Consider the following 143227-nt stretch of genomic DNA (forward strand, 5'->3'; position numbering starts at 1 on the left):
GCTGCTGTTAAGGGAGTGTCATTGCAGGCTTGGAAAAGGCTTGGAGGAGAACATGAAGCCCTTATAAATGTGAACAAAAAGTGAGTTAGGGTGTGTTTATACTTGTCAGCCTTGGTTTAAAACCATGGTATGAGGGCTCAGTTAGTGTGGAATGAGCAATGAATAGTTTTGACTTCTTTACATTTACCACCATCTTGCTGTGTTTCCAGTGGGTAAAGATACCAGGTCTTACACAACAGAATATACATCATATGTCATTTTTAAAAAACTTGTCATGGTTTGACTGTAAGTTTCTCAGTGTGAGCACTAAGCAAACCAGGATTAAATGTCATCTTCTTGTTTGCTCCAGACAAAAGGAACCAAATGACAAGTATAAACACACCCTAAGTGTTCAAAAGCTTGAGAAGCTGTGGTACTGAATGCTTGGTTCTGTTCCGTTAGCTAACATTGTGCTGAGAGGGGGTGTAAATTGAGCCATCCTACACTCCAGACAGAGAGAGGACATTTATTTTCTCTTTGACTCCTGTTGTGGATGGCTGTGTCATCACCAGGGAATGAACTCACAACTCTGTGTTTTATTTTATTCCCTGGGAAAAATACCAAAGAAAACTTCAGTATCTGTTTAATATAAGTTTAGGTTGAGGTTGATGTGAAGGGTTACTTGGCTGTAGTCATGAAGAAGTTAATGAAATTCAGTACAGTAAAACCAGTTTGTGTGTGTGTGTGTGTGTGTGTGTGTATGTGTGTGTGTGTGTGTGTGTGTGTGTGTGTTATTGCTGGCACAAATTTAGGACAGAAAGTCACATTATGTTCACAGTACACAAAGGCATATTTTTGCAAGGTAGTTTTTTTTTTAAAATCTCTCTCTCTCTCTCTCTATACATTTATATTTTTGGATGAACTGAATCAGTGTTTCAATTTTGTGGCTTTGCAGCGCCCTCTGGCGTCATGAAATATATAGTTCCACAGTGATACTCTGCTCTCTGCAGTCCTTTATGATATTTACTCCAGCTAGACCAAGAATCCCAAACTTAAATAATCTGGGTGGCACGCGTTTGCTAAAGAGGCCTTTGATCAAAATGAAAAATAGCCTTCAGCAGTGTATCTTTACAATCAAATGTTTTGATTTAAAGGGTTGGATTGCAACGAATACGTAGCATATAAAATATAAATATTATCTTTTTTAAAGTCTTATGCAATGCCTCAGTGGCTATGTATTGGATTCAGTAGCGCACCGTGTAGGTTATAAAATAAGTGCTCCTGCACCCAAACAGTAAATAATATGTCTCGTATATTATAAAGAGAACGTAACAGATTTATAACTTTACAGCTATGCATACAGTGCACAATTAGAAAATAAAAGCAATATTTCATACAAAGTGCACAGCGTAGGAATCATGGAATCATTTGAGATATTCACCTTTTAGGGGGCGGTTTTATCACAACTGACCAATCAGTGCGTAGAATTTGGAATTTCTATCCAATCATAGCAAGGAAGAACTAAACCAGATTAAAAAAAGGCTCCACCGCCCCAATATGGCGCCTTAGCAACAAGGACGCAAATCTGCTTAGCAACAGGCTGATGTAAACACTGCAGAGATGAACTTAAAATGTTTCATTTTTAAATTATTTTAACGCTTTTATGAGAACATTAGGAGCAAACTTTTAGCCGGTGTTATATTTCGGACACGTTGGAGCTAGCGTAAAGTATTTAAAAATTAATCATTAGAAAAGCTCCGTTATCCGTGTGAAGGAATTCGTCTGTTGTAGGGAAAGTTGGTCATCAATAATGAGCTCGGAAAAGTGCGTTTTATAAACTAATAAACTAAAACAGAGAACAACACTTTAAGAAAATCATGACTCAAAGTGAAAGACTGGGGCACAGTGGAGATGAAGACATTATTAGAGAACTGGTAAGATGTGGCGTTTTATTCTGTTTTATTTGAGTTTCACTCTTAAATGTTGTCTAAGAGATGGTTCCTTAACCTTGCGAGCTTAGTTACAGCTTAAACACCAGTAAAATATCTAGGTACCTATGTTTCCTTTGCTTTAAACTGAAGTTTGCAAGTTTTCAAAGCTGAAAAAATGTGAAGCAAATGTATATATAATTTAAATTGCTACATTTTTGATCCTTTGTCATTTCTAATTAACGTATACTGAGACCCTGTGGGTGTGGAAAAATCATTATCCTATAAAATAACTACTGGATGAGTGTGTGTGGTGAAGCATTTACAGAAAATGAATAAACGAATTAATAAGTAATATCACTATTTTGAATCAACTGCATTTCAACATCCCACAAATTATGACAGATATAAAGAGCAGGTGAGTACTGTGACTGCTCTTGATTTCTGAGCGGGAAATAAAGTTGTTTACTGTAATACACTTGTTTTATTTATGACATCATTGCATTCTAATAATTTTGCTTATTCTGGGCAGTGAAAGAAAGTAAGAAAGAATAATATTGCATGTTCTCTGATGAGGCTGTTGGGCATGCATGCATTGTGATGGTGATGAGATTATGATAAACTATGGAGCATGTATATAAATGTAATTTTGTAATTATTACTAGAGATCTGTAATTGAGTGTCCTGCTCTCCTCAGTGTGCATGTAATGGAGTGTCCTTTGAGAAGGTTCACCAGGACAGGAGTGGGGAGAAAGCTCTGGAGATGTTTTTCTCTGGTTTCCCACGGATGGTTGGACTGTCTCTTTTCCCTAAACTTTCCACGCTCACCATCGTGGGTCAGAGCATCACACAGATCCAGAGCCTAGACAACTGCCCTTCACTCAAAGAGCTCTGGGTGGTGGAATGCCAGCTTAAAGTGAGTGACCAACTGCTGTTGTCTTGATACTTGGTGTGTTTTAAGGCAAATATGTTCCAGTGCCAATGACATGGAGGATTAAGCTAATGTTTTAATGTCCTTATGTTATATAATGTCATATACTAGGAAATCTCAGGCTTGGATACCTGCTTGCAGCTACAGAAGCTGTATCTTTATGACAATAAGATCAGAGAAATTAGTGGAATTGTGCTCCTGAAAAACCTCAGTGTTCTCTGGCTCAACAACAACTTCATCTCTGAGATTCAGGTACAGATCATTTTCATTTTGTCTTTCCTCCATATAATTTACAATAACATACTGTGAGAATCATAGGACTCACAGCATTTAACAGTAACATGTAAATTAAGACTTGTTAAGTATCGTGCAAATGTAAAATTACTGCAAATATTTATTGTCTGCACCTTCTCTTCTTCTGATTGGTGTCAAAGGGTTTGAATACTCTTGAGAACTTGAAGGAATTAAATCTTGCTGATAATTTAATCCAGACAGTTGGTAAGTATTAAAGAACATTTGTGCTTATCGGTAAACTGTAATGTCTACAATTGGGGCTATGCATTTTTAAATTCATAATATAACAGCAAATTTAATGCTTAACTACTGATAATAATAATGTAGATAAATAAATGGTATTCGCACATTTGATCATTTTATTGATTTGATCAGTTCCACTCACCATCTGCATACATTTTTAGTCCACTTTCAGCATTTTTTGAGATTGTCAGGGCATCTACAGGACCCCTACAGAACAGGTTTGGTTTGGGTAGTGGATCATTTTCAGCACTGCACTGACACAGACATGATGGTGCTGTGCTTTTTTGTGTTGCACTGGTACAAGTGGATCAGAGACTTTTATTTAAGACACAGCAGTGACCAGCACAGCACAGCCAACACACCACCACCACCACGTCTTTGTCAGTGCAACGCTGAGAATGATCCACCACCTAAAGCATAAATGCTCTGTGTTGGTCCTGTGAGTGTCCTGCCCACAGAAGAAAAGGCTGAAAAGGGGCTTTTACTATAGTCTGTAATTGTGAAATGAAAAATGCAAGAGGTCATTTTAATCCTATGACTGGTATATATACATTTTTTATTATGTATAGATATTTGTACCTCTCTGCTTTACAGGGCACAGCCTTGATCATAATACAAATCTCCAAAAACTCAATCTCTCAGGAAACAAGATCAGTTCTTTTAAGGTGTGTAGACGATTCTTCTTATGTGGCAGCAGAAAAGGTAATGGAATTAGATAGAAAATACATGATTTCTCCTGCTTACTAAAAACGTTTTTTCCTTTGATGTTTATTCCTATTGCTCATGGTATATTAAAGGAATACTTGAGTGTTTTTCATCCTAAGTAGTATCTGATGCATATTTAGTGTATTTAACATGGACAAATTTCCCTGCACTTAGAATCTACTTCAGTCCGCTTTCAGTCCTTCTATTAGGATAGATAAATATTTTTCTGAGATATCTGATTATATGCTACAAATACGGCAGACAGAAGTTGGTTTAGATTAGGTTACGTTGGGTTACATTATGAAGTTATGAAGTTTCTTTTCTTTAAAGTTGTGAAGTAAAGCTTGTTATTTGGTTTGGTTTTTATAAGAATGACTGTGAAATAATGCACTGATTTGATTTTCCTTTCAATGGACACTTCCAATAGAATGCAGTATTTCTTTCAATGTACTCTGTTCTCCTTTCATTTTCTTTCTCTCATTTCCCTCTGTGAAACACAGAGGCTCTTTGAGTTTAGCCATTAATGAGTGTTCGCGCTCAGATGGTTGGTTGTGTTGGATTTAGACGACGATGCTGAATGTGAGCCTTTGTTGTTGTTGTGTGTGAGGAGTGATTGACAGTTCTGGCAGTGTGCGCTGCTTCTGTCCGCATCTCCTGAGACACACTAGCACAATCCCACCAGCACACAGACACACACACACACACACACACACACACACACACACACACAAATAAACAAACAAATCAGGACACAAAGGACTAGTATGTTTTCTGTTATGGTTTTAACACAGAAAGAAAGGTTTGTGTCTTTTTTAAGAATAGTTTAATTTTGTAAAACATATGTAATGTGTGCAGCCTGTGTAATGTGTGTGTGTGTGTGTGTGTGTGTGTTGTTTGTGTTTTTAGGAGCTTACCTCGTTGACCCATCTGAGTAAATTGAGAGAGCTGAGCCTAAAAGATCCACAGTCCAGTCCAAACCCAGTGTGTGTGCTGTGTAACTATTCCACACATGTTCTGTACCACATCCCAGCACTGTACAGACTGGACTCCTATGATGTGTCTAGCCGAACCATCAAAGAAGCAGCTGAGGTAGGAGTGTGTGGTCAGTCCTTATTTCAATACTGAGTGTAATCCAGTGGTATACAGTGGGTCAAGGACAGGACTTTTTCATCTAAATCAGTGGAAATAATATAAACCAAATAGGTGACAAAACCACAGATTTTTATAAAATTGGAAAGTGGAAAGACATATGACATGAGAAATTTTGTGGAGAAAAAGTGGAGAAACATATAAACTGCATTATTTAAGTCAAAAACATTGTTTGCTTGAGGCAAAACAAGATTAAGCGAAGGCAGTGTTCATCAACTCTTATATGCACTTTTGTCCTTGGATTTTCCCAATGGATATGTAATCAACTGTGTGTGTGTGTGTGTGGGTGTTTGTTTCAGGTAATCGTCATGAAGAAGATGATGTATTATAACATGCGTGTACAGTGTGCTCAGAGACAGTTTGATGAAGTTGAAGCCAAACTGCAGAAGCAGAAGAAGCAGAAAATGCAGCATCCAGAGGAGAGAATCAAAATACTCAGCCACGCACTCAAACATGTGGGGACACAAACAGACCTATAAATACACACACACACAGGTTGCCTTTCTAGAAACAATGTCAAATTTTATCTATGGTGAATATATTCTTTATTTCTTCTGGCTAAAATTGATGAGCGACAATTTTTTTGTTTTTTTGCTTGCAAAAATTTATCCTTTGGTGAATGCTGCTTTTATACCTTTTACCTGCATATAACGTAGCACTTCAAAACAGTATGACATGAACTTTATATAAACCTTTGGCTCTAATTTTGCCCAGGTCCTAACCTTTTTTGGGGTGTATTGCAGGAATCAAAAATTAAAACACACTCAAGTTGGTCAGTGAAAATTGGACTTTATATATTAAATTATTGCATCATATAAATGAGAAAATAAGGATGGCCTATTTTTTTTATTCCCAAGCAAGCTCTCTGACTAATATCTGCTAAACCATTAACAGCTTCTATGCTGTTTTCCTGTAAATTAAGCTTATTTGACTTTAATATGATATCACACACAGAAAAACAATTGGATTTAAAACACAAGGAGAACCTATGAGTCCTATGTATATGAATGTGTAATGTGTAGTGTGTACACACATTCTCTAAATTTTGTTCAATGGTTTAAAAAAAGCAACCAAACACACAGACAAGCACATACACATATATACTTACACTGCACTGTAAATGAAACTGGTGTAGTGGAATGTAAATGGTGTAATGGAAGGTTCTTCTGTCCAGCTGGAGATTGAGCTGTCCGATGTGCTGACTACAGGCAGGAATGGGGTCTGTCTACGGCAAGAAGCACAACCTGAGGGTGCGGGGCTTCCAAAACACCAAAACACAGAGCTGCCAGAGCCTGGACATGAGAAAAGAATTCAACACAAACTGGCATCCATAAGAGAGAGGATTCAAATCTGGGAACATAGGGTAGCTGAGTGAGTGTTTGTGTGTATGGATCTGTGTGAGTGGTTTTCAAAGTTGTACTCAGGTCCAAGTTAAGAAATCCTAGAATTCATACATGTCTGTTTGTGAGTAAAAGATTTTTTTTAAAGACTTGTCAGTATTAGGACATTCATGCAGAAATCATGTAAGTATTGGCAGGTACTAACTGCACAGGACAGTGATTCCAATCAGTATTCAATGACATATTAAGACATATGACATTATTTTATTTAATTATCAAAGTTGTTAGTGTTTACTGTGTTTTAAATTTTACATAAATTAAGAGAACATTGTGAACTTGTGAATGTTTCTGTCTGTGATTCATTTTCAGGGTGGAGGCTTGTTTCCAGCAAGATGTTGCCCAGGCATCAGCTTGGAAAGAGCTGATGATTCACTTCCTGTTGATGGAGCTGGAGACAGTGGGAAACATACGCTTTGAAGAGGGAACAACCAGTGACAGCTGGTATACATCATCATGATTCTAAATCGTCATTATAATTATCATTAACATCATCGTCATCATCACTATCATCGTTAGCAGCAGCAGCAGCAATCTTATCATCACCATAATCATTTCCACAGTCATCACCACCAGTACGATTACAGTCACAATAAATAAAAAAATATTAATCACGATAATTACCATAACATTATCACCACTATCATTATACCCCATCATCAACCTAATCATTACAATATCCACTATAAAAACCTAGCATCATTATCTTCACCATCATTGCCTTTAACACTAACTTCCAAATTACTTTCACCATCATTATCACTATCATCATCACTATCATCAATATTGTGGTTATTATCAGTGCCATCACCAACCAGTTCCATCAGTACATAACCATCACTATTAACATCATCAGCACTATTTCCTTCATGATAATCACCATCACAATCATCATTATTGTCATTACCTTCACCATCAGTGTCACAAACATCACCATCATTATCTTTATTCTCATCACCACTATAACCATTAGCAACTCCATTTTTGCTCATTTTGCCACCCGTGTGTGTTCAGGTTTAACACGTGTTATGATCTGCTGATCTCTCGTTTCTGTGTGTGGGATTATAAACCCTACAACATCACCGGGATTAAGATTAACCGGATCATACGCATCCACAACCGGGGACTTCGTCTGCAGTTTGAGGATAAACTCCACTCACTGCTGACCAATGAAGAGCCTCCTTTCATCCCACAGTGAGTAACACTGAAGCATGGAAACTGGACCTGAAGTAAAACAGCTTAGTAACCTGTCTGACAGCTTAGCTACTAGCAAAGTCAATATACAATATTGTACTGTATAGGATTTTACACTCATTTTTTGTGACTCTATAGCATTAAAATCACAGTGCAGTAGGGCACCTCTGTCAATAATTGAGACCTAGGTAACCTCAGCAACAAAGACCTAACTTCTTTAAAGATGCTATAGTCATAGCCACACCCACAGCAACAATAACAACAACCACAATCTACTGATTCACAGATTTAATCTCTTTTATATAAACACAATCAGAGACAAATTAATCAGTGTTACAGTGTTGTACAGATAATGAAACCCAGAGACAGGTGGGGTCACTTCATTCACACACGAACACACACACAGAAAAAAATCTATAGAAAAAATTAAGCTCAGCACATAGACTCAGGTGTCTGGTTGAGTATTTGAGTTTCCATATCTATCGTGTGTTTTTGTCAGGAACTATAAGCGCTGTTTGGAGTATCTGTTTTATGTTCCTGATCCTGAAAGAAGCACAGAAACTGGTGAGATTCTTCAAATTCTGGAGCATGGATTCAAAACAGCTGACAATTATAAGGTGAATAAAACTTAGATTGTGATTTCATTGCTGTAGACCATTGAATCATAAGCCTACTACATTATTTGGAGTTTCAGTGTATTTTGAACTTGACCATATTAATGTGTATGTTCTCTTCTCAGATTCCCTGTGGAGGCAGAGCGATTCCTCTGTCTAACAGTGTGAGCGTGTGTGAAGCGGCTCGTTTGAGATCCACTCAGGAGAAGCATGCTAACCACAGAAATAAAAATGCAGCAGAAAATGCACCCTTTACACATGGTCAGGGGCTATTCACACCACACTAAACATCTGCAGCAAGGGTTTTCTGGCCCCTTCTGGTTATTTGGAAAAAGGTTTCTTAACCTCCTCTTAGGGCGACACGGTGGTGCAGCAGGTAGTGTCACAGTTACACGGCTCCAGGGACCTGGAGTTTGTGGGTTCAAGTCCTGCTCCGGGTGACTGTCTTTGAGGAGTTGGTGTGTTCTCCCCGTGTCCACGTGGGTTTCCTCCGGGTGCTCCGGTTTCCCACAGTCCAAAAACACACGTTTGTAGGTAGATTGGCGACTCAAATGTGTCTGTATGTGTGAGTGTGTGTGTTGCCCTGTGAAGGACTGGCCCCCCCTCCAGGCTGTATTCCCACCTTGCACCCAATGATTCCAGGTAGGCTCTGGACCCACCGCGACCCTGAACTGGATAAGTGCTTACAGATAATGAATGAATAAACCTCCTCCTTATTATTTAGAACAGTGTTTCCCAAAATGAGGGCATGGAGCTATTGCACCATGGGGAGCGGCAAGGCAAATTAATGCATAAATTAATTTGGTTGTCACTTGTAGTAATTCCAATGTAAATGAGATTTTCACTCTATTTTTCTTTATTCAATAAGGAATTTTGCATTAATTGTCTAAAATGTTTCAAATACATTTCAGAGGAGGTTGGAAGCAACACGTCATGTTTACATGAGGGTTCGAAAATATCCTTATTTACTAAGAGGACACTTGAAAATGTTTGGGAACCTCTGATGTAAAACAAGCGTTCTCAAAGTCCATCTGATTATCTAGAACAGATTTCCTTAATGTTCACCATATTATCCAAGTAATGACATTCTTTACTTGATTATCTAAACGTTATGTTTGGTGTATGTGTTCAACAACACGTGTGTGTGTGTGTTTGCTTCCTCTGTCTATATAAATATATATTCAACATTATTACATGATACTGAGCATTTTATATTGTTGAATGATCTAATAATACACTAAAAACTGGATACATTAACAATGAGAGTTTCTAAATTCTCACACATCTCTTATGCTATTTACTCTACATTATATTCTATATTTGGAATAAGATCAACTGCAAATTCTTAAATGTGTGTGTGTTTGTGTGTGCGTGTGTGTGTTTCTTTGTGCATGTCACAGGTCAGCTCCTGGTGTGTAAAGTGTTTCTGGGTCACAGCGTCCCAGCCCGAGATGGAGCCCCAGTAACACCTGACGTCTATCCAAAAACTCATTCGGTCTATCGCAAGAGCATCATTAAACAACACTTCACCAATCAGGGCACACCAGGACGTGGTAAGAGTGTGTTTCTTACTTTGTTACATAAGATGTTGCAACATTTCTGTGAGATATTGATGGTATTTGCCCAGTGTACATATTATTCAGGTCAGGTACTGATGTTGAACAATAGTTCTGGATCAAAATCACCACTTCAAGGTATTGGATGGAGCTTCATCTCTCCAAAGAAAACATTGTTCCACATACACCGCAACAAGAGATCTTAGATCTGTTTTTTTTTAATTATTACAATTTATATGAACCACTGGTGAGACGTTTTTATCAATAATACTTTAGACATGTCGATTCTCTGTATTAAACTCTACAGTCCACAAGTAATAAAAACACTTAATGGCTACAGTTAGATGTTCATCAAAAGGATAAATGTATGAATATTGTTATTTTTTATGTATGAATTTTGTTATTCACTCTGAAGTCAGTTGTTTAGACGTGAATCTCTTACACTGATGAGTGTTACTACTAAACAATGCAAGGAAATAACATATGTGTATTTTACCTATTAAACTGACTGATGATTTTTACCTGTTTTTACTGGTGTGCTGAAGTATTATAGTGATAAATTTGTGTATTTCAGAGGCAGCATGCTCCTCTGAGCCACAGTGCTGTGACTGTGGTCAGAGAAAGACTGTTTGGTACGTTTTTGATCATGAGCTCATTCTGCCTGAGTACCTCATCGACTTTGATTACATCACACAGGTAAAAACACATAAAGTCACATAAAAAACAAATCAAATGCGTTAGTCTTTGACCTTGCTATCATTCAGTACAATTAGAATGCCTAAGAATGTGTTTAAATATAATGATGTTCTTTTTTCTTCTGGGAGGTCCCCCAGCTCTCTCAGCCCTATGACCCAGGCCCTTATGCCATGGTTGCTCCCAGAGATGCCGCTACATTGCCTGGTAATGAGGAAGGCCAGGATGAAGAAGTGATGGCACTGGAGCCCAAGCTCAATCCCCCACCAAAACTGCTCAGTCTGGATGAGAAAAGCATCCTCATAGCAGCCAGAGCTAACGTTCTCAGCCAGATAACTGTAAATAAACTGCCAAAATACACACAGTCTTGTGAAAAATTGTCAATTTGGTTTCTGTTACACATTCATTTCTGTTACAGAATTACATAATGAGTGAAACCACACGAGTGAAATGTCAACTACCACCATATGACCATATTGTCACTGTTCAGAGAAAAACACGTATCTCCATTTTTAGTCGACTAAATAATTTGTACACAGCAGCTTTCATTCACATTGTGTGAACATTTAATTATGAATGGAGTGGCAGAAATGCTCCAAAATTACTTGGAATAAAATCTTCATACATTGACTTCCATTTAAAGATAAGAAGGTTTTTTTTTCATATATAATTCATATTTTGGAGATACATGTTTTTCTTTCGACAGCGCATTTATTTTACTTTCATATTATGTGTATATCTACATTATTCTGTTTTCATAGGTGCTGAATCTTCATGGTAACAGCTTGAGCCGATTGAAAGAGATTTCCCGTCTGACAATGCTACGACATCTAACCATAAGCTTTAATAAGTTCACTCATCTGGATGACATCTCTCACCTGGTGCGAAAGAACCACTGATCACACCTGCTTTTTTAATAGTAGTTTGTATTATAGCAGGGCATTCAACATTTGAAGAAAGTCATATCAGATAGGAGTGAGAGATTAAGCTTTAAAAATAAACAGATATAGAAACTCTGTCACAGTATATGTCAATATATAAAACACTGTACTCTTTTGCACCACTAATCACTGACCCCTATAAATAGAAATGCATATAGAATATAAAAAATAAAATAATAAATATGTGACCAATTTCAGTTTTCAAATGCTGAATGATAATTACATTTGCATTAAAATATAATGTTTTTAACTCAAACATAAGTTTAAAAAATGGTTGCAGCAATCAAAATGAATCCTCACTGTGTTCCTCAGCCCAATCTGGAGAGGCTGGATGCTAGTTTTAACCAGATTGTGTCTCTGGAGGGTCTTCGGGGTCTTGGTCGTCTCACACATTTGGACCTGAGCTGGAATCAGCTTACCAGTGCTAAGGACATTACAGCTGTACTCCATAAACACACTCCGTCTCTGCTATGCCTGGACATACGGCATAACCCCTGGTTGACACGGGTGAGGATTCTATACCAGTCTGTGCATGTTATAATTTACTGCAACTTATTTTATTTTAATTGTATTCAGTGAATAAAATATTTAATTTAAATTGCATCCATAGTACAATTTTTAGGAGATCAGTGTCATATTTCCTGTAAGTTTGGCCTACCATATGTGTGTTTTCCCAGTCCTGTTTCCCATGTAACAGCACTTACAGTTGTTGTACATTTTCTTAAGATCTTTCGGTGTCCTTAGCTTTTGCTGTTCAATGATGTTTGCCGTTGTGAAGTGTTTCATGTCGCTTTCCAAGTCTCCTTCGTCCTTCAAGTGTTAGTCAGCAAAGTCACAACTATTCATATTAACAGCTCCTTAAAACCAGGTGATAGATTTTTTTGGGTAGACCACTGTGCAAAAGTGCATTAATTTAATTTGTGGATCAGTCCATTTAGCATGTATGTGTCATTTTAACCCCAATATATTCGGTTTGTGTTTTAGGTTGATTGTGTGCAGAAGGTGGTGTTAGGACAGCTGAAAACTCTCACACACTTCAACGGTGTGTTAGTTACAGAGGAGGAGGCCACTGCTGCTGCTCAAAGAAGCACTGCCTCCAAAATAAGCCAGGTCTGTGTGTGTGCATGTTGTATATTTTTAAGGTTTTGATGTCAGACTTTTATCTGTATCGGCCAGTATTTGGAGCTTCAATATTGGAATGATATCGTATGAGCCTTATGATTTTAAATTTTGGGTTGGTACAAGCTGATACCTGAAAACATAAATACTGAGATAATATCAGAACGGGCAATATTCAGTGTTTCAGTTTTGGGTCAGCATATGTTTTGGATTACTGACAGTATATCAGTAATCCAACATTTTTTGTATTTACTCTTAACTGTTACTCTGTAAATTACTAACAATAATAATAATTGTATGTGTGTGTTTGTAGGAGTGTCTCCTGCGTAACTCTCGTATAGATTGTGATCGTCCACGGTGTTTGAGTCTACTCACTACAGCTCAGCTCCTGACACAACTCCAGCCTTCACCATGGGCACACATCTCAGAACCAGAGCTTGAGTGGACCACTAAAGTAAACATACACACACATACCCGTGAATCAAATAACACCAGTATTTTTAAAGGTCTCATTTAAGCAGTTTATATTCTCACACACTGAGACAGTATTGTATTATTGTTTCCACTTCGGAAGTAAAGCTGTTTTTTTTTTTATTTTGTGTTCAGATCACCGCACTGAATCTGGACAGTCAGCGTTTGACGTGTATCTCTAATCTGGGCAAAGTAGTGAATCTTCGCTGGGCTTCATTTGATAACAATGAGCTGAGTCGCATAGAGGGTCTGGAACACTGCACTCTGCTGGAGGAGCTGTCACTCAACAACAACAACATCAGAAGCCTGGATGGTATTCTTTCTTGCTCTCTTCTTAGTTTGTGAATTTTTAAGTGGCTTGAAAACTCTGTGACTAAAAGTATATGAACACCTGACAATCACTTCATTATGAGCTAGTTGAACATCCTATACCAAGACCAAGGGCATTCATATATGGAGGTAGCCCATATTACAGCCTCCACTTACAAAAATGCAGCTGTAGATTTCAGGGTTCTCTTCAAGACACTGGAACTCTTTCATTTCCTGCAACACTAAACTCATGAACTATGTCTTTATGAACCTCACTTTGTGAACTCCGGGATTGGGAGCTGGAGGTGCGTTAACTGTCTTTTTATGTTGAAGCATTAATATTACTCTTCACAAGAAGGGCACTAGCCCATACCCTGAAAAAAACATTCTGTAAAAAAACAATACCTTTGGCACTTTACATTTCAGTATACAGCATCCTCCTGGCATCCACTGAACCCAGATTTTTCTATCAGGCAATCCGATAATGAAGGATGATTCATAAATCGAACATGTTTCCACTGCTTCAGGGTCAAGTGGTGGCTTAGACCACTCCAGTCAACACTTAGCAATGCATTATGGTGGACTGGGGCAGATCTAGCTGAGAATACATTTCATGAATTCACTTGTAGCAATGTGAGTTTTTCTGTGGAGATTGCATAGCAAGTGATTTTATATATTTTAACTCCTTATTTTTAGTAGGGGTATCTGCATACTTTATGCCACATGGTGTATGGATTTGTATGTAATTGTATGGCTCTGTGCAGGAGATGCCTTCTTATCTCAGTGTGCATGTGTGCTGCAGGTTTGCATAAATTGCAGCGTTTGACTCGGTTAAGTATTAACAGTAATCAGCTGCAGTGTCTGGATGGCTCAGTACTGGAGCACCTGCCTAACCTTCACTTCCTGTCTGCTGAGAGGAACTGGATCTCCTCTCTGCTTGGAGTACAGAGGTCACGCTCGCTGTTTGAACTTTATGTTGGAAACAACAACATCAGCATGTCAAGGGACATCTATCATCTCAAGGTTATATTAAGCATATTTATCGTTTCATTTAATTATATATCACTAACAATGAGCAATTTTTAACACCAAACCGTGTCAAGCAATATTTTTTCACATGCAACTTACACAAGATAAAGAAACAAATGACTTCAGAAATAAACCATTTTATATTCCTTAGAGCAGGCCCCCCACAAGAGGTGGCTATGTTTAAAATAATTTAGTACAGAATGTCTCATACATCCAGGCCACTAGCTTCCCATTTTAGGTCTGTTTCATAATGTGAAGAAAAATAAGTTAATGGAGTCTTGTAGATATGTAGAGCATGTAAACCGTCAACAAGGGGTGCACCTAGAAGTTGGTGAATTTGGTAGAATTCATAGGCTGAATTTTTGAAATGTTAGGATTATGCGGTGAGATGTTATATTTTTGAATTCTTCTCTGGTAGGTGCAGACCAGCCTTATTATTTTGGATTTGTATGGAAATCCTTTAGTGGAGAAGTTGGAGAATTATCGTATGTATGTGGTGTTTCATCTGCCTTCACTCAAAGCACTGGACGGCATTGCTGTGGTGAGAAAACACGTCCAAACCTTCAATCATCAAAGTCAACAGGAAAAACCATGACAGCTATATATCATCAAGTTACACATCAGTGGCTTTAGTCATATTAAATATCGCTATAATTTCCTGATGTACACTCTATTAATGCAGTGGTTCTTAAACTTCTTATCTTGCAAACCCCACAAAAAACTGGTCAAGTCTAGCAAACCCCCCTCTTTCACAACACACTGTTTTGACACCATACTGTCATGGTTAATCTTCCTCAAGCTTTAACCAAGCCATAGAACAGAAAGCAGATGCTAAGCAGCAATTGTAAAGCTTCCTCTTTAAGAAGTGCAACGCAAAATAAACAAATTATAAATGTGATCTATGCATGTGTCAGACGTTTAGATCTTACATGCGCCACAGGCACGTCTTTTAAAGCCAATATGTTTTAAAGTGAAAGAGGCAGGAGTGGCGCACCCACAAACCACTTGATCATGAGTTTCAAGATTTTGACTCTGGCTTTTACATCTCATTTGCCAGAACATCACAGCAAAGTACACATTGTGGGTGATCCATTTCATGTCTAACGTAGCATGTGATGCCAGATCTGTGTTTGGAGGAACAATAACAAAAAAGTCAATTGTGCATCTCTGGCCTGTTGAAAATTTTATCTAAAGTGATTGATGTAAGTTTTTGAAATATTATTAAAAATAATTTAATAGTCTACATTCCCTTATTAATACAGCTAACACTAGTACTTATTGAAACTATCTGACTCACTCACCCCCACACATTTCACAAAATCCTAAACAAGGGGCGCTATGTATGTCTAAATTAAGAAATGTAATAAATTATTACAAATAATTTATATGAAACAGCCTTTTAAAATACTAATAACATATTACAGCCACATTGGACATTATACTGTAGCATGATTGATTAACATGGTATTTATAACATTACTGTACTGTACTGTACTAACTTCGGGGCTATTATTAACTTTGACATACTGCCCAATTATATAATTTCTAAGACTTCTGCACGTTACTGAATGTGTGTGTTTGTAGGAGATGTCTGATTGTGAGAATGCTAAAGAAGTGTTTGGAGGCAGACTTACGGCAGACATGGTCTCAGAGAAACTGGGTCATTCAAACTACAGAGCAATTACAGAGCTTGAGCTGACTGCCTGCTCTATTAGGTACAGACACTCTCACACACAAACACACAGGCACATTTTCCAGTACATCAGAAGACGTTTTTTCCCATGTTTTGTTCACTGTGTGTTAAAGTAGATGCTGATAAATATCTGTTTGATCGACTTCTTACCCCTCTCTCTCTCTCTCTCTCTCACACACACACACACACACAACTTTCTTTTTTCTGTCAATCTACTCTCCCTGTCTTAATTCAGATTTGTATACTGTCATGAATATAGTGTATTAATGTTGCAACATCAGTAAATTAAAAAAGAATACAATAATAGTAAATGCTTCCCTATAGACACACTATAGATTTAGACTCAATATATGCACATGTAATGATCTCTGAGAAATGCACTGAGGGTAAGTGTAAAAGTGTAACATTATATACAGTACATAAACACAGAGAATTTTAATCTTTCTCTCTAACTCTCTGTGTGTGTGTGTGTGTGTGTGTCTCTCTCTGTCTCTCTCTCTCACTCTCTCTTTGTGTCTCTCTCTGTCTCTCTCTGTCTCTCTCTCTCTCTCTCTCTCTCTCTCTCTCTCTCTCTCTCTCTCATCCAGGATGGTGGATCTTGTTCCTGTTGATTTGTTTGTGAATCTGCATTCTGTTAATTTGGAACGAAACAATCTCACCTCCTTTAGTGGCCTCATTTACCTGCCCAACATTAAGGTCTTTGTTTCACAGTGTTTCTAAAGACTTTTTTACAAAAATAGTCAAAATATAAGACACTATTACTATTTATTATTGCTATTTACTATTCGCTATCATAAAAGAACACCTCCTCCTCTATTGAGAAACACAGTTCTGGGACGAAATTAGAATTTGCACTTTCTACACAAATTCCCCTTTTATATTAGTGGGAGATGGAAATCATTTAGATAAAATTACATTATTACTTGATATAGTTGGATATATCTGGTTAAAAATGAATGATGTTTGTATTATGTTGTGACTGGATCTCTTTTGTGTGTGTGTATGTGTGTGTGTGATTAATGAAGGCTTTGTGTCTAAACTACAACCACATTGAATCGATTCTCCCGCGTCAGAAAACACAAACTCAGCTCAGCAGTAGACAGATGCTTTACAACAAAATACACTCCAGTGGATATGGACAACACAACAGTAAAACCAGCAGGTATGCTCACACACACTCACACACACACACACACACTTAACCTGTGTTTTTCATCTCTTGAATTCCACTCCCTTTCTCTTGCGCCCCTTTAGAGAATCTCAATGTGGAGACAATCTGGAGCCACTGATGTCTAGTCTAGAGGTTCTGCATTTAGCCTTTAATGGCATTTCAAACATCAGTGAGCTTCAAATCAGTCGACTTACCAATCTCAAAGCTCTGTTCTTGCAAGGTAAAACACATACACAAGACAAATGTTCTAAATATTTTATTTAGTTCCATTAAATTAAATAATTAAAGCAGTTTTACCAGACAATGCGGTGGTCCAGAAATGCCTCGATAAACTGTGTAACATCAGTTTATATGAGGTGGACAGTGTTAGAAAATCTGTTGATTAAGAATCACATTCAGGGCGGCACGATGGTGCAGCAGGTAGTGTCGTTGTCACACAGCTCCAGGGACCTGGAGGTTGTGGGTTCGATTCCTGCTCCAGGTGACAGTCTGGGAGAAGTGTGGTGTGTTCTCCCTGTGTCTGCATGGGTTTCCTCCAGGTGACTGTCTGTGAGGAGTTGGTGTGTTCTCCCTGTGTCCGCGTGGGTTTCCTCTGGGTGCTCCTGTTTCCTCCCACAGTCCAAAAACAGACATTGGTAGGTGGATTGGCGACTCAAATGTGTCTAGGTGTGAGTGTGAGTGTTGCCCTCTGCGCCCCCTCCAGGGTGTATTCCCGATTTGCACCCAATGATTCCAGGTAGGCTCTGGACCCACCGTGACCCTGAACTGGATAAGGGTTACAGATAATGTATGAATAAATGAAGAATCACATTCATAGTTTTTCATTCATTCATTCATTGTCTTTAACCGCTTGTCCAGTTCAAGGTCTGCAAGGCAGAAACACACCATGGAGGGGGCACCAGTCCTTCACAGGGTGACACACACACACACACATTCACTCTTACAGACACTTTGGCGTTACTTTTGGATCGTGGGAGGAAACCGGAGCACCCGGAGGCAACACAGGCAGACACGGGGAGAACACAACAATCTCCTTTCAGAGATTACTATCTGCTGTTCCACTGTGTCACTCCATATTTTTTCAGTTTATAGAAAAACTGAAATTATAGTTTCACAGCATATTCATTCATTTTCTGTAACCATTTATACAGTTCAGGGTCGCAGTGTGTCCAAATAACTGGGTGCAAGGCGGGAACACACCCTCGACGGGTTGCCAGTCCACTGTGGGACACCACTCACTCAGACTTGCACACCTTTGGACATTTTTGAGTATCCAATCCACCTACATACATGTGTTTTTGCACTGTAGGTGGAAACCGACAAAAGGAGAACACACCACACTCCTCATAGACAGTCACCCGGGGCAGTGCTAGCAATGTTTCTGTAAAAATTTTATTTACCACTTTCACCTTGTTACCTCAGATTCTGATCAGATTCACACTGCTTTATTTGCAGCAATTAAAACAACTTGTGTATGAACTTTGGTTAATTTTTGTCAATAAAGTCTTCCTCTTCTATTACCTTCTCCTACAGTCTGTCTGTATCTTATGTGTTTGTGTGTGTGTGTGTGTGTGCATCTGTTAGGTAATGATATAGCTCAGGTGGAGGGTTTGGAGGGTCTGCGGTGCTTGAGGGAGCTGGTTTTGGACAGGAACCGTGTGCGATGTGTGAATGTGAGTTCTTTCAGCTCTCAAAGCTCACTACTGGAGCTGCGTCTCTCAGAAAACCGTCTCAGAGAACTCAACAATCTGCACACACTATGCCAGCTCCGCACACTCTACCTTGACAACAATAAACTACAGGTACACAACACACACTCACATATTTCATGTTTTCTAAAGTCAGAATATGAAATGGTGAGAAAACTGTAGGAAATCGGAACAAGGTTAATTTTCTTTGTCTTCACAGTGAATGCATGAAATTCCCCTTTTAAAGGCTTAAATTCAAATGTAATTTAATTTAAAGACTCAGATGCTCTTTCAGACCTAATCATGTCACTGACCTGGTGCCAATTAACCTTTTTTTTGTAGCATCACAAAATTGTACCAGTCTTTTGTTTCCCAATTCTACACTTTTTGCAAGGTGTTGCTCGCATCAAATTACAAATGCACTATTTTTTTTTTCAAGATAAATGTCGATTTCTCAGATTCAATATTTAAAATATTGTTTTTAATACCACCTTAAATTAAATACAGGGTTTTACTGATTTGCCCTTCATTGCAATATGTTATTATTTACATTTTGCCCTGCATTCCAGCTTTTCAGAGAATTAAGTTTTGTATATTGTTTGATTTTTTTTCTTTGTTTGATTGTCAGTGAACATAGCTTCTACAGTATGAAGTAAAAGAAATTTCCTAGTGTCTGTGATTCATGATTTTGTGTTTTTCTGAAGGACATTGCAGAGTTGGAGAAACTGGAGGTTCTTCCAACACTGTTAGAGCTGTCTGTAGTTGGTAACCCGGTGAGACCTACACACACACACACACACACACACAGTGTACCTATATGTACGGTATGTTTACATATTGTCTGCAAATATTAGCAGACCCCTAATTTTTTTTGAAAATTAATCTACTTTAAAGCATACCCATTGTGGACACAGATGTTTAAGTTCTAACTTTACCACACTCACTACCAACTGCACTGCAATATACTGAATTCTCAGTAATTAACCTCACTAATGCTCTTGTGGCTGAATGCAATCAAATTCTCACAGCTCTCTCTTTGTCTCTGTCTGTGTGTGTGTGTGTGTGTGTGTGTGTGTGTGTGTGTCTCAGGTGGCTCGGCGTAGCCTTCACAGATCAGTGATGGTACTGCGTCTCCCTGGTCTGCAGGTTCTAGACGGCACCACTGTCACGCTGGAGGAACGAACCAGAGCAGAGATCATGTTCTCAGAAGGACAGGTGCATTTATACACATTATATGCTTATTATATAATAATAACTTCACAACATACTCTAATGTAGATATGTTTAGCATTTTTTAAATATGAGGGATTTTGGATGCAAATGTTTTTAGAATATCACTGGGGTCAGTTGTGGCTTGGGCTATACCTTCACTATCAATAGAGCAAATGCAATTAAAGTACTGTGCACTGCTGCAAACTGCTGTACAGTGCAACCATGTATACAGAAAACAGTTTACTGAAAGACTGACTTGTTATTCTACAGTTTTCTCAGTCATTTATAATCTATTGTAGTATTCATTCTAAATCTGGGAAAATGCAGAGTAGTAGCAATATACAATAATCACATTTAAAAACACCAATGTATAAATTTATATATTTAATTTAAATTAATACAAAGAAAATGTTTTAAATGTTGAAACTTTTTATTTTACTTTGAAATGTATTTTTTTTTATTTGATCTCAGCAACACCTTACAAATAAGCTGGGATGGGAGCATGTTTATCACTGTACATCACCTCTTTAAACCACATTCTGTAAACATTTGGGAACTGAGGAGAGCAATTGTTGTAGTTTTGAAAGTGAACTGTTTTTTCAGTTTTGCATGTTGTAGGATTTCAACTGCTCAACAGCTCTGGGTCTCTGCTATAATTTTTTGTTATAGTTTTCATAATGCACCAAATATTTTAAATGGGTGACAGGTCTGGTTGACTTTAGTGCATGGACTCTTTTACTAAGGAGCCATGCTGTTGTAATGAATGTTTTACAGGAAGGCTTATCCTGAAGAAGACAAAGTCTAGCTAGTAGCATGTTTAGGGTGACCAGATCTCAGATGGTGAAAAAGAGGACACGCCCCTCGCTGCTGTTATATGCTTAGCTGAACTAGGGTGACCAAACATCCTCTTTTACCCGGACATGTCCTCTTTTACCCGGACATGTCCTCTTTTTTAGACTTAAAAAAAATGCCCGGGGAAAATTTCACAAACATCCAGGATTTTGTTTTTCTAGAGCTTACATAGAATTTCGAGAAGTGTTTCGTTCACAAACTAGTCCCGCCCTCCCCTACTCCATTTGGTGTGCTTGAGTGAGAAGGGGGACACCTTTATTTGCTACACAAAACACGGGAATTTCTTTTTTAATTCATCCGAGAACTTACATTTACGTTTTTGGCATAGCTGCTCGAGATGAGGGTAGGTACCTGAGCTTTGCCTGACGTAAACAAGGACTACTGACGTGCAGACTGACCAATTAAATGTTTTTACAGAGAAGGTTATCAACCGATAACCGTAGCTCTACAGTCAGACCGTCCAATCAGAAGATTTTAGGCTACTTCACCACGCCCCCTTCTCACTGAAGCGAACCAATCAGAGTAGGGGAGGGCGGGACTAGTTTGTGAACGAAACGCTTCTCGAAATTCTATGTAAGCTCTAGAAAAACAAAATCCCGGAAGTTTGTGAAATTCTGCACTGACATTTTTTCAGTCTAAAAAAGAGGACATGTCCGGGTAAAAGAGGACATCTGGTCACCCTAAGCATGTTTTACCTGTATATATGTTTATCATACAACCTTAATGGCCCTGTTACAGGTGTGCAACTCACCAATGCCATGTGCACTAATGCACCCCATACCATCCCAGACACTGGTTTTTGAACTGTGCTTTAATAACAAGCCAGATGGTCCCTCTACTTTTTAGCACACATGTTTTCCAAAAAAAATAAAATAAAAAATATCTCACATTTTGCTTTGTCAGGCCACAAGACACTTGTACACTTCCCCTAAGTCCCTCCTAAATGAGCTTGAGCAGTTTGGGCAGTTTTTTTGACATATGGTTTCTTTTTCATTTGTGAGTGTTAACTTGCGTTTTTGGAAGCAGTGACAAAATGCATTCGCAGTTAAGAGTTTGGGGAATTATTTTAATTCCGTGCACAGCTTTTGATGCTAAAATATACTGTAGATTATGCAGTGGAAAAGGCATTTGTATTTGTAATCTAAGAAGTAAAATATTCATCAAAATAGTGCATGTGTGTGTGTGTGTGCGTGTGTGTGTGTACGTGTGTGTGTGTGTGTGTGCGCGCGTTCCATATGTAGTGCACTGTTACTCCTGCAATAGGTGTTGAAGTTCTGTTTCCTGGTTTGTCTCCACTGATTCGTGCTCCTCCTCGAGGGACCAGTGGTCTTCAGCACGAAATCCTCATTACTGCTAATCTGGAGGACACACATCACAACAGTAAATGTATATTTACACACACACACACACACACACACACACAATTCCTTTACTAACGTTGTTGGAAGAGAATGTCGTAGAGTCTTTTCTTTTCTTTAACTGATCGGAATATGCTCCAGAGTGATTTGGTGAATGCATGTTTATGTTTGTGACAGTAAATTATGAAGAAACATCATTTGTTTATGATATATTATAGACTGCTGCATTTATAGCTGGATGCACATTGCAAGTTTCCGAGCAAATTCAGCATGACTGAGAGGTCACTAGTTTAATGTGATGTTTTTTTGTTGCTTTAATGTGTCCTGCTTTAGATAGGATGATGAGAGCTCAAGGCACACCCTCCAGGGGCGCTCAGAGTGACGGCCGACACAGATGGGCACTCAGTGGACACAGAGTCTATGTCACCTACCATAATACGGACCCTGAGAACAGGTAAGAGCTTGAAGGAGCAAGAGTGATGGCAGCCTTGGCTTAATGGTTAGAGAAGTGGGCTATAGAGTTGGACTGCCCCTTGTGGTCAAAGCTGGCATAGCACGCAAATTGTTAGCGCCTTACTCCTCAGAAAACATTTTCATCATTCAAAACTGATTCACTATTTCATTGTGACTGTATAAATAAAATGTAATTGATGGATTCAGCTTAAAGTAAAATCCAATTGAGGAATATATATGAATGTTTCATGTAGTAACAAAACAAATATATATATGTAACCTTAATACATTTTTTTTCTAGAAATGCACCAAATTAAGACTGAAAACAATGAAGATCACTGCTCCATTTTTGTGATTATATTAGAACGGACGAGACCTGTGTCCACTGTGACAGTGGAATCTGTGTAAATATGAGATTTATTAAACCATGAACTAAATGTGTATTTGTTTGTGTTGTTTAATGGCTGTGAATTTCTGGGTAATGTGACCTTTGTATTAAACTTTTGGAGAATACCATTTCTAACAGTCTGTAATCCATATGCATCCAAAGATGCAAATAATCTATTTCTCTGTTTCTCACTAATTCACTCAATCTCACACACCCAAACACACACTTCCCTTGGGCAAGTTTTTTTTCTTTAGCATATTCTGCTCCATGAGGTCAATCTAGCCTACAAAGCACTCACATAATCTACAGGGGTTGGACAATGAAACTGAAACACCTGTCATTTTAGTGTGGGAGGTTCATTAATTCATTCATACATTATCTGTAACCGCTTATCCAGTTCAGGGTCGCGGTGGGTCCAGAGCCTACCTGGAATCATTGGGCGCAAGGCGGGAACACACCCTGGAGGTGGCGCCAGTCCTTCACAGGGCAACACAGACACACACACACATTCACACCTACGGACACTTTTGAGTCACCAATCCACCTACCAACGTGTGTTTTTGGACTGTGGGAGGAAACCGGAGTACCCGGAGGAAACGCACGCGGACACGGGGAGAACACACCACACTCCTCACAGACAGTCACCCGGAGCGGGAATCAAACCCACAACCTCCAGGTCCCTGTAGCTGTGTGACGGCGACACTACCTGCTGCACCACCGTGCCGCCCTAGTGTGGGAGGTTTCATGGCTAAACTGGAGCAGCCTGGTGGCCAATCTTCATTAGTGACACATTGCACCAGTAAGACCATGTGCATCCAATGGTTCAAACATTGTATCCTGAAGGCGGGGCCGTGTATCAGGACGACAATGCACCAATACACACAGCAAGACTGGTGAAATATTGGTTTGATGAACATGAAAGTGAAGTTGAACATCTCCCATGGCCTGCACAGTCACCAGATCTAAATATTATTGAGCCACTTTGGGGTGTTTTGGAGGAGCGAGTCAGGAAACGTTTTCCTCCACCAGCATCACGTAGTGACCTGGCCACTATCCTGCAAGAAGAATGGCTTCAAATCCCTCTGACCACTGTGCAGGACTTATATATGTCATTCCCAAGACGAATTGACGCTGTATTGACCGCAAAAGGAGGCCCTACACCATACTAATAAATTATTGTGGTCTAACACCAGGTGTTTCAGTTTCATTGTCCAACCCCTGTACATTAAATACACATTTTCCTGTATTATTGCACAACTTTAATAAATTCTTTGTCGTTGTCATGACCTTGTTTTTTGCAAGACCCTGAAAACACCAGGAATCTGATTGTGTAGCCACACCCAAATTCCCAATGACATAAGCTGCATTGAGAATCAGTCCCTATTATAGGAAATGTGTACTTTGACATGTGTATGCCAAATTTAAGATTGTTCAAATTCTCTATAGTTCATTATATAAGGCCCAAATGCACAGCAAAATGAATTGAGAATAGTCCAGCAACCAAAAATATTCAGCCTACAGGGTCTTGCGTCCACTGATGAAGGACTGGAGGAACGACCGACACAAACTGTGCAGCAACAGATCAGAGCTACTGTCTCTGACTTTATATCTATGTGGTAGGTGTGTCTAATAGAGTGGGCAGTGAGTGGCTACAGCAGCACTGCTGCGTCTGATCCACTTGTATCAGGACAACACACACTAACCCAACACTGCCATGTCAGTGTCACTGCAGTGCTGAGAATGATTTGCCCCCAAATCATACATGTTCTGTGGTGGTCCTGTAGGGGTCTTGACCGTGGAAGAGCAGGGTGAACCTGGGGTAAGAAACTATGCAGAAAAACAGGTGGACGACAATCTGTAATTATAGAATTTCTAAGTGCCCCTGAATGTTCAGAGGAGTTGTTAAAATTGAAAATGAATGTAGATACATAGTAGGTGTTCCTAATTCAGCAATAATTTTGTGCACAGATTGGGAGCAATATTGCTGCCATTCAGATAATGTCTGTTTCAGGGAAGGCCTTGCTAGTTTTAGATAAATAATGGCAAACCACATTAGAGCAAAATAGTGCCCTAAATTGGGTAGTTGAGTAAGTGAGTCACTAGGATGTCAATTTTTGAAGGGCATTTAGATTATTTGGGTGGGTAACAACAAAAATGTTGCTTTTTCTAAATGTACTATATTGCCAAGAGTATTCTCTCACCCATCCAAATCATTGAATTTAGGTATTCCACTCACTTCCATGGCCACAGGTGTACACATTCAAGCACCTAGGCATGCAGATTGCTTCTACAAACATTTGCTCTCAGGAGCTCAGTGAAATTTCATCGTTACTAAATATTCCGCCGTCAACTATCAGTAGTATTATAATCAAGTGCAAGCAGTTGAGAGCAACAGCAACTCAGCCACAAAGAGGCAGGTCACATGAAATGACTGAGGTGCATGTCGCCAACTCTCTGCAGAGTCAGTCGCTACAGACCTCCAAATTTCATGTGACCTTCAGATTAGTGCGTAGAAAGCTTCATGGAATGGTTTCCATGTTAGAGCAGCTGTATCCAAGCTTTACATTATCAAGCACAATGCAAAGCACTGGACTCTAGAGCAGTGGAGATCTGATCTCGGGAATGACAAGTGAAATGAACGCAATGCTTCAACATACTAAGAGATTTCTAACAATTTCATGCTCCTGACTTTGTGGAAATGTTTTGGGGATGGCCCCTTCCTGTTCCAACATGACCGCACACCAGCGCACAAAGCAAGGTCCATAAAGACATGAATGAGAAAGTTTGGTGCGGAAGAACTTGACTGGCCTGCACAGAGTCTGGACCTCAGGCCAATAGAACACCTTTTGTTCTATTAAAGTGATTTAAGTGAGTGTGGGAATGAATAAGTATGTATGTCAGTAAGTGAATGTATGTATGTGTGTGAGGACGTATGTGAGTAAGGACGTATATGTTGATGAATACATGTTTGTGAGTGAGTATGTATGTGAATGAGTATTTGCCATGAGCTGCTTCGCTTCAAAAATCTTTAGAATTATTTCCCCTTCATATAGCAAGCATTCAGAGTGTAGATATGTGAAACAGTGCTGCAATGTGCACTTTTCGCCGCAGGTGGCGCTCTTCTAATGAGCTCCATGGAAACAGCGGCAAAGAGCGCTTCATCCAAGTCGAAGATAAACATGCAAAGATATTATTGTAAAAACACTCTTCATACACAGAGGTTAGTCACGATTTAAACGTTATATTAACAGAGGACTCAACGGGTGAATATGAAATACATTAACCCATTAATAGTGTGTGCCGAAGGCTTAGTCAGGAGGCTGAAGTTAGCTTCATATTCGCCAGCTTCTTTTTCGAATTTTGTGTTCCACCTTAAATAGTGTAGCGGTTGTATCGGTAAGTACTGCACCATTTAAGGTGGACCGTAAAATTAGGAATGCTGTTTATTATAAAAGCAGGTTCGTATTTTTAAGAAAGGAGTGAGAAATAAAATTTATTTGTGTACTAGATAACTGTTGGATAACTGTAAACATTAAATGTAAGTTACCATTTGATGTGTAACGGAAAATTAAACAAGGTGATGAAGTAGAAGCTAACTTGTGCCTTTTCTGCTGGGAATGTACATCATTAAAGACGCTGTGCTTTTACTAAACCGTAAATGGTCATTTCTACTTTGTGGTTTCCGTGTATTCTGACTAATGTGTCCTAAATACAGTGTTCCCCCTTTGTTGCCTTGATCTCAAGTCTAGGAATTTGAGGCATTGTACATTTCATTGTGTTATTTTTGAAGTTCGATGGAGGTAATAAATATAGAAAGAAATATAAATTAACCAGCAACTCAGTGCCTGTTTTGTTGCTGCCTTGGGGCTGTTGTCTGTTTCTATGGTCATAGCTGGCCTAACAGCTTATGTTTCACTGTAAACACACTGTAAAACAGATTAGCTGGGCAACATCAGCTGAAATAATTGATCATTGTTCTTACTCATTTAATTTGTGTTTATCAAACTGAAGCTAATATCTTATGTGCTGTGGATGCAGGTGGGAATTTTAATACGTTTTGTTTTTTATGTTAATTGTTTTTATTTTATTGGATTTGATTATTTTCAGGGCTTTAGGTTTTTTTTCTTTTTCTCCTTCAGTGAATGACTGTACTCTGTTAAAATAATTGTAATAGGGAAGATTCCTGCAGGTATTCCAGGAAATAGATTCCTCCAGAATGGAGCATTTCACTCCAAATCATACTGATTGACCTAGTTTAAATCTTAACTATATACATTTGCAGGAAATTTGCAATTAATTACTTTCATATTGCTTGTCTCTTGTCAGAAGTTTTGTCAGTGACCTTTTCTGGTTCTTTTTCTTTAGCAAATTACTCACCTGATTTGTGAGAAGAGCAAGGCAATGCTGAAGGTGGCACTGGATGTTATAGGAGGTTTGAGGAGATGACTGATGTTCTGCGAAAGCATCATGGGCCCTGACGTCCCACTGCTCAATGATTACAAGCAAGAGTTCTTTTGGAAGCGCTTCCATCAGACTGTGCTGGGGGGGCCAAGGCTGAAGCTGGGCTACTGTGCCCCCCCATACATCTATGTCCATCAACTGGTGCTGTTTTTAACTCCGTGGCTCCTGGGAGGTGTAGGGACGCTGCTCTATCAGCTCCGGATCCTGAACGACACTAATGCCGGAATTGTCGCCGGGGCTCTGATGCTCGGAGCCGGAGCTACGCTCCAAACCCTTGCACAATGTGCGGCACGGAGAACTGGAACCATTCAAAGACTTCCGGTTGCAAACAACAACATACTGGCAGATGAGGAGGAGGTGGAGTTCACACACTGCGTGGCTCCAGAGACAGTGCACTTTGTGGTGCCGGGGAAGAGGTTTATGGTGAATGGGGTACTGCACACGGTGCTAGCTGGGGTTCTCTGTGGATTGGGAACATGGTACCTGTTGCCTGACAGGTGAGGAGGGTTTCAAATATTCAAACAAATTAAAGGGAATCTTGAATGATGAAAGAAATTAAATGCATTAAGTTGTAGAAGTGCTGAAAAATGTCCTACGGTCTCTAGCATCTATCTGCATTTTGGTCTAGAATGAAATTCTAAATCTCAGAAATTAGTGGTGTGAAATATTATGAAGCAGCACTGCAACAAAATTTTAAAACAGATTAAAATTAAACAAGAATGAATTTGAAAATTAAATATGCATGAAGAAAAACTGGACCTGAATAAAATGAGTATAAATTTCCTCACTAATGCACTTAAGGATAATGTTGGATCTGACTGAAATGCCTGTGTGTAAAGGCTGAGTGCAGTGTTTGGAGACTCAGGAGCTGGAATGGGAGCTGTGGTGCCAGTGTTTGTTCTCAGCTGGGTGACTCTATGCATTGGGGAATACTCTCTAATCGTCAACACGGCGACAGAGACGGCTACTTTTCAGCCTCAAGACACCTATGAAATCACCCCACTCATCAGACCACTCTACATCCTCGTTTTCTTCGCTGTGGATCTTGCGCTCAGGTACAAACACTGCACTACTGATCCTATCATGAAGGAGAAAATGTGATGCAGCATAATTAAAAATCTTGGCTAAAACTGAAATCAAATTCAGGACACATTTTGCTCAAAATCTAAAATACATTAAATACATTTACTAAAGCAACGAATAAAATTTTACCTCTGCATCATAAGGTCACAAAACACAACATCATTTTTAAGGTGGAACAGACATTTAGAATAAATAGCTTAGTGGAAAGCTGTCATATTTGCATATGCTTCATATATTTACAACAGAATATTTTGTGTAAAAATTATTTTATTTTAAGGCTCATCAGTGTTAAATTAATTTATTGTTTTTCAATAATCTGTGTACTTTCCCAAATGTGTCATTATTAATTAAACAGTATTGTCTGATGTTGTCAAATTATTATAAAATTAATAAATCATATACATGGAAAATAATAATATTGCTTTTTTTGAAAGCACACCACCTATATCCAATAAGTTTTAGAAAAATAATATGGTGAAATAAACTAAAGCTGTGTTTTCTGTAGAAGAAGCTACACTCAGCAAGACTTAGCATATCATGCATGGAATATGATGTATTTATAAACCAACTTGTTATAGGTTTTTCAATCTCCTATAAAATTAACATTTTAGAGATTGAAGGTATTTCTCTTACTATATGAATTCCTCAGAGTCCTGAGGGAAAGATTCTCAGGTTTGAAAGTGGTCTGTTTATGTGTCCTGTTCCTCCCTCATTCTCTTTGTCCTGTGTGCGGGGCAGATGTGTTGGAGGGATCGAGCTGCAGGTGGCCAGTCAGGTGCTGCATGTGCTGTTCCTAGCTCTGCCAGTGCTCTGGGCCCTGGGGACTCTCTCTCCTCTGGATGCTCTTCTGCTGTGGGCCATGGAACAAAGTCTGGTTCATGGACTCGGGGGTTCGGCCATGGCCACCAACTGCAGGTAAACACATAGTGGTCTGTCAACTGTCTGCCTTGCCAACACACATTAAAATATAATTGAAATTAGAGATGGGCGGTATCTAGATTCTTAATACTGTCATACTGTTTCAAAACATTATATGTAACAAGGCATACAGTATTACCGGTGGGTCGGGCTGCACTGAACCTCGTATCTGTTAGCACAAAAAGGTGATAGATTTTTGGAGTGTTTGCGCTGTGTGTGTGAGACCCTCATGGAGAGAGAAAGAGAGAGATGAAGAGGCTTGTGTCTTTTTCCCCACTAATCTTCAGACTGGCCTCACCAGTTAGTGAGTTCCCACAGCGCCCCCTCTCTGTGGCTCCCTTGACTACACATGAATGAACTCTGGCCTTGTACTGAAGTACGGAACAGAAATTTGACACACCACACACATCATAAATACCGCCCTCATTTTGAGATACAGTCCACAATTTTAAATACCATGGTATATGGTATTACTGTTATACTGACCAACACTAATTTCAATAATACACATTTAAAACAGTAGCTGATTGCATGTGGTTAAAAGAGAAAATTTAAACTTTTTCAAGATGTAAGAGAGTTACAAATTTGAAAGTGTTCCAGTGTGAAATACCTCATTCCAGAGTGATTTAGAGTTACAAGATTTAGAGATACACTGCCTATTTTACAATAGTTTTAAAAAGATTTTGGTCTAAACCACGTTTTATAAAATATATGCACTGTTTTGTGGAGTAAAATGATAAAATATTAAAGCTATGAGTCCTGGAATAATTTCATATTTTTGCAATTTAGAATTGCAATTTGAATTTAGACATTCAGTTGTGCACTTGCAGTTTTTCTAATCTCCACTGAAAACTTTGAAATGAAATGGCATGCTCTGGAGCAGCGGCACATTTATCTAGCCACTATGCCCAGTTATGTGAGCTGTGTGTGTATGTGGGTTAAATGCAGAGGTTACATTTTGTTATACTGTGGTGCAGTGACATTAAAGCACAATTTCCAATTTCATGTCAAATGCAAAATCTGCCCAATAGAGCAGAGAATTTACACTGTTGCCACTGTTTAAAAACATAAATGTGTTTCTATATTTCTTATCTTTAAGGCTAGTGGTGATGTTCCTGTTATCTGTGTGTGTTGCCGTCTCTACATTCTTCATACCCTCATCTCTTGGAGTGGTCCTCTTCACCGTTACCATGGGGTACCTCCTCAGTCAGGACCTCACCCAGATTGCTGAACTGTTTAAAAGCAGAAGCCGTGATTCTCTATCCATTGGTCTTGGCTGGTTTGGCCTTCCTCTCTCCATTTTCCTCCTCGCTGGAGCCCTCACTGAGGCTGCTTTTCTTCATCAGCTCTCACCCATTCCAGGTAATCAAGGGTTGAAAACATTTTTTGTATTATTTGTTTGATAGAAAATGGTGTTTCTGTGTTTTTGTCTGGCTTTAATATTCTCTGTGCTCACTTCAGCATATAACTGCTTAGAACAATATAAAAGAGCGTTCAATAATACTCATTTACATATTCAATAACAGTAGGATTCAGTGGGATTAATACAGCACTAGGAAAGCAATAAAAAAATCAGCAAATCAGTTGATATTTTGGTCAAAACTGACTGCAGTTTAAAGCATGTTCAAATCATAATCCTTATAAATAAAATATAAAGATAATTAATTTAAATTTGATGCAGCAGACAAAAATCTGGAATTGTGTTGTGAAAAAATAATAGGATTATATGTTAAATATTTGTATGTCACAGAACAATGGAGAAATTCAATGTAAATTGAAAAATATTTGATATAATGTTGTCACTTATTTTAAAGGTAATTCTGTTTATGTTTTCAGTTATATGTAAAATGATGTTTTTTGTACCTTTTTGTTATAGAAGCCCCGACTTTTATAATCATCTTGAAAGATTGTAGTTAGCTAGTACATTTTGACCTGTTTAATATAAATCTTTCATGTCAGAACAGGTGCATATTTTGTTCTTATTTTAGCCTGCACCATTATTAATTTCTGTAGTTTTTGTGTGTTTAATTTTCTTTCAGGTAATGTGAGTCTTGTCCCTAGTTTGGTGGAAATATGGGGGTCTCCAGGTGTAGCTCTTGTCCCTCAGGCAGTGGTGGGATGGCTCCTCATCGCTCTGCTGTTAGTCACTCGATTCCTGAGAGAGATCCAGGGGGCTTGTCTGTTTGGAGGGCTATTCCTGAACCCGCTTTACCCCCGACAGGTCAGCAGTGTTCAGGTCTTCAGGAGACAGACCAGAGGCCTTCGTTTTGCTGGAATTGCCCGAAGAGTGCTGCTCAACCTGGGTGAGGAGATTATTATAATGTGTGTTGAATATTTAGAAACTCAGCTGTTCCTTTAAACAAAATAAACAGTAAACAGTAAAATGACAATGATAAATAGAATTTACAGAAAAGTATAAAAAACAAATATGGTGTAAATTTCTTTTTGTTTTATAATTAAAATAGAGAAATGCTACATTTTGTTTACTGCATTGAATACTGTTATACGCTATACAAATTCTGTGAAAAACATACTTACTTCGCTCAAGAACACCTGTTTGACTTTCTTTTAATGATTTTGCAGATGTTTCACTGTTTGAGTTCTCTCGTTTGTACACAGCATATTTACTTGTTTACATTCTCATGCATCTTCCAAAACGGGAGCCAATCTAATTTTAATCTAATTTTATGAATAGAGTGAAATGAAATGTTTGTTAGATTGAAATTTAAATCCCACAAATTCTGATTCGTCTGCATATCACAAATGTATCAGATTCGAGAAGTTGCATATCCCTTCACGCTCAGTGTGTTGCAGTTGAATTGAATTCCCCTTCAGTTCCTGGGTAAATGTGTATGTATGTGTAAATGTGCACGTGTGTGTATATAATGTATTACAGCTGGTCAGAATAACTCTGTAGGTCATATGAGCATTATGGTTCGCTTTAGTTTTTAAGTAAACATAATATTGGCTTATTTAAAAAAAACTTTCAGTATTTATGCACTTTGTTAGCTGTTGGTAGTGTAGGGTCAAAGTATGGAAAACAACAGCACAGGGGCACTCCAGGTCCAGGATTTGGGACCTTTAGTTTAGTGCAAATCACATCAGTGTGAACACATTAAGATCATTTGTTGTTCTCCTTATTTCTTTCAGTCTCTCCATTAGCCATGATTGCATTTCTGGCCATGGATGTCTCCTTACAGAAGCTGCACACCGCCTCATTGGCAATTGGCTTCACACGAGCTTTCAGAGTGGTACGTTATAGATGAAATGCTATAAACAGGGCAATGATTTATCTTGATAAACTATTCCATGGTGTGGATGTTGTGAATAATGGCCATAAAAGCACAAAAAGGGATCAGTAAACCTATCCTAAAAATAAGCTATGGAAATGTACTACTTAATGCAAAAGCAAAAAACTAACCAAGCAAACAAAAGAAACAAAAATATGTTAAAGAAAAATAATTACTGTTAATCAGATTTAGCACTGAGCAGTGTTTGAACCAAGGAACAAAACAATTTTTTTATGTATTGTATTTTTATGTTTGTGGGTTTTTTTTCAGTAGTGTGCTTTCCTTTCAAAATGATACTGAGATAACTGAACTTTGTTAATTCTTTTGACTTTTAAACTATGTCAGACAAGAATATACACACGGTTCATATACAATATATGTCCCTGTATTGTGACCTCTTCATTTTGGATATGCATGTGTATTTTAGGTGTGGCAGAGCAGTGAGGATGCCCTCCTACAAATGGTGGTGGTTGTGTTTGTGAGGTTAGCAGATGGAGAGGGCACCGCTTATCACTGGCACCAACTTGGCATCGGAGTACAGCTTATATTGGTGAGTAGCACCGTTCTAAAGATCACAGTGCATAATCAAAGACAACTTTATTGTTGTTCCATTTCACATGTATTAAAAGAATTAATAATAAATAAATGAATAATTTCTTTTTTAAATTGTGTAAACAGCAGTGCAATAGTCAGCAAATACAATACAGAAAGTAGACTGTAAAATTATTTTACAAATTCTTGTGTGCAACAATTATACATTAATATTATTCTTTAAAATATTAACTATATACACAACTCACATGGGAAAGTACAGACAAGAGTGTAATGTAAGAGTCCATCTGTAGGTCTGTAGCAACACTAAATATTCCCCTGTATCAATATAAGTGATTAATGTTTATTGCCTTTAGCAACCTAAAGGCAATTTAGTGTTGCTAAAGCGTTATTCAAATACAGTTAATGCAGTTACGTCATAATATTCTGCAAGGACAAATGCATTTATCGGCAACAAGATTAAAACTACAGACCAATGAAGTTAATAACATTAGATTGACTTGGTTTAATTGCGCCTGTCATGGGATGGGATATATTAGGTAGCAAGTAAACAGTCAGTTCTTGAAGTTGATTTGGAAGCAGGAAACTATGGGCAAGTGTAAGGATCAGAATGACTTACACTTATTATTAAACAAATTGTGATGTTTAGACAGATGTTTAGATGTTGGATCAGAACCTCTCCAAATTGACTGGTCTTGTATAGTTTCCATTTTGTGAAGTGGTAGTTTCTATTAAAAGTAGTCCAAGTTAGGACAACAGATAACCAGCAGCAGGATCATGGGCTGAGCCTGTATATAGCCAAAAGCACCTATATTAGGCATTTAAGAGTCAGAACTGGACCATGGAGCTAAGGAAGAAGGTGGGCTGATTTGATGAATACAGTTTTCTTTTACATCATTGGGATAGCCAGATATGTGTGTTGTTTATCTGGGGAGGATATGGCACAAGGATGAACAATTGAAAGAAATTAAATCAGCACTGGGCAATATTCTGTTCACAAGAGGGATTTATAAAATAAATGGCAGTGCTTTTAAAGTTATGGCCGACCTTTTGTTCTTTGTGCCATCTGTAGGCATTAAAATAAAAACTTAAAATGTGCCACACGATTACTTTATACATTGAGCAATAAATAAAGACACAGTACAAAGCACAGTTGTGTCCTCGTGTGGAGCAGCCTTGAAATGTGTGTATGTAAGAAATGGCACACTTTTTGGTGCCGTTTCTATTCCTGAAAGAGGGAGTATACAGGGTAGAGTATAATGTCGCAGGACACCCTTTTATCAGAATGCCCCAGCATATAATGGGTGAGGGGGGTCTATCTTTTAGGGTAGGTCCAGAATATGGCTGCCATCTTGAAAACGGCCATATTGGCTCAAGGGCAAGTTTTTTTCCAATGGGAAGGTGATCATATATCATATCAAAAAAATAAAATGGTCTTCTGTGACTTTTGACTCACCTGTGATGAGTGAGTTTATGTTCCCAGAGGGTGTTTTTCATCTAAATGTGTACAAATCTGTAAAACAATAAAATAAATTTTGTAATGCAAAACATGTGATATCTTTCTTTCTGTCTCTCTCTCTGTCTCAACCTCACTCTCCCACTCTCAGGTTTCTCTAGTTTCTGATCGTTTCTCTCAGTTTTTGGCAAAGTTAAAGTTTGCTTTGACGGTGCTGATCACGTCATGGACGGAGACAAAGCAGCGACGCCAGTCTGCTGGTGCCCTTTTGGTGTTGAACGGTGCCCTGTGCCCACTACTGCTGGCTGTGGTGCTGTTATCTGCTCTGCTGTCTGCCCCTCTATTGCCACTCTTTACGCTGCCCGTGTTTTTGGTGGGTTTCCCGCGGCCATTGAGATCATGGCCTGAAACCCCTGGCACTTCCTGTCCCTGCCCTGATACTGTTTACTACCAGCAGCTCAGTGCCAGGCTAGCATCAGCCATTAGACATGCACTCGCTAACGGAGTACTGGGTGAGAGACATATTCACCTATACACACACAAGTGTCTGAATAATTTAGGTGACATATCTTTCTCTTCAGTTTTGTAAATAGGACCGAATGATTTTAGCAAAATCAATTGTTTTTTTTTTCTTTTTTTGGACCAGTACTGCAATTGCAGTTTAAACTGTATTTGTTTTCTTAGTTTACTACACTTTTTAGGTTGTAATCACAAGTGCTGCTTGTGCTATTTGAAAGTGAAATTGTGATTTCAAGCTTAAAATAATTGTATAGCCTGTTGAATTTAGCCCCACATCAACAGCATGAAAGCAAGCAGTAAATTTGTGAAGTTTAAAAAGAAATTTACTGGGGCTGTTGCAGACACTGTAAAAATGCAGATATGTGTGTTCCCCAGGTTCTTGTTCTCCTGGGTCTCATTTTCTGGGACGATTCCAAGACCGTGTCACCTGGATAACTGTCCTCGAGAAAGGCTATGGCTATTGCACGGTCAACATTAAGGTACTGTAGCTCAGAGGGATGGGATGATTTTCTAAGTGTAAAATAAGTTAACACCTCCTCCATAGGGAACAAACCTCTGCACATTTTAAATGTCTGGTTAATGTTTATTTACTCAATTTAACCTAATAATGAGAAGAAATGTGGCCCAAAGGTTATGGCACATTAACTACTTTATGTTTGGAGAACAGTTATTTTCCTCCAAGTCTTTAGCTTCAATGACTTTGTGTTATTAAAGTTAAAGATGCAGTAGTTGTTCTGTCACTAAGGAAATGTGTGCTGCCTTCACCCTCCCAATATATTGTCGTGTATTTGAGGAAGACGTAGTTACAGGTGCAACTGAAAATAAAGTGTAAACCGGGTTTTAAAAAAAAAAAAATTATAATGCTAAAGTGTGCTTTTATTTGTACTCAGGGATTGGAGCTACAGGAGACGTCCTGCCACACAGTAGAAGCTCGGCGAGTGGACGAGGTGTTTGAGGGTGCATTCGACCGCATGGAGCGTGCTGGCCGTTTCATGCGCTTCCTGAATCCACACTGGGAGAATTCCCTCACTCCGAGCTCTGCACTGCCAGTCCGCGTCTACTCTGATGCACGGAATGTCCTCACAGGCATTGTTGACTCTCCTGAGCACTTGCGTCAGCTCCGTGGAGACTTCGTGAAAACTCTGCTATGGATGCTGTTGTGCCAATGCGTGCAGGAGCGGAACTTGGGCAGTCGCAGGGTCAAGGGTCACTTGCAGGTTTCAGGACGAAAGTCACAGAGCTCCCAGCATCCTGAGCCTGGTCCAGTGGAAGTAAAAATTGGCATGGCCTCTCAGGGGCATGCTGAATCCTCCTCTTCTCCTAACCTGAGGGGGCGGGACAGCTCTAGTTTGTCCTCATTCGCAGATTGGTCGGATGAGGACGATCTTTTTGGGCCTGTTCCTGCAAGAAAACCAGTAAAGATGATAAGGACAGAGGAAGGTCACACTGGCCTAGAGTCTGGCATTTCTCTGCCCGGTTCTGCAGAAATGCACAGTCTGTATGAAAACATGGCACTAGCTTCTTTACCGACACTAAGGCCGCTGGGATTGGGTCTTGGAATGGGACTCGGCTTTCCAGCACAAGACAAAGGCAAAGAAATCCCAACAGTGACCTCTACTAAAACTACCACACCCTCCATAGACCCCACCCAACCTCTAAACTTCTATTGCCCATATTCAGAGAGCCTCTCCCTAGCCACAGCCTGGAGGAATGCCCCCCTGCCCCCTTCCAGGCTTCAAGCCCTTCGACCCTGCTTCCCTGAGGATTGGTTCCACTTCTGCCTCTCTCGACTGGTCATGGAGGGCTTCTGGGAAGGTGAACCTGAACAGGTGAGAACAAGGAAGAGAAGAATTACATTTTAAATTAGCGGTGAAAATATATTAGGTGTGCATATAAAATACATATCGTGTGTAAAACATAACCTAGAAAATTATTGCTGTGTAGGCCCAAACAGTAATTTGGAGGCCTACAGTTTTTAAGTAATATCAAGTCAATATCAAGTCAAAAGACACAGTTTGGTAGGTGGATTGCCTACTCAGAAGTGTCAATAGGTGCGAGTGCGTGACAGAATGTGTGTTTGTGTCACCCTACGAAGGTCTGGCACCCCTTCCAGGGTGCGTTCCTGCCTTGCGCCTAGTGATTCTGGGTAGGCTCCTGACCCACTGCGACCATGAATTGGATAAGCCCTTACAGACAATGAATGAATGAATAAAAGGTATTTCTTTACCACCTGTGTGATATGTGGATGCAAAAAGCCGGACCTTTTGCACCACTCAGAAGGATATTTGTCAGCTTGTAGTTGTGCCTCTGTTATCCGCTGTAGGTTGGACATAAAAGAATGTGCCTCATTGGTGAAACAGCTGATGCAGTCGGGTTTGATGCTGTGTCAATAGATGGCATCGGCTGTTCCACCAACGAGGCACATTCTTTTATCTTCAACTTACAGCAGAAGACAGTACAGCAATTAATGGCTAGAGAAGAGGGCTTAGGACTGAAAGGTTGTTGGTTCGATCCCCACAACCGACAGGTAAACTGGGGACGGAGGGAATGAAGGAACTAAACCTCCTCTCTTAATCCACGATGAGCAAGGCACCGAACCCACAACTGGGTGTGTGTTTACAGCCCTTAGTGCACTAGAGTGTGTGTGCGTGTGAAACTTGGTGAAAATTTATAAAAAGCCATTTAATAAGTACACTTTGTATGCAGGTTTTTTTAGATTACTTTGGAAATGTTGAGAAATTTGACATTTAAATTTTGAAATTGACTCTTTCGATATACAGCTGTTATCAAATAACTCATTTTATTTCAGTCTGCCAAAACTAACTTGTGTACTAGTGCTTGACATTAAAATAAATAGACTTCTCAGAATATTTCTATTAACGTCAGCATGGAGGGGGTATACGTGCTTTTAAATGATAGCATATATTCCCACCTAAGTAGTTCCTGATTAGATAATTATGGATGTGCTGTTTATCTGTTATGCCATTCTCTCTGCTTTTAACTGCAGGTATGCAGGGCTCTGCAGGAGGACCTTGTTTTGCGAGAACTCTATAGCCAGGTTGCGCTGTCATGTTTGGTGGCGCTGGGTGCAGATGCGGCAGTGCCAAGTCCCAGCATGCTGTTCAGAATTTACTGTGGTGACGCCCCATGGCCGGACGGACTCGACTGGCTTAAAGCCAATAAAGAACTGCATCAGCTCACCCTCAGGGCCTTTAGGTAAATATAATGTTATTAATCTTTTTTTTTTTTTTTACATCCGTTTGGTGGCTTTTTTTATACCATGGGTGTAGACTATTCATATTTCATGTAAAGTACTGCCACAGAATTAATCAAAATAACAATGAGAAGTTTTTGTTTCCAAATACGTGACTTGCAGTGAAGAACATACAGGTCTAGAATTAAAGTAAAAATACTGTTTCACCTGCCTAAGTATTACTGATCCTTTGTGTGTGTTTGTGTAGGTACAGTGTAAAGTTGCTGATAGACCAGGCATCTCTGGGTCCCATGGAGAGTCTGGAGGAACTCTACACGACACTACAGGATTATCACAATAACTGGTTCATTGGTCTGACCACGGAACGTGGCTGGCACGAAGGTGTACTTCAGGAGAAACCCTTCCTCTTCTCTCTAGGACAGGACCTCACCATGGTAAATGTGTGGGGTGGTTCAGAAATCTCTTAACAGACTTGAATATGTGGTTTCTGACAATATATCTATTGCACACTGTAAGCTATAAACTTACTAGACTAGAGTATATACAGGTGCTGGTCATAAAAGTAGAATATCATGAAAAAAGTTTATTTATTTCAGTAATTCCATTTAATTTTTACAAGTTTAAGTGAAACTTGTATATTATACTCATTCATTACACACAGACTGAGAATTCAAGTGTTTATTTCTTTAAATTTAATAATTATAAATGACAACTAATGAAAACCCCAAATTCAGTATCTCAGAAAATTAGAATATTACTTAAGACCAATACAAAAAAATTATTTTTTAGAAACGCTGGCCAACTGAAAAGTATGAACATGTACAGCACTCACTACATAGTTGGGGCTCCTTTTGCCTGAATTACTGCAGTAATGTGGAGTGGCATGGAGTAGATCAGTCTGTGGCACTGCTCAGGTGTTATTAGAGCCCGGGTTGCTGAGCTTATATATATATATATATATATATATATATATATATATATAGTGCACAATTTTAGGATTCTGCCATATTTCATTGCACTCAAACAATCCCAAAGTGCACTGCTGTACAAAGTAGTGTGCAACAGATATACACTAGCAGACAGCAGATTACCCATAATCCACTGTGCTTTTGTAAAAAAAAAAACCCCACATGAGTTAGTGCCCAAAATCGTACACTATCCTCCTGAATTCACTTCCCGATATAAGAAACCAATATAGTGAATAATATAGGGAACAGTGAATAAGGAGCCATTTTGGAAACTGCGAGAAATCATGAGAATTAATACCAAAATGTAGTTTTCCTGTTTTTCAGTTTTTATAGGGCAAGGAAACATTTTACAAACTACATATTTATTTAATTTTTTCTGCTTTTCAATTTGAGAAATTAAACACGAATTTCAAAATAATAAGCAATAAAGGACCCCGACACACTGTTGTCATCCATCTTTCCTTTTTGTCAACATGATGAGAAATGCCATGTTGGATAAATGCTGAAATTGGATGACTTCCAATCTAGCTATTCAGAATGAGATACATTGCAGCATGTAATAAACGCTTTCAAGCTCAGTACCACATTAGAAAGTGGCCCCTATCAGAACAGGAAAACAATACACGGTGGGGTCACATATGGAAATAAAAGGTTGAATTTGAGCCACATTTACATGCTCTGTGAAAAGAACCTTATTTTCTGTCTGTCTGTGTGTAGGGTACATATACGGGCAGAGTCCTGTCCCTACAGGAGAATTTGGTTCAGTTTGGAGTTCTGAATGAGGAGTGTGTCCGTGGCCAATGGGCAAATTTGTCCTGGGAGCTTCTCTACGCCACAAATGATGACGAGGAGCGCTACAGTATCCAGGCTCATCCTGTAATGCTGAGGAACCTCACTGTACAGGCAGCAGACCCCCCGCTGGGGTACCCCATCTACTCTTCCACGCCCACACACCTCACCTGCTTATGATTAAACCACACACCTGCCCCTCCTTTTGTCTACAGTGCCCAAAAGCCTTCCTATACAGTTTTCACAGTTGTCAAAACCTTTGTGATACCTAGTTTTTACATTGTTTTTAATCCTAAATAACATGTTTTTTTCATCAGTTTGCAATTACGTAACATAAACTAAAATCAGTCTCTTAGTAGCAAGATCTGCACATTTTCTACACACATACAAAAGTAGTTTTTTTTCAAGCATATTTATCAATAGCAATTAAGTTTACCAATTTTAGGGTAGTATTTTTATTTTTATTTTTTGTGAATTGTGATATTGACAGCTGTATTGTTTTGCTCAAAACACTCCCAAAAACGTATCTACATTTGACTCATTTAATTATGTAAAACGTTGGAGAGCCCATTTTATCTTTGTATTAATAGCAGCTTTAATATTTAATAACATTAAATATTTTTCATTTACTGACTGACTATAAAAGGTTATTGCAAACTGAAAAAGAAAGCATGTGTTTCTAAAAAAATAAATAAATAAAAATAAACAACAACAACAAAAGAAACTAGATATCACCAAAGTTTTATCAAGTTAAGGCAGGTGGTCCCTTGCTGCGTCCTTTTATATTTCATTCAATTCCAGGCAGAAAAACTGGATAAATTACAGTCCAGCAGCATCAGAATCATTCGCTGATGTGAGCTTTTCCTCTGAAGGAAGAATGTGAATATTTATACATGCGGATATGTACACAGAAGAGATATCAAACAGGACATTAATGCACACCACAAGCTTAACGTTAATTTACAGTCGACCAGTTCTTCAGATCACACACGCACTGTATGAATTGTGGTTACAAAAAAACTAAAGGATTGCTTTGACTGGTTTGAATTACTCAACTTGATTGAGGACTCAACTTTTTTTTTTTTTTAATGAGAGTACAAAATAAATCTAAATGACATACTTTTGTGGAGCATCCTCCTGGAAAAACTGGTGCGTCACAGTGAAACACTAAATGCTTGAGAATATTTATTTATTTTATTTTTACATTTTATACCACTTTTGTTTCAGTTTTTCAAAGCCCTGGGAATCTGCATTAAACTATGTCTGTGCCAGGGGACAGGTCCTAAAACCTCAGAGGAAATGATAGCTTTATTTTGTCTCCCTGCTCAGTCTGTATCATTGATAGTTTTTAACAAACTTCCTTTTACAAAAATGTGCTGATATGTTGTTACTGAATTATGCAAATAATATTTAAAATGCTCATAATTTAAAGCAAAGTTGAAGATAAAAAAAATCCTCAATCAATTGGAAGCGTTTAACAAAACTTTTCTTATGAAGATGGAATTTTCATTTTCTCTGAGGTTTTCTGATATTAAAGGTAAAACCTCCATGAAGCCCCACCCACATCGCTGTACTTGTAACAACAGAGCACCGATATTGTGTGTTTGCAGTAGGCATCAGTCCAATGTTAGGAGTTTTTTTTTCTAAGCTGGATTTTTGTATGATAAAAATGAATGGGATTTTTGAAAACCAGTGCCAATTGTACACTGTGGTAAACATAATGTTTTATAACCAGATATTTTGTCTCTTGTACATTATTGCATTGCTCTGAATTAAAGGTTATTAAGGATTGTAAAGATAAGTAATACTACATACAGTAAAGAAGTGAGAGCCTGCGAGAGCCTCATAACCACCATTTAAATTCTGGAGACGTTTCCATTCTTTTGACGCCAGTGCAGTTTATAGCAGGTTTATCGTGTTGGTTTGAGGAACATTAGTATTTTTACAGTTTTGTTTACTTGGCGTGATAGCTGTCAATTTTAAAAATCCTATTCATTTCTGTCTTTAGAATTCCTAACACAGCTGTGACACCTACTACAGATTGGGCCTCTGATCATTATGTGGGGTGTGGGGGGGTACAATCAATCTGTAAAACATCACCAGCAAATACTTGTACAATTTAGGTTTTTAAAATATCCCCTTCTGCTTTAAAAAGACCTTTTGATAAAACATGGATAATGCAATGACCCTAATTACTTGTGCTGTAGCACCACGTAATGAATGTAATCAGTTGTTGCAAACTGGAATCTATTATTTTACCAAAATATTTTTGTGGTCGACATATTTTACAGTGGGGTATTTTACAAAACAGTGGAGATATTCTGAAACTAAAGACCAAAGGTGAGGATTATTCAATGGTTATATCCCACAGCTCTTTTCCTATTTAACAGGCTTGACTTTGGTTTATCATAACCATCATAAGATGGCCAACAATATTTATGTAATAAATAGTTATTTTTACTTTTTTGACTATAAAGTTCAACTCACAATAGTTGAAGAAACATACTGTTTTGTAGTCCTTACAAAGAGAGGGTTCCCAATGTTTAAAATGGGTTTAGTTCAGAATCTGATACGTCCAGGCCACTTGGTGTGATTGTGTTAGCTATTCCATAACATGAAAAAGAGTAATTGGGAATGGGAGTTGGTGCCCCTTTAAGTTATTTATACATATTCCTTTTATGAAACGTGCAAATGTAAAAAAGCGTACAAAATGAAATGTTGGACTATTTTGAACTCATGGTATTATGTATCATGTTTTCTTCTGCAGCGCAAGATTCTTAGGGTGTACTCACACTAGGCCTGGTTGCCTCATACCGTGCCGGAGTATTGTTTGTCCCCTCTCCCTACTTCCCCACCAGCCTGTGTTGGGTTTACTGCATACTGGGTTTAATGTTCAAGACCCAAGCATGCTTATGTCATCGGGTTGTGGCTTTTTATTTTGAATAAAGGTGTATTTGCACAGTGCCGTAGAGTTCACGAGTTGTACTTTGTGGCTTATTTAGAGTCTTTTGGTCAGCAGTAGTCTCAGCCACAGGCCACAAGTGGATATTCCCGCTCCGGGTGACTGTCTGTGAGGAGTTGGTGTGTTCTCCCCGTGTCTGTGTGGGTTTCCTCTGGGTGCTCCGGTTTCCTCCCACAGTCCAAAAACACACGTTGGTAGGTTGATTGGTGGCTCAAAAAGTGACCGTAGGTGTGAGTGAATGTGTGAGTGTGTGTTATCCTGTGAAGGACTGGCGCCCCCTCCAGGGTGTGTTCCCGCCTTGTGTTCAATGATTCCAGGTAGGCTCTGGACCCACCATGACCCTGAATTGGATAAGCGGTTATAGATAATGGATGGATGTATGATACAGGTGCATCTCAATAAATTATAATATCATCAAAAAGTCATTTCAATAATTCAGTTCAAAGAAGTGAAACTGATATATAGATTCATTACAAACAGAGTGTTCTTTTAATGTTGATTATGGCTTACAGCCAACGAAAACCCAAAAGTCATTAACTCAGAAAAGTAGAATATTATATAAGACCAATTTAAAAAATATATTTTTAATACAGAAATGTACTAAAAGGTATGTACAGTATAAGCACTCAATACTTGGTCATGGCTCCTTTTGTATGAATCACTGCATCAATGCGGCGTGGGGTGGAGGTAATCAGCCCGTGGCCCTTCTGAGGTGTTATGGAAGCCCATTTTGCTTTGATAGCAGCCTTCAGCTCGTCTGCACTGTTGGGTCCTCTATGGGGTTTAGGTCAGGCGGGTGTGCTGGCCAATCAAGCACAGTGATACTGTCGTTATTAAACCAGGTATTGATACTTTTCGCAGTGTGGATAGGTGCCAAGTCCTGCTGGAAAAGGAAATCCACATCTCAATAAAGCTTGTCAGCAGATGGAAGCATGAAGTGCTCTAAAGTTTCCTGGTCGACGGCTGTGCTGACTTTGGACTTGATATAACACAGTGCACCAACACCAACAGATGACATGGCTCCCCAAACCTCATCCTCATCACTCATTGTGGAAACTTCACACTAGACTCAAGCAGCCTGGACTGTGTGCCTCTCCACTCTTCCTGCAGACTCTGGGACCTTGATTTCCAAATGAAATGCAAAATTTACTTTCATCTGAAACTAAACTCTGGACCACTGAGCACCAGTCCAGTCCTTTTTCTCCTTGGCCCAGGTAAGACGCTTCTGGTGTTGTCTCTGGGTCATGAGTGGCTTGACACAAGGAATGCGACAGCTGTGGCCCATGTCCTGGATACATCTGTGTGTGGTGACTCTTGAAGCACTGACTGCAGCAGCTCTCCACTCCTTGTGAATCTCCCCCAAATTTCTGAATGGCCTTTTCTTGACAATCCTTTCAAACCTGCAGTTATCCATGTTGTTTGTGCACCCTTTTCTACCAAACGTTTTCCTTCCAATCAACTTTCCATTAATATGCTTGGATAAAGGGTGTCAACGACTTCTGTCAAGTCAGCAGTCTTCCCCATGATTGTGTAGCGTACTGAACCAGACTTAGGGAACGTTTTAAAGGCTTAGGAAACCATTGCAGGTGTTGTGTTGATTCATCTAATTTTCTGAGATAATGACTTTTCATTGGCTGTAAGCCATAATCATCAACATTAAAAGAAATAAACGCTTGAAGTAGATCACTCTGTTTGTAACGAATCTATATGAGTTCCATTTTTTAATTGAATTACTGAAATAAATTAACTTTTTGATTATATTCTTATTTATTGAGATGCACCTGTATGTTTGAGGAGAAAAGGACTGTTGTCTGTGGCTGAAGTTGAATTAAATTAATGAAGTCTCCCAAATTTAGAGTAGGTTCCTATGTAAATAATCTGAAACGGCAAAAATAAATCAGTATTACCCACATATGGAGCAGGAATAAAGCAATATCCTTATCTCTTTTCATGATTTTCATGATTGGAGGGTTACATGTCATTTCATGAGCAGAGAGAGAGAAAGCCTAACATTCTGAGCCACTTTTTTTTGTAATCGTTTACCGACACTGGGACTTTGTAAACACATTAGACCAGTTTTCAATGTGCAAACAGACTGGAGAGCAAGAAAATGGTGAGGAAACATCTTCTGTACTTTACAAAAAGTTCTTGATTACAGTTGAAAGTTGCCTTTACGTGGAAAAGGGTACCAGACTCTCCCTAGAATGCAAGACTACATTCTCAGCACTCTAACATGCTTTAAAGTGTATTGATCATGCAGCAATGAGATATTCCTTTAATCGTACTGCACCTACAGACATAACAATCAGGTGACACACTTGGACACACACTCATCACACTAACACACTCAGTCATCACACTAACACATACAAAGCTCAAGTCCAATTGAACCAGACCCAAGTGGGCTTGGGCATGGTTAAGAGCGACCGCACTAGTGAAATTAATTGGACTTGGGGATCAAACGTAAAAATCACATAGTGTGAGTAAATTTTGCGGCGTGGGGTGGAGGTGACCAGCCCGTGGCACTCTATAGGGTTTAGGTCAGGCGGGGAATGTTAAATTTTGCTTAGTGTGAGTACACCCTCAAGCTCCACCAATCTCCACTCATAAAAAAATGTTCAATTATAGCTACTGTTGCTATGCTGCTTAAAATCCCATTGAACATAATGAGACAATTGTTTTGACTATATTTTGCCAAAATAATGTTTCAAAACACATTTACACCTTTAGTGACAATGTACCTGTACCATACCTTTTTTTTCTTAGAATGTACAGTAACCAGTGGTGTAGGTTACATAATTTAACGTTGCAATCTAACAGCACTAAAAAAATGAAATTTAATATTATACCAAAAAACTTTAAGGCTTATACCTGAGACATTAAATTAATTCATTCATTCATTAATTATCTGTAACAGCTTGTCCAGTTAAGGGTCGCAGTGGGTCCAGAGCCTACCTGGAATCACTAGTCGCAAGGCAGGAACTCACCCTGGAGGGGGCGCCACACTCACACCTATGGACACTTTTGAGTCGCCAATCCACCTACCAACGTGTGTTTCTGGACTGTGTGGGGAAACTGGAGCACCCGGAGGAAACCCACGCAGACACAGGGAGAACACACCACACTCCTCACAGTCAGTCACCCGGAGCGGGATGGGAACTCACAACTCCATGATCCTGGAGCTGTGTGACTGCCCTGACACTAAATTCATATTTTAAATATAAATAACTGATATACCAAATCACATTAGAGCAAATGGGATTTTTATCAGCGATTTTTCAAGATTGTCAAAGTGATTTAATTTGACCCAATCATCAGGAAATGGTCTTTCGTTATCCGATTCCAGATCTAGACAGTTTGTGTGCTTGTGTCACTCTGGGATGGGTTTCCCAAAAGCGTCTTAGAATAAAGAAGAGTAGAGGGAGCATCACATGGAACAGTCTCTCTCCCTGTAAAGTTTAGGGTCTGTAATACCCACCAATGTAAATGGCTGATGTTGTGCTGCTGCTGTACAGGTTCTGTCTGTGCTTGGCCCCTTGGACACAGCAGTGTTTATGACAGGAATGTTTAAGCCCTCAATCACGCCTGAGTCTCATGCATTAGCTCTGCACCCTGTCACTGTATGCGGTCGTGCACCTCTGATGTTTTATAACATGCTTCAAAACTAACAAATTTGAAGGAGCTCTTGCAAAGCAGGGCAAATCCACAGGCATTTATCACTCTAAGAAAGACTGCAGAGATAGTCAAATGATCCAGTACTCAGGAGGTTGTGTCAATAATAAACACCTTTATTTTCCATACAGGTTCCCTTGCCTTTTGCAGAATCATGAAGGACAAACTGCAGTAAAGTGCTTTTATGAATATTTATATATAGTATTTTTGTAAGTGGTAGATGTTTGAGTGAGTCTTGATTTAACATAATGAAGTATTTAGTAACTGGTAAATTTCAGGAATGGGTGATAACCTGAGAATACTGCACTGTCATAAGGAAAGATGTGGAAAGTGTTAAACCATCACATTCACAAACAGAATATCACAATTTACTGGAATGCTTTGTTTTCATTCTAAAATCAGTTTCTGGGCAAATAAACTTACTGCTCAGATAAACAGCTTTTTAAATGTCATTTTCCCAGGTGCCCAAAACTTTTGCGCTGTGCTCTGTAACTTAAATCTTAATCAAAGTTTCCGTAAATGAGCAACAAAGATAAAGACAATGAAAAAATAAAGTGCCGATTTGCATGCACTTCAATAAAATATCTATTTCCTCTCAAAAGCTGTTGCTTTTCTGTAAAGAAATATTTTAGTTTTTTGCTGCGATATCTTAGTCCAAATGCTTCCTTATATGGTGGTCATTTGAAATTTATGGATTATTGAATTATGGCAATGCAATAATGACAATTTTTTTGTACAGTCTGTTGTTTGTTTAATAACTCAGAAATCCTCATTTGTGGAATACCCCACAGAACTCTTTTGCTATTGTAATGCATGTAGAATGTGGATTAGCCTTGACTCACTTAAATAAACAAGGCCTTCCCAGAAAAAGATGTCTGAATGACAGCATCTTAGTCTAAAGTCTATAAGTATCATTCAGCATTAACGGTGCCTTCACAGATGTGCAAGTTATCTTTGTCATGTGCACTAATGGCCCCTCCTCCCATTCCTAATGCTGGCTTCTGAACTGTGAACATATAACCAGTCAGAGGGCCCCTCTCTTCTTCAGCCCGGAGGATGTGGCATCCATTTCCAAAAATACATTTAAATTTTTATTTGTTGGACCATGATACTTTTCCAATTTGTCTCATTGCTGAATCTTCAATGAGCCCAAGGAAAAAGGCACTATTTCTGGATCCTGTTTATATGTAGTTCGTTGTGTATTTTAACTTGCATCTGTGGATGCAGTGATGAACAATGTTCAGAGACAATGGTTCATGAAGAGTTTCTGAGCCCATGCAATGATTTTCACTACAGAAACACATTTTTAATTGAGTGCCACCTGAGACCCTGATGATCACAGCCAGCTAATAGTGGTTTTGAGCCTTCTCCCATGCATACAGAAATTTCTCTTGATTCTCTGAATTCTTCAGTGGTATGTTCTGTACATAATGAAACCCCCTAGTTCTTTACTATTTTAAGTTGAAAATCTTTATTCTTGGATTGCTGCAATATTTGCACTCGCAGTGAAACACACCCCAATCTTATGTCTTAACGGTTTGTTGTCTTAAGCATGCTATTTTTAAACCCAATCATGTCAGTAACTTCTTGCCAATTAAAAAGTACTTTACCAGTCTTTTTTTCCTCATCCCATTTTTTGGAAGGTGTTGCTAGCATACAATTCATTCATTCATTCATTATCTGTAACTGCTTATCAAGTTCAGGGTCGTGGTGGGTCCGGAGCCAATTCTGAATCATTAGGTGCAAGGCAGGAACACACCCTGGAGGGGGCGCCAGTCCTTCAAGCATAAAATTCAAAATAGTCAAATATTTTCCAAAAGACAATTTCACAATATATGTCTTTCAACATTTAAAATAGTGTCTTTGTATTGTTTTTCAATATAATATAGGGTTTACCTTTTTGTTTTGGTTTTATTTGATACAGCCTCCATACATCTGGTTTATTAGTTGTGAAATTTGTGTGAAGGCAAAGTTTACAAAACCAGTCTAATGTGTTTACAAAGACCCAGTGTCTGTAAATGGGTTAAAAAAAAGGTCTCAGCCTGGTATACTAGGTATACTATAACTTTTTAACTCTCTGTCTCTGTCTCTGTGTGTGTGTGTCCATGGCAGTCATCTTGAGTTATTTTAGACAACAAAAAGAACTCCAAACTTTGAAAAGCACAAACCGAAATGTGGATATGGCTCATAACTGATCCACAGGTGGGTAATATTTATTTATTTCTGCTGTTAAAGCACTTAAATGTGGAAATGTCTCCAAATTCAGGAGACACAACTACATTAATGAAAGTGCTACAAAACAAAACATGAGTTTCTGTAGTTATTCAATCAGTGAATAAAAAGACGTACCAACAACTGTCATTTTTTCCACATTAAAAGATGCAGAATTTAGCTGAATTAAAATACAGTAAATTATTTACTACGGGCCCTAGTACCTTCAAGGAGCTGTAGAATATATATAAACCAAACAAGCATTTGTTTAAACAGTGAGGTTTCTCAGGTGGTTTTGTCCTTCGCTTTGGTGAAATATGCAGAGTCTGCATCCTGTAAAGAGAAAAACAAGACACATTTTAAAAAGTCTGATGAGAGCTAATTGAATGTTTTAACTAAAAGTACTGCTTGGGAAAAGTAAATTTATCAGAATAAAAGCTTATTCATCAAAGCAAAAAAGCAATGAAATGGAACATCAACTGCTAGCACAACATCACTGGACAAGAACACCAAATGCCCAGTTCTGCTATGTTAGCTAAAAGATGCCCATATTGGCCAGCATCATGCTAAGTGATTGTGGAAAAGGACAAAAATAAATAAACTACATAACTAAACAGAGTAATGGCAACCATCTTGAAGCTAACAGTGTAAGAAACTATACAGTTAAGTTTATTAGAGATTACTGTAAACCTCACACAGTACTGACATGCATCTTACCAGAGCAAAATCTCCACCAATCATATTTCAATTATTTTAAACACACACACACACACATTTCCCCTGTAATTATATTGAGATATTATAGGCTGTTCTAATTATATCATTTTAATGTGTATAGAAAAGTATTGTGGGTTCTGACCAATCCAGCTTTGAAGTTCTGCACTCGTTTCTGGCCTAACTTATTGGTGATGAACCAGGCGAAGGTCGGAGTGTACTGCCAAATGTAGAAAAAGAGCAGAAAGGGCTGCTGTCCAATCCACATCTCTTTCACTCTGTTGGTCAGTCCGGCCAACATGAGCTGGACACAGCGCTCGGTTGACATCTTGTGTGTCTGGTCACCAGCACTGGACACTGGCTTTATGGAGAAATAAAGAAGAAAAAAAAAAGAAAATCACTTGTAAAATTTCCCTCCTTTTCACCTTTAATTTATTTAATCAGCAAAAATGTTTGGTGTTTGATGTCTTGCGTTTATATCTTCAGCTCAGTTTCAGAGCCCATCTTAAGATTAATATTTAAAAAAATAAAAATAAACATGCTATTGTAGAATCATGAATTCAGCAATTTAAATTTGCAAATCGAAACTCGTGGACTCAGGCACTGTACTGTATATGCACCTTTTGCAACAACTCCCAAGAAAAACATTACATTAAATGGGACATTTCAGTATTCAACTTAAATAAATACTTGTGCACTTCTTCCTTGTCATATTTACTGTGCAATTTCTGCATTGTTTTGATACAATGCTACTATTGCTTGCACTGAGCAACTAGGATAAATAAAAAGAAAGTACCTTGTCTGCTTGTTCTGTGAAGGCATTCTCTACAATTCTGGAGATGACGGGTCCGGGACAGATCATACTGATGGTGATTTCAGGAACATCTGTCAACTCAGTCCGCAGAGAATTAAAGAATCCCTTAAAGACAGAGGACACATCAGTCAACGGCTGGAGACAGATATATCAAGAACACTACCCCTAATAAATTAACACAAAACTTAGACTACTACTTGCAAAAGGACATGACAAGAATCTTGGTTAATACTGTCAACATTGTCTCTGGTCAGATTTGGATCAGAGGGGATTCTGCAGTGTGAATATGGACCTGATGAAGGATACCATAGTAAATGAATAGGGCCAACTGTGAAACATGGGGGAGGTAGTGTTATTAATATGTAGTGTTCAGTGAGTGTATTAGAGAGGACTAACCTGTAGCGCATGTTTGCTAGCCGAATATCCAGTGGAAAGTGGAGCTCCAACCAGTCCGGCGATGCTGCTGACAGTTGCTATAGTGCCACTGCCTTGGCGGATCATGTGAGGGAGCACCTGTTTAGTAATGGACAGAGTGCCCAGGTAGTTGAGATCCATCAAGCCCTGATACACCTCCACATCTGTGTCCACGAAAAGAGAGCGCTGACTTCGGCCACCATTATTAACCAACACATCTATCTGGAGAGAAACGGCAGATACTGAAATACACGAGGAATGTGTTATGTCTCAGAAATGAAAGTGGTACTTAAAAGTAGAGGAGAACTATAACGGTTAAATCAGTTACATCCGCTCAATGTGCTTAAATGAGAAGATTAACTGCTAATATTCTCACAACAGCTCTACATGTTTGGAGGCAAACCTATGAGTATGTATGTTTTATTATAATTGAAGAGAAACATACTTTTCCAAAGTGGCGGAGAACATTGTTTGTTTTCTCAAGGTGTGATTCCCGGTCCAGAAGATCGAGAGTAATGACAAGAACATCCTTTTCTTCTAGAGTGGAGCGCTCTAAGGGAAGAGAAAACAGAAACGTGAACTTATAAAGATGGGGAATATGATCATATTGATTTGTCATATTACACCACATTAGTGGATATGGCCTGGACTTTAACTGGCTGCACGTTTCACTACAGATAGAACAGATTGAAATGATCCTAGTCATCCCATGATATTGAGTGGTGCTCCCTCACTCTAGACACCACAATTTAACAGCTCTACACCCCAATACTGGCATGCTGAGATTATTCTCATGTGCAGCTGCTCCAGAGCATTTCGTTTCAAGTTTTCTATGGATATTTAAAAAAATGACTTTATAAAATGCATTATAATGACCACAATTATTAGGGCTAACACTGATCAGCCCCAATACTTATAAACCACTAACAGGAGAATTTAATAGCACTGATTATCTCTTTACAACAGCACCTGTCATTTGTAAGATATATTACGTAGCAGTGAACATTCAGTTCTTGGAATTGATCTTGGAAGCAGGAAAAATGATTAATTGTGAGGATCTCAGTGATTCTGACATGGGCCTGATGGCCATAAAGATACGGTCAGAGAAATTCTATAACAGCAGATCCATCTTTGCAGTAGTTGGTAACCAAAAGTGGCCCAAATAAGGATAACCAGTGAGGCTCATTGATGTGCAAAACTTTTAATAGGTGCTAACCATTGTATCCCAACAAGACCTTGTGTTTTAGATATACTGACAAAATTATGACCATCACAATCCAGCCCTTTATAAAGTTGTTTAGATTGCTACACTTGACCATTTTTCCTGCTTCTGATGTCAGCTTCGAGAACTGACTGTTTGAAGTCTAATTCCCCACACATTGACAGGTGCCATTGTAAAGTCAGCCCAGCTTAGTAGGCCCACATGGGCTTAACCAATCCTAGCTAGGTTCAGTATGGACATGGGCTCTGGCTGGTTTGGGACATGAGCTATTTAGTAGAAGCCAGGTAGGTTGTCTATATGTGATAAATGTGGGCTGCCATATGGCAGATAAGGTTAGATAGATAGATAGTTATATAACTATCTATCTATCTGTGGGCCCAATATAGTTGGCCCAGCCTTTCAGGTGAGCTACCCATACCGGTTAAAAGTTTAACCCATCTTTGTCTCATCACTGATCCTGGAGAACACCTATAAGTGAAGCCGACATTTAACCCTTGGAAAAAACCTGCTAGTGGGCTGCTCATTTGAGACCCACATTGGTGTTTTGGCTTGGATTGTAATTATTGCAGTTATTCACTTCACCTGTCAGTGATTTTAATGTTGTGGCTGTTCAGGCTAACTTGAAACATTCTGTATTACAGTGTTTACCTAAACAGTTTTGTTTGACCCTCTCAAGCTCAGCCTCTCTGCGAGCAGACAAAACTAGTCGAGCTCCAACTGCAGCGAGTTGATACGCTAGCTCTTCTCCAATTCCACTGGATGCACCGGTGATCCACACCACCTTCCCTCGTAGAGCCACACCTACCAAACACAACAGAAAAAACAGTGCAGTTATCTCCCCCATACATACATGCACATAGCTACCATATACAGAGCATTTAACAAACTGTTACCAAACACAGCAAACACACACAGCACATGTTCATATGGCACCATGACCCTGAAATGGATAAGCGGAAAAGATGATGATGATGTTCATATGAAATCAGTTGGTCTCCGCTGGAAACGTGTCTTGTTTTTTTATTTTCTAAGTGAATATATAATAAAAACAATAATAATATCACTCAATGTTATCTTTAATTGAAAAAGCAGTCAGGACACAACTGAGCTGTAACCTTCCCTCATGACAATATCTGGGATATTTTGTCTAACTTTGTTTGGTTCTAAAATTTAGGATAGGTCGTACATTCGGGCCTATGTGAACATGCCATGGGTAACTGCTAGAGCTGGGTAAATAATTAAATGGTTTTTTTTTTGGTTGTTATGTTATTGTTGTTGGTTGTAGTCATGTAATTCTGCCCCACCAAGTCTGTCACATGGAACCAACATGGAGGACAATCTAAACTCGAGCAGCTTGTAGCAAGAAAAATGCAGTGTCTGTCGTTCGGACGTTTTGACTTTAGTGAAGAAGTCAAATGTAAACACTGACTGAAAAGAAAGAAAAAAAAAGCTGTTTCCGTGTTAAAAGTTAATCCCACCAGTCTGTTTCAACAATTGAAGCACAACCACATCTCCAAATATGAACAGTGCACAGCTCAAAACAAGTTAGTACATGTCAATAATATGGCCCCAGGTTAAACATTTTCAAATACAATTCTATCAACTATTGATGACTATTTCAGTGAACAGGTAGGTTCCAGTCACTGTCAGAACCTTGTATCTCCAATTTAGGAAATTTACAGCAGAAGGAAATAAAATTTTAATGAAAGTTTCTTTGGTCTTTGCCACAAAATTATCAAACAGTACTAAAGGCAGCTGGAGTTTTCAGTTTAGTCTTTAAAATCGTATTTTTAAGAAAATAATTATTTCTGTAATAGAAAGCTTACAAGCTGGAACACGTTAACAGGTGTTACACAATTTCCCTGACACATCCACCAATAGTGAGCAAGACTTAGCCATTCTTTACTCAAGAGAACAAAGTGTACTTTGAGGGTGAAAAAATGGCTGCTGTTGCAAGACATTGCATAACTTTACAAATCTGACATGCTACTCAACTGAAAAACAGTTCACCATGCACCTGAAACGTATGAAATGCACCTGGTTGTGATGGCTCCAGAGCCAAGTATCATTGGGTGCAAGGCAGGAACACAGTCTGGATAGAGAGACTGCACATCAAAGGGCTAAAAACCTTCACACATTCATTCACACATTCACACTTATGCACATTTTGAATAGCCAATCAACATAACAGGTATCATTGGACTGTGGGAGGAGACCAGAACACCTGAAGGAAACCCACATACACACATACACACACAGAGGGAGAACACACACACACACACAGAGGGAGAACACACACAACCCCTCAGTCAGTGGTTTGAGCCAGGAATTGAACCCATAACCCGTACCCAATGTGGACACATCTGTCGCAATAAAATGAACAGGAATGCTCTGTGTATAACCTTATCTAATACTGGAGGGGACTGTAGTTCCATTCAATACTTAGGGATGAGTAGAAGTGGTGTTGTCATCCAACACGCGTGCCTGACCTAACTGGTGCTTTGAATTCTGAATCCTATCCAATCCTCACAGAAATGTTCCATGATCCAGTGTAAAATATTTCCAGAACAAAAGAAGCTACAAATATACCACTTCAGAAATGAAAACCCTTGGATGCGCATATGTCAACAGCTTTGTGGCTTTGTAGTTTATTATAAACGAGACTGAATTTTATTTACCTGGTTTAGTGCCAAAAGTGTTCGCGCATAGAAGAGTGAAATCAGCGTCTGCCAGAATAAAGACCCCCAACAGCCCCAATATACACACTGCAGCAACCCACCATAGCACACAACACACACTCACATCCATCAGCTTCTACACACAAAGACACACACTAAATATCTGCCATACGCTCAGAGACTCGGCAAATTTCTTTAAAGTCAAAGGCTTTCTGCCTTACACTGTCTCTTTAAAACCAGCACGTTAAACCTGACCATCTTATCACGTGATCCGCAAAGACACCGCCTGACAAAATAAAAGTCGTTCTAATGAGATATATATATATATATATATATATATATATATATAAATCATCTTATAATAATACATTAATTAACATAACTTCATATAAATGATAAATGGTAAATCCCTAAAACGAATAGCACTTTTATAGTCGACATATATATATATATATATATATATTATATTTTTTTATTGTTTTTATTTTATTTTTAGTTTTTATTGTGTGGTATTAATCTTTAAAAAATCTATGGATGACCTTATAGTAATCAAGATGAATACAGTTGTCAAATATATTTTTTCTAAAATTATTTTAGGGATTTACCATTTATCATTTATATGAAGTTATGTTAATTAATGTATTATTATAAGATGATTTAATTCAAATGTTTTATTGTAGCTGATAATGGTATAAAGTAATAATAATATCATCACCATAATTTGTATTGCTAATGAGAACATAAGAAATGCACACACAAATTATAAAGATTATCTAATTAAAGTTTTAGTACAACAATACAGGATGCTTGCAAGAATATTTTTAATTCAGTAAACAGTTTTAGAAGTAGTCTAAACAGAAGACACAATGTTACATAGAAGAACCAATGTTTACACAATTAATATATATAATAAGAACCTTTTAATCATAAAATCCTTAAACTCATATAAATTACAGTAAAATATTTACTCTTATAAACTCATATCTTTACTCTAAAACACATACTGTAAATTGATTTTTCTGCTATATTTATCTCTGATCCTAGGTACCACAGAAAACCTTAACTTTCCTGCAGACTGTGACACAAAATGGGATATAGTGCAGTGCTGAATGGATATAATGTAATATTGTGTATAGTTCTGTGATGAAAGCATATGTCATTGTGTATATGCCTGAATGGAATGGGTAGGAAGTCATTGTCCCTCAGTCTTTTCAAATACAGACAATATATTTGTGCATTATTTAAATGATCACTAATGCTACACTTACTGAAATGTTAACAGCACACATTTCCACGGACAAGCCTTTACACTTTTCGATGCTGTGGTGAATGCCATTAAGGAACAATAGTTGTCTGAAGTACTCCCAAGCTCATGTAGCTAGACTTATCACAATACGGATGGTTTCTTATGCAATGACATGTGAGGGCTTAAAGGTCACACATAGTCAACAATAGTGTTTGGACTTACCCTGGAGGCCTCTCCAGAATTCCTGAATCTTTTCACAATATTATATATTCTATTACATATTCAACATACTTTTTAAATGTTTTTCATTGAGGAATATTCTTTTTCAACAGTTTAACAAAGTTTGGTATGAAGTCATGAGACAAAACCCTTATTGTTTGCAAAGACTGAGCCTTTGTTGGATGCTCATTTTATACCTTGTATATTCATCTGCTCATAGTGGGATTATTCAAATGGTAAAAGGTTGGCTCTGCCCCTGTGCCAAATTTTTTGGAGTATGTTGCAGGCAACATTTGTATATATTTACAAAATGCAATACAATTTGTCAGTGGATACATCTGAAATCCGACTTCTGCTGCATGTTTAAAACAAATAGTTGCAGATCTTCTGAGAAAACTCTATAATACATGTAACAACATTGCTGTGAAGATTTGATGGTGCACATAAACCCATACAAAACTCACATAAACATTAGTGAGATAAGGTATTATATTGGATGTTAAGTTCTGGGTAACAAACTCTTTCGCTCTATTTTTTCTATTCTTATTTTTTCTTGCCTTTTTCTCTTTCATTTTCTCTACACGTTTTGTCCTCTGACTTTTCTTCTGTGTCTTATTCATTAAGTCAGGTACTGATGTTGAATTGTTGCTTTGTGAATCTGATTGAATTAGAGAAGTTAACTGTTGAATGTTAAGTAGAAGTTAAATGTTGGGTGATTGGTTCTAAATCAAAATTTTTTTAACTCATCACAAATAATAGCTATTTAACATGGTCTTTTTCAACATTTACATTTTTTTGCCTTGTGGACATGTTGCATAAATACATGTCAACACGTGCTTATTTAACATATATTTATTTAATCTATACAAATCTGGCTCAAGAAGAAAAAAATGCTGTCTGCCCCAGTGGCATATCATAATAGCGCACTGTCACAGGGATGACGTCATGGTGCGCAGCAGCACTGCACTGACGTCATAGCGCCAGAGCCAAAGGCAACGCCGTAATAGCGCTGGTGGTTGGGGGAGGGGAGTGACGTCATCGCCGAATGTACATCCGGGTCTTGGCGCTGCTGCGCTGTGCTGGTTGTCGGGGTTGTTTGGTTTGATTTGCTGGGGGCAGAATCAGAAACGGGGGATTTATTTCTTACACATTTTTTCTTTTTACACAAGTATAGGTCGCCTAATAAAACTGCAGGATGCATCCCTGGTTTAAAAGCGGGGGTGTCCGCTGTTTGACACACTGAACACTGAACAAAACAGTTCAGTTTCTCCCCTCCACAAACAAACAAGCTCCCCTCGTTTCTCTAATTGAACGTCATCTCTCCGCTCTTTTCCTCTGTCTCACTCTTTCTCTCTCTGTGGGGATTTTAGGTAAGTTTCTTTCACCCATGTTTAACCAAGAGACCTTTCAGTGGGTCAGTGTTAATGACTCACGCAATGAGACTGAAGTTAGCTTCTGATTCGCCAGCTTCTTATTGGAATTTTCGGTTCCACCTTAAATGCTGAAGGAGCCTGGGGCGCCAAAATGGAACTGCAGTACCATTTAAGGTGGAACGAGAAGTTCCATTGAGAAATAGCGAATTAGACTGGAAGAGTGAAATGTAGTTATGTTGGCAATGAAATGGCCTTAAGTAGCTAACTCCACGGTAGCAGCACATACGGCGACGTAATATAAAAAAAGGTATAACGATTAGAATTCTATGACAAACTGTGAAGAAATATACATCGAATTATCAGCATATACAATATATTACACACTTCACTCTTAATTTAGCTATGATTGGCTCAATGATGCGAGGTTGCCGTGTGCTTCTTATTCGAATCTTCCGAACCACCTTAAACGGTGCTGTTACACGCTCCACCATTTAAGGTGGAACGGAAATATTCGAATAAGAAGTCAAGGCTGGAGGCCTGAGTCAGACGCCTCTCGCACGTAACATTATTTTGGTTAATTCAGATGTTAATTTCGTGATTTTTCTCTGCACTGTCTTTGCTTATTGGTAACAATGTTTGTGTATAGTTCTGTTTTTCCCGCTTAATCTGTTGGCCCGAGCTCCGACATAGCGCTGCAAACAACGAGAAGCTAATGCTAAGCTACTGCGGACTTTGTTTTTTTTTAACGTTATTTTCTGGTAAAGCCTGAACGTTGTTGCTCATAATTATTTTCTGGGGCTAGTTTACAGCTAATTCTGTCATGCAATTTTGAGAAAAATACCAAATAACTATAAGCATTGCTAGCTTTGCAGCATTACGTAATGCCCTTTTATTTCAGTTGGAGAAAAAAACTGACAACAGTGTGGTTTAATGAACGTTTATCGCTTTTCTCGTGTGGTGTCACTTAGTGATGTATTTATATACAACTGCTATTGTTTTTCATAAACGTCAGAAACTACACTTCCCTGCCGTTCATCTATAGATACTTAATATTTGCATAATCACTTCAGTGCAAAAGCTCCTGGAAAGCATTGCAGAGACATCGATGTTTAGATAGCAGTTTGTACAGGTAGTGTATTTGGTTTGTTATGCTTGTGGACAGGTTTTGTATGTAGTTATAGGCATCCTTGCCTATTTTTAGTGCGGAGGAGTGTAAGCAGTGTGTTGCAGAGATAATCTTACTGCCATACAAGGATGGCAAACCAGCTGTCTCCCTTTGAGAGGGGGTATTTCTATCAAATGGTTGCTTACATAACTGGTTATTTAATTTTCTTGTGTGGTTAGGCCTTCTGCGTTTCAGCATTTTGTGAGGATATTTATGATTCCTTTGAGTTTTACATTTGCATGCCTCTCTGCTCCATGGTTATTAAAAGCTCCATGATTTGTGCTTATGGTGCCTTGAAGGTTGTTTATTCCAAGCCCAAATATATCAAAATAGGACTGGAACAAAACCTTGCGCATTATTTTTTTTATATGATTTGAAAACACCTGTTGCCCTTTATAATTTTTGAAAATTTCCTGGTAAGTAAGGATCAATAGAAAATGATCCAGAATTACTTGGGATAACATCATGTTACAGTAACATATGCTAATGTATGTTTTTCCTTCTCCTGTATCTTGCCAATGCAGTGGATTGGGAATAAAACAATTTTTTCTGTTTCTTTTCTATTATTTCAAACCCCATTTACTCTGTTGTATAAATATTACAGTATGAATGGTACCGCAGAACAATTTGAAAAATAACCTTCCCATTGCATTCAAAGTTTTAACATCCTCTTTCTGTATTGAGTTGGCTTTTCCGACATACAAGGTTTGTGCTGATAATATGCTTGTCCTTTGACATGGTATTGGATTCACAATATTAAATTTCAAAATGAATATATATTTTTCGGTGTTCCGAAAAATATATTCAGTTTATTCAGTTTGAGACAGTACTGAAATTATATTTACTGTTGACCTACTGAGCATTCTGTTTCATAGTGCCTTTTGTTTCAGAATGGTTTTAAATTTAATCTGACCCTAAGAATTTGTTATAAGGGTAATAACTAAATCTTAAATTGTGGTATTAGTACATCATATATACAGCCTTAAAAATAATTTTTATTCATGTTTTATTATTACTTATTTTTAGTTCACTTTATCATTTTTGTCTTTAGTTCATGTACGTTTATTTTATTATTTTAAATCCTGTAAATTCTGTGTAGAACAAAGGTAGAGCTATGTAGAATCCAGAATATGTGTTAAGCTCAAACTATGAAAATGGTGATGTATTTTATTACACCCGTAAGTCTGGACCAGAATTTTAAAACAAAACATTTTAAGGTCAGATGTAATATAAGTAAATGTAAAACATTCACACACCTGTTGATAAAATGTGTTTTTTCTTATTACTGTAGTTATCAGTGAGTCCTGAGCTTGATCACAAAATCACAAATTGTTATTTTGTCCTCTGTTCCAGACTCTTAATTTGCCAAGATGGGTGCGTTCCTGGACAAGCCAAAGATGGAGAAGCACAATGCTAATGGTGAAGGTAACGGACTTCGTTTTGGCCTCAGCAGCATGCAGGGCTGGAGGGTGGAGATGGAGGATGCTCATACAGCCGTAATTGGCCTCCCGAATGGCCTTGAGCTGTGGTCATTTTTTGCTGTTTACGATGGGCATGCGGGCTCGCAGGTAGCCCGTTACTGCTGCGAACATCTGCTAGAGCACATCACCAGCAACCCAGACTTCAGAGGTGGTGGCGGTGGGGGTACAGACGAGGAGCCGAGCGTGGAGAGTGTCAAGTCGGGGATCCGCACTGGCTTCCTTCAGATCGACGACCACATGCGGCAGATCTCTGAGAAAAAGCATGGTGGGGCAGACCGCAGTGGCTCCACAGCAGTCGGTGCTATGATCTCTCAGCGCCACATCTACTTTATCAATTGCGGCGATTCACGAGGCTTGCTGAGCCGGGGCGGCACCGTCCACTTCTTCACGCAGGACCACAAGCCCAGCAACCCACTGGAGAAGGAGCGCATCCAGAACGCTGGGGGTTCTGTCATGATCCAGCGGGTGAATGGATCCCTTGCTGTCTCCCGGGCCCTTGGGGACTTTGACTACAAATGCGTCCATGGTAAAGGACCTACGGAGCAGCTGGTGTCCCCTGAGCCAGAAGTGTATGCTATTGAGCGCTCTGAGACAGAGGATGAGTTCATTGTGCTGGCCTGTGACGGCATCTGGGATGTGATGGCCAATGAAGAGCTTTGCGATTTTGTGCGCTCACGACTTGAGGTGACAGATGACCTAGAAAGGGTCTGCAATGAGATTGTGGATACCTGCCTGTATAAGGTAAGGGGATTTTAGGTCTATGTAATACAGACACTGTATTATAATCTATTTACAGTTTTGTGCCCTGGCTACCGTGGTTACACTGTAGCTACGGAAACCAAACAGTGCCTCAAAAGCTACAGCAAAGTAAAATTTGACAATATACCTTGGATAAGAAATTCTCTTTAAAATAGGCAAGAGCAGAGTAACTGTATGAGTTGGAATATACATTACTAAACCATTTCTACAACCTATATTTACCATGCAAACATTAGCTGTGTTTTGAAAGTGATGAGGGCATCAGATTACCAGATAAGTTCTTTTAAAAGGCAACAGAAAGCAAATCTCAAGTCAGACTCTCACTTGCTTGGTACAGTCGAAGTTCTTACATTCTGTTAATTCTGTGGCTTTCTTTGCCACGCCTCCAGGCAATATTACATACAAGAACAGGCGCCTATATGTTAGTGTGGAGATGTTTTTTTTTTTTTTTTTTTTTTTTATTCTCGAACTGGTAGCTGAACAGTTGTTTAAAATTCATATTTAAAATCATTGGTAAAAGCTAAAATATACTGCACACTTGTGCTCAAATAACACACAAAATAAACACTTCAATGCATTTTTACCTCTTCACAGACAAGGTGGTTGATTATTTTCTTGTGCATTATGAAAATATATGCTTGCTCAAAGTATTGATCAAAAAAGAAATTGGGAAAAAAAAAATAAAATGGGGAAAAAACAATGCCATCAAAGTGAAGATAGGGATGTAATTTCCAAACAAACCTCTTTTTGCTCACTCATTCTACTATTTTGGCGTGACGTGTAGAAGGAAGAGTCATGTCAGAATAGTACTAGAGGCAGTACCAAAAAATACGCAGCGATTGTATGGGTGTACAGATGGCCAACCAAAATGGAACTAGCAGAATCCTGACCGTGATGCTGCTTTCAAGTGCAGGTCGGGTGGTAGTTTTCTTATACCACTTTCATATATGCACAGTAATCCAGAAATGTTCTGGAGTTTACCCAGAGGAGCTGTATGTATGAACAGGACCACCTGCAATATTCATAGCGCACATTACCAGAACTTTATTCTGGTAGTGCCCTAGTAAAAATTCAGAGTGAAATTGTAGTCAGCGCATGGGAAATGTTCTGGAGTTTCTCCTGCACGCACTGCATGTGTGCTGTGTCTCTCCTAAAGCACGTGTTTCATTTCCCACTGCAAGCATGTGCCTGACGCAGAAAATCTCCCGCTGTGCGCTGCGTGTAGAAAAGACCACTCTGGAACATCTCTGGGCCCAATACTGCAGAGTTTCTCTAGAAATTCTCTGGATTTCATGTGTGAAAGAGACATTAGAGGTCCAATCTTTCCCACAATTTGACCTCATGTAGTTTGTGTGTCTGGGGGGGCACCAATGCTGTCAGGATTTTCAAGGCGTGTCGTGCGGGTGTTTTTACACACAAATATTGCAAACAACCATTTCCATTGTAGATGTTTAAACACTGCATTACTATTGGAATCTTACTGATGATTGACTGTTCCACCATGTTGAAAATAGTGGTTACGTCACAACTCCAGTTTGTGCTGCATTGAAAATTTATGTATCTGACTTCAGCTTCCAACTTCAGGGGGTGTTCACAATGGTGCCTTGTGGTGGGAAACCAACATCACTTGAATGCAGCATGAGGTTTAACACACTGAATGAACCAGGCTCTCCGTCTACTTCACAAATAGAGTGTCAAAATAAAAGTCAGTTTACTCCAACGAGGAGTAAAATACTGTAGCATTAGTCATGGACTATGGGGGTCCTAAGGGCCAATTGGGACTCTGGGAAGCAACTGTAATTTCATGATTCTGCCCCTTTCACTGTTTAGGTTTGTTTGGGAGTGTTTATTGGTTGTTTAGGTGCAGATTCACTGTAATGTTGTGGAATATGAGTGCACGCAGATTAAGAAAGCACCTTGTTAGCTCAGCCAGTCAGTTCCCCCAGTTCTTAGTGTGGGATTATGCCCATTTTGATCACTTCTTTGATGCTTCCTACAGTATTTTCAATTGAAAAAAATGTAATTGCTGTTTTACATTTGTCACTTTTCTTAATTCAACATTTTCATAATTTGATGCAAACAGTGAATTTTGTGATCTTGTTACACCACCAACCTTAACTTGCAGAACCATACAGATCAGCAATATAAGACATGCCCCCACTAACAATACTCAGGTAACCTTCCCATTGAACCCATATGTGTATATAATGCTTTGGGAACACATGATGAAATAAAATTAGACTTTGGAACAACGCAAATATATTTCTGGTGTGTTCTTGGTTCAGGAATGTGTGGGTAATTCTGTGCATACTGATGACAATCTTTAAATGGAGTGTAATGCTAATATATTTTTTCTTCTCTTGTAAATGCTATAGGGAAGCAGGGACAACATGAGCGTTGTGTTGGTGTGTTTTAGCGGCGCACCCAAGGTTTCACCAGATGCTGTGAAGAGGGAGGCAGAACTGGACAAATTCCTGGAGGGCCGTGTAGAAGGTAGGAAACAGTGAAATGATGCTCAAATGATCACCCTCAAATCATGGAATTTATATTTTGCAACGTAGAACTAACCAAGCAAAAATAAAATCACAAGAAAAGTCTTTATTTAGAAAAGGCTTATATTTCATTTATTTAATTCATAATGTCCAATTCAGTGGTTTATATTAATTTTATATACATTTCAAAGTTCACAATACAAGATTAGTTCGTTTGTGTAGTCTTATCAAGTAAATTGGTTGTTTTGATTAGATACAAGTACATAGTCCAAGGTGTTTCACAAAGCAGGATTTCACAGTTTGATGCATGTGACATTCCTGCTGGACACACCTCAATTTATCTGGTTTAAAAAAAGGCTGCTTTATGAAATTACTGTCAGCCTGGTAGCCCAGCGTTTTTGAAAATGTTGGGTAGCAAATCTAATATTCCATGCAAGTTTTATTTTGTACAGTTGTACAGGGTTTTTACCAGTGTGCAAAACCTGTCCAGCACATTTGCACACTTGCATTTGCAGTATCGTAGTATAGCTATGAAACATCTTTATTGGACAGTTTGGAATTGATACAATAGTTGAGATGTAAACAGAACTGTTGAGAGCGTTTTAGCGTGTAATAACATTGTAGTGATTGTGCAGGAGCTTGCTGAGTCCGATTTCTTTACATTCGAGGAAACCAGGTACACCATGTCTACAAAACAATGAGGTTTTAAATAGAGACAATTCTGCCTCACATTATCCCCCATCCGTAATTATGTTTAACATGGGGGTGTGAATCTCTAAAGCCACTGGAAACCCATTTTGTGAAGATTTTTGTATAATTGTAAATATGTGTTATGTGAATCATTCAGCAAAGTTTAAATAAAAACAGATGTATGATACATCTCTCCTCAAAAATGACCAAAATACGATCCTCAGAGCTCTCTGAGAATGATATGGGCATGGTCCAATACACTAAGGACAGTGTGTGACTGACAGCACTCCATCACTTATCATGGCAACACAGAGCCTCGAGACAGAGCAGCCAGTTGTGATTTTACACAAGATACACAATAAAATGGCACAGGCAGGTAGAATAGACATTATGCAGCCGTTCATGTATGAACCTGTGGATGTCTTTTTTCCTTTGTGTGTGTGGTGTGGTTTTGTGTGATTATTTATATTATAATATATATGGTAACATAATTATACAAACTGGATACCTTCTGGAGTTTCTCCAAATTGGTGCTTTACCCCGCTACTACTCTGCTGTACTGCCAGATCTGGCCACTATCTCCACTCTACTGTCGACCGAGAGAGTCTGCTTTTCCCGTGTGCTACTCTGCTCTGCGTGCATCTGCTATCTCCACTGATATGCCATGAAACATGCCGACCGAGTGTTGCTGCTATTGCTGCTGTACTCGGGCATAATCCATTCATGTTTGCTCTCTTCATGTCTTTCTCTCCCTCCTCATAGCTTGATGAATAGCTGGATAGCTAGCTCATTTACTAATAGCTCTTAAGCTTTAGCTCACCAGGCTCTTTGGCTCAGGGAGGAGACGTGGTTATGGTAGCCTTGTGATTGGTCAAGGTAACCGTTATCACTCTTATATAGTCTAGAATTTTTGGGATGTCAGTGGAGAGCAGATTGTGTAAAGAGAAGGAATCTCATGTGCACAAGGACTGAGTGTAAAAAGGAAAAATCTTCAGTAAATCACCCTCAGAGCCAATTTTTATGTGTAACGTAACGAAAGATTGCTACAGAACAATCTTTCCACTCAACCGCTACCTCAGAAATGGACCGCATCAAAATTAAGCCACTGATACAAACGAAGCAGTGACATAAAATACTGTAACCTCTGCCATTGTTTTTTTTGAGGACTTGGGGTCGAATTGAGACTTGGATCGCTATATTTGTATTGCTCCACCTCTTTCGCTGTTAGAATTAGTTAATGGGGTGTTTAGTTGCATGTTCACTCTAACATTGGGAATATGAGTGAACATAGCTTAACAAAGCGCGTGTGTGTGGGTAAGTGAAGTCCCCCATTTTGACCTCTTCCTGACATTCACTGCTTACTATAATTACAATTTTACATTTCCCTCCATTTTTTTCATTTTTGCTGAGCTGAAACACGATCCAATCTGTGACTCAAAACCCATGATCTGATCCAAACCTCAAGTTTTGTGGTCTGTTACATTACTTTGACACATGATTTATTGATTTTTAAATCAATACAATTTTTTTTTCTGAATTATGAATGATTAGATTCAAGGTACTAACATGTACTAAGCTCTAGGTTTGTACTAAGCAGCCATGGCCTAATGGTTAAAGAAGCAGGCTTGGGACTGGAAGGCTGCAAGAAAATTGCTCACGCTATAACCGAGGTGCCCTTGAGCAAGACCCCTATCCCACAACTGGGCACCAGGGATAGCTTTTTGTTTTGATCACCTTCACTGTGAACAAATCAGAAATCTTTCTCTGGAGTGGAGCATTTCACATCCAACCAGTTGAATATCTTTTAAACATCTGACTCATTTATACAGAAAATTGCAACCACAGTGCAATTCCTTTATTAAATCCTAAAAAAATCTTTCTCTTTCTTGCCTTCCTGTCTCTTTTGCTCTCACTTTCTCTCATGCTTTCTCACACACCCTGACTCTTAGAGATTCTGAAGAAGCACGGTGATGAGGGAGTGCCTGATCTTGTGCATGTGATGCGAATGTTGGCATCTGAGAGCATCCCAAACTTACCGCCTGGAGGAGAGCTGGCCAGCAAGTGAGTCTGTTTTTAGTTTGGGTAGAGAATTCTGGATTACTGATTAATGTGTGGAAGGGGCTTATGTTTTTTTTTGTTTGTTTGTTTGTTTGTCGTCCCCCCCCCCCCCCATTTGTAGGCGAAGCGTGATTGAAGCAGTATATAACAAACTTAACCCATACAGGAGTGAGGACACAGTGAGTATTCCAGCTTTGTGCTGTGTGTCTTTGTGTGTTTGCTTGTTTGCTTGGTGCCTGCATGTCAATAAAATATTCACCTTATACACAAAACACCATATTCATAGAATACCATTCAATATGTTAGTAATTGCTTCTTTTAATAATGTAAAACAAATGGAGGAATGCAGATACATGTATGCATTTTTATTAAGGACTACTAGATTTCATTGGCAGTGAAACAAAACATTAAGTGAGTTTTAACCTAATTCAATTACATATTTGAAAATGTTTTGCTATTTTTAATTTAAAATGGGCCATTTATGTAGATTTCTGGAGGTGTTTTAAGGGGTTGGGGGTGGTATATGGTAAAGACAATCAAAGTGGCATTTTATTTTTTCTGTGGCAATATTTTAATCATTTTTGAAACTGTTTGTCAATTACCTCTTATTCTGCTATATCCTGCAGCAGCAAATAGATTCAAAGGGAAGTTGGTTTAGTTCCTACATGCATCTCTACATTTTAGATAATTGCTTTGAAATTATATGTAGGCTTATTTTTACTCTTCCATATATACCTCCAGACAGGTGAAACAGGGAGCTGCTAGAGTCTGAAACAAGCACAATAGGGTGCAGTAGCAGCGTAGGTCATCCAAACAGCAGCTGCACAAGGGTGCAGGCATTGGTTTTGTCAGAAAGTACCTGCTTTGTGAAGCTTATTTTGGGGATGGGTTGGGTTTTCTAAACTTTTGACTTTTTTGCTCCCATGATGTTTTTATGTATGTAATCAGAGAAAGTGTAAACACTATGGTGCTTAATTTGGGTTTTGCCATTTTATTTGTTTTCTTCCTCTAGTCTTCATCTTATTATTTTTCATCTCTGGGAAGGGTTCTGTTGTCACATTTTGTTGATTTTTGAACTTTTTTATTAATCTCTGATGTGTAGATTCTGGTGAAACAATGTGGGAGTTGTAATGTTATGGTTGATCGGTCTGTGTATATATTTAGAAACATCTGGTCCACGAGACAGCATCTGTCATTGTATGTTTACTCAGCTTTATTTGAGCGAGAGAATGTTCTAATTCACTTTTGGCCAGGTCAAGGTGTTCAAGTATTTGCAGAAACTTGACAGCCTGCAATTTTTTAAAATTCAAAAGCCATTTGAATTCTCTCAACCTTTTTCTAATTACTTTCATTTTATAGCATTTACTGTCTATCTTAATGCGGAAGCCGTTATTTTAATGTTTTATGTGTATTTCAAGAGATAGTTGCTCCAGTACTCTAACCTGTTTGAATTCCAAGTTTATATGACTTGGCACCCGACTGTAAATTCTGCATAATAAGGGGGATTGGAAAACTAGTTATTTTTAACATTTATTTGGGATGTTATTGAATTTTGTTGTTGAAATACTGAGATATTTTGGTGATTAAAAACATGTATTTAGTGTACAGATGGTGCCAGAGTTGGGTTCTGTTTACTTTTGTTGCGTTGTTTTCTGTGTTACTGGGATTGGGATGTCGTGCTTTTAAGCTGGTATCAAACCTTTACAGTGTTTTTGGGAGTTATATTTTAACTCTATTATTTTTCCTGTTAGAATCAGTGAAATGGTTCCACACGGACACTTGTGTTAATTTTCTGCTGCTCAACAGTTTGGACACTTTCCATTCCACACTTATCTTTTTGGTTATTTTTACTTTGAGAAACCTCATCATTCATTCTTTCTCATGATTATTGTCCCTCTTTTTTTAACCATCTTAAAATCTCATGAGCTACTCACTTTTATTTAAGGATATATCACTTAGAACTGGATGGTTCTTTTTTTAAGGCACATTTTTATTCGTTTTATGCCTTTTTCCTGTGATTTCTGAAGATAATGACAATTATTTGGCGTTAAACTCATTCGTTGCGACATATGGAGTAAATAAACATTGTGAAGTAATGGCATGTTAGGGCTTTTGTAGAATTTGGTGGTGTCCAATAAGCTGCCCACATATACATCTTAAAAAAGAATAGCTTGAACAAACATTGTGTTATTTGGCTTAAAAACAATGGAAGGTAGTAGCTGCCAATTACTGTGATGTTGTCATACGAATTAGTGGCAGTTCAATTTCATTTATAGACTTCTGAAATTATTTGTCATTCTGTAGTTCAGGTCTTGCCCATGTTAGAAATGGCACTGGCAGTGTGACTTTAGCTACATGCTTTTCCCAAAAAAAATCTAAGAAGTTTGAAGCTTTTTTTGTCTGTAATTAAATTCAGAACCATTCTTCCATTTATTGTTTTTAAATGGATTACCTGCCTCAAGTAGATTGAAATTTCAGGGAAAACTCAGGCCCAGTAGCCCACCGCAGTTGTGAGTTTGAGTTAAAAGTGAGAATAATGCTGAAAACAGGCAAAATATTCAGAAGAAAGCTCACTTGACTCACTTGACTGCTCACAGGTATAAGGCTTTATCTTGTAAACATGTGTTTTGAACAGGGGTTTGCTGGAAAAACCATCTGCTGTGGTGTGCTAAACCACAACTGCCTGTTAAGCCTGGATCAGACTACACAATATTTTTAATCTTTCAAGACGTTAACTATGTCAGATTAGCACTATAAATTTGTGCTGTGTCTTGGTCGGGAGACTGGCAACACTACACGTTTGACACGGGCCATTGTTCGTTCATGTCATCGTGTGAGTTCAGAGTTTCTCCAGGAGGTGGGTCAAGAAACTGCCAATCATGGCTACAGTGCTGGCACTGTGTGCTGCTGGCGGTTTTGTGGTCCAAATGAAAACATAATTGTGGACCCATTCCTGTGTGTTTCGAGGAGGAGAGGATGGACTGTCTGTCCTGCTGATTATGTCACACTATACGACAAAATCATGCCAAAATCGAGCTAAATTCATGTAGTCTGATCCTGGCATTAGTTGGCCCGCTATGCTTCTGAACAGAGCAATGTCTGTCTTATTAACTTTTTGGTCATTGAAAAGTCGTTGAAATTGCTCTCTCAGAAACGGGTTTTTATATTCAGCACGTGTTGGTGTGCACTGGTGGGCTGTGCTGAGCTGAACTGCCAAGTACCAAAAATCCTTCACCTGACCCACATTCATGTATGAGGTTCACGCATCAGTGTGCCCCCCCCCCCCCCCCTCCTCGCGGTTAATATTTTGAAAGTGAAAAATTTGTATACTGCCTATCTCTAATTTACAGTGCATAACAATAAGAACTGTTGTGCAAGATGCATTTGCATATACAGTTGTAGACAGTATTATTACAATACATAAGTAAATATTAAAAGCATTTGTTCTACGTGCAAAATATGTATTTTAAAGGGGGGTCTCACAAAAATGTACTAGCTTTTTTTCTGTGCAATTTGGGCATGACACGAACTACAGAGTGACACAACTTCATAGGTTCATAGTTCTGTTTATAGCTACATTAGCTTCTGTGTTTGAACATGTCCTTTGATTGGCTAAAGCAGAAGCTTTGTATCTGAGTTGGAATTGGGTAGCGTCTCATAAGCTGCTGTCCCTCCTTTCTCCACTCAAGGATTCTGCGTCCACAGATGATATGTGGTAGCGTTGATCTTTTAAACCCGGACACAGTTTACAACCCTCCAGTAACCTGCAGCAGACCCACTACAGCTTCGGTAGGACCACCGGACCACTGCTCGGAGGGAGGCAGTAGGGGAGGAGAACCTTTCACTTTCACTTATTCAGCTCACACCAACACCTCTACAGAAAGTGGATCCATGTCAATATTTTCTCTCTTTCTCTTTCTCTCTCTCTCTCTCTCTCTCTCTCTCTCTCTCTCTCTCTCTCTCTCTCGTTATAAACCCTTGACCCTCGACATCACCCTCCAAAACCCGCAGCTATAGAGTCACAGTTTTGTTTCTCTTTTTATTATTATTGTTATTGTTAGTTTTTAACTGTTCTCAGAATTTTTTTGGGCTGTAATTATTTTTGATTCACATTTCCTTGTGTGTTTGTATATTTCTGTTTTTATAAAATTTTTTTTTTTTTTTTTTTTGTGAAGTGCAATTGTCTTGTACAAAGATTAAAAAAAAGCCTGTATCAAATGCAGCTTGACATTAAATAACAAAAAATTATAATTAAAAATGACAAAATATGAAAAAGAAGAAAAAAAAAGACAGGAAAGAGCAAACGTTTATGCACTATCTGCCTTTCTGTTCCTTGAGATATCCCTGAAACTTAAAGTTCTTTGTAAACTTCCTCTCTCTGTTGAAAATCCCATTTTTATTTCCACTTTTAACATTTGAGTTTCATTAACAGGAAAATGGCGAAACAAGAACAGATGCTTTTTTTGCGCTCATTAAATAAAACGGGTAAACAAATATGTGGGCACACAATGCCGAAAAGGTTTTTTTTTTTGTTTTCTCTTTTTTAATTTGCAGAGATTTTCTTCTTTGTTTATCTTTTGGGATTTGTGTTTATCGGCACATAGGATGCAGCAGCGATGGTGTGGGAGTGCCACTGTCCTGTCTTATTCGCTACTGTCGTGCTTTGTTTTTTTTTTGTTTTTTTTTTTAGGTAAAAACATTTTAACTTTTACTAAAAACTAAGCTAAGCTCAAACATGCCTATGTTGATGTATGTGTGTGTATACACTGTGTGTTTGTTGTGCATGCATGAGAGAGAGAGAGAAAGTGAACTCTGTGTAATTAGCATGAGAATTACGCTTTTTTTTTTTTTTCCTCACTTCCTGATTTTCCTTCATCCTGACTATTTTATGCAGAATTTTCCCGTTTTGTGGACCTAATCTAGACTAGAGCTTTATGATAATGTGCTAATGAATCTTGCTTTATGCCCCGTTCCTTCATGTTGATGCAGCATGATGATGATATTGGAGTTCGTCTCAGCACTTTTTTTTTCTTCTTCCCTCTCTCACCCCTCATGAAACAGTCTTTGGGAGTGTCTTTTCCTTAAGAAAAATAGTTTGACCAAACATGCTAATGAAAGCTAGTAGCTATCAAATAGCATTGTTTTGTTTCAAGGTTAACTTTATAACAACTGATGGAAGATATTAGTTTCAATGGATTGCCTCATGCTAGTTTTGGTTGTTGTTTGTTTTCAGTGATTGTTTAAAGCATTAGATTTTACTGACACAACTTTTATTTTGACTAACCGATGCAAGCATTAGGGTTTTTTTTTCTAAATAAACAATTATTTATTTGGCTGAGATGTTGCATTGCCCAACAAGTCCCATTTTGGTGTAAATGTATCTATTTTGAGGGTGGGTGAGGGGTGCTATTCATATTTGGCTTTGTGTGGCTGATTGTTCTCACTTCATTGTGGTTTAGTAAAGGATTTTATTTTTGCCTAGTGACAGACATGAGTGAAATGTTCTTCCATTTTAGTTGATTCAAATGTGCAAATCTTGAATGTTGTGCTAATTAGCAAATAGACGGACCCTCGGCTATGGCTACCAGCTTACAACCTTTTTCTCACGACAGTTTTACAGTGTGTGGTGTATTTTTCTTTTTTTTCTTTTTAATTAGGAATTATTTTTATAGTTTTACTCTGACTTTTTGATAAAGAACAAATGCAGTGTGATGCGGAGAGCTTGTCTGGTTTTCGAAGTGTGTGTCTTGTTTTTTGGCTCTGGGAAGTTTGTGTCTCTTACTAATTGGGGAACACATCAGAACACTGTTTGCTGCTAGAGTGTATGATTGAGTAATGGACTGATTGTTTGAGTTATTGGGTGATTGATTAGACAGTTGATATCCTTATTTGATCCCTTCCTTCCCAGTTATCCTGTCTTGGCTCCACCCATTAATGTGTTCTTTCTGTAGCAATAGAGTACGCTGTCTGATTGATTAGATTTAAAAATAAACCTCATTTAAACAATTGTGATAGACCATAACACCCCTTAAATTTGATTAATAATAAAAACAGATATAAATAACTTTTAAAACTGTTACAACATCAATTTGTTAAACTGGGTTTTATTTATTTATTTGTTTGGCTAAGGCCCATAATTAGTCCAAATGAAATAAATTTCATTATGATATGACCAATAGAAATGATCCAGAATGATGTGAAGATAAATTCATGAGTCAGTATCTACCATTGACTTAAGAACCTTGTTTCTTTCTGACAGCGACAATATGATTGTGGAATTGTTCTATCTAATTGGTCTATATTCAACAACACAATTCAGCCTGATAGTGTAGCTTCAACATAACACAACAGCTCTAAAGCTTCTTCAGCCTCGCTACAGCTACTACAGAAGAATGTACCTGTAGGTGGAGCACAGACAGAACCATTGTATAATGCTGTAAGACCCCTGTAGATTTGAAAATAACATTCTTTTCTGCAGATAGAAAGCAAGACAGAGACTGTACTTGTATAGATTTTTTTTTTCTTCTTCCCATATTTGCCTGAAGTTTGATGTGGCTAAATTGTGTAACTTACAGATGTGTGTGTGTCCATCCCAGATATAACATTGCTAGGAATATATTTCAGTCTGGACTTTTTTTAAATTGTTGTTATTATTATTATTTTATAATTATTATTTTTGGTAATTTTAAAATAATGTTTGTTTCGAACATAGTAACCCAGCCCAGTGTATTTGAATACTTACATAGGAACAGTTTAATAGGTTTTTTCAAAATCTTAAAGCCTTGAGTCTGTCTTGGACTTCACAGGGTAATTTATTTAAATTCAAATTTAAAAAAAATGACAATCTAACAATGTATCGTTAATCTTAACACGAAGTGCCCCTCTTTTGCCCTGAAGTTTAGACTTTAGACCTGTGATGGTACTTCCATGGTGTTTCCATGTTTAACTAACAGTGTCCAAACAGTGCGAAGGCCCTTTTTAAAGGCTATAATACAAAAGATCTTCTAAAATGACCAATATACCGCTGAAGTCGAGCATAATTCTGTAGTCAGTTTGGTGCCCATTTTAGGAATATTGCTGCTATCTTATTCTGTTGTAAACAAAACAGTTCCAGACCAGACATGTTTTATCCTGTGCATTTTTTCACCAAATGTCACTGGATTCTCCAGTTTATACGGTGGTTAAGGAGTGGCAAAATGAATAATGCTACAGCCATGCTAGGAGCAAACACCCAAAAAGATGCGCTGAAATGATGTTGCAAGAAAGTATAAAGCTTTAACACTATTATAAACTCAGATGAACTTATCAGTTCAGTGCATGTAGCATAAATGCTTATTTCAAGATCCAAGAGATGTTATAGAGACCTCAAAATTCAAAGTATCAAGTGGCATTCTGAGGAAAAAAAATCTTTACTGCAAAATGTATCTGGAAATATTTTGTTTACCACTGTGTGATTTTTTTTTTATTATTATTATTTTTTTATATATCCCCTCCTCCTCCTTTTCTCCAAGTGAAATCCAGCTTATGCTCAGAATTGAATTCTTAATCTTGGCAAGACATTTACTATAATATGACATGACTTCAGGGGTTTAGAAGTTGGACAAAATTATTGGACAACAATTTAATACACACCTATACTGTAAGATCTGCTTCTGTGTGTGTGGACCTGTCAAAAGATGACTCTGAGAAAAATGTTAATGCTGATAATGTCTGAATAAAGCATTTATAACACTGCACCTACCAGTGATGTTATTAAAAACACTACTTTGATGATTGACTTGATTGTCCTGTATGTCTCAGGACTGAAATTTGGAACCAAAAATGAGGCTCTTTCAAAAAAAAATTGCTTCATAAGATGACTGTATTGTCTAAAATAAATAAAATGCTCCTGTCTTTTCATATACAGGCTAATTTTAGCACTTACAAATGTGTTATTAATGCTTTGAACCACATGGCTCAACACTTTAAGAGGCACAACATGAGAATTTCGTAACAGACATAAACCAGGTTCAACACTTCATGATGGTCAACATACAGTTTTGTGCAAAAGTTTGTTCACCCTGCACACTTTGATCGATAATTACTGTAAATATACAGATTTTTTTTAATTTATTTTAGGTTTATTACCCCAATATGTTAAACTTGTGCTCTCAAATTGATAAAATTCCATAAGTATAAATTGTTTGCTTAAAAAGGCTTTTGCAAACTACTGTGTGAATTTGTTGGGATTAGGGTTGTCTCAACACAGCGGTTTTACATACGTACACATGCTGTCACATCCCAGATAAAAGTCCTTATAAGAGTTTATGTCCACACTTTGCAAAATGAGTTAGATGCTTTAACTTGGTTGCTTATTTTTAGCTTTTTTTAAATTTCAAAAACGTATTCGTTTAGCTGTTTTATTTTAACTTATTTTTTGAAGTTCTGTGAACTCAGTTTTAAGGCAACCAAAATAAATATATTTTTTGTGGTGTGTAAACTTCACCCATGGACTTTTTTGTCATGAATATTATGCTGAAAATCCTATTTATATATTGGTTAGGGTTCATCTGCAGCCGATAGTGCTGCTCTCAGTGTGTAGGTAACGGTATCACAACCTGAATGTTTCAGTGTTGGATCTTATAGGTAAAAAAAAAAAAAGTGCTGGTGATATCTATGCTCATTATAAAATGGACATTGGCCTTTTCATGTAAATACCATGCAGTTAACTTTAGCCTTAATCCCTCCAATTTCCTGTTCCAATCTTTAATCCCTGTTAAAACCAGAGTTTCGTGCATAGAAAACAAATGCACTCAATTTTATCTTTAACCTGAAATGCAGTGAACCTAGGCTTGTTTGGCATTTCTGATTCTTTGTCTTAGCACTGGAGCTGCACGAAATGCGTATGGGAAGAATAATTGATTATGAGGTCATCATTGTTTTTTGAAATATTCCTAATTAATAGTTCTCTTAGAGCACATTCACAAATCACTTTTTGTGTGCCATTAAAAGAGAAGTTGTCATGATAATGTTGCTCTGGTAAGAGTATTAATTTAAAATAATTAAATAAATGTGTATATGTAATATATTGTATCTATGTGTGTGTAAAGGCTGATTTAATTATTGTGTATACTGTATATATCGTCGCTGTCCAATTAAATACCTGAATGTAAAAATATTTTATTCCAAGTAATTGGAGCATTTCTATTGGTCTATTCGTTATAAACTTTTCACAAAATGTGAAGAACAGCTGCTGTGGTTAAATGATGTAGTAAAATAAAAAAAACAATAAAAATGGAGGTACATGTTTTTAATTTAACAGCGACGATATGTATCTTTAGCTTACGTTATGACTCAAGGCTTATGGTTGAAATAAAAAAAAAGAAACAATGCTACATCTTACATGTTTGTGTTGTAGCTCCAGTGCTAAATTTCAAGAAGCTAATTTCAAACACATGTCAAAATGACCTGCGTTTGGGATAAAAGGATAAAAACTGTTTACATTTTGATTTTTAGCCAAACTCTATAAATAAGAATGTGTAGATGGACAACTTTAGTGTAAGTGAGCTCCCAGTGCTGAACCTTGTTTTCTTTTGTGTAAAGGGCAATTACAATTCCACAGCAAAGTTAAGTAGTGTGTCCACTCATTCTTCATCTGTTTCTCTCTCACACACACTACTACAAGTCCCTGAACCTTTTTCCTTTACTTTTCTGCACATCAATTGATTTTAGCCCACAGTTGCCCTCTTAAGCTAAACAATTTTTTATTAAACAATTAATATGTATATTTGTATTCATTTATAAATATGTACACTGAATTAAATTAGTAATGGAGGAACCTCACTTCCTTTCCTAACACTTTGTGACCTCTCTTCCTCACCAACACCAATAACACAGGCATGTTTTTTTTCTTTCTTTCTTTTCTGTTTTTTTTTTTTTTTTAAACTGTCTGACTGTTTGTTGTTGTTTTTTTCTGTTGTAATTTTAATCTTTTCAGACTGGAAATAAAACCTATTTTATTTGAAATGTGTGTCATGCTTGTTCTTTTTGCGACGATCATGATGTGCCGTCTGTTTTCGCTCAAAGTGGGTCTTTTACTTCTTTCTGTTTCATTTTTAATGCACCGTTTTTTGTTTTTGTTTTTTTTAAGTCCCTCTTCAGTCATTGATTAAACCTCTAAATAACTAATCTCTGTTCATCAGTTTCACAATGAAAATGCTTAGCCTTGGTGTAAAGCACCCCAGGCACCAAATGTCTCTGATGTAATAGGTCCCCTTTATCTTTTTAACGTACACAATATGGCTAAAAGTTTGTGAATATCTGCTAATCCATAGTTCCTTGTGAAATCCATTAGTCATAACTTTAAACGCGTTTTGCTGCAGTAGCTGCCTCTTCAGGGAAGGATATTAGATTAGATGTTTGAATATTACTGTGTGAACTTTAAAGGCATTCAGCCATATTTGATATCAGGTAGTGACGTTGGATGATTTGTTCTGCATCACAAACACTCCAACTCAACCCATAGGAACTGGATGGACGCATGGAGCTCTATCCCTCTAGAGAATACGGTTCCACTGGTTGTTTAACAGTCAAACATTTTAACTGCACTGAACGTAAGTATGCTGTGGTTCTTGCCAAAGATTGCAGTTCTGTCTTCGCTCTGTCACTTTTCTTACTGTGTTTATGTTGTATTGACACCTTGGGCAAAGTATATTTTCATTCATTATCTGTAGCAGCTTCATCATGATGAGGGATGTGATGGGTGCAGACCCTACCTGGAGTCCCTGAGCACAGGGCAGGAACACACCCTGGACTGTGCAACCAACCATTGCAAGGCACAACACAATCAGGCCGTGTATCTGTCTTTCACCTTTTGTCTGTATTGAGTGGGACTGGATGGTTTTTGTCCATAAGAGCATTAGTGAGGTCGGGTATTGATGATGGATGGCTGGTTCTGTTTTGAATACCTCTCTAGCTGACACTTGACATTAAGCATGGTGGTCCTCATGTGGCGCTGCAGAAGGCATGGCTGTTTTTACTATGAGCAAGACTCTGTTGGTTTATTTGTCATAATTCAACACAATTGTTTGGGTCTTAATCATCCAAACTTACCTTTTGTTGTTCGCAATGTGCGATTGAACAGCTTACGAATGTTGTCACTGTTCAACGCTAGGGGGCGTTTGTCTTTCATGCAGCTAACAGTATGATGCTTAGACTGTAAGGTATTGTTCGGCATGTGTGTGTTTGTGTTTTGCTTTTTGCCTGTGGCATGTGGTTTTGCATTTGGAGTTTGTTCGTCCCATTTCTCCTTTTATCCAGTGAGATGCACTTCTCTCTCTCTCTCTCTCTCTCTACGTCTGATTACATCTCTCTCAACACCTTTTTCTCTGTCATCTCTCTTTATCCACATTCCATTTTCTCTCTCTCCTTCTCCTGTTTCTCTTTCACCCTTTCTCTAGGACCCAGATATCCTTTTCTTTCGTGGTTTCAGCTGAAGAACAAAGCCCCGTCTCTTCAGTCACTGTATGAACGAAGAGGAGCATTTACTGTACGGTTGTTTCATGTGATATGCAGTTTGTCTGCAGTTTTCTGAATGGTGGTTATTGACCCAGGAATGAGATGTGTGTTTGCCTTTATTCATATTTCATGATATGTTTGTGCTGTTTCTTTGAATAATGTTTTGTCCGTGTTATTTTTGACCCTTACTCCATGTGTGTATTTCCCAAATTTCCCACAGTGCCATAATTTGGGGGTAAAGCGGACCACTTTTAGGGGGAGGGGGGTATCATTTAAAAGTTAAAGACGCCAGATCATGATGTTGAAACATAATAATGTCAGCTGTCTGGTAAATGCACGTATAAAATGCACTTAGATTTCTGTCAGTAATAATCTGGAGAGCACATTTTCAGTTTTCTTTGATGTACCAATACAAACATATCGTTTTCATCTTTTCAAAGAAATCTCCAGCCCCATGCCCATGTGTTTAGTTATAGAACTTGCTTTTATATAATTACTGCTCTTTAAGATCCAAATATTCCCATAACACACTGATGCTCTGAGCAGCATCAGCAGCTTTTGTTAGATTTATTGTGAATTATTTCATACAGTTTTCAGTGCAGTAGTATTTAATTCAGGGGTTTATATTAGTATCGGGTGTATAAGTAACAACAACCACTAATAACACCCAGCATGGGCTCGCAGTCGTTGTGTACACCCTTGTTGAATAATCTCCTCAAACAAACATTGCAAATGAGACATACCTAATGCCAAGGGTCTTCTTGAAGGGAATAATGCCCTCCCTTGAGCTGTGCAGCAGTGGAAATGTTCTCTCGACCACTGTCCAATTAATTTAGAAATTAGTGGTAGTCCAGATCTCATCATCCAGAACTTAATAAAGCTCGCCTGAATGCCATCAAATCCTCACAGCAATGTTCCAGCATTTATTTTAAATCCTATTCACAGTGGCATAGAAGCTGTTACTGCAGCAAAATGGGAACAAACACCTGATGATATTGGATGAGTGAGTAGGTGTCCACAAATATTTGACAATTAAATATGTGGTAAGACCAAGAAGATTGGGCCAAAACAAAGGCCCATGATAGAGAACAAACTCTTAAAGCTGTTCCAACTGGCCAGCTGTGGTGCTTATGTGAACAGGAACATCCTTTTTAGATTTGAATCAGTTGTGAAGGTGCTCTGGTAAATAAACCAGTAAACAAACAATGAATCTTCACTGGTTCCTTTCCAATTTACTGGGACAGTATGCACTTTTGTAACAGTGAAGCTCTGTGTTTTTTTGCAGTCATTGTCCATGTTTAATCCATGTAATTGAATCCAAATCTGTTTATTTTAGCATGTTATTAATACAAGGAGTTTGTACTGGTGTGCGATAAATAAAATATTACATTAAAAATACATAGCTATTTTATGTATGTAATTGACATTTTATCAGAATCCAGGTCACTTTATTTCACCAAGCCAAGTACACTACTGAGTCCAATATTCTCTCTCTCTCTCTCTCTCTCTCTCTCTCCTCTGATGAATACAGCAAAGAAAGGGTTTTGAGAATTTTTACAAAGTTGGGTTTAATGATTTTCTGTTTTAAAACATGTTTCCTCAGCGCCTTTAAGAGAACCTCATAAAGGGGATGGATCCATGGATCGTGTTTAATTACCTATAATACAATGGCTGAAGTTTGGTGTAAAATGGCTGCTTGTAGAAATTCATATTTCTTTACAGTGGTGGTTACAGGAGTCAGACGTCTACGTGGTCCCAAATATGTAAAATATTCTATTACATCTTCACACTCTCCAATGATCTACATCAGAGCTTTGTATAATGATAAAATAGTGGAAAACCTGAGCTAAATTAATATTGAACAGCCATGGTCAAAAGTTGAAGGAAATGGGTTTGGGACCAAAGAGTCAGGGCAAAGGGAGGGAAAAGAAAAACAGTTTCTGCTCCCACAACTTCAAAGGGACCATCGAATCAGGGACCAAACCCTTAACTGCCATTCCAGGAGCTGTGATTGACTTCCCAGGCATGTGTGTGAGAGTGAGGTGGGGCTGGGGTCCAGATATACACCACATAATGGACCAAGATCTGTTTGTACACTCTCATTGTGGGGATTTGTCTTTCCTATGAGGACCAATATAATCTCCCTATAACACAATAATTTAAAAGTCTACATCCACAAATAATGAGCATGTTCTTCTATTTAGACTAATTGTTTTTCTTCAATGAAAATGGACTCTGAATATATTAATATATATTACAATATGCAGCAGGTAGTGTCGCAGTCACACAGCTCCAGGGACCTGGAGGTTGTGGGTTCGATTCCCGCTCTGGGTGACTGTCTGTGAGGAGTGTGGTGTGTTCTCCCTGTGTCTGCGTGGGTTTCCTCCGGGTGACTGTCTGTGAGGAGTGTGGTGTGTTCTCCCCGTGTCCGCGCGGGATTCCTCCGGGTGCTCCGGTTTCCTCCCACAGTCCAAAAACACACATTGGTTGGTGGATTGGTCACTCAAAAGTGTCAGTAGGTGTGTGTGAGAGAATGTGTGTGTGTGTGTTGCCCTGTGAAGGACTGGCGCCCCCTCCAGGGTGTATTCCCACCTTTCGCCCAATGATTCCAGGTAGGCTCTGGACCCACCGCGACCCTGAACTGGATAAGGGTTACAGATAATGAATGAATATTACAATATTATATTAACCGCGACCCTGAACTGGATAACAATTACAGCCAATGAAAGAGTTAATTAATTTTATTAGCAGTTATCTCTGGATATTTTCTTTAATTAATTATTATTTTACTCTATTTATTGTATGTTTTTTCTTGAGAATGTTTTATTGATGAATATACTAACTGAGCCCTAAGGCTGTTTTGTAGGCTTCTATAAATCAGTACAAATATTAACAGTTTGGACGGTATAAAGATGAATATAAAGTTAAAAATGAGCAGAAATAATAATAATATAAAATAGGCTGTATTAGGCATGATTAATGAAAGGCAGGGCAGAGCGTATTCTTAAAAGTAAAACACTCAGTGAAATACAATGGTGAGCTGTAAGACTTTTATTCTTAAAATCTGCAGTTTATGTATTTACTCCCAGAGAAAGTCCAGTATTTATTTTTATCATTTAATCTTATCTTCACAATCCTTTATTAAATTGTTACAGCAAATGATCTATTGACTGACTGCTATATTTATATTTTATTATATATGTGTATAATATCATACTCTTTTTACTGGAAAAAAATAAACATTTTTCAGTCACTGACCAGTTTACATAATTTTATTTTCACATATAAATACTTACATACTCCCACAGGACCAACAAAGAGCAGATATGACTCAGTGGTGAAGTGTTTTTATATGGAGAGAGATTAGTCTCAAAATACTTTACAAATGTTTAAATGTTAATCCACAGATAAAACACAAATCACAAAAATATGTTTCACTGTTCACAAATGAACACATCCCAATCTGTGTCTCAGTCTGCAGTTTATACAAATACAGTTACATTCATAAATACATGTGTTTGGTTTTCATAGATATATAATCATTTTATGTGAAAATAAATACATTTGTTTAAATTTACATTGCAAATATTTGTAAAGTCGAAACCAACTTATTGGTTGAGGGTGTGTCTGTTGCTAGGTGACCAACGGTTGGAAAAGCCTTCCATATATTTCAGACACCTGTCTTACAAACAGATTTGACACTGTTACAGTGGACTGATGTTTCGTATTCTTCAGATTTAGCTTTGTGCCTCCAGTTCTGCTTTAGAATAGAATTTAGAATGTTATAATAACATGGTACTATAAAGAAATAAAAATAGTAGCGGTACCACATTACACTTACGTTTCCAAGCCACCCAGAACTCCAGCCCAAATCTCACGAGTTCACACATTTTTGTACTTACTGGTTGATGGGATACACATAGATAATATAAATAAAAAGATCAATAGAATGTTAGTTGTACAGACAGTGTATAAGAAGTGTACTATATAATGAGTAAGGTATACGTTTGGGAAAGAAACACCCTAAGTGTGCCCTAAAGTAAAATTCTGCTACTCAGTGATTAGGACAGGTTCCAAAAAATATAGTGCAGTATATGGAACAGGACTGTCCAGATACTTTTGGAAAGTGTATATGAGCCTGTAGTGAATCTCTAATCATTGGAAACAGCAGTCATTTGTGCAATGATACTGTTTGTTGCTTCTAAAAGGACTGTGGGAGATACAATAGAGGTGCAACTCAATGGTTACTGAAAGAGAGACAGAGAGAGAGATAGAGAGAGAGGGAAATAGAGAGGCCATAAGGTCAAATGGATAAGCTTTCTTCTCCATTACGGCAAATCCCAGATTACACACACATACCACAACACTGCAACTGGATGAGAAACATTTGGGTTTTTTTTTGTGTGTCAGGACACAGGGTCACATATGTTACATATGTTATTTAACATACATGGGTATATAAGACTTATTATATAAAAAATATATTTATTATAAGGATTAATTTATTTCTAAATTATACAGAATAATTTATATAGTCTATTACTAATAATGTAATAAAAGTATGATATATTCTATGCAAATAGACCTAATAATAATTAACTAAGGTAATACGTACTAATATTTCATTAAGTTTAAAAATGTATGATCATTTGGCATGTTTGTTTGTTTATTGTTTATTTATTGTTGCCTTTTAGGCTAGTTTTGTTTGTTTATTGTTATTGAATTTATTTAATTGTGGCCAAAGCAGGGCCTTGTTTCCTGAAAATGTATCAAAACAATCAGGTCCATCACAATAAACAGCTTTTATCTCTCCATCCCTGAACTGAACAGTGCTGAACTGAAGCGAGTGTTATTGTGTGTTGTAGGAGTGTTCGAGCATTTCCATGTTTAATGTGGGCCAGGTCAGCATTATAGTGCACTCTTCTGCTCACAGACATAATATCTTTATTAGAAAGTTAATCCTCTGAAGATTCAAAGTAAACACTGTCCTGCAGGTTCACACAGCGGTCAGATCAGGACATGCGGATGTGGACGATTAGACATTAAACATAGAACTCTGGATGTTTGTGTAACGCAAATTAAACACCAACAATGTAAATAATCATTAGATCCAGTACAATCTGGAAGTACAAAATTATACCGTGACCCTGAACTGGAAAAGCAGTTACAGACAATGAATGAATGAATTACAAAATTATAACCTGTATAATTCATTCATTATCTGTAACCGCTTATCCAATTCAGGGTCGCAGTGGGTCCAGAGCCTACCTGGAATCATTGGGCGCAAGGCAGGAATACACCCTGGAGGGGGCGCCAGTCCTTCACAGGGCAACACACACACACACACACACACACACTTTTGAGTCGCCAATCCACCTGCAACGTGTGTTTTTGGACTTTGGGAGGAAACCAGAGCACCCGGAGGAAACCCACGCGGACACGGGGAGAACACACCAACTCCTCACAGACAGTCACCCGGAGCGGGAATCAAACCCACAACCTCCAGGCCCCTGGAGCTGTGTGACTGCGACCTGTACCTGTATAATGCCTCTTGTTATTATATAATTAATTCTGATTTCATTTTCAGTTCATCATAAAACAGCACCATTAGGCCCATACGGCTAATGCTATGATATGCTAAGTGTTTGCTAAGTTTTGCTTTGTTGCTTGAATGTTTCAGACATAAATTAGCACGTTAACGTTAGCAATTGCTAGTGGTAAGTTGTTGCTAAGAAATGGTTGTATATGTTTTGCTTAGTGCTATCATGGTGTACCAGACGGTTGCTATAATGCTTTGCTAAATTATTGCTATTGTATTCCATATGGTTGCTAGGGACTTGTGATATTTGTTTGCTATTTTACTTCATGTGGTTGCTATGGGTTTTGTTGGGTGTTTACAATGGTATTCCAAATGGTTGTTAGGGGTTTTCATAAGGGATTGGTATCCCTGGTGGTTGCTAGCAGCATCAATCAATCAATCAACCAAAATTCATTTATATAGTGCCCTTTACAACTGACGTTGTCACAAAGAAGCTTTACATAGCAGCATTCACAGGGAAAATGTCTTTGGATCAAAATCTAAAGTTTAGATGTGAACTAAGCATGCCCTCTGTTTTCTGACTTACATTTTTGTTTAAGTATTTTAAAAACGTTGTGGAATTTTGATTCAGCGTCAACAGTGACTGGTCTTTTCCAATGATGGTAAAAAAAAGAACCGTGAACATTGCATTTCAAGGCTTCTGAAAATCCCCATTTACTGTTCCTCTGCCATCATAAACTTTAATGAAATGGATTAGAGTGTCACTGTAATCGTTTTACAATCTCAATTCTCTCTCTCTCTCTCTCTCTCTCTCTCTCCCTCTCTTTCCCACCATCTGCCGGAGCGTTGTAACCACAGTGAAAGACATTAATGTTAAGGAACCCCTGCCCTCAAGCACATGTTTTTAAATGGTTAACTGCTGTTGTGGCACACAGTGCATCCACACTGGTGTTAAACCTGCAGTTCTCCACTGAAAACACAGACTTCCACTGCTTCCAGAACAAACACAATTCACGGAACCAACATCACATAAAATTTACTTTGTCAATTTACTTTGTCTCTGTCTTTCAGTCCTCCCCATTTCTCTCTCTCTCTCTCTCTCTCTCTCTCTCTCTCTCTCTCTCTCTCTCTCTCTGCCCCTAGAGGGTGATTAACGGTTCAGGGTGTCATTAAACCAAGCGCTCGTGCCAGGCGGAGGGCTGATATATCTCGCGCAGTCACACAATCTTTTCTTCCTCTCTCACGTGCGCTGCGATGCTTCGTGTGCCCGCGCTCCCGTTCTTCAGCCCGCAGCAAGTCGCCCGCGTGTGCGAGACTCTGGAGGAGAGCGGACACATGGCGCGGCTCGCCCGCTTCTTGTGGGCGCTGCGAGAACCCGAGGAGGCATCGCTGGCCCGCGAGGCCGAGCCCGAGGCGGTGGTGCGCGCACGCGCAGTGGTGGCTTTCCATGCTGGAGAGTACGACGAGTTTTACCGACTCGCGCAGAGCCGCAGTTTCTCGAGCTTGGGGACACGCGCTGCAATACATCGGCTGTGGCTCGAGGCGCGTTACCGTGAGGCCGAGCGCGCGCGTGGACGCCCGCTCAGCGCCGTGGAGCGCTATCGCGTGCGCAGGAGGTTCCCGCCGCCACGCACCATTTGTGGCGGAGAGGAGCGGCGCGTGCACTGCTTCCGGGAACGCGCACGGCTCATGCTGCGACACAGTTACCTGCGCGAGCCCTACCCAGACGCTCGTGCCAAGAGCGAGCTTGCGCGCGCCACAGGACTCACGGACGCCCAGGTGGGAAACTGGTTCAAGAACAGGAGACAGAGAGACAGAAACAGGTAAACAACAAAAAGAAGGAGGAGAAGGAGAAGAACAACAGTCATGCTAATAAAGAATTATGATAAAACACACAGAGGAGCAGCTATTTGGAAAACAAGAGGAATAATAATTATTATATAAAAAAGAATGGGTGTCAGAAAACAATAAGCAAAAATATAGGTAAAAATAAGATCAGTATATTAAATAATAATAATCAAACAAGGATAATTCTAGTATATGAACAGAACACAGAGAACAGCAACTAACAGGTAATAATTATAATTAATATCTTAATAATAAACAATACAAATAAATTAATAATCATAAGAAACAAATAAAATGATATATATTATTGATAAATCAGTTGATATTGATTCATTAAATGTTAGAGCAGATCTGTATTTTTTACTCAGAGTAATTTAAAGGTAAACTGGTCATTTTTTATTAGTGCCTTGCTGCTTTTTAGATGGTTACTGGTTACTCTGTTGATCTGAAGTTGCTAATGTAATCACTGTAGCTACTTCTTATGGGTTTTATTCAGTCGCTATGGTATTCCATGACCTGCAGATATGGAACTTTATGTGTTTGCTCAAGCTATAGGGTGACACTGATCTATAGTAAAAGGATTTTTCTGTTATTTGGTCGAAAATGTACAATATTTTTTATATAAATTATGATTAATTAAAATATAATTTTTTTATATTTATAGATTAATTATAAAAATGATATATATATATAATATTCCATTAACTACTGTGCATATATTTGTGTTGAGGTTAGTGTTTCCCTCCTGACTAAAAATAATTCAAGAATGAATAAATAAACATGTTTTGTCTTCATAACGAGAGAAATCACATTCAATTCTATAATTATTTTAATAATTGTGTTTCTATTTCTGACCCTGTGCTCATATCAAATGTCCTCATAATTTTACCAGGGTAATATTTCAATCTTTATTTTAATACATTTTAATACTTCCCTCGCTGTTAATTGAACTCATGTTGACACAGCTACTTGAAACTTGTGTATAAAATAAAAACGTGCCTGTGTTAATGTTAATGTTAATGAGCCTAGATTACGATCACACACATTCAACGTAAAATAAAAACACTGAAACATCTCATATGTAAGGGTTTCCTGTAGCAAATGTTTTCACTTATTTTCTGTGAGAAAATCAAAAACGTTTATGTCTCCAACCACTCTCTGTTCTGGAGGTGCGACGATCAAATGGTGACAGAAGTTTCTATTTGTGGCCCACGGTATTAATACAGTATTAATCCTAATCCCTGATGTATCAGATTATCCTGTTTTAGCAGGAGGGGCCTGTTGGGCCAACTGTCAGTGTGGGTTTAATCGCTTTTATACCGTTTATAACTTTGATATAATTAATTAATTTGGTTATTATCTGTAAGCGCTTATCCAGTTCAGGGTCGTGGTGGGTCCAGAGCCTACCCGGAATCATTGGGCGCAAGGCGGGAATACACCCTGGAGGGGGCGCCAGTCCTTCACAGGGCAAAACACACACACTCACACCAACTGACACTTTTGAGTCGCCACCACTTACCAATATGTGTATTGGGACTGTGGGAAGAGACCGGAGCACTGGAAGAAACCCATGTGGACACAGGGAGAACACACCAAACTCCTCACAGACAGTCACCCGGAGAGGGACTTGAACCCACAACCTCCAGGTCCCTGGAGCTGTGTGACTGTGACACTATTGATATAATAAACTTATTGGTGACATCACAGGTCCATCAGCCACTAGAAGTGTATAGATGACTGATTACAAGACTGAGATGTACACAAAGAGATTAAAGTTTTGTTATTAAGTGGTGACTGTACAGATTGTAAAGAGATTTTAAAACTGTACATTATTATGATATACTTTTACATCTTATTACATCTTAGTGAGTTTAAAAACACTGCAGTCATACGTCACTGAGATACATGAGTGTATCCATTTACAGCGCACCTCTGATGTTGATGTCCCATTTCTCTCTCCTGCAGGATACAGCAGCATGTTTTATCCGGTGGCTCTGTGCAATCCCTTTTGGTGGACGCTGAAGAACCTGTAAATGCTCAGAGTGTTTCTTCAAGCCTGGAAACATCCAACAAACCCTCTGAGGCATCCTCCACTGTCTCCATCATCTCCAGTGACAGTGAATTTGAACTCTAGTGGTTATAGAAATACTTTTTTGTTCTCTGAGAGCTGCTGATTCCTCTGCTTCTGGGTTTTACTGACTCCTGGTTTACCTGAGATTGAACTTACCTGAGTGATACTTTACAGTTTTTAACCTAATCTCCATCTGCCACATTGGGAGAGTACTGTTGATCACCTCAGATTTTATTTTCATGGAGTGAAGTGTTTATTTTAATCACAACTCACTTATAGTAGCAGTCAGTTTGGAAGTTGTTGTTTTTATTTTTATTTTTTGTAGAAAACAATATCAATTACCAAAAGTAGACAAATGCTCAGCCAAGATTCCTAAAGGTTTACTAATCAGGAGTTTATCCCCTGGCTCTCACAGTGGATACTGAAGCACTGCTGCAGAGATATGAGTACATTTGGCCATTAGAACATTAGTGAGGGCTGATACTAATGTTGGATGATTAGTTCTGGATCACAAACAACACTCCAGCTTCACCCAAATGTACTGATTAGAGCTCTGTCACTCCAGAGAACCCAGTTCAACTGTCAATACTCAGGGCTTTATATCTGTCTAGCTCACACTTAGCGATGGGCATGGTGACCATGGACATTGGGCTCATGTGCAGCTGCTCCAGAGCATCCCAATAATACCCATGTTTTTCTCTGGGGATAAAACAAACTGTAAATGTGCGTCTACAATGGAAGAATCTCCAAGAACTTTATTTGACACATTATACATGGCTACTCAATTTTTGACCTTTAGTGTTCATATAAATGAAACTTAATGAAAGAAAAGTGTACACTAATATTGGTAGAGTTTCTCCCAATTTAAATTCAAAGGGTTGCAGTGGATTGTGCTTAATAAGTTTCACCAAAGTGTGTTTGTAGGATGTAACGTGGTGTGATGTATTTGTGGAGGAAGCGTTTGCAGGTGACAAAATGACAGAAAAGGTATATCCTCCAGTCGTCAGCGAAGGTGCAAGGCTATGAGCGCACAAGTGTGATTAATAGAGTAAAGGGACACGGTCAGTCTGCCTACGATAGACTTAGTGCCTGTTGAAGTCAGACGTCAAGTGCATCAAGGAGAAGGCGATGAAAATAGAATATGGACTGACTTACCCACAATTACCAGTTCTTTGTTTACTTCTGTTCTTCTTTGTTTTGTTGTTATTTGCGTATGTTGAGAGTAGGAATGAATTCCATTTGACAATAAATGTAAGCATTGTTTTATTGGTAAAAGATAAAGGATGAATGTTGCCAGTTTCACTAAAAAAAAAACAAGATCAGGGCCAAATTTTATCATCGTGCGTGCTTCTCTGGTGTTACGATACACTTTATATTTATTTATTATTTAGGGGTGTTTTTCAGCACTTTGTTTAAAAGCTGATATTTATTTAATTACAGTGTTTGGTTATAAACAAGTGCTTGCATTTATGTGTATATCTTAAATATTACGTGTGTGTACAAAGTAAAGAGTTTGAATGAATAAAAATTATTATTATTATTATTTGAACAATAGATTTTTATTTGTATATTATTTAACAATTATTTTTTTCTTTTATTTTTCCATAAGGAGCACTTATATACATACATTTTTGTTCTAGATATTATTACATATCTATTTCTCATACTCATTCTTTTAATAATTAAACAAACAATTAAACAGTACTTACTGTGACTTTAAGACTTGTTTATGTAAATGAGCTCTGATTTGAATCACTTCATTCATTCATTATCTGTAAGCGCTTATCCAGTTCAGGGTCACAGTGGGTCCAGAGCCTACCTGGAATCATTGGGCGCAAGGCAGGAATACACCCTGGAGGGGCCGCCAGTCCTTCACAGGGCAACACACACACACTCACATATTCACTCACACCTATGGACATTTAAAGGTCACAAATCCACCTACCAACGTGTGTTTTTGGACTGTGGGAGGAAACCAGAGCACCCAGAGGAAACCCACACAGACACAGGGAGAACACACCACACTCCTCACAGACAGTCACCTGGAGGAAACCCACGCAGACACAGGGAGAACACACCACACTCCTCACAGACAGTCACCCGGAGGAAACCCACGCAGACACAGAGAGAACACATCACACTCCTCACAGACAGTCACCCGGAGGAAACCCACGCAGACACAGGGAGAACACACCACGCTCCTCACAGACAGTCACCCGGAGCGGGACTTGAACTCACAACCTCAAGGTCCCTGGAGCTATGTGACTGCGACACCACCTGCTGCTCCACCGTGCCGCCCCCTGAATCACTTCATATTAGTCTTTATTTAAAATAAATAAAGAAAGAAAAAACAAATGAAACATGTTGGTCAGAGTGAATCGAAGGAACTAAACTGCTGTAGGCTGAATGTGTTAATCTTAGTTACAGCACAAAAACAATGAATTCAAGATAAACTTAGTTTCTATGAATTAATAGGACTGAGAACATTGTGAAATTCATTCATAATCCAGTTCAGGGTCACGTTGGGTCCAGATCCTACCCATAATCACTGGGCGCAGGGCAGGAACACACCCTGTAGGGGGCACCAGTCCATCGCAGGGTGACAAACACACACACACCTTTAGACACTTTTGAGTAACCAGTCCACCAACATATGTTTCCAAACCAGAGCATCCGGAAGAATAGCACAGAGAGAAAACACCAAATTTCTCACAGACAATATTTACATATTTAATTATAACTTAAACTGAGGACGATTCTTCTCAATATGGGCCATTTCTAAGGTATTAAAAAAGAATCTGTGATGTATATAAGCTGCAGTCAGGGTTGATTATCATAACTATAACTAGTATTTATATGTACTTTTATTTTTTTAAAAACCTGCAGACAGAGAGGGCAGTGTTTGGGGCAGTTTCTCTTTAATGCCCTCCCTGTGAGTAATCAGTAGCCATATTGCCCTGAGCTTATATAACACACTGTGACAGTAATTCCCAAGAAGGGTCAGTGAGGGGTCACTGGTCACAACAAAGCTCCAGCTACAGCAGAGAAATACACCACAGTTACTGTAAAAGGCTGAACGCCTCTGGACAGATATAAATGTTTGGAAGATTTAAATGTAAATAGGTGATTAATTTTAGAGTATGTTTTCTATTAATTTGCCAAATAATCTTGAGCAAAAACCAAATCGTTTTCAGCACACACACAGACAGAGGCACACACACACACTTTTATAAATGTGAAAGCCTCCACTGATTCAGAGGTTTTTGGTGAATGTAAATTAGAGCTACTGTGGTGGTGGGGCTGTTAATCTGAATTTAAGAGCTTTGAGAAAGGGAAAATAAAATTTACTTCTGGATAATGTTCATAAACACTATCTATCGCCATCGAAGCACGCTCTTCTGTGAAGCTTCAGTTAGAAATTCAGAAAACACATTGACATGAAGTACAGTGTACAATATGTTTGGTGTTTCAGATCTATACGAGGGTAAAACGCAGCTGTCCAGACAGTACGGTATCTGTTGAGCTTGTGATAGCGGGAGTGAACCACTAGAGGGCGGTAGAGGGCTTTATTTCCCCAAAGACTAATGCAAACTGAGCGGACGAGTGCCATTTTACAGCCACAAATTGGTTAAAATTGTAAAAGCTCTATTTATTCTGTTTGAGGATTATTTTCATGTTTGTTAAATCTGTGGTATTTTTAGATTAACATGTTGGTTTCAGATGACTGACATGGTTTAGTTTTAGATTGTGTTTATAACAGTTCTCCTGCTGAAACAACATACTACTTGACTAAAATCTGCTGGTGTAAATATATTTTTTTGTAAAACTTTTGAATATGATTAGCCTACACAGCTGTACTTATATATCAGACTTTCCCCTAACGCCGGCCGTATATGGTGCAATTCCGCTCTCTCTCTTCGCCAATCGCAGTGGGTAAAAAAATAAAATGTAAGTTCACGCCTTAGTAGGGCATTTAAACATCAGTCTTGCAAAAAAATCACATATCTAAATAATATTTAAGTGTCTCTAACAGTGTTGTAACTCTTTGTGTGCAAAACTGCATGTAGAACACAACACATTTCCATTTCGCAACAGATATTTCCCTCAGTGTAAAAGTTAGCTTAGCGGTTAGCTTCCTTTTCTCTGAGGGGAAAATCTACCGCCATTTTAATCCTTACATGTAGAGTACGGATACCAACACAGGACAAACATAATCTCATTGTGAACCTCTCAAAACCACTGGATGTGGTAGTAACTGTCTCGTTTGACTGTCACAAGCAGGGGAGGTGGCCGAAGTTAGGGGGCGCTAGTAATCTTAGCAGTATTGGCACCTACTTAAACAAAAGCGTTTTTATCTAAAAACATATTTTCTTTCAAAGTCAAACAGGTCTTGGACATTAATCTACACACATATGACTCCTGAAAAATGTTGATTTGAGTGAGTAAAGTACTTCTATTTATTTACAGTTAGCTAAGATTTCAAATATTGTATTTACAAGTGGCCGGAACTAGGGGTACATACGCAACACAAAAAATAAAATGCATGGAAATGGAAAAATGACAAAACTGTGGAGGATATGACGTAAAGGTAGGGTAGGTCCTTTTGCTATATTTCTTAAAATACTTATTTTCATAGCAACGTGACAATATAAATAAAATTATTAATTTTGTATATAAGGCACAGAACTGTAAAAAACAGTAATTTTGTTTAAACCAAAATACAGACAGAAAAAATAAATTATTGAGAAAAAAAAAGAAAGAAGAAGCTACGCGGTTGATCTCTCTCTCTCTCTCTCTCTCTCTCTCTCTCTCTCTCTCTCTCTCTCTCATCTCACACACACACACACATCTCTGTAAAATATCACCAGCAAACATTTTTCTACCATCATGTGTGAGAGAGAGAGAGAGAAAGAGAGAGAGGGAGAATGGGGATCAGGTTTCCAGTTCAGTTGAGTACACACATATACCTCACAGAACAACATTGGTTAACATAACGGAGCAGCTACCAAGTCAGCATTCTTAGTGGCAAATGTGGGCTAGAGTGTTTTAAAGCCCTGGCTGTGGACAGTGGAGCAAATGATCTATGTTCTTTGAAACTTGGAGATGAGTTGGTGTGGTGTTTGTGATCCAAAATTAATCATCCTTCATCAGTATCTGACCTGACTAATGCTATTGTTGTTGCCATCAGAGGCTCACAGCATGTTCTGTCATCTAGCGTAAAGCCTCCAATGAAGAATTATCTGGTGGGAAGAACTTTTCAGTGCTCTCTGTGCATTCATTATTTACATAGAGTAACAATATGTTTATTACATCATCTTTAATAGATTTTAAACAGATTTGAAGAAGATCTCAGTAGAGAAGAATAGTTCAGCTGTTTAAGTCTCAAATGTCTTGGATGTTGGACATTAACATAGTTACTCAGAGTCCAAGGTAAACGTGCGTTTTTTCCACTAAATTTGCCAAACCCTCTTGGAATGTCACTCCCTCAGTTTCCACAACCACAAAGAGGCTGGATCTAAGAAGAAAAAATCCACACTTCCTGTTAACACACCAGGACACTTCCCTGTTCGGATCGTTTTAGATACAAATGATCATGTTTTATTTGTCTTATCCACGTCTGGGTTTTTGTAAAAAGCATGTCACAAATGTTTGGTCATGTCCAAGGATGTCCTGCTCAAATTACGTGTTTTATTAATTTTTTAATTAACACATAACTGTACAAGGGACATGTTTAGTGCGTAGGTAAAATTTCGAAACAACACAAACATGAAATTCAATGATATGACCTGATTATCAGTATCAGAGCCAACAACTGTATAAACATGCTTTTTTTGTCAGTGTACATCTTACAATGAATGAATTCCTCCCACAGTCCAAAAACACACGTTGGTAGGTGGTTTGGCGAGTCAAAAGTGTCCGTGTGTGTGAGTGAATGTGTGTGTGTGTGTCTGTGTTGCCCTGTGAAGGACTGGCGCCCCCTCCAGGGTGTATTCCCGCCTTGCGCCCAATGATTCCAGGTAGGGTTACAGATAAAGAATGAATGAATGAATGGTACTGTCTATATAACTCTTGTTTTATTGTTTTTCTCAGAAATCTCTGTCAATCGTGAAAACAATGCACATATCAATGTGAGCAGGGAAAAGGTGTGGTATTTGCTATGGACACACCTTTTGTTCCTATTTCCACGCTTTGCTTTATGTTAGTTTTAGTCAGAAGGCTCAAATCAAATCCCAAAATGTTTAGTGTAAACAACAATCATAACCTCAGGACCAGTTTTACTGATCATGAAAAAAATGATGACAGGGAAAGTTTAAAAATAATTTTTAATGATCATTAAAGATAAACTTTACTGCATTGACCAGAAAAGACATACCAAACTAAACAAGAACAAAATCTGTCTGTCTCTCACACACATTTCGTAGTGCATCTGTTGCTCTGCATATATTTTTAGCCCAATTTAACCCTGTTCTTCATTGGTCAGGAACACCACAAAAATGGTATGATTTGGGTGGTGGATCATTCTCAGTGCTGCAGTGACACTGATATGGGGCTGGTGTGTTATTGTGTGTTGTGTTGGTACGAGGTGATCAGACACAGCAGTGCTGCTGGAGTTTTTAATGTCCTCTGTGACAGTGCTGGCCTGAGAATTGTTCACCAAAAACATCCAGCCAACCGTGCCCTTTTGCACCTGATGTAGGACCACAGAATGGCCAACACAAACTGCAGCAACGGACCAGAGCTATTGTCTCTGACTTTATATCTACAAGGTGGTCCAGTGAGGTAGGTGTGAGTGGACAGAGAGTGGGCACAGTGTTTAACAACTTTGATCCAGCACAGAGCCTGTCTCACTGCACTGAGAATGACTAACCACCCAAATCCTGTTCTGTAATTATGCGCCAGTAGGGTTGGTGAAGCTGATTAAATGGACAATAAATGTAGAAAAAAAGGCACACTTAATGCTATGGCTGATCATTGTATATCCTTTTCTACCACAACATTTGTCTGGGACGATATCCGAACTTTATCCGAGTGTTTTCTGGCATTTTCCACTTCACTGAAGCTCCTCAGAAAAGGCGTACACTCCATTATAAAGTGACTGAACGTTTTGTTCTCTTCTGATATGCCAGTAAATCTCCAGAAATGTGCTCTAAGAGCTGAGCTCCACCAGACTGGAGGTCAGGGGTCCAAATAAAAATTCTGGGGACCCTGCTGCTATACCCTCTGGGGTCCTCTGTGACGGTGAAAAATCGTCCTCTGAACTGGAAATGATGGATTCCCCTTTACCATCCAGAATCTGTCTGCTTTCACTGAAAGAGAATTTAAACAACACACTTCAGTGTAGAATTCAGATTTATTTACAGAAAACCAATAACAAATCTCACTAAAGAATGACATTACATGATATTAGTATAGAACAAAAACAAACTATAGTTAGCATGTATTAGAAATCTAATATTAGGTAAATTATCTATCTACCTTATTTCTCTCCCTCTCATTCTCTCTCTCTCTCTCTCTCTCTCTCTCTCTCTCTCCATTAACACACAACAGAAAGTGTGATATATAAGTTAAAGTGTCCATCCATCCTTTATCTGTAAGCACTTATCCAGTTCAGGGTCGCGGTGGGTCCAGAGCCTACCTGGAATCAATGGGCGCAAGGCAGGAATATACCCTGGAGGGGGTGCCAGTCCTTCACAGGGCAACACACACTCACACATTCACTTACACACACCTACGGTCACTTTTGAGTCGCCAATCAACCTACCAACATGTGTTTTTAGACTGTGGGAGGAAACCCACGCGGACACGGGGAGAACACACCACACTCCTCACAGACAGTCACCCGGAGGAAACCCACGCAGACACAGGGAGAACACACCACACTCCTCACAGACAATCACCCGGAGGAAACCCACACAGACACAGGGAGAACACCTCCTTATGTGAAATCTTTAAAATTCTATAAACTTTTGCCTCTGTCCTAAGTTTGTTGGATTTTTTTGGAGGCATCAAAAACTATATATATATATATATATATATATATATATATATATATTTTTTTTTTTTTACATAAAATTACAATCAAGATGATGGATAAACACACTGGAAATAGTTTGCTTTTGTATTTTTTTTTTTTTTTCAGTTTTTCAAATACAACATTGATGAGTTTAATTAAAAAACACTTTTTTTTTATAAAAGTCTTCATATGTGTCTTCAAAATTTGCTAGCTCTTTGGTCCCTGAAACAGGTCATTAACTGAGATGAGGATGTTATTCTATTTCTGCTCTATTATATATAATATTGATTTATTTTTGCTGTAAATGGAACTGACACTAATTGCTAGAGAACACTAACATTATTAATGTAAGCACAGACCAAACATGCTAAATCTAAACAACTCAATTTGCAAATGAATTCAGTGAATAAAAACTTACAGAGAAGTTTAACTTCAGCCATGAACAAACTAATTTTCTTCCCCCTCAAATATACCATTCCACCTTAAAATACGCAGAGCTTCTGAACATAAACAAACCAGAAAACAGTGTTTCTCTTTTCAAAACCAAAACTGTAGATGTTGCTTTTATATAAAATCTCTAGAAAATTAACAAAACAGATATTTAATTGAATTTTATAAAATTTCTCAACTTTTCCAAAAATGTGATGTGTATATATAAGTAGCTGCCTTTAGAGTGAAGTATTATATGTGCTATTCAATTTACCTGGGAGGTCGGACGCCAGAGCTGGGAATGATGTTTCACCCAAGTTGACTGCGTTCAAGTTAAGCATTCAGAAAACCCTATGCCCTTGTTAACTTGTTGCCATTTAGAATTGTTAGCGATACCCGTTAACAGCGCATTTTGTAATATTTTAGTCCAAAAACCATGGAAATCCACATATAACAGTGTGTAAAACTTATTTTATGAGGCACAAAATAGATAGAAACACTAATAAACTGCATAATACTACTGCTTTTACACACTAACTATGTGCAGGCAGCCATCTTGGATTCTGACCTCAGGATTGTTGAGTCTCTCCTGACTTTCCGAGTACAAAATCTGATTTGAAATTTCCTGCTTGGAACTCTTACATCTGAGTTCAAATGCAACATAGAAATAGTGTGTCTCTGAGGTTATATATAGCAGAGGAGTCAGTGAATCAGAAGATTGGAGTTATGGGTGGAGCTATAGCTACAGTATCTATTGAGTGAAGTTGATGTTGGATCAGTGTTGCTGTAGTGAAGTTACTGCTGACACTACAGTGATTGTAATGTTGGAGTATTACAGTAAATTGCTGTACAGAAATACTGTTTATTAACAGAACAATACCTACTTTGGTAACTGGATTGTCAGCTGTTAAATGTTACTGAACAGTTTTTTTTACAGTGTAGAGTGAAACAAATTAATGCAGGTAAAATGAATGAGGTGAACTACCTGTGTTTGGCGCTGGCTGCACGATCCCTTTGTCTCCGGTTCTTGAACCAGTTACTGACCTGTGTGGCACTGAGTCCTGTGGCATGTGCCAGTTCTCTCTTGTCTCTCGGAGAGGGGTAGGGACTGCGCTTGTACCACTCTCTGAGCACACACCGGCTCTTCTCTTTAAAGCAGTAGCTTGTCTCCTCTCCATCCCAGATGGTGCGTGGCAGTGGGAATTTCCGGCGCACACGGTATTTCCCCACAGCGCCCAGTGGTCGCCCTCGCAACCGTTCGGCCTCAGCGTAGTGAGCGCGCAGCCACAGCTGTTGGAGGCGAGCATGGCTTGCCACTGAGAACTCTCGGCTCTCCAGGATCTGGTAGAGCTCACGAAAGTCACCGTGGTGAAAGGCCACTGCAGCTTTGGCCTGCAGAACCGACTCATCCCTGTGGAGGTGTGCGCACAATGGCAGTGACCACAGGAAGTGCCCAAGCCGCTCCAGATCACCCCCCTGCTGCAGGGCCTCGCACACACATGCCACCTGCTCTGGAGTGAAGTGGAAGGAAGTAGACTCCGACATTACAAGCCTTTGAAACGCACGCTACTGAGAATCCAAAAATCAGGACCTTCCTTAAAGAAATCCAGAGAGAAGAGTGTGAGTTATTGCTCATTTCCGCTGACGCCATGCAGTTTTCAGAATCCAGTAAGAATTATTAGTATTATTTACTTACCAGCATTAATTAACATCAAAAAACAACTTTTTTGAAGACCATGGTATGACAGTGGGCAGTGTCCAGTAAATCCAGACAGCAGTGTATGTCTTTAAAAATTCCAGAGCAGAGTTTCAAACAGTGTGAAGGACAGTTGCTGTGTTAAAATGATGTAGTTAACTAAAACTTGACAGAAATGGAGATACTTGATTCTTAAACAGTGATGATATGTCAAGCCACTAAAGCTAAGGCTAATTATTGAATACATTTTACACATCTTATTACACAGTAATTGCTGAAAATCTAAAAGATATAGTATATCAATCCCCCATTAAATATTAAAGCTAATTAATTATTGTACCATGAATTATGTATTAAATAAAAAAAACTAAAATCCAAAGGAAATCAAGGGTCTGATTCTCACTGAAGTCTGGAGTTAGTTAAGATATTATTAAGACTTTTAATTGTATAACTACTGTAAATTACAGAGTACAAACTGTACTGATAAAGTAAAAAAATAAATATAACGCATACAAATGTGTTCAAATACAGCTTTAAAGATCAAATATCCATTATTAAAAAGGTTTAACCCAGTCACTACTTTGTAATTTTGAGGATCAAAAGCAGTCATATGCTTAGATCTCGATAACCATTATCTACTATTAAAGTTTTCAATAACAACCTGAATTATACAGTAAATATGCAAGAATGCAATTTGCAAATATGAAATAAAAGCTGTAAAAGTTAATATAGTGATGTGCTATCTATCTTTTTTAAGTTAAAGGATTATTAACCGTTTACAAAGCTTTAATAAAATAATGTAAGATATATCAACTTCTTAAACTACAGGCTTATTTAAGTTATTGAGATTCAGCTTAATACAACAGCAGTTGTCATGAATAACACCGTTATTAAATAGTAACCACTCTATGAAACTAACCTGTTACTGTGCAGTCTGGCGTTTTTTTGGTTTAAAGGGAAAGTCCTTCCTCTGAACAAAGGAGTGTGTGATATTGACTCTGCTCCTCTGTCTGGCCCTCTGAGTGTGTTAAAGTCAGAACAGAACCGAGAGACTTCCACTTCTTAGAGGGCGGAGACACACACACACACACACACACACACACACACACACACACACACACACAGATACATGAAAACAGACATACACACACACACACAGCGACAGAGAGAAAGAGAGCGGACTGAAAGAGAAAGAAAATTGTGTAAATGTTCAGTGTGGTTTTCCCTGAGAAATAAACAATGTCAGAATGAGTGAGTAATCTTTTTTTTAAATAACTCATAACATGTTTATGAAATACACTTATTGACCCTGAAAAATTATCCAAAATGAAAGGGTAGAGTTCTGTCTGTAGCTCAGCTGCAGATAAATGGTAACGTTATTATCTAAGCACTGAGCCCTGACTTTACTGAGATCTCCACTAGAACTCAATAAGAGACACCGGTGAGGTTCCTGAGTTCGTCATCACAAGATAAATATCTGAGAAGCAGGAGATTTCAGGTAATGTCTACTCCATCTGATTTCATTTCTGCTACATAAACATAGCACAAAAAGTAAGAAGATTAGTGTTTGTAGATTATTTCTTTGTTGTGACAATGCTTCTGGCAATAAATCTGTTACCGTTGAAAAGCCTGTTAATGTCTCTTTTAAATGGTGCCACATTTGTAAGGAACATGCATTTGTGGGATGAGCAGTGGAGATGAACAGCTTATTGTGTGATGGTGTGGGGCGGCATCTCCTTCACTGGAAAAACGAGGCTCATCATCATTGGAGGCAATCTCAATGCAGAGAGATATCAAGATGAAATTCTGCAACCAGTGGCAATCCCATATCTCCACAGTCTGGGACCGAACTCTATCCTCCAAGAAGACACCGCTCGCCCACCACAGAGCTGGGTTTATCAGAGACTACCTCCAGAATGTGGGAGTGGAGAGGATGGAATGGCCTGCCAGCTCCTGACCTCAACCCCATTGAACACTTGTGGGATCAGCTTGGGCGTGCTGTTCGTGCCGGAGTGACCAACACAACCACGCTGGCTTAACAAGCTTTCCAATGGTAGAAGATTTATTACCAAGAAGCATTGTTACAACAAAGAAATATCCACCAAACACAAATGTCCTTACTTTTTGTGCTATGTTTAGAGAGATTACAGAGACAAAGGAGAAACCACATTGTCATCAATAAAACTTCATTATATTTCCATTAGAGTCAAAAATGTGTAATTTCATTGTGAATGGCAGGTAATTATTTTTTGCTTTATTTCAACACAGAGCCCAGAGTTCCTGCAGCAGCTGAGGCAGATGAAAACAACTATCTGCTTCTACTCTGGTCACAACTCCTGCAGCATAATTAAAGAAAATAACCTCTCTCTCTCTCTCTCTCTCTCTCTCTCTCTCTCTCTCTCTCTCTCTCTCTCACACACACACACACACACACTCTCATTGTTATATTTGATTACTTTGATGTTATTTCTTTCTTTATTTATACTTTTGTGGTTATTCTTGCTTCTTTTTCACATTTTCTCCTTTTTAAAACATTTTTACTAAAAGCTGCCTTTACTCCCTTTCTTACCCTCTTCTTGTTCTCTAACTCACACTTGCTTACACTCTTTCCTTTTCGTGCTGTCTCTCCCTCTCTCTCTTTCTCTCTCTGTCATTGAAATTTTTAATGAAGTGTGTGTGTGCGTGTGTGTGTGTGTGAGACCTACCAGAAATATTACTCTAACCCACACACAGGACAATCCACACAGTCAATCCACCTACCATCATGTTTGTTTGGACTGTGTGAGGAAACAAGAACACCTGAAGGAAACCCACACAGACAAGGGGAGAACACAATCTAGCCTAGTGTTATAGGTGCTACTGGATCATTACTTGTGTGTGAAGAACCTAAACAGGGGCAAACGAGGAGAAAATCTGAGGGACTCGGCAGTTGGGGCTGATTTTGTAGCATATACGTTAGTTACAGTAATCCCATGCATGACTCTATATTTTTAAACAAGGAAACATTTAAAAATATATTAAAATCAAGATCCAGGATAACATTCTACTATATGAATATACAGAATGAGGCTTTAATAAAATTTAATCTCATATTTTAAAAGTTGTGGTCAAATCCTTAGGCAGAAAATTTACATTTATTTACTTTCCAAAATATAATTACAGTGTCTTGTTTATTATTTAATAATTCCTTGTTCCTCTCACAAACATAGGGCAACTACATATTGAAACAGTTACACTTAGTAATATGTCAAACAATTTAAGACAGCTTTCTTTTTTTTTTCATTCATTCATTATCTGTAAGCGCGTATCCAGTTCAGGGTCGTGGTGGGTCCAGAGCCTACCTGGAATCATTGGGCGCAAGGCGGGAATACACCCTGGAGGGGGCGCCAGTCCTTCACAGGGCAACACACACACACTCACCTATGGACACTTTTGAGTCGCCAATCCACCTACCAACGTGTGTTTTTGGACAGTGGGAGGAAACCGGAGCACTCGGAGGAAACCCAGACACCAACTCCTCACAGACAGTTACCTGGAGGAAACCCACACAGACACAGAGAGAACACACCAAACTCCTCACAGACAGTCACCCGGAGGAAACCCACACAGACACAGAGAGAACACACCAAACTCCTCACAGACAGTTACCTGGAGGAAACCCACACAGACACAGGGAGAACACACCAAACTCCTCACAGACAGTCACCCGGAGGAAACCCATGCGAACACAGGGAGAACACACCACACTCCTCACAGACAGTCATCCGGAGGAAACCCACACAAACACCGGGAGAACACACCACACTCGTCACAGACAGTCACCCGGAGCGGGACTCGAACCCACAACCTCCAGGTCCCTGGAGCTGTGTGACTGCGACACCTATCTGCTGCACCACGTGCTGCCCTTTCTTTTTTTTTATTCTTAACTTTTTTCGGTTTGATAATTCCTTTCCGACTTCACTGCCTAAATCAGATCTTTAATATTGCAGACCCCCCCCCCCACGCTTGATGATTAGTTCATAGTGGTTGAATTTTACAATTTAAAATAATAACAATGAGGACAGCAGTTTAATAATTGTCACGACTCACTACACATGTTACATATTACCACCCCAAATCCCCCATATCCCTGTGTGTCCAGGCCCACAATAGTAGGCCAGAGGTTTTGAAACCAACAGAAAATAGGTCTTGTGTTTATTTGAATTAAGGCGGTGATGCTAACAATCTCCAGACGGCCTCAGGGTAAAATTCTGCTCTCCTTCATCACTCACTTTGTTAGGACTTTTATACACATATGCATTTCTTTTCTACAGGAATTTGAATTTAGCATGGAAATGCTAGGTAAAGGCTTAAGGCTATAAGGCTATAGGTTTCAGGTCTCTTTCTGTGTGTGTGTGTGCGTACAGTTTTAAGGTTATTTCAGGATATAAAAACACTTGTGGAAAAAATAATACTGAATAAATATTAACATTTAATGGAGTTCTGGAAGTTTAAAGCTAAATAACTAATGCTTAGGTTGGTGTGTATACATTACAAAAATAGCAAATATTTAAAGCATACCATTTACTCCACACTCCAGCAGTCCATATACTGGAAAATATATATGATTACACTACAGCTACAACATACTGCATAGGCTTTCTCCTTTTACATAAATTGGTCTAACAAGTCGTGGAATGAAAACAACCTGTACAATTCTAAGAGAAAAAGAGAGCAGTGAAATATAACAGAATATGTCCCAACGGTTGTAGATATCGCCCTCTTTAAGCTGTACCCATTGGACATGCATTGGAAAAGCATGAAGTGAAGTTGAACAGTCTGAAACAGCTGGACATGATCTTAAGCTCAGTGTGCTCAATGATAATATAATAAATCCTAGCACTGGGATGAGTCTTTGTGGTGTTTGTGATCCTGACCTCACTAAACTGTCCACTATGTTGTGTCAGATTTTCACGAGAGGTGGAGCAATAGAAAGGGGCCAAAATTCAGATCAAATAGTTTCATATTCTCTCTCATTAAAAATGATGTGAGCGATTTGGAAATGCCAGGACTTTGTCTGACAGTGATGACAGGAGGGTGTGAGAATGCTTAAAAAATGACAAACATGAAGACTGGTTGAGGAAGGCTGTGTTTCATAATTATCTTTCTCCATGGTTTTCCTGCCTGGCTCTTTAGTAATTAATCTGGATTTTGTTGTAAACTTGAAACTTGAGCCAATGGCGTTGTTTCCCAGACAGGGATTAAGTTTAGTCTTGGTTTAAACAATGCTTTTAATGGAAAATCACAATTCAGAATGCTGTGCAGTCCAGGACTAGGCTTAATCACTGTCTGGGAAACCACCCCATGTTGTATAAGTAAGATGGACTATTAGTTAATCTTGAACCTGGGTCTTTTCTAAGATAAATTTTGAGTTAATCCTGAGCCTTGGTCTTCAGTGATCTGGACCCTAGAGTAATCCTGAGCCTTTATCTTGTCTTTTTAAAGTGAACTCTGAATTAATCTAAGCTTTGTGCTATGTGTTAATATTCAGCCTGGATCTTTTCTCCTCATAAGTCTGGGTCCTGTGTAACCTGGACATTGTAGTAATCCTGAGCCCAGGCCCTGTCTAAATTAGATGGAATGGGTTAATCCTGAGTCTGGAGCTTGAGCCTGGATGACCTGGCCCCTGAATTTATGTTCAGGTTATGTCCTTTCACAATGGAAAACACACCGTCAGTTCATCTTCTGATTCATTCATGTTTTCTTTAAACACATTGTCTGCTTCATTACAGTCAGTCAAGGAACTTAGCTCAGGTCTGTAACCCACAGAGGGACACTCCAAGTCCAGGCGCTGTAGACTGGACGTAAGTGGCGTTTCCATCGTGGCCAGTGTTGTGAACGGTTAGATTGTTGTTAGAACTTCTAACTCCACCTAAGATGAGTTTTGTGGAAGATTCTGGGTGTTTACTGCCCCCCCCAAGGGTGGGAGGATGACCTCAGTAACCTCAGTGACCTTTTGATTTACCACCCTGTCCATAAAGCCGTAAAATGGAGAGAGATCCTCCAGACTTTGACTGCTTTCATCTTCTCTGGTTGGGGTACCATCAGACTTACTGAGAGAGAGAGAGGGGGGGGGGGGAGGGTGATGAAAAGAATCACTATGTAGTGTTTATTTTTCTTTGAGCTCCTCCTTCCCTTTGCACACACTCATACACAACCACACACACACACACACACACAGGGGGAGGGAGAGAGAGTTGTACACTATTCACATCTTTTGACACTTTAAAGTTTATGAACAAAGCTCAGGTGCACCTGACTATTCACATTTTGTGTGTGTGTGTGTGTGTGTGTTCCATTCATGTTCTAGAGAATAAAACCTCTTTACAAACTCATTGTGAAAATGTATATCTTCCTTTGAACACCACAAGCAGGTCCCTGCACATAAACCATTACAGTTTAAGGTGAAGGTGTGTGTTAGGGTTAGTGTAAGGTTTGTGTAAATGTTAGGGCTAGGGTCAAGGTAAATGTATGGAAATCTATGTAATGGACACAGTTCATGAAAAAAGTGTTTGTGTGTGATCTTTGTCAAACTCAAGATCATAGGCCTAAATTCTATTGGAGTTGATTGGAGGGATTTTAAGCAATGAATATATTACATAACGATTCTGAGAACTGCTCATTTTAACATACATTTTCCAGTGTGTAACAACCGCTTGCTTTTGGCACTCAAGAGATGTAACTATGTGACTTGACATGGTTAGGTGATTTATCATTCAGTCTCTCTCTCTCTCTCTCTCTCTCTCTCTCTCTCATGTATGTGTGTGATGTAATAATAAAAATAATAATAATAATAATAAACATTATATTTATATAGCGCTTTTCAAAAACTCAAGGACACTTACAATAGTCATACATTAACAAACAGTACAAAAAATACAATGCGGTATACATGCATGTAGATGGGTGGCACAGGGGCACAGCTCCAGGGACCTTGAGGTTGTGGGTTGTGTGCTCCGGTTTCCTCCCACTGTCCACAAACACATGTTGGTAGGTGGATTGGCGGCTCAAAAGTGTCCATAGGTGTGAGTGAGTGTGTGAGTGAATGTGTGAGTGTGTGTCGCCCTGTGAAGGACTGGCGCCCCCTCCAGGGTGAGTTCCTGCCTTGCACCCAGTGATTCCAGGAAGGCTCCGGACCCACCGCAGACAATGAATGAATGAATGTATGTAGATGTGTTGTGATGTAAAGTGGTTGGAGTGATGTACAGTTTAAATGTGATGTGATGTCTGGGAAATGATGCAAATGGAAGTGTAAATGTATGCTGTGGTTCACCTCCTCTTGTTCTGTTCCTCCCCGGGTTTCCTCTCTCTCTGTCTTCGGTTCTTGAACCAGTTGCTCACTTGCATCTCGCTCAGTCCCGTTAATCTCGCCAACTCTCGCTTCTCGCGCGCGCTCGGGTACCTGTTGTGCATGAAGGCCTCCCCGAGAGCGCGCCTGCTCTTCTCACGGAAGCAGTAGAGCGTGCGCTCCCCATCCCAGATGGTGTGAGGCGGCGGAAATCTCCTGCGCACGCGGAACCGGTCAACGGCGCCCAGTGGTCGTCCTCGCGCACTCTCGGCCTCGGTGTAGCGCGCGCGGAACCACAGGTCCTGCAGCGCACGGTGATTCGCCGCACTGAAGCTGTGGTGCTCCAGCAGTGCGTAGAGCTCGCGGTAACGCGCCTGGTGAAATGCCACGAGCGCGCGCGCCCTCAAGACACTTTCAGGGGCGCGCGGCTGGAGATCGAGCGGGAGCGCGCGCAGGAAACTCGCCAGATGGGACACGCGACCTCTCTGAAGTAACGCCTCGCACACGCACGCGACCTGCTCCAGGGAGAGCGAGGCAAGCAACGAGGAGGGTAGGGGGACGCGATGCGTTTGCCCCTGTTCTTTTGGCTGTTGCGCATCTTGAGGTTGTAGCTCCTGTTGCCATGGCAGCAGTTGTTCATGTTGCCCTTCTTCCCAAAGTTCCATGTTTAGTTGCCCCCGTTGCCATGGCTGTTGCAGATTTTGTTGTTGTTGCCCTTCTTCCAATTGTTGTTTCTCAAGCTGTTCACCTTCTGGTCCATGCTGTTGCCCTTCTGGCCAAAGCTGCCTCTTCTGCTGCCCCTCCAGCTGCCTTTGCTTTTGCCCTTCTTGCCACTGTTGCTGCTTTGTTTTCGCTCCTTGCTGATGCCCTTTCTGCCACAAATGCTGCCACACATCTGCTCTTGCTGAGCTTTCTGATGACTGTGTGATTCCTGATGCTGTCCCAGTTATCTCATCTGTTGTTGTTTGCTCCAACTGCAGCCATTTCTGTCCTGTTTGCTGACGTTTCAGCCGTGGCTGCCGACCTTTCTGACCCAAGTGCTGCCGTTTTTTCCTTGGCTGCATGCCTCCTGCTGCTGGGGGGTAAATGCTGGTCAAGTTTTGACTTGTGTTTCTGCATTTTCCCACTGTTACTATGGAAGGGGCAGGGCATGGGATCATACACAGGCAGGTGATTAGCCAAAGAATGGTGAATACCTGGAGTGGGAGAGGAGGTACACGTAAACACACATACTAAGTACACAAAGACTCTCTCAAACACAGAGTACTTCAAAGGTGTGTTCAGATATAACACAAAGCAACTCACCTGTTCCAGGTGAGAAAGGGAAAGGTAACAGAACATGCTTGTTTTTATTGATTAATATTTAAAATGTATTTTGCCTATTAGTAACATCACTAAATTTAATTCCATTTATTTTGATGCTTTCACACAATGATGTGATCATAATAACATTAAGACCACAAATATACATCAGGACCATAGCAATCGTACCAGAGCAACAGCTTAGCAACACCTTAGCAACCTCCTCTGATAACAACCTAATGTTCAAGCAACTCCTTAGCACACAGTTCACATATAACTGTAGATTAACACCTTACCATCAACCTGACTAACATAGTAACATAGTTACTGCATTACATTAATAACCACATGTGGTGACACAGCAACAGTATAGCAACAACTTAGCAACCACTTTGGATAACAGTGAAACAACCTAGCTACCTTTTAGCAATCAGCTGTACTTTCATCTGGTTTTTTTTGGTTTATTGTTTTGCTGTAATGCCCACCAGAAGTGGACGAGTCCCGTTTTTCAGTCTTAGTTCCTCTTAAGGTACCTCATGTTCTGACTCAACAAAGTCTGTAAAGCTGGTTTGTTAAATCATTGCTGTAAAAACTGCTCTATAAATAAAACTGAGTTGAATTGTTTGGATGTCTAGGAATAGAGTCAGTAGTGATGGCCACAGTGTTTAAAAACTCCAGCAGCACTGCTGTGTCTGATCCTTCTCATACCAGCACACTAACACACCACCACATCAGTATAACGCAGTGAAGGCTAAGAATGATCCACCACAGAAATAATACCTGCTCTGTGGTGTTCTTGTGGGAATCCTGAACATTGAGTAACAGGGTGAATGGGGAAGAATCGTCTGTTTATTTTCCATAAGAAGGCTGCAGTTCTATTTTAATGCTGAGATAAGCTATAATCAAGATACTAGTTGATAGATAAATTTTATGAAGCATTACAGCTGACAAAATGGAGGACTGAGTACTTAGAGCCTATTAGATACCATGCAGTTTAATTAAGGCCTCTTGTCTGTTGGTCCACAACCCCACAGGTACAATTTTAGAGAATGGTGGGAGCAGGAAACAAATGAATTCAGGAGCCATGGTAAAGTAAGGAATAATAAAAAGGTTAAAAACAATCCATCTGCTGATATTGCTTTGAAAACTTAGCAGGAAAGTGTAATTTGTTTTGCAAACTTAGCTTTTACCTTGGTGTGTATGTCTTTGATTTTCTCCAGAACAATTCTTTTTCCTGAGATGGAAAAGGCTTCCAGAAAATTTTTAGATAAAGAAAATCTTTATAAAAATCTTTACAGATGAAACATGGTTTATAAGGAAATATAATTTCTTTTTAATTAAAATGTGGCTAAAGCATTAAAAACAATTGAAAGTGCAATTTTTAAAATATTCCTTCATGCAGGTAAATGGGATAGTGTCACTGTCACACAGCTTGAAGGTCGTCGCACCTTCTCCAGGGTGTATTCCAACCTTGCACCTATTTATTCCATGTATACTCCGTATACTCCAGACCCACTGAACTGGATAAAAGGTTACAGGCAATGAATGAATGAATAAATGTAAATGGGAGACACGAAACAAAATAACTAATTTTGTAGCAAATATAAGATTTTTGTCAAGTTCATTTTTAAATATGAAACACACAGGCTTCCTCCATTGAAAATAAACATTGAACATTTCTGTTTTAAAAGAACATGGATTTTGGAAGTTAGGATGTTTGATATTATAAACCCAATGTTATTGTTTTCTTTCAAATAAATTATTAAATAATTTTATCCTAATTATATCGTGCTGAAAAACCGACATGAAGTTGGATGTGGTTAATCGATAACTGGATGCTGACTTTAAATAATAATAATAATTAAAAAATGGAACACTTAATCGAATAGGAACGACTAGCGTTAGAAGCTCAGTCAGGAAGGTTTTAGCTGTGACACAGGGCTGTTTTCATAAGTCCCGCCCCTTCTAAGCTGCGATTGGATCGCATTTCACGCTTGCATACAGACAGCGAATCAGAACAGAGAAGTTTTGTGTTAGCCAATCAGCCGCCGGAGTGCGGGACATGCCTGAAAGCTGGTGTGAAATAGGCAGTGGTTGTTGTAGTTATTGATATTGAAACGCAAATAAAATAAATTAATTAAAAAATAAAGTTCTTTGTGAACTATTAACATTTAAAACATATAATTAATCATGGATGACCAGGGCTGCCCGAGATGCAAGACGACAAAATACAGAAACCCGTCTTTGAAGTTGATGGTTAATGTTTGTGGTCATACACTGTGAGTATGGAGCTGCGGAGACGACTAAATATATGTATTTTGACCAGTTTATGCTCTATGTTATTTAAAATGAGTCTATGGCTGTTTGTAGTTGTAGCATTAGAAGGGTGAGACTGCCTTTCGTATGTCACAGTTGAGTAGTAACTAGGCACCTATGCTCCCATCCGTGTGCACTGTTCTCAAAGGTTGGACCCCCCTTATAACAACCAGGGAAATCAATAATATTAATACAGTGAAATATACATAGAAAAGAAAGAAATGGTATTGGATCCTCGAGAACAGCTACTCAAGAGCCAGTGTTTACCATGTAATATACCAACTGTAGGTTAGAGGGGCAGTTAATCACCCAGAATCAGTGCCTGACATCTCTAATATTCATGTTGCAGAATACCATCAGTTCCTAATGTTTCATCATATAATATAAAGCCTTCCTTAAAGTGCAGACTTCCAAATACTTTTGGTTATATAGTATATTTAAATATTTATCCATAAAAAGGGAAACTAGAGATGAATAAGAGAATAAAAAAGGAAGTAAATGGATAGAGGGAGGGAGGGCTGGAGAATGAGAGGGAGTCAATGAAAAGAGAGCTTCAGAAAATGTGTGGGTGTCTGAATTTCATCCAACACTCCTCTGTGTTTAAAACACGCACACACACAGAGCATATGTTTTATCCATTATCTTTGGGTTTGAAATGGATTTGAGAAACCTGCTGTTACTGCTTGAAAATAATTATCTTTCACATTCTGTACTGAAACAATTTGTGTTAAATATTGATACTTACACATGTGTAAAATAATAATAATAATATGATGATGATGATGGATGGGTCATTAATAATAATAATATCCAGTATCCAGTTACATTTATCTTGGACATAACATTGTTAATACAAAAGATGTTTGAAGTACTTGAAAAATGTGTGTGTGTGTGTACGCATTCATGTATGGGGGTTTGTTTTACAGATGTGAGAACTGTGTGGAGATGCTGTTTGTGCGAGGCTCTGGTAACTGTGTCCAATGTGACACTCCTCTGAGAAAGAGTAACTTCCGTTTGCAGTTGTTTGAGGACCCTGCCATAGACAAAGAAGTGGAGATCCGGAAAAAAGTACTGAAAATGTGAGTGAACTATTTTCCAGACATGTCCCTTGCTGTTTACTCTTTCTACAGAGTGTCACAAGGTGCTACAATTGACTAATTAATAGTAAACACTGAATGAATTACAAATCAGTAATTTCTCTCTCTCTCTCTCTCTCTCTCTCTCTCTCTCTCTCTCTCTCTCTCTCTCTCTCTTTCTCTCTCTCAGTTATAATAAGAGGGATTTTGATTTCCCCAGTCTCAGAGAGTATAATGACTACCTGGAGCAGGTAGAAGATATTGGTGAGACAACTTTCATCTTGATATATTCATGTTGTTTTTTATGATTGGAACATAGCAGTGTTCTTTTACTTTTTGGAGAAATTTGTGGTGGATGGTCCAGGCGAATTACCCCAAAATCAGTTGTCCTTAAATCTTCAAAAGTGATCAGAACACTTTCTCTCTCATCCAGACATAGACAGCCCTTTTCAAAAACAGTTCCTTTCACAATGTTACGAGGATATTCACCGTGGCGCAGCAGGTAGTGTCGCAGTCACACAGCTCCAGGGGCCTGGAGTTTGTGGGTTCGATTCCCGCTCCGGGTGACTGTCTGTGAGGAGTGTGGTGTGTTCTCCCTGTGTCTGCGTGGGTTTCCTCCGGGTGACTGTCTGTGAGGAGTGTGGTGTGTTCTCCCTGTGTCTGCGTGGGTTTCCTCCGGGTGACTGTCTGTGAGGAGTGTGGTGTGTTCTCCCTGTGTCTGCGTGGGTTTCCTCCGGGTGCTCTGGTTTCCTCCCACAGTCCAAAAACACATGTTGGTAGGTGGATTGGCGACTCCAAAGTGTCCGTAGGTGTGAGTGTGTGAGGGAATGTGTGTGTGTGTGTCTGTGTTGCCCTGTGAAGGACCTGGGCCCCCTCCAGGGTGTATTCCTGCCTTGCGCCCAATGATTCCAGGTAGGCTCTGGACCCACCGCGACCCTGAACTGGATAAGGGTTACAGATAATGAATCAATGAATGAATATTTTGCATGGTGTATTTTATGCAGATATGCATTGTTTTGTATATCTCTTCGGTACTGAATTTTCCAAATAGGAAAACAGTTAACCAGTTAGTCAACAGATCGCTGACTTCTAATTTTTGTGTGTGTTTTTAGTATATAACCTGACAAATAATGTGGATGTCGAGGGTACAAAGCAAATGATGGAGCAATACCAGCGAGAAAATAAAGACATCATACAGAGAAACAAAGCCAAATTGGTAAGTGCCTTTCTGTGTGTCCCCCTCTTTGCCTCAGTACACGGAGTAGTAGACAGTTACTCATCTGCCTCATTATATACTACAACTGCAAATGCGATGTATTAAAGTCTCAAATTGTTTGTAATGTCTGTGTGCGTGTGTGTATGTATAGACAAGAGAGCAGGAGGAATTGGAGGAGCTGTTGTTGTTGGAGCAGCAGGACACACAGCAGCGGAGACTGGAAACACTGCAGGAGGAACAGAGACAACTACAGGCCAAACGCAAAAACAAACAGACCTTACTGGATGAACTGGTACACACACAAAGAATCAGTGATTTGCTCATCCCTAGTCAAAAGACAGTAAAGAATGTATTTATGTATGGAAAAGTTAGAGAGAGAGAGACCACAAAGGCATTTAAAACACCTTACTCAGCATATTAACACATAAGAGCCCATGGTGACATATGTGTCACAAACTCTTTATAAGGTCTGGAAAGCTTCCTACACCTCTTTATCTATCCTTCACTTTAAATCGTGATGTCCCTGACTGACACTTACTGAACATCCTGGGTGCAGTCACATAACAGTTTCTGAGTTTGGGAAACGTGTGACCTCAGTTACAGAATGATGGTGTGATGGCTGAAGGCATAGAGACCAGAGAAATGCTTATTGTAAAAGCATATTTTTGTGTCTAAAAAGTGTGTTCCAACCTTTTTAAAACTTCAAATGCTGTAGTCGCCTGTCCTATGGCACATACGACAGTCTGATCCTTTTTTCCAGAATGTGATGTTGTGATGTTTATGTTACAGTGGGATTTTAACCCAATAATAATTACAGATTGTGGCAAGAAATGAGGAGAAAAAAACTGTTCCATGTTTCTTTGGTCTGTTTTCTCATTTTCATTCTCAAACATTTCTCCTAACTTAGTCTGGGCTCTTATGGGTTAATGCTAGTTTGAAATCAGTGTGAAATTATTAGGTAAACTTACATTTATAACTTCAAACATGATTAAAACTGATTAATATAGGATATGAACAGTGTTTCACATTATGATTTCAGAATGAAAGTGATTAATTTTTAAGAACTGATGTTCATTTTCTGTTTTTTTTTGTGTATGTTTGTTTGTGTGTGTAGGAAAGCTCCCATTTACCTGCGTCTATTCTTCTGGCTCAGCATAAAGACCGAGCTGCACATCTGGAGACACAGATTGAGAAACAGAAACAAACAGTCAAACCAACCACAATATTCTCTACTAGCAGTCTGAAGGTAACAGCCCCCCCCACACACACACATATTCAGACATACAAATGTCTCCTTGACTGCTTTTGATATAAAGAAATATAAGAAATCATATTAAACAGCTAATTTGGGCTGTAATTACTCTCTCTCTCTCTCTCTCTCTCTCTCTCTCTCTCTCAGGGTCAGACAGTATCTCTCGCCCCAGTTGCTCTGATGGAGGAGAAGTTATATGTGTATCAGGCACTTTGCATAGAGACATACGGGCCTCCGGTACCAGAATTAGAGCAGCTGGACAGACTCGGGTAAGTCACAGTTTAAAACTGTTTTAACAAAAGAGCTGTTAGAACAAAATTAAAGGATTTTACAACAGCTTCACACAGGGCTAGTCCCCCTACCAAACCCCCCCCCCCCCCCCCAACAACTTTTCTCTCTCTCGCTCTCTCTCTCTCTCTTTCTCTCTTCTCTCTCTCTCTCTCTCTTTCTCTTTCTCTCTCTCTCTTTCTCTCTCTCTCTCTCTCTCTATCTCTCTCTCTCTATCTCTCTCTCTCTCTCTCTTTTTTTCTCTCACCCCCCCTCCCCCCATTTTTCTTTCTTTTCTCTCTCTCACTCTGACAGAGATGAATGATTGTCTCTTATTCCAAAAAATAACCCACATTTCCCTTGGTGCACCCTGCTCTGCGGGTAAACGGGAAGTGTGTAGATATTTGTGCTATTCTTGCAGTCAGATACGTCAGTCTCACACACGTACACAAGTTTGTTTTAATCAGTGTCTGGTCATGCTGTGAATAATTCATCCTTATTATGTGTATAATGAAATGAAATGAAATGTACAGTTATTTGTCATTGTACAACGTATGACAATGTGCCTTCCGCATTTAACCCATCTGTGGCAGTGAACACACACACACACACTAGTGCACTAGTGGCTGTGAACATACCCACCCAGAGCAACCATCCCCCGTGTCTGGGGAGCAGTTGTAGGTCCAGTGCGTTGCTCAAGGGCACCTCAGCTGTGGACTGTGGGAGGAGGACAGTGCTGTGCCACCGCCCCCAGTTTTCCTGGTCATGGGAATTGAACCAAAGACCTAAGTCCTCTTTGCTAACCATTAGGCCCTACCCCATTACTGTGGCACCTATCACTGAACGTTGAGTTCTTGAAGTTTATGTTGGAAGCAGGAAAAATGGGCAAGCTTCTGTACCAGAGAGACTTTGACTAGTGCCAAATTGTGAGGTTCCTAATGTTTTGATCTAGAACGGCAGGTCTTGTGGGGTGTGCCCAGTTGGCAGTGTTTAGGAACTACCACAATAATCCAAACCAGACACAGGATCATGGGTTTCAGACATTCGTTCGTGTGAGAGAGAGTGAAGGTGTCACCGTGGGTGTGCAGCCTCAGACGAAGCAAGCTGTGATGCACTGTGTGTTTTAACAGCTTTCTGTCAGAGCCAGCGTTATCTATCTCAGCAGTAGCCTTATGACCCTTAATGAGCCTTGGGCAGCCATGACCCTGTCGCCGGTTCACCTGTTGTCCTCCATTGTTTCCTTTTTGATAGGGACTCTCTACTGCACACACTTCACAAAACCTGCTGCTTTGGCGATGCACGGACCAAAACATAAAGAACCCGAATGGTTCGGGTCCTGAGGCTTGCCCATTCTTCCTGAGAACTCCCTGTTAATTTTCTGCGTAATATATCTCATCTTTCAACAAGTACAATTACAATGTGATAATCAATATCTCATATATCTATTTCCCCTATATTTTTTGAAATGTATATTTCTAATGCTACTCTTAATCTCAGGAACCAGAATATTGTTGCCCAAATAAAACATGGAGGGTTTTATAAAAATAATTGATATAATCTCTAAAGTCAGTATGGAGTTTTTACTAAAACTGTAAGTTAGTCGTTTTCTTCTATCGTGTTCAGGACCTTTTTTTCTGGGAATGGTTGAAAAGCAACAAAGAGACTCGCTCTCCTGGTCCTTTTTAGTGGTGACTCTGTGATGTGGTTTACACTGGAGAGAGTGGGGTGGGTGTGGGGTTATGAAAAGAGAACACAGGGTGGATCTATTTGTTTATTCTTTTTTTCATTCCTTTTATTCTTTTCATCTTGTTTGCCTTGGTTATAGATTAGTTTTGTTCAGGAGAAAGATTGATATGATTTTAAAGCAGCACATCAAATCAAGTGTATTTTTCTGTGAAACATGTTTGAGAGCACAGGAAGGACATGGGAGAGAAAGCAACACATGAATCCTTGAGCTGAGCACATTTCTACAAAGTTGAACGGATGAGGAAACACCTAGATAAGCAGAGAAATGGCTCTAGGTGTCTGCTGTGTGGTATTAAGGTTCTCGCCGTCTGTCTCCAGCTTTTCAGCTGCGGTCACGTATACAGTGTACAGCCGAAGTTTGTGAACGGTTTCTTTTGAACTGAAGGATATTAATAAGTTTCATTTTATTATTGCACAGTTGTCTTTATGGATGGCTGATTTCACAGGAGGGGGTTCTCAGCCGTCCCCTTTAACCCTTCATTGTTCATAAGCAGATCAACAGGGGAACAGTACTGTTCTGATAAAACAAGGTGTTAGGTTAAGAATAATCGAATTGGCTTCTCTAATAACTGTCCTGGTGTGTGAATGAATGTCTGTATGTGTGAGCCCAGATATGGATTGGCGCTCTGTCCTGGGTTAAACCCTAGTGCCCGATGCAGTCCTCCAGGTGGACGGTCGTTTCTGGTTGAGAGTACGCTGTGCGCGTTTGGCTGCCGCTTCTCGCCAGTGTGTGTGTGTGTGAATTGAGCGTTCTGAGCAGTGTAGATTGTAAAGCGTCCTTGGGTGTCTAGAAAGGCGCTATATAAGTGTAACGATAATAATAATAATAATAATAAAATATCGGCCAATTGGAAAAACCTCCAGAAGGTTTGAAGTAAGAGTGTGTGTGTGTGTTGACAGTGGAGCCTGTGGTGATTTATGTTGGAGCAGTGTGTGTTTTTGGACAGTTGTCTCTACACCCACTCCCCTAACCCCTGGGGCTAACACACACACACACACACACCACACAAAATCTCTTTCTCCCTTCCTCTCAAAGCGGTACCTGTATAAATAATGGTAAGGTTGGGCTCTTTATTAAAGACAGCTGTGTGTGAGAGAGAAAGAAAGAGTGTGGGTGTGAATGAAGGGTGGAGGATTTTGAAAGGTCCATCCAGCACTTTGCTGTGTTTGAGTTATTTGTGCATGTGTGGAAATTTTGCTCTATAATTCATTCTCTCTCTCTCTCTCTCTCTCTCTCTCTCTCTCTTTCTCTCTCTTTCTCTCTCTCTCTCTGTGGCTTTTTCTTGCTTTCATTGCTGGCAAGTTTGATTTCTGAGGTTTTCTTTCACTCAATTGCCGTCTTTGCTCTCCCCACACTGAGTGTGTCCAGGGACTTGCTCTCCATCATCACGCAGCAAGTCAGCAGACAGGATGTGATTTTTCATTTTGTTTCATATAAAGAAAGAAATAGAATAGGGAAGGAATGATGGAAAAGAGAGAAAGAAACAAAGAGGGAAATCTGGCCAAAGAAAAAGTACAAAAAAGGAATGAGTCAAAAAAAAGAAAGGAAAAGTTTAAGGAACAATAAGAATGAAGAGAAATGAGTGAAGGGGAAAAAGTGACTGATAGTTAACAGTGGATTTTTATTTCTGTTCTCAATTTCTTTCTGGAGTTAATATATTCATGAACACAAACACACACTTGTGTTCATTCACACTGATAACTTATTGAATGTGTGAAGATATTATTTTATTTACTAAATGATATGCTTTCCTGCATAGTCCTGAGTCTTGAGTATCCTGAGGAATACAGGTTTAAAACAAACGGTTTTTACAAACCACTTCAGGAGTTAGACGTTTTGAAACTTTAAATACATCTGTTTCTCCAACCCACATTCATCAACCAGGACCCGGCCCAATACAGTACATCACAAGGCACGTGATCCGTGACTGCTGGGCGGATAAGGAGGAGGAGGAGGTTAATGAGGAGAACACACTATATCCCCAGACAAAACTGATCTGCATGTTACTCTCCATACAGCCGTCAAATTTCAAAGTGTCGAACTGGTGATACTTTTGTTGACAAACTGGCAAACAACACATTAGTCTCATGAAAACCCCAGGTGTAAATAGGGTTTAAGGTGAATCCCTAGGGAACACTTGGTTTGTGAATTGCCCTTGACCTGTTACGTTGAATGCTATCGCCCCTTACAGGCCGTTAATACACACTTCACCTTCTCCTTCTCTCCTCCATTTTCTGTTAATTCTTAAGAAAACCATCAGTTGTTAATGAGACTCTTCCTCTCACTCTGTTCTTCCTCAGGTATCTGAATCATGTAAGAACGGCAGGTGCTCAAGATCTTGCAGGTGGATACACATCGGGTTTGGCCTGTTACAGAGCGCTGCAGGATGCCTTCAGCGGACTCTTCCCATCATTAACGTATCACACAAACACTTAAACCTGTAGGAGGAATAGTGGTTACTTCACCATAAACGACCAGTTTAGAGTGAAATTGAGTAGAGCCATGATGAATAGATATTTCTGTGACTTTTTTGATGAAGTTTAAATAAATTATTTTTATCACAGCCATTGTAAATATCGTCATTTTCTCCAGTCTCATTTAAAGAAGTGGACAAATGGTTTCTATATTTTAGATATATAGAGATGTTGTTTTATTTTAATTTGAATTTGAAATTGTTGTGTTCAGACCAAAAAAAAACCTTGCAAAATATTCCATATTTGTATGTTTCTACATGAAACACAGAGTAAGTGCTCTGAAGTACCGGAGCCTTTTCATATGGAATGAATATCAGATGCAAATATAATTCATCAAGTAAATGGCAAAACCACAGTAAAAAATAAAATAAAAAAATAAAATAAATAAATAAATGAATAAACACAGGGTGGAATATCTGAGGTTTATTAAAAAAAAACATTTGAAAATATTTCTAATAGTCCATTCAGGTGACGTTTCTTATTCCGTTTCTGTGCATTTCCGTCTCTTTGGCGAGGGTTCTGAACATTCTGAAGAAAGAACAAAAAGAGTGGCAAAACAGTCAGTGGGTCCAAAATGAGTGAATGCAGCTCCATTAGAGTGCACCCATATTCAGCAGTTTGCATATAAAGACACTAACCAATACAATATGATGCTCTGAAGCATTTGCACATGAGCCTAAGTTCACCTTGCCCACTAGACAGGTATAAATCACATCACTGGGCTGTGAGCTAGTGAAAAAATAAAGGTTCTCTTGAGTGAAGCATCTCTATCCCATACCTTGAGGACGAGTTGTGATCTAGACCTAATTATTCAAACCTTACCTCACTTATGCCCTAGTGAACCTGCAATCAAATTCTCACAGCAATGTTACAACATGCAATGTAAAGACTCTTCCAAGACCTATAGAAGCACTAATACCCTTCATTCAAATGAAACGCTGGATGAATTTTGGCCTTTTAGTGTACATCTTCAAAAAGGAGATTTCACCATAGTGTAAATGCGTGTATTCAGCTGTTATGAGCTGTTGTGTGTTTCCTCACCTTTCTTTTTAGCGAACAGCACTTCTCTGGGCACAGTGAAGCTCACACACATCATCTCTTTGTTGGGTGCTACATTCCTCACCAAGTGAACAGAGCAGCGTCCCTGCAGAGAAACTCCCAAAGCAGCTTCAGCTCTCTCCACAACGTCCTTCTTAGGGTCGTCCTCTTTCGAGAAGCCATAAGAATGCACCTGCAGCACAGGGGAAGAGATTTATTTAGAACATTTATCAGTTTGAGAATTTTTAGCATGGCGCTAAATAATGGTATTCATTCATTCATTCATTCATTATCTGTAACCCTCATCCAGTTCAGGGTCGCGGTGGGTCCAGAACCTACCTGGAATCATTGGGCGCAAGGTGGGAATACACCCTACGGACACTTTTGAGTCACCAATCCACCTACCAACGTGTGTTTTTGGACTGTGGGAGGAAACCAGAGCACCCGGAGGAAACCCACACAGACATGGAGAACACACCACACTCCTCACAGACAGTCACCCAGAGGCAACCCACGCAGAAACGGGGAGAACACACCACACTCCTCACAGACAGTCACCCAGAGGAAACCCACGCAGAAACGGGGAGAACACACCACACTCCTCACAGACAGTCACCCGGAGCGGGAATCGAACCCACAACCTCCAGGTCCCTGGAGCTGTGTGACTGCGACACTAACCTGCTGCGCCACTGTGCCGCTCCATACACAATATTGTGGAATATTATTGGGAACAAAAATTAGGCAAAAATTTTACTATATTTTTCAGGTGTGTCCAGACATATGCATATGGGTGTATGTGTATATATATATATATATGCAAATATGCAATATTTTTTTTACAGATAATTAAGTTACATAGTGTCAGGAACTCTGTGTACCTGAGGCAGGGTCAGTTTGTTGGAGAGCTCTTTCTCCATGTCTTGGTCCAGGAGGCCTCTAAACGCATCAAGGAACTCCAGTGCTAGAGCCGGAAGGTTCATGATCACATGAATAGAGGCGGAACCATTCATCAGCTCGGGCAGACGCTCTCGGACCGGACCTCTGAGGAACTCCCGTCCGTCCATGTTAAAAGTAGAGACCTTCGCATCCACCTTGTTGAGTTTAGTGTTGTGCAGGAGCCAGCGGTGTGACTCTGGGTTCAGGTCATTGGCAAGAACGGTGCACCCTCGCCGAGCTGCTGGAACGGAAAAAGGACCGACACCTGCAAAAACATCCAGCACAAAGTCCCCTCGATGGAGAAGAGAGATGATCCTTTCGTGCTCTGTGCCGAGACGAGGGTTCCAGTACACATGAGAAAAATCAAACTCATAAAACACTCCATTCTCCCTCACCTGGGGAAGACATGAGAAAAAGAAACAAAGGTTATTAATAGGAAGTTTGTTTGGTTTCGCTGCAGAAACAACCTCAACTCTTCTGGAAACACTTTAGTATTGACATAATACATCTGCTGTGAGGATGTAATTGAATTCAGCCACAAGAGCATTAGTAAGATTAGAAAGTGGTGTCAGACAACAATATCTGGAACAATAACTCATCCAAAAGGTACTGGATGGTACACAGTTCAGTGCTGGGAGGCTTCATATCCCTCTAGTCCACGTTTGGTATTGGGCATATTAATCTGGAGCTCCTGTACAGCTGCTCCAGTATGTTCCAGAATTAAAGCACTGCATTAACTTGTGCCCTCACCTTGGCCACCATGTTGCTATCTCCGGCTAGAACCTCCATCTGGAAGTTTCTGTATGTGGAGTCGATAGTGTTGGTCTTGTTCACAACGCAGGTAATGCCTGGGTTTTTATCCATGATCACCTGACCTGAAGACAGAAATACATATTTGCAAATACCAGAGTGACAAAAAAAGTATAACTGTCCACATTGATAAACATAGCTCACTGAGTAATGCAAATGTATACTCCAACAATTAGCACTGTAATATACTTCACTCACTTTCAAAAAGTCTATTAGTTATAACTGAACAACTCAATTGCTTGTGGCAAGGACTAATAATTAACACCATGTTTCTTGGTGAACTCCAGTGTAAAACTAAAGAAACAAAATTCGGTACCTCTCTAACTCCCAGATAAAGCATTAAAAATATTTATTATTATTATTTAATGATTTAAAAGTTGTTTTAATCTCACCTATGAGGTTTTTAAAGGACAGTTGGTGGTCTCGGAGGTTCATGTGAGCGATGTGGCCCACTCTACTGAAGCCTGATGTCACCTCCTGGCCTTCGGGGAGCACAGCCCTCAGCACTTCCTCACTTTTCAGGTTGTCGTAGGTCAGTTTGAGCTCATAACGCTGAATTTCAGGCTTCACTCCAAAGGCCTTGAGTGCCGACACCTCGTCCTGGCTGAAGTTTTCAGCCGAGGACACGCTCTGAGGGTCCAGCAGCAACAACCGGTAGTCTTTTCCGTCACTGTCTGTTTTTTTCTGGTTGTCGTCTACGACCCGTTTGAGGCCGGGCCTTTGGAGGGCCACTTTCTTCAGGCTTTTGACCACTTTGTTGAGGACGCTTGTGGGAATGCGAATGGCAGGGACACTGATGGTTTGTGTGAAAGCTTCTCTGTCCAGTGTCGTCATTCCTCGCACTGCAAGAGGTGCTGTGTACAGGCCAGGGTCAGTGGTAGGAGACTGAGCGTCTGCCATCGTTTTCTGGGCATGAAAAACGTGTGCAAATGGAACACTGCAAGATAAACTGTGAGATCTCCACGTGTACTGGAAATCCAAGAGAGTCAGTAGCCTGCAAACATTCCTGTAGAAATACATAAATAACAAGGGCAAATACCTGAGGTATTTATGACTGAACACACACACACACAACTACAATTACTAGTTTGGACTGAGAAACTGAGAGTAGTTAACCAACCAAAATATCCAGTCAACAGTGTCCTTTGGGCAGTGACCTGAGTCCATTGATGAACGACTAGAGAATGACTGACACAAACTGCAGTAACAGATGAGCTACTGTCTCTGACTTTGAATCTACAAGGTGTCGGTCTAATAGATTGGGCAGTGTTTAAAAACTCCAGCAGCACTGCTGTGTCTGATCCACGTGTACCATCACAATGCACAGTATGATCTAATGGCTGAAACCATTGAAGAACTTGTTAAAGAGGGGTCTACAAAGCAATAGATGGACAACAATCTATAACTGATTAACTACAAAGTACACATCTATGGTAAGTGGAGCTGATAAAATAGACAATAAGTGTAAAAACAACGAGATAATATAATGTATCGACATTCAGAGACGAGAAAACAAGGTCAGAGTTACTTGTAGAGCTCTGCTGTGAGACTGAGATCATTACACTGACAATGCGATTCGGAGACACCACATGTTCATCCTGCAGTATTTCTAACACAGCGCCATGGGTGAGTTCAGTCTAATGTCTGTGAAATGTTGGTAATGTTTAATTCCGTGTTTATTAGAGTGTAGTTATATTCTGAAGTCCTTACCTCACCATCACACCGGCCATACACGCGCCTGAGTGTACGCCATCTTCAGAGGACCAGAGATCTGCTCTCTGATTGGTCCGCTGCAGCAGCGCGGGCGGTGATTGGTTTAACTTCGCTCTGCGTCTTAAAGACTCGACCGGTATAAACATGTCACATGATAAATAAAAGCAGAGAGTGAGAGAGAGAGAGAGAGAGAGAGGGGAGATGAAAGGAAAAAGAACACAGGAGAAACGGAGAGAGATTGGAGAGTGAAGAGAACCGAAAGAAAAGAGGAGGAAACAGCACTTTCATCGGACATAAAATCTTTAAATGTGAACGGAGCAGACAGAGAAAAAGAAGAAAGGAGGAAGTAAAGGTAAAGAGAGCAAGGGAAGGGTGGGGGAAGAAAGGAGAAAAATGACAGAAAAGTGTTGAGAGAATGAAGGGAACGAGAGAGATAATGAAAGAGTTAGAAGAGACTAAAAGAAAAAATGAAAACAATGATGGAAAGGGAAAAAGACCTGTACTTTTTCTTTGAGCACTGTAGTTAATTGTGTTGTCTGAAAATGTTCCACTTTTTATTTATTTATTTTTTATGTAGTAGTCCAAGCAGACACATCTGTTCAATTTTTGCCAAAGAAAGAGAAGGAGGAAAGAGTGAGACAAGGCCAATGAGTAAGGACAGAGTGAATACGAGTATCCAGGTAGTGAATGGAGATGAGCCAGAGAGAGATGATAATGATGATGAAGAAACTACACCAATGCTGTCTCAGGTGACTCACACACACTAATCACCCAACATTACATAACCTTGTATCTGCACTCACTGTCCAGTTTATCAGCCCTCCAACCATTCGGGGTCAATTTGTTGTTTTACAATTAAACGCTGAAGTCCATCTATTGCTTGCCATGCTTTTTGAACTCCTCTGTCCCAACCCCTGGACTGAGAATAATCCATCAACTGAAAATGTCCATCCAATAGCATTCTGTAAACAGCATTCAGTGACCACTGATGAGGGATCTAGAGGATGACTAACAAAAACTGTACAGCCAAAGATGAGCTGAGAATTATCCACATGTCAAATAATACCTCCTCTGTGAAGGTATTGTCGGGGTCCTGACCATTAAAGAACAGAGCAACTGATGGACTTTAATCTGTATCTGCAGAACTGAAAAACTACAGCATGCATGTGGCCAGTGGAGCTAATAATATAAACAGTGAGTGTAGAAACACTGAGAAATGGTAACAATTTGCAAACAAGCCTCCTGTGTAGATTGTAATCTATTGTTGGTTTAAAAATGTCAACAGAATTGACAACAGAAAATGCTGTAGTACATGTTTCTCTGAATGTTCCCAAAGTTTTAATCAGCTGCTGAGTGTGTGGTGTGTGTGATCACATGCTTGTCCTGAGAACTTCTGCTGACTCTTTCATTTTCACGGTGCGCGTGTGTGTGTTGACACCAAAGTGGAGAAACATCATGTTAATGAGAACTGTGGAGCTGAATCAAATGTATTTTGAATAACCAAGTAAATAAAACATAGGAACTAATTATGAACAGTTCTTTCGTTTTCAGACCTCACATAATTTAACATTATGCACAATAACATAATAATAATAAATATAGGGCCTATACATACTATGCATAGATTGTAATTACTATTATCATGTAAAATTAGGGGCAAAATCTTAAAAAGTTACCATGTCAGAAATGAATTAAGATCTGAGTAAAAGCACATAAATCAATGGTGAGGATTCTCACACAGCAGCAGAGTGGACATAATCACTCATGTTTACATTTACTCATCAGCAAAGGGCCCATAGTCTCTTTAAAACACTCAGTGGGGTGAAGGACACTTCTTGTCTTAATGAAGGATGTGTGTAATAGCTTCATGACAAACACAACACACACACACACAAACTGCACTAGTTTAAAATCAAATACATATCATTCTCATTTTTAAAGAGCCATATGTAATATTAAAAATATTAATCAAATGTGACGTAATTCATATAAACCCCCCCCCCCCTCTCTTTCTTTCTCTCTCTCTCTCTCTCTACTTCTTTCTGCCCTCTGCTCTCTTTCAGGGTGTGCGGGTGTCTGGTGGAGCCTCGTTTTCCTCGTCTGTGTTTAATCTGATGAATGCAATTATGGGGAGTGGGATACTGGGGCTGGCATATGCCATGGCCAACACAGGCATCATCAGCTTCATGTGAGACCCAAAAGCACTGCTTTTACATGCAATACTTTTTTTTTTTTAACTGCTTAAAATGTCATTAAAATAACATAATAAAAATATTCCTTTAACTAAGTTATTCTTTATCACATCTCAGAATATTGACTCATCTCATTCCCTTGAGTTTAATAAATTATTATTTCAGAAGCATTTCATAAACTGAGGTGACATTTTTGTTAAATTGTAAGAATTATTTGTTAAATTGAAATCTTGTGTATGCAATATTTTTCTTGTGCATATTTTCCAATGCTGATACAGAGACGAATATAAAAATATAAATATCACCTAAATGTCAGCATTATTTGTTTCTGTGGATGCATGAAGCCATTCTGTTAACCAGTGTGTGTTTCATGTAGTGTGTTGTTGTTGCTGGTGTCCAGTCTGGCTTCCTATTCCATCCATCTCCTACTCACACTGTGTGATCGCACAGGTAACAGTAACTGAACACTAATACACTCAACATCAGTAACCAGGAACCTGGTTAAGTGTCTGTTTTCACTTTGAGTCTGTTTCTAACACCTTTTCCATATTTAAGTTATGTTTTTTTGTCCAAATCTGAAGGCAACATATCTTTTCAAGGGTGATTATGAAAAATAGTGATTGCAAACACTTTCCCTGCTGCGATAGAGGGAGCAGAGGAACTATCATAAAGCGCATCTCTGGTTTTCGGTCTGAAATGAGAAAACATTTATATTTTTCTGACCACAGAGAGATTAATTCGGCCTAAACAGTCGTTTCAGTCACTGTCCTGTGGAGATGTCTGTAGTCTAACAATGGCCAGCATTTTTTTTAAGCCACTCAGATGTTTCTTCTGAAGTGGAGGATATTTCTGAGTTTGTTCCCCTTTAGCTGCAGCAAAAGGCTCCACTCTTCTGTAAAGGATTTAAAAAGAGAAAGAATAACCTGCAGCTCATTAGCTCCATCTGTGCACTCATAACTACAGATGGGCCAAAGGGTCAAACTAGAAATTGTATTTAAAAATACAATGGTGGCGTTATTAATTCTGTGTTGCTTAAAGCCTTAATTTTTATATTTCTTCACCGTGTTCCCCTCTGTGTGTGTGTGTGCATGTGTGTATGTTTATTTATGTATTTATTAATTTATTTATGTTTTTATTTCTTTGTGTGTGTATGTCTTGGTCTGTTTCTGTGTAGGTTTGAACTCATATGAAGCTCTGGGAGAGAAAGCCTTTGACAAAGCTGGAAAGGTGAGTTATCTTCCTTTTAATATTGTTAAAAAATACTGATTACATTTTTGAACGGAATTTCACATGTCAAACAGGTTTAAGAGAAAATTGTTTTTGTTATTTATAGAGTAATTTTAGACAGAAATGTGAAATGACAGAACGATTTCCCCCCCACGATACTTATATTCTTTATATTATGTGTGTGGTTTTTTTTTTTTAACCTCAAGGTCCTGGTGGCCTGTACCATTCTCATCCAGAACATTGGCGGTAAGGATGAATTTGTTTTTAATTCCTGAATTTTTTTAACTCCTCTAACACATCTTACTAAGTGTGTATAATAACCTACTCCACAATCTTCTGAAGCATGGTTAAATTTCCTCTAAATATGATTAATTTAAAGGGGACATTTTATCAAATTAAAAAAAAACAAAAAACTTTGGTGCATTCGCACATCCATGTGAGTAACAGGTGTGACTAGTGACTACAAATGCACAAACTCTGAGATGAAGTTGGGGGGGGGGGTGTAAAAAGCAAAACAAACACAATGGGCACAAAAAAATTATTACTCTTTAAATATGGGTAAAACAAAAGCAGAGAAGAAAGAAACTAAGACAAAATGGCTACTAAAAGCAGAGGTTCTGCTCCTTGCTCCTCACTCCTGGGCTTTTGTACTGAACTGAGCTGTAGCTCATTCTCATTTTTGAGGTGCTGCAACTGGCCGCCCTGAACGGGGCTGTTTAGGCATGGATTGAACATCGCTGTATTGTTTGATCCTTGTGTTATTTTGAATAAATCATGTCACAGCCCTTTCATGAAGACCCCAGAAATTATATTCACTTGTAGAAAAGGGGATATTATGTCCCTTTTGGGAGTTGTACAAGTAAAGTTTGTCCAACTTAGCAACAGTAACTATGAAAGAACATTGATGGAGCCTGGCTAGATCAGTCCCTTTTATGAGCCCAAAAACTGTAACTCCTCTTCTCTGTCTTTTTTTTCTTATGATTTATTGATGTCAGTGATGGGACACACTGTCAAATCAATGAACACTGAAATATGAAATGAAAATAAAAGCAGAATCAAAGAAAAATAGAATTATCATAAAAATTACCTAATTAATGTTTCAGGTGGTTTTCTATGTTCTCTCTAATGTTCCACAGCTATGGCCTCCTACATGTTCATATTAAAGTCTGAACTTCCAGCCACCATTCGCAGCTTCCTTAGAACAGAGACCTCTGAGTAAGTTATTTTTCCAGAACAAGCAATGAATTCTAGAACTTTCTACATGCTGTTCTAGATCTGAGTTATGTTCTTGAATTCTCTTCGAATAATTCACATTCTGTTCTTATACTTTCACTTCTGTTCTAGAACTTTACATTCTTCATTCTGATTTACAACTCTCTGTATGCTACTGTAGAACACCCCCCCCCCTCCAAATTCTGCTTCCTCTTCTAGAGCTCTGTATATTCTCTTTTGGAACTCTTCAGGCTCTAATTCTAGCTTTATTTGAGTTCTAGAATTCTTTACTCAAATGGCCCTGGAACTCTCTGTATTCCATTGTAGAACTCTTTGTAGAGTTCTGAATGTCATTTTGTTTTTTTTCTAAAGCTGTAAAAATGCTTTTCTAGGGCTAACATTTAATCTGAAATTACGCACCTACATTATGTTCTCCATCTCTTCTTTCTTCTTACAATCTGAGTCTTTCCACCTCCTGTTGAGAATCATTTGTTCTATTCTCAGTCTTTTTGCAAAATCTTTATGGAAACGTTCACAAAAACCAGGCTGAAGTTATTCAGTCTTTTTCTTTTAAATGTGAAAAGTCAGATCGGATTTGACAAGTCTTTTTGTCAGACATTCATGTGCTTAGTGCTGTGGTCATATGTCAGCTCTGGCAGTGACATGCAGGTTGTGTCTCCAATGGCTCTGTCCTGCCTATACATAATGCACTGAGCAGGTGATGAAACTGCAGCTTCTATTACAAAATAATGCACCGAATGATATAAAAGGAGCCATGCTTGTAATAACTGTCTGTAGAAACCAGTATATATTAGGACTTACATTTTGCACTACACAGGGCTTGGGGACCCGTTTGGGAAGACACTGCTTAAACATATCAATGTTCACACACATGCCATTTCAAGATCTGAATCGATTAATGAAGCTTGTAATGTAAATGGTGCCTGTGTGTTGTATGTGTTTCATTGACGTTTAATTCTAGTTTCCATTTGTCCGTTTTTTTAATGCTTTGTTCTTGATTACACAACACTCCAGATCTACTCTTGTTGTTCTGGATGTCTCTCAGCACAAGGGATGTATCTGTTTGGTTCTAGTCTTAACCTGAATTTATCATCCATCCATCCATCCATTATCTGTAACCTCTTATCCAATTCAGGGTCACGGTGGGTCCAGAGCCTACCTGGAATCATTGGGCGCAAGGCAGGAATACACCCTGGAGGGGGCGCCAGTCCTTCACAGGGCAACACACACACACTCACACATTCACTCACAAACTCACACCTACGGACACTTTTGAGTCACCAATCCACCTACCAACATGTGTTTTTGGACTGCGGGAGGAAACCGGAGCACCCGGAGGAAACCCACGCGGACACAGGGAGAACACACCACACTCCTCACAGACAGTCACCCGGAGGAAACCCACGCGGACACGGGGAGAACACACCACACTCCTCACAGACAGTCACCCGGAGGAAACCCACGCGAACACGGGGAGAACACACCACACTCCTCACAGACAGCCACCCGGAGCGGGAATCGAACCCACAACCTCCAGGCCCCTGGAGCTGTGTGACTGCGACACTACCAGCTGCGCCAACGTGCCGCCCTGAATTTATCATTTCTTTAATTTTGTATCTGACTGGTTTTGTCTGTGAGCGGGAGACATGCTGCGATGTTTGGAAAACATTAGTGGTCACCTCAGTTTGGAAATATGGTTGGTTCATGCAGTGGAGGGTGCTGGTTCTGTGGGAGAAGAAGAGAACACACATGCTCATTATTTTGCCACTGCATCATCCTGTCAAAATTACCACTGCTTGTCATGGTTTGCTCAGTAGGGGAGAAGAGACAGGGATTGATTTGCTTTCTTTAGTGGAAGATGCTGAATCGTGTAATTGCTTTGTGTTGTGGAGATTGAGAAGGCCCATGTATGAGAGAGAGAGAAACCCATGCATGAGAGAGAATGAAAAACAAAGACTTTGTCGTACCAAAACATATGGACTCTGTTGTCTTAGGAATGTGTGTGTGTACAGTATTGAGTACAGAACACTGTAAGATCACTCTAATGAAATACAGCAGAGTAAAAGGCTTAGGCTCCCAAAGAATGTAGTTAGAAAGCTCTTATTCTTGCACTATATCTTTCTCTCTGTCTCAGTGTGTGGTATGAAGATGGTGTAATCTTGTTGATTCTGGTGACTGTGTGTGTGGTGCTACCTCTTGCCCTTCTGCCAAAGATTGGTAAGTTTACATCATTATAATATGTCACCAGTGTGAACATTAACTAATTTACTACACTTACATTCGATGGCATGCAGGAACTGTAATCATAATCTTATTCATTTGTATTGTCCCCACATATTTAAAACACTGAATTGAATGAAGCATGTGTGTTCTTGGCTGTATTTTTCTTGCAGGTTTCCTTGGTTATACCAGCAGCCTATCGTTTTTCTTCATGCTGTTCTTTGCTGTAGTGGTGAATATTTTCTTTGTCAATCACGTAATTTAAGCAAGGGGATTATTTCAGAAAGTAGGATTTTGTATTTAAGACTCTTAACTTTATAGAAACAGCTGAAGAGCTATTTATTACATACTGAACTATGTTCTAGAACATGTACAAGTCTCTAGAAGAGAGTGTAAAGGGTTCTAGGACAGAGTGTAGAGGGTTTATGAACACAGTGTGTACAGTTTTCAAAGAGGCTGTATGGAGCTCTTCTGAAATGAAATGTATAGGTTTCTAGAATGGGATGTGGAGAATCCAAGACAGGAATTTAAGAAAATCAAGAACAGACTATAGTGTGTTCTAGAATGGTTGCAGAGAGTTCTAGAACAATGCAGGGCTTTCTAGAATGAAATGTATCAGTTTGTTTATGTGCAGTTGCTTAGCAGAAAAATGAAAGCATTTTTTTTCCATGTGTGTGTATTATTTTCAGGTGGTGGTAAAGAAGTGGTCCATCCCCTGCCCTTTACCCATCAACTCCACTGTCAGCATGGTAATGACAACACTGCCGCAGACATCTCTGGACCAAAGTGGACAAATGAACATCAGCTTAATAGATAAACACATGAATTATTACTACATGATTTCTTCTGTTGTCTGATTAATCCCCATTGCATTGTTTAATGACCAGCTTATTTTATTATTATTATTACTGTGATTAATTAGTAAGTCATTTATTAATATTTGTTTATTAGTATATTCTCTGTAGATTGTTACTGTGATTTTATTTCATATCACAATCTTTATCCTGATGGAAAATCACTGAGGCACACCATCTTTAGTGAATTTATACTGTAGTTTATGAGTAATGAGTTTTTGTTCTTTTTAATATACATTTTAGGAAAGCACAAATTCCTCGAACTCGTCCTCAGACTGTATAGCTCGTCTCTTCGTCTTCTCCAGTAAAGTGAGTGGATCTGAATGGACTGTGCTGCTAAGTAACCATGTTTTTATTAATAATACACACAGCAGGGCTGCCAGAGACAATAATATTAGGCTTAGTATGATCTCATTGTCTCATCATATCTCATACCTCTGCATCTGTGTGAGAAAAGGATAAGGTGTGTTTATGTTTCCAACAACTTGTTATATTTTTCCTTTCAGAAAGTAATATGATCAGTTTGTTTCTCTTTCACAATGTTACACACTTTAGACTTTAGCCTTCTCAAGTGCATCTGTGTCATTAGTTCAAATTGTGGTCAGAGATGACAGAAAAGTTGTAAATGCTTGTGTTTCCTTTATAAATATTCAGACAATCTTTAGATCAGCATATACATTTATCTATATGGGGCGGCACGGTTCTATATGGTGGCGCAGCAGGTAGTGTCGTAGTCACACAGCTCCAGGGACCTGGAGGTTGTGGGTTCGATTCCCGCTCCAGGTGACTGTCTGTGAGGAGTGTGGTGTGTTCTCCCTGTGTCCGCATGGGTTTCCTCCGGGTGCCTGTCTATGAGGAGTGTGGTGTGTTCTCCCTGTGTCTGCGTGGGTTTCCTCCGGGTCACTGTCTGTGAGGAGTGTGGTGTGTTCTCCCTGTGTCTGTGTGGGTTTCCTCCGGGTGACTGTCTGTGAGGAGTGTGGTGTGTTCTCCCTGTGTCTGCGTGGGTTTCCTCCGGGTGACTGTCTGTGAGGAGTGTGGTGTGTTCTCCCTGTGTCTGTGTGGGTTTCCTCTGGGTGCTCCGGTTTCCTCCCACAGTCCTAAAACACACGGTGGTAGGTGGATTGGACTCAAAAGTGTCTGTAGGTGTGAGTGAATGTGTGTGTGTTGCCCTGTGAAGGACTGGTGCCCCCTCCAGGGTGTATTCCTGCCTTGCGACCAATGATTCCAGGTAGGCTCTGGACCCACCGCGACCCTGAACTGGATAAGGGGTTACAGATAATGAATGAATGAATGGTTCTATATGAAGAGGTTGTTAAATAGGTCCTCTGTGCAAGTCCTGTCGGCTTCACTGACCATACGGGAGTAGTTTGTAGTTCTTCAGTTACATACAGTCTGTCTCCTTTTTTGCTAACTAGTTTGGTTGCCCACCCCCACAGGAACACCAAGAGCAGATATTATTTGGATGGTGAGCTGCAGTAACACTGTTGTGGTGATGGTGTGTTTATGTGTGTGGTGCTGGTTCTAGTGGATCAGACACAGCAGCGCTATGATAAAATCCCTAGGAATGTATTTGGTAGTTTGTCTAATGAAGACTGCAGGCCCAAATGTAGTACTTATTAAGGAAAACTTTCAGGATCAGGGAGGGCGGACTGATGGAGACGGACGCACACGCTAAAACACAGTTACTTTTATTTACAAAATATAACGAAACAGAGACAGAGACTTGAGCAAAAACCAAAGCGAGGAAAAGCAGAAACAGACAGACTTGAGACTCAATGATGACAGAGAAACAAAACAACGACAGAGGAAACGAAGCGAGGAACGGACGAGACAAAAACGAGGAACAGACAGACTGAAGGGAGCGATACGACTATGACATTAGAAATGAAACAACTGGATACGAAACACTACAAAGGTGAAATGTCCGACAAGAGGAAGTGAGAGAAGGGGACTTAAATACACACAAGGACACCTGAGACTAATAATGAAGGGGCAGGATTACAAACGACACTGACGAGGACACTGACAACGAGGAGGAAAGAAGGCGGGACAAGGGTGGAGACATGGACAACAACAAACAGAGCCATGTGCTGAGAGAGCACATGGCGGGGAAAACAGACATGACAGGACGAGGGCATGACAGAAACATTTCTTAATGTAGTCATAATTTGACTGATAATCTGTTTTCAGGGTGATCTTAAATCATATGGAGCAAAAATATCACATTAAAATATTCAATAAGTCACTCACACAAAAATAATCATTTGAAATGGTAGTGTTCATGATGACGGTGTTGTCATATTATTACAAGTGATGCTGATATAGATTTCTGATCTGTCATGATGATAAAGGAATATGGATAAATGTGTACATTAACATCTGTGTGTGTTTTATAGAGTGCCTACGCGATTCCCACCATGGCCTTCTCATTTCTGTGCCACACTGCTGTTCTACCAATTTACTGTGAACTAAAGCGGTCAGTATAACCCTCAGATTCAGTGTTTACACAATGATATTAATCCAGTTGTTTTAAAGGAATGAAAGCATTATAGTGTGAGGATGCTGCCCTACCAGGTCACAGCTTTTAAATAATGCACACACAGAAAGCAGATCTGCCTTTTCTCTCTGTCTGACTGTGTTTGTCAGTTTCTGTGTCTCTGTCTGATGTGTTGATTTCCATTTAAAAAAAAATAAGAATTGTACACAAATCATGTACAAATGTAATCAAAAATGCTGTGAATGTGCCAAAGCAAAATGTACAGCAGGGATTGTTTTTCAGCTGAGATCAGTGTTGAATTCGTGCCACAATTGAAAAGCAATCACCATTCAATCACAGTCCTCTACTGAGTTTGGGGCATGTTTTTTCAAGGGTTCTAGTCTGTGGTTCATGGATGCCAGGGGCGTATCTAATGTGATATTTATGTATAAAGAATTACTTTGATTCTTAATGTCAGTCAGTTTTATCGTCATCACAGAATGGAATATAGTCTGAATGAAGGCCAGCGAACTCTGGCTGCTTAATAAATGTGACGGCCAATGAGAAGCACGTTCTCGTTTAAGAGTTGTGGTGTATCCGCCCCTCCCTCTGGCTGAGGGACAGCAGCGTGTCTCACACAGTTAATCCGTCACAAGAGTCTCAAAGTGACCCAGAACTGAAACACAGTCTTTATTTAATAACCCTTGAAGAGCCACGCCCCAAATTCGGTAGAGGACTGTGATTGGATAGTGATTGCTTTTCAATTATGGCATGAATTCAGCACTGCTTTCAGGTAAAATGCAATCCCTGCTGTACATTTTGCTTTGGCACATTCACAGCGCTACACAGTGGAGCTGATTGCATTTTTAAGTGGTTTTTGCTCAATTCTGACACTAATTCAACATTTTGGTATATATTGATTAAAACATGTAAACATGCATTTTGGTGTGTGTGTGTGTGTGTGTGTGTGTACGTGCACCCACATTTCAGGCCCACTAAGCGCAAGATGCAGAATGTAGCGAATGTCAGCATCTCTCTCAGTTTCCTGGTTTATTTAGTGTCTGCACTCTTTGGCTACCTCACCTTCTATGGTAAGAGAACATAACTGTTTTTTTTATCATGTGTGATCATCAATCCATAACCTGTTCCTGTATTTCTCCAGATAGAGTGAACTCTCAGCTGTTGCTAGGGTATGACAATTACCTGCCATGGGACGTCCTGGTGACGACAGTGCGTTTGCTGATCCTGATGGCCGTGCTGCTCACTGTGCCTCTCATACACTTCCCTGTGAGTCAAGTAGTCATATTAAATTATTAAGTGCTCTGTCAGTAGATATGGGTTATACGTAAGTCTACAGCTTTTGTGAATATTGTCCTTATTTAGCAACCTGATTGTTTGCCTTGTTTCTCTCTCTCTCTCTCCCCATTTCCTCTCACTCCCTCTCTCCACATTTCCGCTCACTTACTCTAGGCCCGTAAAGCAGTGTTAATGCTGTTTCAGGATGAGAGACGGTTCTCCTGGTTCTCTCACTGTCTCTCCACTATTCTGCTGCTCGTGCTTGTGGTTCTGTTGGCTGTTTATGTACCAGATATCAGGAACGTCTTCGGAGTTGTGGGTGAGTGCTATATAATTATTTTGACATCCGTGTGAGCAAATTGGTACTGCAAGTTATTAAGCTATTGCAAGTTTTAATTTATTTTCAATACTGAAAAGTGGAATAAAAGAAATATCCTCATACAAGCTTATATCAAATATGTTTGTTGTCTTACGTGTCCATTTGCACAGGTTCCACCACCTCCACCTGTTTGCTTTTCGTATTTCCTGGTTTGTTTTACCTGCGAGTCAGTTCTGATCCCATTAACTCCTGCAGCTCAGTGGGGGTGAGTGACTATAATGAGACTGAAATAAGAAAATGACAGAAAATGAAATGTAGAATTAACATGTGTTTCTCTCCGTGCACTCTTGTCTTTTTTTCTCTGCAGGCTGGAGCTCTGGTTGTTTTTGGTGTGTTTGTTGGTTTGCTGAGTCTCTGTGTCATTGTTATTTCATGGGCACAGATGTCTTGACCTTTGACACCTGCACATTAATAACAGTGCCTTTTACATATGAAAACAAATTTTAAACATTGAGGGACGTATTAAAAGTAGCGCACACATGATGGGGCCTGGCATTTCTCAGGGGATTAGTTTATGAATAGACTGATATAAACTCCCATGTACTGTGTTAAATGAGGATACTTGGACCAGCTCAAACGTCTGTGCACTTTAGATATGATTTGGTAATATGTTGAATTGTGATTCTATTGTGGTTCCTTATTTTATGTAAAAATGCATACTTTCTGATCAGCTGCTCATATTTTATACAGAAATGTTTTACAGTTTTCCAACACTAGATTTATAGTATTAAAAAATATATATATCAAAAAACACCATTTGAATCAATATTAATGATAAAATAAAAACAACACTGAACAGGCCAGACTCCACCCATAAATGAGATATTTCAAAGCTAATGAGAATCACCTCATGACATGGTTGTAACTCATTTACTCACTCACTAACACGCGGCAGCAATTCTCCACAAGGAGGCATCACTCACGTTTACAAGCAACTAAAACAAAGGCCTGCTATTGAGTGCTTATCGTCCACAAATGAACTTGGTGTGTAATTATGCATTTAATTTTTATTGTAACTCATTTGACAGATCTAGTCCAGCTTGTCATTAAATTAGGTTTAGCCACACTTTTAGCTAATAAAATTAATATGATCTGGCATTTAAAATACACTAAATTCATTCATTCATCAACCGCTTATCCAGTTCAGGGTCGCGGTGGGTCCAGAGCCTACCCAGAATCATTGGGTGCAAGGCAGGAACACACTCTGGAGGGGGCGCCAGTCCTTCACAGGGCGACACACAAACATTCATTCACATCTATGGACACTTTTGAGCCGCCAGTCTGCCTATCACCTTGTGGGAGGAAACCGGAACCCCCAATGGACACAGGGAGAACACACTAAACTCCTCACAGACAGTCACCCTGAGCAGGACTTGAACCCACAACCTCCAGGTCCCTGGAGCTGTGTGACTGTGATGCTACCTGCTGCTCCACCGTGCCGCCCCCAAACTAACTTCTGCACCACAGTTTCCGAATGGGATTTTTATCAGTATTTATAACGCTCTGAGAACCTGAGTAACTAGGAAAGTATGTCTTCATGGGAGGAGCTTGGACATATCAAACGTGTTTACATAGGAAGGTAAATTCCAAAGGCCGTAAGGTGGTTGGACACTGAATGTGGTGCTGCACTCTTGCCATGTCTAGCTGCTTTTCACAACACTTGCTGTATGTTCTATGCTCACGCTCACACTTAATAATTGACAGACACAGCAGATGTGTCCACTACTCTTGCTGCTGTGCTCAGGGGACAAATATCACTTAAATGAAACTGAGATCACTTTGTTTTTAATCCTGAAGAAGTGATGTTTATGGGAGCAGAGCTGAGTCTCAGTTCCCTTACTACCATCATTTTCACGAGGTCAATCAGTGATTGTTTTCTTGGATTTTATTCACTGTTACTTTAAGGGATGTTTGCTATGTGATAAAAATAAGTCATTTTTAAAGAAATATCCCACACATGTATGCTTCCTGTATTTTTGCTGATGAAAAATTAAAGAGAACACTTTGTGTATGTTTAAGTAAATGTTTAATTTGCTTTTAGGGACATGTTTTAGTTTCATCTTAGTTTTATCTTGCTTTTAATGTCAAGATAAAAATCACATTGTGGGGGCCAATATCTGTTTACACACTGACATTGTGGGGACTTTACTTCCCCGTTATGTTAATCTTAAGTTATATTTTAAGGTGAATGTGTTAGGGTTACGATAGTAGTAGTTATGATTAAGGTCAGGTTACGTCTCCAGTAAATGAATGGAAGTCTATGTAAAATCCCCTTCAACTATAGAGACAAAAATGCTGTGTGTGTGTGTGTGTGTGTGTGTGTGTGTGTGAGAGAGAGAGAGAGAGAGAGAGATGCAGATGCAGAAGAGAGGCAGGCATCTCTAGCACCATAAGAATCTCTCCTACTTTATTGGTGTCTTCAGGCTGCTTGCGGAATTGCACAGTTGATTTCTACAACCCTGTAACGAGGACACAGTTGAGGTTGCCAGAAAATTCTTTATGTAACATTACTGGAACAGACACACACCACTACTGAGTTGCTGTACTTCCTAAAAAGTTCCAATCTGCAAAAATACCACTCAGTTTTCTGTGGAATATCTGGTTTGAAGGAATTTCACAGACTTATCTAGAATCTTATTACAGTTATATGCTTAAATTCAGTGGGCTCTTTAGAACAGACTGCAGGACTGGGTGCTTGATTTAATAGACCTGTAGCAATTGGACTGAATGAACCATGTGACTTGAATTATTAAACAATATGTCCCAATACGTTTGTCCGAATAGTAACTTTAGTAACCTCAAAAAGTGCTGAAATAGCCCATGTGTGAAAAGTTGTTCACATATGTCATAGAAACCATGACTCATCAGTCTGAGACCACTTTAATGCTAAGAGTCCAAGTGTGAAAACGCCTTAGCAAACAAAACAGCTAACACCCACACCTCCCCGCCCCTAAGATGTGCTAAGATCTATCCTGTGCTAAATTAGAGGAAATTCCATGAATCTGCATTGTTCCAGACATCCAGTGTTTCTGACATCATTAGTTTACAAACAAAGCCAACTCACAGGGTTTTTGAGGTGCGGGGTATGACATAGGGGTGGGTAAGGTGTAGAGTTGTAATAAAGAGGATGTTGTATTTGTTGTTCATGAATTTATTTTTCCGAGCTTTAATCCAAGGCCAGGGGTCAAATTTAAGGGCCGTTTAAAGGCTAAGCACCACTTAATGGACCTCCATGAATATTTCACATTATTGTAGTTACTGACAGATATAAGCATGAATTAAAATGAAAATAGCAGCTTAATTTGCTTTAAAACTGACAATTTTATTAAATTGACGGAAAAACCCGAGCTCGCTACGGAAATTCTTGAACGCAACCGTGACGTCACTGGTGGACAACAGCTGAACAACGCCGCGGTAAAACACCGTTATGACTGACTGTTATGACAGTATCTAGCTAAATAACCAACATTATTCATGACAATAGCCTAGCAATAAGCTAAACTCAAATGTAGAGGTACCGTTATTCTTGTAAATGTGATCGAAGTCGAACTCGAATTCATCCGACACTATAAACCTCCGTAATGCAGCTACGTAGCCGAGTATAATCTGAGCCACCGAGTTTAGCGAGTCAAGCTAACGTTAACTAACACCCACTAAAACAGGCGAAGTGAGTGTCCTTACCCTGTTTACCTCCATGTTACAGAGGCTCTTGAACACCTTTCGTTGGTGTCCTTACATGCCCATATTGTTGGAAAAGCGCCAGTGAAATGAGCTACAGATAACGGAGTGAGCGGAGGGTCCTTTCCAAAGTGCCCGTTTAAAGTGGACAAATTTAGTCCATTTTCTGGATATTTTGGGATCTTTGGGCCATTTGTTCACAGATGTCCCACTGTACATTGAATGATTGCAGCCAAAAACAACACACCTTTTCATCATTCTGCATTAAATTAAGTGCAGCTTCTAGAGTTGTTGTCCACCATCTACGTCACAGGCAAGACGCCTATTAGAGTTTCCCAACACCGCTGGGGGGGGGGGGGGGACCAACGGTTTTTTAAACCTTATTCCTTCAATTAGTAAGAAATAACATGTTTTCTGACGATCAATAAACACAAGTTAGGAACTCAAACTCCATTGTATTTGTTTGACACTTTCATATCGCTGGTGCTTAGCCTTTAAGCTGAAGTGACTGTAGTTTCAGATCTCTGCCGCTGTGGGGCGCTCTGTGTTATGGTAACAGAACACAGCAGGTGATGATGAGCCATAAACAGGAACAGAGAAACCGAAAAGCAGAAGCTAAAGGCACTCTTGTGTTTGTGAAAAAAAAAAACTTTTGAGAGGAGCGAGAGAGTGTCGCCAGGACTTTAGTCCAGCCCGGGTGCCATTTCTTTTGTGTGGAGTGTTGTTTAGATCCTGCGTGAGGAGTGAGGGCTCACCTGGCGCAGGTGGAGTGGACATGAAGGAGCTCGAGCTTTAGAAAAAACAACTGCACGAGGATTACAGCAGAGAGAAAGAGTTTGTATCTGAATTAAGTATACTTCTTTTTGACAGGACTGTGTTTCCAGAGCACCGGTGTTAGTATTGTCAGTAATATCCCATTATAGAAGCTATATGTGTCAGCATTACTAGTGCCTTAGCAGTACTTAGCGTAACTAGGGTAGTATGAGCAGTACTACTGTATTAGTATCAGAGGTACTACAGCGTAAATGTTACTATCAGCAGCACGTACAAGTATGAATATTAGCAGTAGTATTATATTAGTATTACTATTATCAGTAGGGTATTAATATTTATAAAAAATGTTTACGAGTATCAGCAGTACTACTACATTAGTATTACTATCAGTAGTGTATAAGAATCAATACTATGGCATTTGTGTTGTTATCAGCAGTATTACTTTATTAGTTTAATCTAATTAATATAAAAACAGTACAGTATACTAATATCAGCAGTACTAGAGCATTAGTATCACAAATACTACAGCATAAGTATTTGTATTAGCAGTATCAGTTTATTATTATTCTGATTATTATCAGAAATACTACAGCATTAATAATATTTAATTTGTTTATTAGTGTCAGCAGTTCTTGTGCCTTAGTATCAGAAACATTACAGTGTTAGTATTAGTATAAGTTGTAATAGTGATTAATGTCAGCAGTACTAGTATACCTATTAAGGGTACTAGAGTATTAGTATCAGTAGTACTAGTGTATTAGAATTAGTAGTGTATAAGTATCAGAAATACAGCAGCATTAATATAAGTGCAAGCAGCACTTGTACTGCTACACTACATTCTTAGTATCAGCAGTAGTGCTTTAGTGTCAACAATACTCCAACTTTATTATTAGTATCAGTAATGATAGCATTGGCAGGGATAGAGTGTTAGTGTTAGTAGTGTATTAGTACCTGAATCAGTCGGTTCTACACGGAATGATCACTGGATTGGGATTAGATGGATCAGTACTCAGAGCTGCATTGACACTTATATGGTGGTGGTGAGTTTGTGCGTGTTGCACTGGTACAGTTAGATCAGACACACAAAAATTAAACAATGTCCACTCACTGTCCTCTCTGTTAGACACACCTTCCTCGTTGGTCCTCCTTATAGATGTAAAGTCATGTAGAGACAGGAGGTCATTTATTGCTGCACAGTTTGTGTTGGTCATCCTTGGGTCCTTCATAATTGGACACAGGGCGCTGCCCACAGGATGTTATTGGCTGGATATTTTTGGTTGGTGGACAATTCTCAGTGCAGCAGTGAAACTGAGGGCTTTAAAAACTTTGTGTTTGATCCAGCTGTACTGACACAACTGGCACTAACACATCACCACAACGTCTGTGTCACTACAGCGCTGAGAATGCTCTACTACCCAAATCATACCTGCTCTGTGATGGTCTTGTGGGCGTCCTTACCATTGAAGAGTAGGGTCAAATGGCCAAATGTATGCAGAGAAACAGGTGGACAACCTCTGTAACTGTAGAAGTATAAAGTACTCCTGTATGGTCAGAGAGGCTGATAAAATGGATAAAGTGTAGAGTTCCAATCCAGTGATAGTTTAGTGTAGAGTGTTAGCATTCGTATCAGAAATACTACAGCATTACTGTTAGTATCAGCAGTACTAGTTTATTAATAGCAGCATTACTTCTACCTTAATATCAGTGAAATTACAATGTTAGTGTCAGCATTACTGCAGCATTAGTATTAGTATCAGCTCTGCTAGTACATTAAAAACAACAGTACTAGTTTTGGTGTCAGTGATACTATAGCATTAGTTTTATTATCAGCAGTATTTGTGCCTTAGTATCAGCAATACTACAGTGTATTACCATTAGCAGTACTTCGGTATTAATATTAGTGTCAGTAGCACTAGTGCAGTAGTATTGGAATCAGCTGTAGTAAAATGTTAGCATTAGCCTCTGCAGCAAAACAGTATTAGTTAGTGTTACTAATGCATCAGACCTATAGTATTAGTAACAGCAGGACTACATTAGTCAATGTATCAGTTGCATAGCATTAGTACTAGAAAAATTTCTAGTGCATTAACTACTGCATTATCAGAATTATTGGTACGGCAAATTCACATTAGTATCAGCAGAAGTGTGTATCAACCATACTATGGCAGTAGCGTTAGTATCAGCAGTCATGTATTTGTATTATCTCACATATATTAGAACATTAGTATTAGTATCAGCAGTTATTACTAGTACATTGGTGTCTGTATCAGTAGTATATTATGAATATTGTGACCATAGTAATAATAACAAGTTCATTAGTAAAAGTATGAGTGATATTCATTGTGAATTGCTTTTTACCAGATTAATATTAGTATAGGAAGTGTGTGCATTACTATTAATAAATACATACTCGTGCCAGTATCAATAGTTTTTTGTTGTTGTTATCAGGCTCATCAGCATCCTGTGCAATGCGTTTCTCCGGCTCCATGCATCTCCGAATTGGTGAGGCTGTGCACCTGCAGCCCACAAGTGCTGCCACACGTCATGCAGCGCTTTTCGGGAAAGCGGTACAGGCACTGGACCCTTACATCGTGGTGAAGGTGGATGAGTACCGTGTGGGCCAAACCCGCACCAAACACCGCACAAGCTCGCCAACGTACAATGAAGAGTTTGACGCGTGTGTCAGCACCAGTGCCACGCTCGAGCTCGCTGTGTTCCACGATGCTCCTATTGGATACGATCAGTTCATTGCAAACTGCACCATTCGCTTCCAGGACCTGATGGAGCCCACCAGCACCGAGGAGACATTCGAGGGATGGGTGAGTGGAGCTTGTGCTCTTGGTGTGAATAAGCACTTCCCATGTGGTTACTAAAATTTGCCAGGTGGTTACTGTGGTGCATTAGGTGATTGCTAGGGTGTTGCTCTGGTATCCCAGATGGTTGTTGAAGTGATGTAAGGTGATGATTTTGGTTTGTCTGATGGATGATATAGTGTTCCAGGTGGTTGCTAGTGTGTTGCAAACTTTTATTTTGCTTGATTGATTATAATTATACCAAAAGAATGCATTTGATCAATCAATGGCAGAACTACAGGACATACCACGCAAATTCATCATAGGCACTACATTTCACCTAATGCCCCAGCGTTTATTTTGGGGATTGTTTTATGCAAAGGTAATGATAGCTCATGGCTACATGATTTTTTGTTATAGCCACTTATAACTGTATAACCTACCAAAATACATATTAAACAACTAAAGGAAAGGCATTAGTTAAACTAGAAATGGCATCTGTTACATACGGCTTTATTTATGCTAACTAGCAGGGGAAAGGGATTGATAAAACATGCTCAAACACTCGGGAGAAATGTACAGTTTCTTTTCTCTTTAAGGAAGTGCACACAAACAAAATTAACGAATTAATATACATTTTGGACCAATTTAGTGTTAAACCAATTAATAGATGCACAATTATGCCCCTACAACTGATTGGTGAGTAGGTGGGTACAGTTGTGCCCCTCTCAATTCTGTGTGTTCCCTGAGTACAACAAGTAATCTAGAAAGGCCCCTGTTCGATTGGTATTTTTGTTGCTGTTATTTTCTATAAATTAAGCTTCAGTCCTTTTTATAATAAAAAGAAGGCCATGAAGATCTGGCTTTGATTTTGAACACTGAAAATGGTGACAGACTCTTTAGTTGTGGTTATGTACCCAGGCTGTGTTTGGATGTCACTGATTGGTCTGCTTTAGGAGCTGAATTTAATGACACAATGGCACAAACACAATTAAACTTTCAGCTTTAATACAAGCGTTCCAGTCCCGATCAGACTGTACAATTCAAGATAAAATTTTATAAAATATTTATTATAAGTTCAACTTATATAGGGCCTTGTCCCAAACCCAATGATGCTTTACAATCATAGAGAGGGGGAAAATTATATAAACACAAAGAAGAAAAGAGAGGTCTTGAGCAGAAATTTGAAGTGAGACAGGGTTGAACAGTTACGAAGAAGAAGAGGATGAGAGTTCAGAAATGTGGGGGCCAGCAGCGCTGAAAGGTCTGCCACCTGTAGCAGAAAGTCTAAAATAGGGCACAGTAAGAAGTCTAGAGTTAGAAGATCTAAGACTTGAGATATGACTTAAGATCAAAGAGATATGTGGGAGTCAGATCATGTAAAGCCTTAAAAGTTAGAAGAGCAGTTCTGTACTTAATCCTTGACTCAGCGGGTAGCTAAGGCAATCGTTAAAGAACTAAAGTGATATGTGCTCTACACTTGGTGAAAGTATGAGCCCTAGCTGCTGAACTTTGGATGTACTGGAGATCAGTTTAAATGGTAGAGCATAAAAGTGAGTTACAATAGTAAATAAGATGCAGGCATTAATTAACATTTTAGTATCACTATCACTAAGCATATGGTGTAATCATACAATAATTACGCAGATGGTAAAATGTAGATTTACTGATTAACTTAATGTGTGACTGGAAAGTGAGCGTCAAGAAGTCACCTAAGGTTCTGAAAAAAATTTAACTTATTTTTCCTGAATATTATATTTTTGTGAATTAATTTTTCCAACCCTTTTTGAAGAATATGTAACTAAATTAGAATTAAATCCAAAATGTCACAAATAATAACAAAACATTATATGAAGATGTCTCATGCAGTAGATATGACCCCTGTGCAGGCTGCACTATTTTTGAGACCCCTGCTGTAGCTTTTCATATAGATTCTATATAAAGTGCCTTTAGAGATGGTAAACAAAGCGGGAATTATGCCAGTACATCTGCTGAGACAACGTAGATTAACCAAAGACATGTAATGATTCTGGTTTAGTTTCTGTTTAGTTACAAAATGCAGTAAATTAATACAATTTAAGGGAGGAAGGATAAGCTTTGTGTACATTCTGCTCTTCTGGAATTAATTAATACCTAGTCAAATACTGATGTGAAGTGTAGGTTGCGTCTAAACTGATTTTAATAGATGTTTTAAAGGGTGTGTTTTGTGTGACTGCTGTTTATTATATTTCACGCTGTGCTGGAGAGGCCATGCGTATCACAGCATGTTTACATACTTTTAAATGCTGATTCTACTGAGTAAATACACACCCCTCAGCAGGTGAGCGCTCGCTCTCTGTCACACACACACACACACACACAGACAGGCAGACAAACACACACACTGTTTACTTTCACACAGCTGCTTCTATTACTTCACGTCTAGTTCGAATATGTTTGAAGGTTTTAGTGATGAAGTATGTGAAGAATTTATGACCTCATCTTAATATAATGTTTTAAAATAAATACGCTGTTTAATACATTGTTTTCTACTTGAAGCGTAGTTAAAGGCATGAGCAATGTAGTATTTTTAGATATTTTTAATTTAATCCATTGTTAGAAGCTTTCTACGGCACTTAATTTGTTTGTGATGAGAAGCTGAAGTTCCTCATCCAAAGCTAACATTGTGATTGAATCTCCCTGTGTTGCTCATCCCCATTCAGTTTGACATTGGTGTAGCTCCAGCCTCATTTTCCAGTTATTCCCAGTCATG

General features: G+C 39.1%; 9 protein-coding genes across 16 annotated transcripts in view; 6 read left to right on the forward strand and 3 right to left on the reverse strand.

Annotated features, from left to right (window-relative positions):
* Nucleotides 1–1611: 1611 nt before the first annotated feature.
* Nucleotides 1612–23407, forward strand: lrrc9 (leucine rich repeat containing 9). Its single transcript, XM_066679525.1, has 32 exons — nt 1612–1913; nt 2605–2823; nt 2950–3090; nt 3273–3336; nt 3970–4040; nt 4987–5169; nt 5529–5684; nt 6404–6600; nt 6939–7070; nt 7641–7820; nt 8320–8437; nt 8560–8695; nt 9835–9987; nt 10565–10686; nt 10815–11021; nt 11445–11564; nt 11937–12131; nt 12609–12734; nt 13057–13197; nt 13350–13527; nt 14326–14546; nt 14971–15093; nt 16137–16267; nt 16833–16941; nt 17271–17407; nt 17500–17636; nt 19001–19218; nt 19809–19877; nt 20194–20319; nt 22410–22554; nt 22860–22980; nt 23281–23407. The coding sequence occupies exons 1-32, from the start codon at nt 1857–1859 to the stop codon at nt 23294–23296; spliced, it is 4449 nt and encodes a 1482-aa protein (XP_066535622.1). The 5' UTR covers nt 1612–1856; the 3' UTR covers nt 23297–23407.
* A 3075-nt stretch (nt 23408–26482) lies between these two features.
* Nucleotides 26483–43571, forward strand: pcnx4 (pecanex 4). Its single transcript, XM_066679770.1, has 14 exons — nt 26483–26587; nt 27733–28325; nt 28668–28883; nt 29650–29826; nt 30929–31191; nt 31869–32132; nt 32980–33080; nt 33547–33669; nt 35279–35639; nt 36022–36125; nt 36537–37475; nt 38654–38862; nt 39108–39294; nt 40546–43571. Exons 2-14 carry the CDS (start codon nt 27817–27819, stop codon nt 40795–40797), a joined length of 3705 nt encoding a protein of 1234 aa, XP_066535867.1. The 5' UTR covers nt 26483–26587; nt 27733–27816; the 3' UTR covers nt 40798–43571.
* Nucleotides 43572–47422: 3851 nt separating this feature from the next.
* dhrs7 (dehydrogenase/reductase (SDR family) member 7) lies at nt 47423–55582 on the reverse strand. The gene is made up of 7 exons (XM_066679351.1): nt 55305–55582; nt 53275–53427; nt 51850–51956; nt 51387–51626; nt 50973–51095; nt 50322–50537; nt 47423–49795 (listed from the first exon to the last, which is right to left on the reverse strand). The coding sequence occupies exons 1-7, from the start codon at nt 55432–55434 to the stop codon at nt 49748–49750; spliced, it is 1017 nt and encodes a 338-aa protein (XP_066535448.1). The 5' UTR covers nt 55435–55582; the 3' UTR covers nt 47423–49747.
* Nucleotides 55583–57817: 2235 nt separating this feature from the next.
* Nucleotides 57818–87755, forward strand: ppm1aa (protein phosphatase, Mg2+/Mn2+ dependent, 1Aa). 4 transcript variants are annotated; one of them, XM_066678305.1, is made up of 6 exons: nt 57818–58139; nt 60661–61529; nt 63923–64040; nt 66679–66790; nt 66909–66966; nt 87636–87755. In XM_066678305.1, the coding sequence occupies exons 2-6, from the start codon at nt 60678–60680 to the stop codon at nt 87690–87692; spliced, it is 1197 nt and encodes a 398-aa protein (XP_066534402.1). In that variant the 5' UTR covers nt 57818–58139; nt 60661–60677; the 3' UTR covers nt 87693–87755. The 4 variants fall into 4 exon arrangements, with proteins under 4 accessions (XP_066534402.1, XP_066534404.1, XP_066534405.1 ...); XM_066678307.1 differs by lacking the exon at nt 87636–87755 and adding an exon at nt 70477–76771; XM_066678308.1 differs by lacking the exon at nt 87636–87755 and adding an exon at nt 67529–68679.
* Nucleotides 87756–97165: 9410 nt separating this feature from the next.
* Nucleotides 97166–98899, reverse strand: LOC136705785 (homeobox protein six1-like). Its single transcript, XM_066679544.1, has 2 exons — nt 98800–98899; nt 97166–97779 (listed from the first exon to the last, which is right to left on the reverse strand). The coding sequence occupies exon 2, from the start codon at nt 97727–97729 to the stop codon at nt 97166–97168; it is 564 nt and encodes a 187-aa protein (XP_066535641.1). The 5' UTR covers nt 97730–97779; nt 98800–98899.
* Nucleotides 98900–108581: 9682 nt separating this feature from the next.
* mnat1 (MNAT1 component of CDK activating kinase) lies at nt 108582–116901 on the forward strand. The gene is made up of 8 exons (XM_066679966.1): nt 108582–108788; nt 109752–109904; nt 110092–110165; nt 111014–111117; nt 111269–111409; nt 112232–112363; nt 112517–112638; nt 116684–116901. Exons 1-8 carry the CDS (start codon nt 108700–108702, stop codon nt 116817–116819), a joined length of 951 nt encoding a protein of 316 aa, XP_066536063.1. The 5' UTR covers nt 108582–108699; the 3' UTR covers nt 116820–116901.
* Nucleotides 116902–117264: 363 nt separating this feature from the next.
* Nucleotides 117265–121450, reverse strand: trmt5 (tRNA methyltransferase 5). 4 transcript variants are annotated; one of them, XM_066679659.1, is made up of 7 exons: nt 121170–121231; nt 120762–120981; nt 120034–120647; nt 119582–119706; nt 118774–119226; nt 117899–118088; nt 117265–117385 (listed from the first exon to the last, which is right to left on the reverse strand). In XM_066679659.1, the coding sequence occupies exons 2-7, from the start codon at nt 120806–120808 to the stop codon at nt 117336–117338; spliced, it is 1479 nt and encodes a 492-aa protein (XP_066535756.1). In that variant the 5' UTR covers nt 120809–120981; nt 121170–121231; the 3' UTR covers nt 117265–117335. The 4 variants fall into 4 exon arrangements, with proteins under 4 accessions (XP_066535756.1, XP_066535757.1, XP_066535758.1 ...); XM_066679660.1 differs by lacking the exons at nt 120762–120981; nt 121170–121231 and adding an exon at nt 121352–121450; XM_066679661.1 differs by lacking the exon at nt 120762–120981 and having other exon boundaries at nt 121170–121294.
* Nucleotides 121451–121534: 84 nt separating this feature from the next.
* Nucleotides 121535–135223, forward strand: slc38a6 (solute carrier family 38 member 6). 2 transcript variants are annotated; one of them, XM_066679302.1, is made up of 17 exons: nt 121535–121706; nt 121932–122103; nt 123418–123542; nt 123923–123996; nt 124721–124773; nt 124980–125019; nt 125910–125988; nt 128141–128223; nt 128400–128458; nt 128916–128975; nt 129324–129389; nt 131477–131556; nt 132547–132647; nt 132719–132843; nt 133027–133171; nt 133342–133436; nt 133539–135223. In XM_066679302.1, the coding sequence occupies exons 2-17, from the start codon at nt 122002–122004 to the stop codon at nt 133620–133622; spliced, it is 1371 nt and encodes a 456-aa protein (XP_066535399.1). In that variant the 5' UTR covers nt 121535–121706; nt 121932–122001; the 3' UTR covers nt 133623–135223. The 2 variants fall into 2 exon arrangements, with proteins under 2 accessions (XP_066535399.1, XP_066535400.1); XM_066679303.1 differs by lacking the exons at nt 121535–121706; nt 121932–122103; nt 123923–123996 and having other exon boundaries at nt 123428–123542.
* Nucleotides 135224–137514: 2291 nt separating this feature from the next.
* The window catches only part of prkcha (protein kinase C, eta, a), a 32970-nt gene continuing 27257 nt past the window's right edge, over nt 137515–143227 (forward strand). Inside the window, exons 1-2 of the mRNA XM_066678702.1 lie at nt 137515–137743; nt 140132–140502. Coding sequence (XP_066534799.1) covers nt 140152–140502 — 351 coding nt within the window. The 5' untranslated portion in view covers nt 137515–137743; nt 140132–140151. The remainder of the gene's footprint in view (nt 137744–140131; nt 140503–143227) is intronic.

The sequence above is a fragment of the Hoplias malabaricus genome, chromosome 8 (genome assembly GCF_029633855.1).
Source record: "Hoplias malabaricus isolate fHopMal1 chromosome 8, fHopMal1.hap1, whole genome shotgun sequence".
Classification (NCBI taxonomy): domain Eukaryota; kingdom Metazoa; phylum Chordata; class Actinopteri; order Characiformes; family Erythrinidae; genus Hoplias; species Hoplias malabaricus.

Bases quoted from the DNA above. Each gene is read 5' to 3' on its own strand.
- lrrc9 (XM_066679525.1), top strand. From the start codon at position 1,857: ATGACTCAAAGTGAAAGACTGGGGCACAGTGGAGATGAAGACATTATT. The intron at 11,565-11,936 runs GTGCGAAAGAAC...TGTGTTCCTCAG, and splicing joins TGGATGACATCTCTCACCTG to CCCAATCTGGAGAGGCTGGA. The intron at 20,320-22,409 runs GTGCATTTATAC...TTCCATATGTAG, and splicing joins TCATGTTCTCAGAAGGACAG to TGCACTGTTACTCCTGCAAT.
- pcnx4 (XM_066679770.1), top strand. From the start codon at position 27,817: ATGTTCTGCGAAAGCATCATGGGCCCTGACGTCCCACTGCTCAATGAT. The intron at 32,133-32,979 runs GTGAGGAGATTA...TATTTCTTTCAG, and splicing joins AAGAGTGCTGCTCAACCTGG to TCTCTCCATTAGCCATGATT. The intron at 33,081-33,546 runs GTACGTTATAGA...TGTGTATTTTAG, and splicing joins TCACACGAGCTTTCAGAGTG to GTGTGGCAGAGCAGTGAGGA.
- dhrs7 (XM_066679351.1), bottom strand. From the start codon at position 55,434: ATGGATGTGAGTGTGTGTTGTGTGCTATGGTGGGTTGCTGCAGTGTGT. The intron at 51,627-51,849 runs GTATGTTTCTCT...GTTTCTCTCCAG, and splicing joins TTCTCCGCCACTTTGGAAAA to ATAGATGTGTTGGTTAATAA. The intron at 51,096-51,386 runs GTTAGTCCTCTC...TCTGTCTTTAAG, and splicing joins CTAGCAAACATGCGCTACAG to GGATTCTTTAATTCTCTGCG.
- ppm1aa (XM_066678305.1), top strand. From the start codon at position 60,678: ATGGGTGCGTTCCTGGACAAGCCAAAGATGGAGAAGCACAATGCTAAT. The intron at 61,530-63,922 runs GTAAGGGGATTT...TAAATGCTATAG, and splicing joins TGGATACCTGCCTGTATAAG to GGAAGCAGGGACAACATGAG. The intron at 66,791-66,908 runs GTGAGTCTGTTT...CCCCATTTGTAG, and splicing joins GGAGGAGAGCTGGCCAGCAA to GCGAAGCGTGATTGAAGCAG.
- LOC136705785 (XM_066679544.1), bottom strand. From the start codon at position 97,729: ATGTCGGAGTCTACTTCCTTCCACTTCACTCCAGAGCAGGTGGCATGT.
- mnat1 (XM_066679966.1), top strand. From the start codon at position 108,700: ATGGATGACCAGGGCTGCCCGAGATGCAAGACGACAAAATACAGAAAC. The intron at 111,410-112,231 runs GTACACACACAA...TTGTGTGTGTAG, and splicing joins AGACCTTACTGGATGAACTG to GAAAGCTCCCATTTACCTGC. The intron at 112,364-112,516 runs GTAACAGCCCCC...TCTCTCTCTCAG, and splicing joins TCTCTACTAGCAGTCTGAAG to GGTCAGACAGTATCTCTCGC.
- trmt5 (XM_066679659.1), bottom strand. From the start codon at position 120,808: ATGGACTCAGGTCACTGCCCAAAGGACACTGTTGACTGGATATTTTG. The intron at 119,227-119,581 runs GTGAGGGCACAA...TGTCTTCCCCAG, and splicing joins ATAGCAACATGGTGGCCAAG to GTGAGGGAGAATGGAGTGTT. The intron at 117,386-117,898 runs GTGAGGAAACAC...TTCTTTCTTCAG, and splicing joins GCTGTTCGCTAAAAAGAAAG to AATGTTCAGAACCCTCGCCA.
- slc38a6 (XM_066679302.1), top strand. From the start codon at position 122,002: ATGAGTAAGGACAGAGTGAATACGAGTATCCAGGTAGTGAATGGAGAT. The intron at 124,774-124,979 runs GTGAGTTATCTT...TTTAACCTCAAG, and splicing joins CCTTTGACAAAGCTGGAAAG to GTCCTGGTGGCCTGTACCAT. The intron at 128,459-128,915 runs GTGAATATTTTC...TATTATTTTCAG, and splicing joins TGCTGTTCTTTGCTGTAGTG to GTGGTGGTAAAGAAGTGGTC.